The sequence below is a fragment of the Homalodisca vitripennis genome, chromosome 4, assembly GCF_021130785.1.
Source record: "Homalodisca vitripennis isolate AUS2020 chromosome 4, UT_GWSS_2.1, whole genome shotgun sequence".
NCBI lineage: Eukaryota > Metazoa > Arthropoda > Insecta > Hemiptera > Cicadellidae > Homalodisca > Homalodisca vitripennis.
In genome coordinates, this window is record NC_060210.1 from 150494096 (window position 1) to 150638274 (window position 144179).

Sequence of the window (144179 nt, forward strand, 5' to 3'; positions counted from 1 at the left end):
ATGAATATTCATAATTATCCATGTAAGCTACTTCATAGGCAACTTCATACTAGTTTAACGCAGTATGACATGAGCATCATAGTCTACTCTTTTAAAACGGGAAGCGTTCTGATGATTTATATAATTATTTACCAAACTTCGAAACTACCTCAGTAATAATATGCTTAAAGACTACTGGGTTGGAATCAAGAGGCCAAAAACGAAACAAGAGAGTGCGTATGAAGTAACAAGATTGTCAATGCTACATTCAATTGAATGTGATTGAGTAGTTAGTTCCTAGGATTCCGGCAGTTGCTATTGAAACATTCCAGAACGAAGGGAAGCCATAAAGTTGAGAAAAATCGATTTATAGTGCATATATCAGAGACAGTATAGTTGTATTTGAGTTTAGGGGAGAAAGGAGTATGTCTTTACTCTATTCTTTTTATGAATATTATGCACAGAATTTTTAATTGTAAATAATTGTATGGATACATTGGTAATACATAATGTTCAGAAACTATCGACCAACAATCCGAAAAATGCCTCTACCATTTTGCATCTCTCTTTATTTAGCCTAATAATGCGCATACAGATAAATTAAAATCGACTAGTTCAGTGAACTGATTAGATACGTTCAAATTCCCTAATCTAATATCACTGATAAGCCTCTTCAGTAATATCTCTAGAGTTCTTTTAGTTAAAATTACGATTCTTAAAAACTAAAAATGGCAAGCAGACATTGGACAAAAGGCTGTATAATTAACGTGTAATTAGATTACTAGATATTTTTTATGAAATTCGTATTTCTATTTTATGAAATTAATTAATTTCTCTATTATATTAAGAACTTCATAGGTCTCTCTATCTTGAATCAATATACGGGTACTGACCAAGTAGTGTACGAATCTAAACTATGTAAGGTAGGGGTAATCAACACCACGTGTCACGTAACAGGCTTTACTGAGGTTGCGTGTAAAATTTCTAAGTTTTTAGCTCAATTTATCCTCGAGATGTTCTGAGGGTAAAGATATACAGGCGGAAAAAAGGCATACAGAAATGAAATGTTCAAAGCAGTGTTTAAATAATAAAATTATAGCCTACACACCTAGTCACCAAAAGATTATGTTGTGTGTGTTAGGGTAGTTTGGCTATATATGTTAATGTGGTATATGATAAAATCTCATACGATTGTATCAAATTTGTTTAAAACTTATATAGTTTATCGTTGCCACCATGGTACCCATAAGATCAATATAATATTCGCTAATGCTCAGAACATTCCATAGAGTGACATGGACTCGAATCTCAAATCAAAAGTCTATAGCTAGGTTTGTTCTCGAGATGTCGTGCGGATAGAAAGATAGAAATAAGAAAAATCCTCCAGCCCCTCGAATGATAGGTTTGCTAACGCTAAACCATAAAGTGCGGATTTGTACCGCTGAACTGATCGGATCTATTTCAGGGAGTTGCGGCCTAATATCAGGGTTGGATGGAAGGAAATAATGCACATTTATCTCTTCTAAGTTACGAGTATATTGAATTATCCCAGAAGATTGGGTGCTCCTCATGTGTACATCGCTGTTATGTATAGATCCCATGAACTTCTTTCGACAAAGAAGAAATCCTGAAATCAGAGAGTAGAATATTTTATATTTTGCCATTACGATGTTGAAGGAATTATTTTTATAATTAATAGCGTTGATGTATTCTTTGCTGGAATATATGTACTTAGTTTAAGTGTATCCCATACATACAGACTACTGGAAGATCGTGCGTGGTTACCAGTAGCTATGGATTCGTCTGCTCCCAGTTTAGTTCCTATTATTAGTGGTGTAATAGGAAACCCACAATTAGTTTTCCAAGCGATTTCAAGATACGTTGTATCTATTAGAATATAAAATAATCTTTAAATTAATTTGAAACATTTTAAATAATTGAAGATAAAAGGCTGGAGTGGGTAACAAACGAGAGAACATTAACAACTTTGAGCTTTCCACGTCATTTGGTTTATGAGCTCATACAGTGGTTGTTTACGTTGTTCTTTTGAACAGTTCATACCTCTGCCTCGGAGAACCCTACGCAGCCGAGGCTCATTCTGCATTATAAACGAACAATTTGTGATTTACACGATGGAACTTTGGTGTTTATAGCATCAATGCTGTGATTCGAGTCAAAAAGAAAATTACAAAATCATTTGCAGATCATATCGGGGTTATGATTGAACTTCATCTGTTGTCCAGTCAGCATCGGATACTCATCGTGTCGCAACCGTTCTGTAGCATAAACGTACACAAGTTCTCTTCCGATGCAATACGGCCGGTAGGAACTATGCCTAAATTCCGGCTCTTCCTTAAAGTACGTATTCTTAATGGAAGGCAGTTGATTGGCACTCATGCAATTAAGGTATAAGGCTTGGACGGTCTCTTAGTTAATTTAATACGTTCGTTATACTAAGTGTTCCAGCTCACCATCTATTCCGTAGGTACTTTTTGCACAGCTAGGTGTTCTCCATGTCATGAGTAAAAGCATTTCGAGCCAAATAATCCTCGACCCACTTGGAAAGGGACATCGCTATAACGACTGTTGAGCATGTAATAGGGAATGGTAACACATTCTTGAAACCAACTTGCCATCGTATCCGTGCCAAAATGTTTGACATTGCATATTGCAGTTGTATAAATACTGTCAAACGGCTTAGAACATCAGAGAAGGCAACGTGAAATTAAAGCATTTAGACCTCATCTCGTAAAACATAACAGCTACAACTGTGTCTTTTCATCACAACCACCGTCAATGCAGTACTGGCGTAAATAGACTAGATCCGCTCTTGACGTTTTATGTGACCTCTACAAAATAGTTTATGCGATATTTAAAAGAAGTAGAATAATAAGACATTATAGAACAATTAAGGATAAGTAAAGAAAACTTACAAAAACGGCTACCTTGCCTAATATTTTAAAGCTGGATGGGGATGCCTTTCAATTTAACGTGTTGGTACATCTTTTTCAGAAACCTTTCAACCTTCAGGGTTAAAATCTGTGCACAGTCAATCTGTTTGTTTAAAGAGTAAACTGAATCGTATTTTATCCTTATGGTTAAAACTATGACAAAATTAATTTTTAAACCTCTATATCTTTGTAGTTATTTTTTATAATTGTATTTATCTACTATATTGGTATAATCCTAGACCCACATCATTATTGAAAGAATCATTTACATTCTGGGATTTTCAATGTAAACACTTACGCATTGAGGTAGTGAAGTTTTGTGTTTGAAAGCTTCAAGATTTCCTTCAGGTTCAGCAATTTTATACTTATACCATGTATTTGGTAGATCGGGACAAAGTAGATGTAGGGTTGATCGTCCGTAGAACCGTGATATCAACATGTGGCCCAAACAACTTTTCTCAAACCTTACGAATCATATGTATTTTACCTAATGAGCTTTTCATAGTATTCTTTCTTGTAGCTGATCTATTTTTTAATCTATATCTTCTTTTTCCATGCAATGCTTTGCCTATGTCTCCCCTATGGTTTCTTAGTAGTTGACCATCCTTTTTTTTAATGTGTCCGACGTAATAAAGTTTTTTTTATTTCCATACAGTTTTTTTTTAGTACACACTATCAAAATGACATAGAATTTCCATCTCCTAAGAAGGTTATATAGTGCAATCCTCTTCTTTATTCATAACGGCCAAATATATTCACAGATGCCACGTTTTCCATCCGAAATTTTGAAAGGACATCAGCTTTAAACGGTAAGATATGTCGAGAACATGAACGAATGATCTTTAAAAACTCTCCAGTCATCGCAGTATTTTAATAGGTAAATCAATTCGAATGCTTGACGTATAGGATAAGAAGCAAGAAGAGAATAAATATGACAATAATAGTTTTATAAAATATTATCACTCATTTGTAGGAAGAACAAATTACACGTCCTGTATCAAGGGCTCTGTTCTGCGTATTGCACTAACTCTAAGGAGTACAGGCAGTTGCCGCTAGAGCGTAGTAGTGGATTATGCACCTTCCATTGAACAATGAACATGGTAAATATAAATGTAAGAAAAGTTTTCTAAGCGCCTGCACATTATAACCTGCAATTACGAGATAGATACGTATTTATTTACAATAGTGAAACACTATTTGAAGGCGCTAAGTTATGATGTATAATTGGGTCTAAACTAAATTTTTGGTTGAACTTAAAGGTTGAGTGGTAGACCACTTTGTAATGAAATACATTATGCATGTACAATACATTTTTGACATATTTTCTTGATCGTGACATCAAGGTAAAATCTACATCGGGGTTGGAAATATAATTTACTTCAACCAGAAATGCTCATACGCGGGCAAAACTTACGAAAAGCGTGCGAAGCGCGCGGGAAACAGCTAGTAGTTTTATAAAATATTATCACCATTTGTAGGAAGAACAAATACACGTACTGTATCAAGGGCTCTGTTCTGAGGATTGCACCAACTCTAAAGAGTACAGATTTTCGTTGCCGCTAGAGTGTAGTAGTGGATTATGCACCTTCCATTGTTTTCATGGAAAAATACTTCTGAAATGTATAAAATGTATTAATTTTTAGCCATTGACACGTTGGGGTTTTTTTTGAAAAAATTCAAACTTTAGATTATGTTATTGTAAAAGTATGCAACAATAATTATTCAGACTCGTATTCTTTTAGTTATGAAAACGTATTGTTTTATTTAGTTACTGTAATATGCAATATGCATATGTTAAGCTTATAACAGGAGGATGGTAATAATATTTTATTCATGAATAATACTTAGATCTCTTTTACCGAACGCAGATGTACAGTCTTAATGGGCAAGAACGTAGCCAGGATAAATGTTTGGGGGAGAGGGGTCCAGACAACTATTACTTTCTCGAAGTGTACAGAAAGTAACGCCCCATTTTGTTCCTTAAAAAGTTCTTGATTGAGAACGATCTTTCAGCAGTACTTCTCAATAATACTGAACTATTTAAATAATAATAATAGTTTACTAAGAAAATAATTTTAAAAAATTGAAAGTTTGGGGGGCGGGGTCCGGATCCCTTAGACACCCTAACTGGCTACACCCTTGTTAATGAGGTAATCTTATTATTTTTGAATTCTGTGCATAATAGACCATATGTTTATTTAAGAATAAATCAGTTTTATTTTATTGATAGTGGAAGTTATGATGCTGATACTTAATCGGTTCACTATTGGTCAGTTACAGTGTTAAGTTACAGGTCATCAAGGCATAGCGTTCACAATGTAAATAAAGGCTACAGCTACATGGTAATTCAGCTACATGGAGATCGGACTTTGAGGATGATTTGACACCAAAGCGTTTTGAAATTGGACTTTTTGTGTCTTCTGATGTTTGCACTAATCACTAGAATAACTCAGATCATTGTAAAAGTGTACAGGATACCTTTCTCTGATGAAGTAATTCGAATTGGGTAATGTAATCTCCGTATTGCAATCAGCATTATCAAAATTAAATTCTTGCAGTTTAGATTCTACTCAGTTTAGATGTTATTGAACTTGCTATTCTCTATCAAATCAAAGATCCTTTCTAAACAATAGCGTAAATGCCAGAAGTTGTTGTTTATTTTTGGTGCAACATCTATTGTGATATTAAACAAGTCATAATATAATTATAAAGGTATAATAGTGAAAAACCAAAAATTAGTTATAAGTATAATCTTCAAATACAAAATTAATTTGTTTAAAATTACAAACGTTTGAAATTCAAAAGGTAATTGGTAAATGGCATTGAAAGTTCAATAAAACTGCAATATATACTAGCTTTTGTCACTACTGCGCTCTATCGCGGTTTGAAAGTACTTCTATAGATTTATGCTTAAGGCAGTACAACACTCAGCTGTTCAGTTTTGTAATTCAATAAAGTGGTATGCGTAAAAAGTGATTGATATGAATAATATGATAAATGTACTATATTTGACTCAAAAGTACGTTTAAGTTGTGGGATTAGTTACCATAATTCTTGTTAGAAATTATTCCCATTTCCTAAAGAAGGCTTGTGAGTGCAGATGAATTACTTGGTTTTAATGAATAATAATATTTTGATAAAAATAATTGTTCTATTGGCATATAGACAACTTCATACTAGCTTATGGAAGACTCCTATATCAATATTAGCAATATTAAGTTATTCACAAATATAAATAATAAAGTTCATATAAAGTCAAATATAAAGTTATACATCTCTGCCATTTATTAACGTTCGTGCGTATTAGGACTCGAAGGAAAAGAAGTAGGCAAATGCAAAAGTACAGAGTTATTTTTCATCATTATAAAAAGTAAGTTTTCGGTACAAGATCTATGTTTACGAGTCAAGTCATTCCTACGAGTCCTGAAGGTTGCATTGAGCACACAGCAAATTAGCTGTTGGTCTAAAATTGCCGGCTCAAAATTTAAATTATTCAAGTTCTTAGTTAAATGTACACGCTAAAGATCGGGAAGAACGGGGTTAGTATTTACAGACTTTACTGAATGTTAAAGCAATAAATTTATTAGTCACCAACTATTTTAACGATTGCACTTTAGCTCGAACTAATATTTGTTTAGGCTTCACAAAAAAGTGTTTAATTTCTCAAAACTTAATTCTTGTAGGTTGAACACAACTTTTGTATCAGCCGTGTGCTTACCTGTCTGAGACAGCCGGGCACCCAGTCCAGGCGGAAGCCGGAAGGTATAGTTGCTGACGGGGTTGTGTATGTTTGTATGTCAGTATGTGCAGAGGTCTGTCAACAACTCAGCCTTGACTACAGAATGGTGCCACCAACCACTCCGAGTTACCTGTCACTACAGACATGTTGCTACTGTTAGGTAAGTTTAACTATTGTGGTCCTTAACAGCTTAATAATGTAACTTATAGAATAATGTGTGCATTTAAGGAACACCACGCAGTTAATGCAAAATTTCCCAGGAAATAGTCCTTAAGTGCTCATAATTTTGAAATTAATTCGGCTTCGTCGTAAATCCTAGTTTTCCTTGTTCCTTCAGTTAAGACGAGTTAAGAACCATATGACTGCTGTAACCCTTAATCAATTAATTATGAGCTAGTAAAACTAATTTAATGTAATGACTGTTGATGAAATAGATTTATAAAACTAGCTTGTGGATCCACGTTGTGTATAACAGAATTTATTAGTAATAGTGTTAATTGTGGTGTTTAACATAACGAATGGTTCATAGCTGTGAAGTCAAATGATCGCTTATACATGAAGAATAGGAAATGTACCCGGAAATGAGATACTTATTCATTTTTCTTCTAATATCGGAAGGATAAATGTTTTAATTGAAAATTAACACTCTATTGGTGATTCGAGATTCTATGTGTGACTTTACTCTATCTGTAACTCTTCATGTTCTCACACGTACGTACACATGACGAATTGCATTTGGCCTATAGGCTATACAAGTCTAATATGTAAAATTTGTATAAATTACTTTTGTTCAGGCTAGACAAATAATTAATTAAATACATTCTAAAGCCAACTGGTATTGTTAGAATCAAATACAAAGCTGACTCTATATAACTCTAGAGAAAGCAATTATTGTATTGTTACTGATATTAATTTGTTTGTGTTGACCAATCGTGTAATAAAGGCTCTGTGTTAGTGTTTAGTTGCTTAGTTTGTGTTATCCACACAATGGATGATCAGTAAGAAGAAGGAATATTTAGAAATACCAGTAACTAAGCGCCTAACATTGTTACAGCGGTGTGGGTGACAGTGACAGTGACGGCGGTGGTGGCTAACCTCCCCACACCCTCGGACCTTCACGAGATGGAGTTGTCCACATTCTACGCGGACTGCTCCGTGTACGAAGACCCTGCACTGTTCGGAGGCCCAGTGTGCTGCAGCGACGGTCAGACCTACGCCAACTGTGTGCACATGGCGTGTCTCAACCACTGGCGGGCACCAGAACATAGTAAGTGCACTTATCACTACACAGGGATATCTCTTATGCCTAAGAGATAACTCATCCTATGCTATGAATTGAGGTATGAAAAATGTGAGCTCTTGGAATGAGAGGCTCAAGTAGCTCAGGTAGTAATTATTTGAACGAAAAAGATCAAAGTTATGTGGTGCAGCTCTAGCGTCGGACCTCAGAATTAACTGAAATAATCCACCGGACCTCAAATCACCTCGTCCATATAAACGATTTATCTCTTGTGTAAATAATTCCATCAAAGCTTATACTTGATTGTAAGATTTACTTTGTCTTATAACTATAATATTATAACTAGGAATGAAAATTTCTCGACATATTTATAAGATTTGTCAATTTATAAAATTTTGATTACATAAACTACGTAAATGTCTACATAATCGCAATAAGCAACAGAGATTTGTTGTCAAAGTAACGGATTGAAGGATACCCAGCAGGGATCACTTCTGGCTGGTTTATACCTTCCAGTTGAACCTACCACTGGGCACTGCAAAAACCGATGTGTCACTTAAATCTGGGAATCCCTATGGATGTCCAAGAGCGGCATATCACTAACAGCAAATGACGAGATTCTAGGGTGCAAGGGCAATTCGTTAGGTCTAGTCTACTGCGGGAGATGACTGTTGGAGTTTGGTGGGGTTCGTTCCCTAACTATCAGAGGTTCTTGCTAGCCTCAACAAGAGTGTGCCACCCCTTGCCTGCTTTGACTGGAGAGACTGGTTCAGAGTAGGCCTCCCCTTCTTCCGGGGGGACATGACTTTGAAATTAGTGCCCTAATTCTTCCTCATGGATCTCGATAGGAGGTGGCAAGAAAAGAAAAAAACGGATTGAAGGGACCATCAGAGCTGCAGGGACTACACAGATCTCGTACATAGCAGAACATTTCGTTGGATGAGATTGATAAAATGATTCTTCCTAACACTATTTTCCCCTCTCTCATTTTCCTAAATCAGTGAAGTAACAATATTTTAGCGAGTGGCAAGTCTGTAGAAATAAATATTATATTCAGTAACTCTCAATAAAGATCCGTTACTCTTCGGTAACTGTAATGAGTAATTATCATTGATGTCAATCGTATTTTTGTCGTTATTTGGAATTTTTTCCGATGAGTTGTGCAGTTGATTATAAGCGAGCACAGTACTTACCGGGTAATCTGAAATAAATTTATACTTTCTCCTCCAAAATAATTTATTTAGGAACTTATAATTGTAAATATTAATATTTGTATAATATTATATATATTATATATATATATATATATATATACAGTATTTTCAGGGAGAAGGTTAATATGCACGGCGCTGCAAAAGATAAAAGTTTTGAAAGCGCCTGCACATTATAAACTGATATTACGAGACAGTTGCGTAAATTAAATATCCAAACAATATTTGAAGGCGTTAAGTTAAGATGTATATTTGTCTTTAAAATAAATTTCTGGTTGAACTAAAAGCTTGAGTGTTAAACAAATTTTTTTAATAAAGTACGTGTACGTGTACAATGGCTTTAAAAATGCACTTTTGATAGATTTTATTGATCGTGGAAACAGGACAAACTCTGCATCGCCATTGGAAATATAATTCACTTGATCAGAAATGCTCTATACGGGCAAAGCTTACGAAAAGCGCGCGAAGCCGCGGGAAACAACTAGTCTGAAATAAATTTATACTCTCTCCTACAAAATAATTTATTAGGAACTTATAATTTTTAATACGAATAGTTAAAACATTTGAGTGTATTTACAGGGTTCTATTCACTGATCCTTAGAATTTATATTTTCAAAGATAAACGAGTTTTGCAGCAATTCAAAATTTGTTAAAAACGAAACATCATACTAAGGAAAATATAACAGTGTAATAATTTGTAAATAGGCTACCCTATACATTATTTAAAGTTGATTGAAAACAAATATGTTAGTAGTAGGTTGTAGTAATTTACAATAAAATGTGGCACTATATCAATTGAAGATACACTCATAAAATATTGGAATGGGATAAAAGTCTCAAGGAAAGTAACACTATAAGTACCTGAACAGTTGTACCATTGTGAAGAGTCACATAAGAAAAGATGTTCTCTTTAGTTTAATACGAATATATAACATAGAGTGTATTTATATCTAGGAAATCCTGTCACATCGATACTATGAGAGAAAAGGCCGACTTTCCTTCCTTATTACATATAGTACAATGTTTTCTTTACCCCTCAATTCAATACAGGGTTTGCAAACATTATCAACCTGTACCTGGTTACTTTTCAGGTGAATATATACAAGAATCATCATGTAATGTAACTACTTGGATTTCTGTCAATCTTCTTTGTAAATAAAACATTCGTAACTACTCTAAACTGGTTTTATTACAGTGTCCATTTGAGCATACATTACTACTGTTACAATAAAAGACTGACTTATACCTTTCACTTGAACCTACAATGTTTACTACAAAACCGATGTCACAAAACTGGGTAACCCCACGGATGTTCAAGAGCGGGACATCACTAATAGCAAACGTCGAGGTATTGGGGTGCAAGGGTAAATTGATAGGTCTAGTCTACTGCAATGGATGGCTGTTGCTGTTGGTGTTGGTGGGGATCTCTAAATGTTAAATGCAGTTGCTAATCTGGACGTGCCTTATTTGAATGCAGACACTGGTACAGAGTTGACCTACCCTTATTTCAATGTCACATTGGTCCCCCTAATCCCACCCTATCCATCTTGTCACTCTGAAAGCAAGCGCAAAGGTTATTATAGGACTGAGTGCAATGAGAAATTTCTCAACCTTTTGTCCTAAAAAAAAAAAAAAAAAAAAAAAAAAAATACAGTTGTTACATTCATGTCTCTACATAAGTCTTAAGTACAATTTTGTTGTTTTTGGTGTAATAACTATTTGATATTTTTCCTTAATGTGTACATTAAGTTCTTTCATAATTTTTTACAAACATGTATTGAAATAAAAAAGTGGTAACAATCGTACATAAAAGGAAAAATAGACTTATAAATGCTATGTACACTTCAGATCTCTTTATCAATATGTATATTTTAGCGCATTAAACTCTTATTGGGGTACAATATGAACATATTGGTAGTAAGAATATTCAGAACTAATGTTGTTTGCTGTGTGACAGAGGTGAAGTTGATGAGCAAGGGACCATGTGAGGAGACAACGCTCCCTCCAACCTGGTCACCGGTGTACCTGCCAGTCTGCGGCCTGGACAATCTCACGTACGCGAACATCGATGCTCTGGTGCTTCACAACGAGAATTCGGGCTCGGGTATGTAGTCAGCACGCACTGCTCCATTCCTATAAGTGTGTGTTAAGCGATTACATCTCAACTCATTACTCTATATCTGTATACATCTTTAGATAATACGTATGCTATATTTTAACAAGGAATAGAACAAATTAAACCGATTTTTGTGGTTAACATTATATTAGTATAGAAATGGTATAGTAAACATATTGAGTTATATTCTGCAACAGTAGCGAAGAATGGTTTATATATATAGAAAATTATTGCACGTGTCAATCAATTGAAGCACTTTAGTCAATTTAACTAAACTGTTGCTTAGAAATAAATTTAAATATTTGAAAACTTTAAGTAATAAGTATGAAACGCAAATAAATGTTAATGTTAATACTATAATTCGGTGTAGGAGTCTAAAATCCTAAAATTTCCTTCTAGTGGTAGGGTATAAACTGTCTATTAATTCGGATAGTATACTGTATATTCTGAAAATAATTTTTTCCCACAGTTTTTGGCATAATTTTAGTTTCTGTTATAGTTCTAAAAAGAGTGAGATAACATTTTTCAATTACTACGGATCTGACAGGTCGGACTTTTTTAAGATGTTTTATGTTTTTAGAACTATAATAGAAACTACAGATTTGTTTATAATGCCATTTTTGCCATAACTGATTTATTTGCAGGACATATTCATGCCAAGTTTAACAATAGTACAATTTTCGCACCGTTTTTTGTCTGCCCATCTAAGTAAGGTTAAGTAAGTCTCGATAGAAACTTGGTAAATAGGTTATTCTTAGCCCAAACAAGAGCTCTTTTCATTTTGGGATCAAAAGGCCAAAGGGCAGCAAAGTTATACTCAAAGAAAGTCACTAATCTTGGAAAAAACTTACAGTCAGTTCAGTAAAGTTTCTGTCGGGTCTATCGATATCCAATTGTAATTATTATTATATAATAATGTAATTTATTATTTCAACGGATTGATTGATTTTTAGGAGTGTTAATGAGAATAATTACTGTAACTAATAGTTGTAACTTTTTCAGTAATGATTCCGTAGAACATAGCGTAAATTTGTTTACTACTCACATGTTTATGTTCATTACTCTACGATCAAAATGAGAACTGAGCTCTTTCATTCAGGGTAGAATTCCGTAGTTAGTGTTTTGCTTACAGAAGGAAAATCTCATAACAGTTGCTTAAAAATGTAATTGATATTTCATTCAGCCGACGCTGACGTAATTTTCAAGCTGAGCTGATGTGTCTCTATTACTTAATCTGTGTATAGTTCATTTATTGGTAATACATAAAGGGTTTTAGTTTATTGTACATTCTCATCGATTTTTATATATGTAAAACAATTCTACTGATCGAGGTAATTTGGCACATTCCTCTTTTGATATGAACGAGTTTCAGGTATCGAGGTGCAGTACGAGGGCGAGTGTATGAACCCCACCGGCTCCTGTCTGGGTGTGGACGTGGGGTTCTGGAAGGACGCCGTGTGTGCCAGTAACGGGCGAACTTACCCCAGCGTCACAGCCGTCGCGGACATGCGCAGATTTGGCCAGTGTGAGTGTTAATCAACGAGTGCCAATCTCTAGTATCAGTGTGTTTGTGCAATGTCTTATATTATGTTATACCAATTCCAAGTTTACCTATCATAAGCATTATTGGTACTTAATTCTGTTTTCAAATATTTGTTAATTTACACATATATTTTATGACTTAACTATCCAGACTGTAAACGCTGAAAAGGGGTTAATTTAATACACATTTGTTTTAAGACGATTTAATTCTGGCTTAATGAGAATAATATAGCTAACAAAATATCAGCTAATTAAGGAAATGTCGCTATGTCGTGATATTTTCATTTATTAATTAAACTATTCTCCAAACAATGTAAATCAAATTACTAACATATCACCAACTTCAGTTATTAATTTCTCTATGGTTTTATATTTTATTCTGAATATTTTATTTATACCAAAATATTGTGTACAAGTATGAAATTATCTAAGGTTCCAGTGTCACTAATAACGTTATAACTTAAATCATTACCAACTGAGAAAGTGTGGCTAAAGGAACATTGTAATAACGATATTTCTCATGTGCCAGGTCTGGACGTCCTGCATGACGGAGGGTGTACGGTGGAAGAGGTGAGGGAAAGGATGAAAACACGCGCAGAAATATGCGAGTTGGCCCGTAGCTTCTACGAGTACAACCCCGTCTGCGGCAATGATGACATCTCGTACGCCAACCCCTACATCATGCTTTGCTTCAGACCCAGTGAGTAGTTCTGCTGCGGTTGACAGTGTCAAAAAAAGTTTTTGAGGCTGGTAGAATCGATTTTTGGTTATATTTTCACTTAAATTTCCTAAAAGCATTTAAAATAGGTAAGTTTATGCAATTTTGAAATCATATCCAAATAGTAACAGCTGAATATAAAAATAAATTTTTCAAATTAAATTAAATTAAAGAAATGCTAAAAAATTTTGTAATTTGAAATTTTTCTATAAAAACCATTTAACTCCCTCGAGTCATCTTTATATGTACATAATGTAAAACGTTTATATCGTTGTCTTCGACTATTGATATTTGACTTTAATTGCAATAGTTCCCTAAATTATGCTTTAAATGCCTACCATTCCTTTTAGAATTATGCGAAAATTGTTCTGTTTTCTGGTATTATGAATGGTATCTTAAAAGAGCCGTGACAAAAATTTTCTTAAAAAAAAAAAAAAAAAAAAAAAAAAAAAAAATACTTACAATAGATTGCCACCTTAAGGGAATCAGGAATAGCTGGGATAAATTGTTGAGACGTATGATGGGTTTACTTACAATGTGTGTACTTGTACTTGTAGACGTGGAGGAGAAGTACATGGGGGAGTGTGACTGCCCGGAACACAAGGCTTGTCAGGCAGCCGTGGACATTGACTCAGGAGCGATGGAATGTCCCGGCCCTGTGTGCGGCAGTGACGGTCTCACATACACCTCCATCCACCATCTCGACTGTGCCAAGATCAACGACAAACGTGAGTTGCATAATCCAGATCATGCCACATCCATCTTTAGTAATTTCGTAGGAGTAGTTTCACTATTTAGATACAACATTAAATGTAGGAGGTTGTCAATTGAGCCTAACAGTGTTTATGAATACTACTAGGAAAGTAGTAATTAGCTGTTGAACATAAAGTACCATTAGACATTTCCTTAATACTGTTCTTGATTTACCTCGAATGAATCCAAAAGAATTATACGTACAGTTCTACGAATCTATAATTTTCTGCACCTTTGACTCATATAAAACAAATTTATGCCTTAAAAATATTATATTTTTATCATGTAACGTATCATAAATACGTGCAGGCTATTATATTAACTAAAAAAAACGCTAATTAACGTATGTTAATGTCATCGAGTATTTTTAGAGAAAATATTTTGAAACACTTTTTCCATCTACGAAATATACTATACTACACGAGTTTCTCGACAAGAATTTATTTGATGTAAATATGCTGCAGACCTGTTCCTACTACACGAGGGCCCGTGCAGCCCGGCCGACAACCCCTGTGTGTCGATGCCTCCGGTGGATGATGGTGGATCGCCGGTCTGCGGCTCTGACGGCGTCACCTACGTCAACAGCTACGCTATCTGGTGCATGCAGCGTAAGGAAGATCCTTGTAAGTAATTATATTCCTCACCATCATTATATTCCTTCAAATTAATAAATTCGATCATTGTTTATCACAATCCTATTGAGAAGTAACAGCTCCCAAGGAATTACTAATACGATAATCATTTGAAATATACAATGCCGTTATTTATTCCTTTCCGTCAATAACGTGTTTAGTTGACTGTTCTAACAAGTAGTTTTATTTCTATGTAAAATTGTTGATGTTGGTGTTCTGAGGGAATGTTTGATGTTTCAGACCTCCGGTTCTTCCACGACGGCCCTTGCTTCAGACGATGTGTCGAGTGTTCCTGTAACCTGAGTTGTCCTGCCGTCTAATGCCTTCTATGCGACGTCGAGCGTGTGGCTTAAAAATTTGTACTGCACCATATCTCTTAGAGGATTTATAGAATTTTTCACCAATTATATCACTAGACTCAAAATCAAAGACATGTAAATACGTGAGACAACACCAGTCAGAAAGGATTAGCTGATATACCTTGCAGAGCCTAACTGCTCGTTGAGAACAAAGCATATTAGTTTGTATATCTTTTCATCACTCTGTATGGTAAAGGGCTACTTTCCAGCACAGCTCAGATCTACAAAAGACATAGTTTACCTCATAACTAAGCTGGTTTTCCTTCTCCCAAACATTACTTTCCCCATGAAAGAGTTCTTTCCTTATGTCAACATATCTTGCACTCTGTAAACACATCAGTGTGGTTCCGTAATTGTTTTTGACAGTTTTATGTTCAATCAGCTGATTTTAACACCAAAGCGAATTATATAATAGTGTTATATTTCCTTACTGAAGAATTTAAAGCTTGCCTTTTCCTCGCTTGCATTCTCACCCCACAATAGGTCAATTTCGAAATTATTAATAAAGTGTACTATTTGTTTATCCATTTTAAACTTTCAGCCCACTCTTTAATTAGTCTTAAGATATAAGGATAGTATTTTTATAATAAACATGCATAAACATAAGTTGATTTATTACAGTTAGTTTTGAGAATAAAATAAATTGATATTCTTTGTATCTCTTCATATGTTTAAATTAATTTAGTGAAAGTTAGACACATTTATGATATCTTAGTTGCATGAAATTTGTATCTATTTATTTTTAATTGCATATGTATTAAAAATCTTGTAGAATTAACATAAATTAAGAGAAGGAGAACTTAAAAGATTCATGAATGAAATCCATAAATTATTTTTACGAAGTTGCTGTATTATTAAATATTTTCTTTAGCGCAAATGCATATGTGTAGAATGCAGGTCTGCCCAACGTTTTGTACACTAAAGCATTTATTTTATGACAAGATTTACCCTTACACAAATGAGTTTTTTTTATAAACCATATAAAATTTAGTATTTATTTTTGAATAGTACTTTTATTGAAATGTAACTAATTGATGGTTGTTATGGAAGATAAATATGTTATTACATTTTTGTTTATTAGTGTTATTGTTTTTATATGTTTTGTATGTATTACTTATTTGTTACTTAAGTTAATAAAATGTACACTAAAATAAAAAAATCTTGCTTCTTGAACATGCAATATTCCTCTTACATTACAAACCTTTGGATAAACCACATAACTTTAAAATGTAAAACACAGTTTGTTGTGTTTGACAAAGTTTTTTATTTTTATCATACTATTATTAAGGGCTTACAACTTTTGTAAATGCTAAAGCAGATTTGTAAGCACGGTACCTAATCGGCTGGGGCGATTACAAAAGAGTTTCAGAGTAGTATCGCAAGGTATAGGTTTCAATTTGAAAACTTCGAATTAGTATTATGATTGGGGAGGGATAACCCTTAATTTTGGGAAAAAAATGTTTGGTTCTCCCAATGAGAAATAAAAACGAACTGAAATTTACTATGTAAAAAGACCATTTTAGTAAAAAAAAAAAAAACGGATAGTTTTGAACTGTTCAAATGATTACACTATAGACGTTCGATAGTCCATATTTTGTTATCTGGTTCTAAAAACAATGCTTAAAATGTTTAGTCGTTACCTATTTCAGCAAGTTTTTATAGAGTGTAAAAGTGACATTTAGACTGAGAACCAATTGCCATTTACGTAGTCACCTAGCTCTTTTAATATCACCTCTAGGCAGCTTCGGAAAGTTGATGTTTGAGATGTCGGACGTTGACAAGTGGGGGAGGGTTGGTGAGTTGAAATGAGTAAAACCATTATAGGAACGTAAAATGTCGAAGCAGGCCCAGGGGCAGTTAGTTGCTTTGCCGCAAAGCGGGCAGGAGTGTATTCTAACTTCTAATAATTTTAAATTGCACAGAGGAACTTACTGACAGAAATATTTATGATTCTTGTTGGGGTATAATATAAAATTTTATGGACAGGGAGGATTATATTGATGAACATTGGGAACATTCGGCCAATTTTGTAATAAAAGCCAAATACAAATATCTGGAAATAAAAGCTTTTTACAAAAAATATATAGATTATAAATTCGGGGCATAAAATGTATTTTGAAATTCATTAATTACGATGTCAAATTTTTAAACGAGTACAATTAATTAAGAAAACATACATGTTTTTTATATTGAATATTTCTTAAGTATTTTAAACGTTTCGATGAATAAAAGCATACCACTGCCTTCAGTCAACTTTCATATACATAATGTACACATATCGTTGTCTAAAGACACCTGAAAGTATCTGGAACTAGCCAGTAAACAGAAATCGTTCCGCCGATGGTAGTTCCTAGGTCTGACCGTGGGATGACGCTGCGATCAGTGTTCCAGCGAGGATTCTGTTCTTACCTTCAGTGTCGTCTGCTGACTGCAGCAGTTTTACTCCGTGCCTGATTATGACATGTTCCCAAGTACTACTTATATACATAAAATTCATTATGAATCGATCAGTATTTTTTTGTTTTTTCCTGTTCCCAGGAAAACGTATTCTAATACGCTTTAAAAAATATTCACCTAACCGAGCATGAAGTGCACCACCTCAAGAAATATTGTTGCAGTCCTACAGCACAAAGCACACACAAATTCAGCATTGGTCTCTCGTATTTTGGACTCTGGTCAGGAACAATGGATAGAGTGACCTACAGAGACAGGAAGTTGTACAAATTAACATGCCGTCGACATAGTGTCCAGTCTAGTGCTGTATGTACTGTACACTGTCCGTGGCCTCCGCTACAGTGAAGTTTGAAGTGTAGAAAAGAGTTGGTGCCAGTAGCGTTAACCGACATTGGATCCCACGTAGACTGCTTGTTGTCTGACATCAGGTAAATAATTTAACTCATCTGCCCTACGTTTCAAGTCACGTAATGCAAGTTCGTAGAACATCAACTTTTATGTCCGTTTGATCAAAATTAGAACAACGCAAACACATTATCTGACAAGGAAACCTTTGAAGCTTTTGCTAGCAGTAAAGATGTGTGATAAGAGCTTCTCTTATCATGTAACTTGTAAATGTCGCAGTGCATTAAACTCGTTTCATAATACGTAAATAAATGTTATAAAAGGGGGTTTTACGTTTTTAAGTGCTTATTGCTCTCTAAGCGTTAGCGAAGTCTATAAATCGAAGGACTGGAAAAGTTTAATTTTTGTATGTCTGTCTATTCGCACAATTTTCAAGAAGGAACGGACCATTGGACTTGATGGTTTCCTTGAAGCTTATTGTTTATAAGAATGAATTCGATGGTGGTGCATACCTATTTATGGGATTTACTGAGCATCATTTAAAGCCTATTACTCAGCAAAATCTCACAGTTTCTTTTCTGTATTTTAGCATTCTTGTGTCTCTCTACAGGACTCATCGGGAATGAAGTGAACTACTGATTTTACATTTTACATGCAACCTCAGCAAAGCCTATTAAGTGACATACTCTTACCTTGTAATTATTCGCCTACAATGCTGCAGCTAAGTGCAGATAATATAAGGGGTCCAGGTGGCTAGATATAATAGCTAGTTCATCACTTACCAGTCACGATAAGGAAATGAGAATACCACGCTCAGGAGGAAGATACAATCGTACCGATGTGTCCACATGGTATCACTAGGGGTCCACGTAGCTAGATATAATAGCTAGTTTATCACTTACCAGCCACGATAATGAAATGAGAATACCACGCTCAGGAGGAGATGCAATCGTACCGATGTGTCCACATGGCATCACTAGGGGTCCAGGTGGTTAGATATAATAGCTAGTTTATCACTTACCAGCCACGATAATGAAAATGAGAATACCACGCTCAGGAGGAGATACAATCGTACCGATGTGTCCACATGGCATCACTAGGGGTCCAGGTGGGCTAGATATAATAGCTAATTTATCACTTACCAGCCACGATGATGAAATGAGAATACCACGCTCAGGAGGAGATACAATCGTACCGATGTGTCCACATGGCATCACTAGGGGTCCACGTAGCTAGATATAATAGCTAGTTTATCTCTTACCAGTCACGATACTGAAATGAGAATACCACGCTCAGGAGGAGATACAATCGTACCGATGTGTCCACATGGCATCCACTAGGGGTCCACGTAGCTAGATATAATAGCTAGTTTATCACTTACCAGTCACGATAATGAAATGAGAATACCACGCTCAGGAGGAGATACAATCGTACCGATGTGTCCACATGGCATCACTAGGGGTCCACGTAGCTAGATATAATAGCTAGTTTATCACTTACCAGTCACGATAATGAAATGAGAATACCACGCTCAGGAGGAGAAACAATCGTACCGATATGTCTACATGCATCACTAGGGGTCCACGTAGTTAGATATAATAGCTAGTTTATCACTTACCAGCCACGATAAGGAAATGAGAATACCACGCTCAGGAGGAGATACAATCGTACCGATGTGTCCACATGGCATCACTAGGGGTCCACGTAGTTAGATATAATAGCTAGTTTATCACTTACCAGCCACGATAATGAAATGAGAATACCACGCTCAGGAGGAGATACAATCGTACCGATGTGTCCACATGGCATCACTAGGGGTCCACGTAGTTAGATATAATAGCTAGTTTATCACTTACCAGCCACGATAATGAAATGAAAATACCACGCTCAGGAGGAGATACAATCGTACCGATGTGTCCACATGGCATCACTAGGGGTCCACGTAGTTAGATATAATAGCTAGTTTATCACTTACCAGCCACGATAATGAAATGAGAATACCACGCTCAGGAGGAGATACAATCGTACCGATGTGTCCACATGGCATCACTAGGGGTCCACGTAGTTAGATATAATAGCTAGGTTTATCACTTACCAGCCACGATAATGAAATGAGAATACCACGCTCAGGAGGAGATACAATCGTACCGATGTGTCCACATGGCATCACTAGGGGTCCACGTAGTTAGATATAATAGCTAGTTTATCACTTACCAGCCACGATAATGAAATGAGAATACCACGCTCAGGAGGAGATACAATCGTACCGATGTGTCCACATGGCATCACTAGGGGTCCATGTAGTTAGATATAATAGCTAGTTTATCACTTACCAGCCACGATAATGAAATGAGAATACCACGCTCAGGAGGAGATACAATCGTACCGATGTGTCCACATGGCATCACTAGGGGTCCAGGTGGCTAGATAGAATAGCTAGTTTATCACTTACCAGTCACGATAATGAAATTGAGAATACCACCAGCTCAGGAGGAGATACAATCGTACCGATATGTCTACATGGCATCACTAGGGTCCACGTAGCTAGATATAATAGCTAGTTTATCACTTACCAGCCACGATAATGAAATGGAATACCACGCTCAGGAGGAGATACAATCGTACGATGTGTCCACATGGCATTCAACATAGGGGTCCACGTAGCTAGATTAATAGCTAGTTTATCACTTACCAGCCACGATAATGAAATGAGAATACCCGCTCAGGAGGAGATTACAATCGTACGATGTGTCCCATGGCATCACTAGGGGTCCAGGTGGCTAGATATAATAGCTAGTTTATCTCTTACAAGTCACGATAATGAAATGAGAATACCACGCTCAGGAGGAGATACAATCGTACCGATGTGTCCAAATGGCATCACTAGGGGTCCAGGTGGCTAGATATAATAGCTAGTTTATCACTTACCAGCCCCACGATAATGTGTAACAATACCAGTTTCACTCAGCCAAGGGGGGGGGGGGGTAAATTGCTCAAAATATTAAGTTGCTTTACGTCCAATGGACCTTTAGTATTCATATAACAACATATTACAGGGCGCCACCTTGTTTTGTCATAGTTTAAAATCCAGGCCTGAACAAGGAAAAGGCCTAAGGAAATAAGTAATGGTAGCCAAAATCAGCTAAGGTCAAGTCTGCCAAAGAGTCCTTAAAGTGGTTTTTCTTGGTTTAAACATACACAAAAAATACTAATACTAAAAAGACAAAAATCCTAAATTTTTATAGAATTATTTAAGTTGACTTTGACTGTATAAGTTATAAACTAAGTATACAAGTTCCCAAACTAATTCTCCCAATTTAATTTAAACTGAAAAAAGGCAAGGTCGGTCTACTCAGAAATACAGGTTTTTAATTAATCAAGTCAAAGATTGTCTACTACCATTTATTCCAAGGTCCTCAGATTAAGTGAATTCACAAGTACTCCGAAAACATGAAATAGGCTCTATTAAATGCCTACAACCATCAATGGTGGACCAAAGACTTGATTCCAATTTATACCAGTGTCACCATTATTAATCCAAGACAATGTGTTTAACATGAGATAAATCAAGTTATAATCTGAGATAAAACTCAATACTAAATACAATAGCTTAATATTTGTACAGATAACTTGGGTGGCCACCACATACTGAAATAACCAAGTTAACTATATAGATGATTATAACTAACATAGTATATAAATCTTACACACTATACACATAAATAAATACACAATAAACAGTTAATAATATGTAGTATAAGGGATATCCCAGTAATAATTGTAGACAGTTCCAATATTGACGTCCATTCACTGCTACAATAGGCCCACAGGTTCTCAAGTTGTAAGGGGTCAGGCTCACAAAAAGTCCCAAAAATATTATTAATTTACATCCTCAGGTGGGAGGTAAGATTTGAAAGCCCCACCATTATCCCTTCAAGGTGTAAACTGGAACTAACAATCATAAGTTCCCCATACTATTTTCAGATTATTTGGCATTGGCCGGCAAAATGAAAATAATGAATAGTCCTTCAGAATAAAAGTATTTCCACTTATCGGTACGATGAGCCCCGCCAATAGTCTATGAGTAGGCCTAGGTAGATAGTGGGTAAGGGCAGGCAACCAGGCAGCTGCGCTACAGGCCAGTAGGTAGGCCAGTGGGTAGTGGGTCTCACAAGCCGGAATCAGCTCCCAAAATATCCCTGAGCATACCGAGAGGGAATAGAAATTTGCTAGACTACACATTTCAACATAATGGTGACTAGCATAAATAATAAAATAACACCAATCAGTAGAATAATCTTTTTGGGAAAACAACATTACTAGCATGGTACAATCCATCTACTACATTAAAATTTTCCTTTTTATTAATAACCATAGTTTATTTTAAATAAAGACTTTTCTGTATTTAAACATTGAAAAATAATTTCTAAACGATGAGATTTAATGTAAATTACCATTATTTGAATTTAATAACAATTGAGTTCAAACATTAAATAGATGGATTAAAATAATCAAAGTTCAAGAATTAATCATTATTGAAATTTTTCATTACAGGAATATTTAAATATTTTCATCCTCTAAATTCACTCTGTACAATTAAACAAAATGTGATGACATTAAAATTGCACAGCCTTAAAGGTAAGTAAACCAATTCTTAAAGCTTAAGGCTGAAGTGTAAAAATTACATTACAAAAGTGCATCAAACAGTTACAACATTACACCATGGACAATATAACAGGTTACACGATTCCATCATCTACGGAATTTTGTCTGTTAGGTTTTCTAATAAATTTACCTTTTAAATTAAACAAAACACAAAACCCTGAATATAATAATTACAAACATGTAAATACATATTTTCTTGGACATTAACACAATATTTTATCATAAAAAGCAAATCAATGAATAATCAATAGACATTTTATTTCATGTAAATTTCAGGAATAAACCTTCCTTGTCTCTGTCCATATTTAAATTCAGTTATGACATTAAATTATTTTACAGTTATTTTTATACCAAGCTATTGTCCATAACATAAGTTATTTTTGTCCATGAGCCTTTATTAACAAATTACATTTATCAGAATTAACTCTCACCTTAGCTTAATAAAATCCTATAAGAGCAAGGAGGGAGCACAGGCATGAGAAGCTTTCTGTTCCAATCTTCTGAAACTACTACTGTAGACGGCAGTGATACAGAGTCATCCAAGAGCAGGAATAATCAAGGCAAGAGTAGTCGAATTGTAGTTTGGCCAACTGGTGCTGCAGCAATGTTTACTAACCCAGCTGATAAGAACTAACACAGGTTGATCAGGCCTGTGACCTACTTGCAGACAATTAACTACCTTGATAACTTGATTTTGTCCATCAGCGAACAATAATTGCATTCTTGAGGTTGAATATTATTATTTTGAAAATAAACACTACAAATGAAATGAGAATACCACGCTCAGGAGGAGATACAATCGTACCGATGTGTCCACATGGCATCACTAGGGGTCCACGTGGCTAGATATAATAGCTAGTTTATCACTTAACAGCCACGATAATGAAATGAGAATGAAAAGATATACCACGCTCAGGAGGAGATACAATCGTACCGATGTGTCCACATGGCATCACTAGGGGTCCACGTAGCTAGATATAATAGCTAGTTTATCACTTACCAGTCACGATAAGGAAATGAGAATACCACGCTCAGGAGGAGATACAATCGTACCGATGTGTCCACATGGCATCACTAGGGGTCCACGTAGCTAGATATAATAGCTAGTTTATCACTTACCAGCCACGATAATGAAATGAGAATACCACGCTCAGGAGGAGATACAATCGTATCGATGTGTTGAAGTTGAAGTTTAAGTTCAAACTCATTTATTCAGAAAATACATTTCACAAGTATATACCATCTCAAGGAACCTTGCAAGGTGAGTACGGGAATGCAGTTGTCAAGTAAAGAGTTTTAGTATTTATATTGGTAGTCTTTCACATTGGGATGTTTAATTGTAACTACAGAAATCATTAACAGGCATATCCATAATATACGGGTATAATATAATATAAGATGCGATAAACGTGCAAGAAATACATAATGATTTTTAATAAATGTAAATAATTTACCGTACTGTACACTGTGTCAACTAACACTAGCAGAACCATGAATTAAATTACATTTTTTTGAATTATATTATTAAGAGGTAACCATTAACAGCACAGATATTTTAAAATTATGAGCTATGGCAATATTTTAATAATACAAAAAAAATCAAGTACGAGTAGTTATGAATTTACTGACCAAGGCTTAATATAAACTGCACAGCTTTTATTTAAATTTGGGTTTACAATCAAGAAATACACTATTACCATATACTCTAATAAATCTGTTAAATAAAGTTAACCCTGCAAAACATAATTTGGCACGTAGAGGAGATCATATTGAACAGTTCTTGTTAATCGAGATGTCTGTCTTATTGGATAGTCATCTAAATATTTGTGAATACACATCAACACATATCAACTATACAATTGGGAAAAATTAAGAATATTATTATCATTAAAAAAATGTTTATTCTACCCATACGCCCAATACCAAAAACCGTTCTCAATGCATTTCTTTGAAACATAATTATAGGATTCGTTATGGTATTATAGGTGCCACCATAATGTATGCTACTATATCTTACCATGCTTTCAAACCAGGAAACATACAAATACTTTAAAAATTGGCTATTCAAAAATCCTCTCATGTGGTATAATGAATGGTTAATTTGTCTTAACTTTATCCCCAAGAACTGTATATGGTCATACCACTTGAGATGGTTATCTATGTACAATTGTAAGTATTTAATTGAACCAACTATCTCCACGCTTGGAAATTTACACACATACAGACACTGATGCCTATGGCAAAACATTTTGAACATATCTTCTAACTTTCATTTAGGCTTATCGCTATCAAAAAATAATACACATTTCTTTTTTGACGCATTTATCAATAACTTATTTTTAATTCCCCATTCAGATATTTTTCTTTAAGTCACCATCAATTATCTATTTAAGTTTATTTCTGCTCCCAGCTGAACAACCTAATGCTGTATCATCAGCTTATTCAAATATGGAAGAGTTGTCAATATCCAGCAAGTCGTTAATAGATAAGAAACATGATTGGACGAAGTACTTCCCCCTGAGCAGTTCCATAAACATAGGTTTAAAGCGTCACTCTTGTGATATTATTTATTCTGATAACCTGCTGACGTGATTTTGAAAAAGATGTTAACCAAGCCAATGCTGAGCCTACAATCCCATACCCTCTGAACTTTTAATGGACTTAGCTATTGACGAAGTAGATCATAGAGGAAAATGTATATAAAAGACAAAAAGCAACCTCCAATTTCAACTCTGTTCATTTAACACATATCCATTGCATTTTTCTAATCGTATTCGTGCCATCCATGAAACAGCTATTGAATAGACGTAAAATATCAAATAAAATGTAAGGGTTTTAAAACCATATTTGTGGATAAAACGCTCGTTTAAACATTATTTTATGACACATAAAAGGAGTTAAAATCTTTGGGAATAAAGTGTTCCAGGCAGAAGTCACTGGGCAAGTTGGAATGTACTGAATACCTCTATTTTATTCTGTGGAGAACGCAAAACACCTTTGATATGTCTAGCTTAACGGTTCTGCGTGTAAAACATAGGTCAGTAATTGTTCTCCATAACTACAGTAGTTTAAAGATACCTATTTGGTCATGGGTTTAAAGGGTAATGACATACCAAGTCGTTTTTGTTACACATAGCAAGTCAAGTTGTATGTGTAATCTATTTGTATTATTACAAGATGAAATGTGAAGATTGCACATTTTTGGGAGTTACTTTCTACTTAAAGGAAGGAAAAAACGTGCAAAATTAATTGTTAGATTAAAATAGGTTCTGGTAAACTATAATTTCCTAGTCTTTTTTGTGGTTGTCAATTAGTATAATAATAAAATCGTGGATAATGCTAATGATTTACATTATGAATCACTTTGAAGGATGTAATAGGTACTCAGGAATATAGAAGTGATTATTTGAGTTTGGCGCCAACGAGTTGCGCGGTTGATCAGGTGATCGAAAGCGGCGGCGGTGGAAGGAGCAGAACCCAGCTGGCCGCCATGTGCTAGGGACATCATGCCCTCGGGTGCCACTGACACGACGCTGGCTGGCCTCTGGTGTGACTGAATTGACCATCATCAACACTTCCTTCCACCTCTCGTCAGTCCAGTGACCGGTCCCACAGGCCACGTGAACATCTTTGTGCCATCTGCCGACCATCGCACAGGTAAACAAGTGCTGTGTTTAGTTGTTTCAATGTTTTTATTCAAGACCAATAGTACATTACGTGTTGCAATTGTCATCGAGGAACAATTAAACTGCTATAAAATATATCTTGTAAAGTTAGTAGTACAGATGTCTATACAGCCCTTATCAGTATACAGTAATAATGTGTCAGTTTCCAAATTACTTGGAAAATTACAGTTGGAACATTTGAGAATCGTAAAGACTTAATTGTGTTCCAGTAGTGAATTTCTTAAATGTATCGGAAATGGTCCTTTCCGTGGTGCGTCATGTTTTATGTGGAAATTCGGTCACGGACTGAAATAAAACACTTTCAACGAGTTATGAGCAATACTTTTCATCATACTGTAAAAAATAAAATAATATAATGAATATAATGCAATTAGAAGGAGTATATTAAACAAGTACAAACTATTATAAAATGTATTACTATAGTTTTTAATTTAAAATTTCCGCGGTTTTACAAAAAAAGCTCTTTGATAATTATAGTGTAGCAATTAAACTGTGTTGGACATTTCATTGGGATTGCAAAATAATGTGTCACAAAATAATGACAATAATGTTTTTTTACATTATACTGCTTGTTTACAAACAAGAAAACAGCTGATTTTGAGTACATTACTGTTACCTGATGTAAGTAACAGCCTACTAGCGCGACTGGTGTTAGTATGTGTAACTAGTAGCAGCACGGGAAAACCACCAGTTATTTTCCCCGATCTAGACCTAATGGAATAGTATTTTTCCAATAAAACCGTTTGTTAATCCGATTGGAGTCATAATGAGTCTAGTAATAAATTATAAACTATTTTACTTCTGAATGTTTAATATGATTTTGGTATTTAATAACACTTTACCTTGACATTTTATATATAAATTATATTTTTAATGAGAAGGAAAAAGTGAAAGTTACATTAACGGTTGAATTGTGCATGAATTGGTAATATTGTATTTCCCACAACTGTTAAATTACAGTTTAAAATATGTTACAAAATAATATCAATAATACAATATCCTTGTATAACTAACTAAATGAAAATAACCGATCATTTTGTAAATTGGGTTTACATTCTTCTACATACATGGCTCTAATCTTGTTGATTTATTCACAGTATCGCAGTAGTATTTATGGCTTATCGCAAGGCTATCGGTTTTATGGGAAGTGGCAATAAACCCAACAATAAGGCACGTACTGTCTGTATCGGTTGTTTATTAGATACTGTTGATCAATGGATGTCGGTTGTTCAGTTCGTTACTTGAGTACGGCACAGCGATATAGGAACACTACTACGTGCTACACACTACAACCCTCTGTAAACATGTATTCTATAATAATCATTTACAGTAAAAATATATAACTATACAACTGTTATTATAAGTTTAAAATATTATTTGCTGCCAATGTTTGAAAATAGTGTTTATTTTATACGTTTTCTAAATAAAAAGCCATCCAGTGTTCAAGCTCTGGAACACGCTATAGTTGAGATAATTGGAAATAATAAGTAAAGAAAATTTATGTGGATGTATGTTTGATTACGCTGTTTGATATTAACAATGTTATTTCTGAAACGATGCCTACAGATTACCCACAGAGCAGGTCAAGCGTTTGCCCCAGGTTATCTGTTGATGGAGACTGTAATTATAGTGAAATAGTCCTAAACCTCTGGCCAAGTGTTGGCGGTTATATGCCCAGGTTACGTCCTATTCATGGCATTAGTAGAAATCTGATATCACACGATGAGTCTTTAAGTAAAAGTCCACAAGCCTACTTCACGGTTTTTACATATTTCAGAAAGTATAATTTGAAACATACGTATCAAATCATACATCTACAATCTGCATCTTAAATTAGATAAAATTATGTCTGTGTTGTGCTAATCAGATTTTGAATCGAATTGAAAAAATCGTGTTGCAAGATTATTGTTTATATTTAGCTCAAGAATTTCCTGGGCGAGAGATACTTTTAATGTTATCATAGCTAGTGTTGATTATGAAGCCGAATAATACAGTTATACAACCCTGATAGATTTTAGGGTTCATTGTTAAAACTTAAAAATAAACACATTCTAACAACAGAGTAACACATTATTAAATGAGTGTAGGGGTCACATAATGCTTGTATCTGCCTAGATTGTACTATTACTTGGCAAGCAATTCAAACATTCACACACATAACAAGATCAAGGACATATGATATTTGTTATATAAAGATAAATTCTTTAAGCACGCTAAATGGTTTTCAATCTAAAGCTCCATCTTAAATGTAAAGTCACAGTGTTTCTAAGTTTATGAGGGGTCAATATTGATTACTTGAAAAAATAGTATTTTTTAAATCAAAGTACATACTCTAAATGTGACATTTACAAAAAAAAGCTCACTGACAAATTAAAAATTTTTACAAATTATCAAAATTCAACCACTATCAGGCAACGGTATTCGAAATGTTCTAAAACACGAGTTTGGTTACTAAAACAAATCTGTGTTGTAGTGCTCTATCAATAGTCATGGGTTAACGATCCCGCAAGCGCCGATCTCGGAGTCAGGATGTTGGCTTCTTGCCTTGGAGCTCCGATCATCAAGTTCGAAACTGTTCACTACTTAAGGCGAGCTGAAAATATCTAGTTCGTATTATGGATAGTGGGTACTGTAAACATGAGTCCTAAGTAAATGTTGGTTCGAAAGTTGTAAAAGTCAACAGATGGGTTAAAGGGCTTTGTGGTTACAAGAAATTGTTCACAGTCGAAAATAAAATATTTACGTATACTGTGACTGTGAAGTCCAACCTATACATGTATAAGCTATGACCAGAACTGCGTTTTCACACAATTATTTTAACAATGTGAAACTTTTAATTAAATAAACGCTACTCAGAAGTTATTTCAACTCATCTACAATAATCATAAAACGCTAAAAGCAAAAATGAAGAAATTAAAATTTTTTTACAGAAGAGTAGTAATTGTAGACTATATAATTTCGCAGAATCCAAGTTTTTAAATTTTTGGACTTTTTAAGATAGTTCTTCCATTAAGCATTTTCTTCAAGTGAGCGTGGATTTTGCTTAACTGAAAATTTTGAGAACATTATAGGCTACTTTATTTCGTTACAATATAATACAGTATAGGACTACTGTTTTGAGCTGTAAAACACTTGTAAGTAACAGTACAGTATCCAGCGTTCAATAATTAATAGCTTTACTCATTTGGTATGTAAATTGCTCAGTAGAGTGTCTGATTTCTCACCACAAACTTGACTGACCTTAGTAATAGCTTACCGTCAAATTAGATATTTCGTTATTGTTATCCTGCATAGAATCTAAGGCTCCCCTGAAAAAATAATTCTTCTAGAAAATAGTATAATTAATTATTTGCTAAGTGTCAGAGAAGGGACTGTCCGCACGATACATCGAGAACGAATTGGACCTATAGACATGAAATGAAGCTTCATTAGCAAACATCGGGTTTAATAATTCTGCATGTCATTACACGAGATTTGGCTGAACGTTAGCGAATATTTTATACATTGGTCTTATGGGTACTAAAAATCACGACAGCAACGATAGCATAGCAGAATAAATAAATTTATAAACAGAGTACAATCATCTGAAATTTTAAAGAATGACACAGTTACACATAAAACCTAATGTAATAAGCAATATTTTGCATTCAACCTCAGCGAACCCTGTTACGCCACATTTTATGTGATATACCGCTACATATTTTGGGGGGACAACAACTTCAGACACTTACCATCCTTATGATGTTCTATATGTTACGAAAACAGAACATCATTTAGAAGATTGGAATTTATATACTCGCATTTTTGTAAAATATTAAATATTAAATTTGTAACAAATATTATCCGAAGTTATTTGCTCCATTCAGTGAATTCACCTTCAGTAATAAACTAAAGCAAAGTATTTATAGGATTTTTGGTATGAGATGTTGAGGTGCACAGACAACAATTTTCTAATGACCATAAGTAACTTGAGGGATACCTCGCCATCGTAATAGCCAAGAGTTCCCGAGCCCTAATAAAATAATATAAAATCAGTTTTGAAATGTAGATTTCCCGCAATCATCACAGTAACGTGGTCCAAGTTTGTTATTTCAATCCTTCCTTCAACAAAACTTGATCAAGTGAAGAAGAACTTTATTCGCAACGATCTCAGAGGACTTCCACTACTCTCTCGATATTCAGTTGATTTATTTAAAGCATTCTCGATAAAATCGTATTTTTAAATGTTATATTAAATCAAGGGATTTGTTCAGCAAAATTGTCATGAGTTGTATAACAAATAAAAAATTTTGGTGCAACCTTATTATTCAGCTAACTCACAGTCCTTATATTTATTTCGCAATACTCAAGCCATTGGTTCTTTTATAATAGCACACAATAGTCTTTTCTACACGTGGCAGCAATTGCAAATCTGATGAGGTAATGAGAAACCCTTTTCTATAGATCACAATGAGCTCTTTTGTAGTCTATGTCTCTGATATAGAAACGATGCCATGAGTTCGTGTTGCACATTTCGTAGTCAAATCTTTGGATCCTTTCTGGCGGACGTGGACTCCCAGATTCCAGGAGTCAAGTCTTTGTCAGATATCAGACGCTGCTCTGACGGAACAGAAAGAACAGAAAGAACAGAACAGAAAGTGAAATGGAGCCAAACTCAACATTCGTTTAATATACTATCACAAATTACGCAAAATATTTGGTTATGAATAAATCACGATTTCTGTGATCTTACAATTCTCTGGTAATCTTTAAGATGTGTAGGCTTAAACTTAAATGAAAAAAAAAACGAAAATTGACGATCTAATAACAAAATATAAACGTAGGATAGAGTTTTTTTCAGATTCGGAATGAAATTGTGAAGACATACTTTTTGTAACCTTGTAACGAATATCGTATTTTTAAACAATGACTTATGACTCGGTTATGTATTAGTTGGAGTATTAAATCTTTACAGCATATAAAGTCAGTAGTATTTTCGAGTAGTATTGGCGGTATATATTTTCCAGCCTGTCTTATTTTTAAAATATAAAATATATACATGTTACTATTTCATATTATATAAGAAATATAATACCTTTATAATCTTAACATAGTATATTTAAAATAAAACCAGTGAATTAGGTGATTTTCCAACTCGACGTAGCTGTAGTAGAGTCAGTGACATGTACTAGTATCTGTACTTGGTCGGGGAGGGGTGGAGTTTGCCTCCTTTAACTGTTTCCCGATATTTATATTTGGACTCTGTGCCTGTCAGGGTCTGGAGTCAACTACGTCATAGCCACAAGGTTAATTTAAATCGAAGAAAACTTATTACACATCTCTTAAACAGATTTTAAGAGTTGCGAATTAGGATTGACCACATTATGACCAAAAGTATAAGGTATAATAACGTGATTAAATTTAACTGCTGGATTATTATACCTAGAATAAAGAATAATAGCCTAATAAGGTAAAATAACCCCAAATACATGGATTTTGGGGTTTCGCTGTTGAAATTAAAGTGAACGAAAAACTGTTTTATGTAATAGGATACTACAAACTACTAAAATGAAAAATATATATAAACTTAAACATTTGGTTAGACTATAATAGACTTAGGTCAACTCATCGAGATTATTTAAAACAATGAAGGCTACTGATTATGTTAATTCTCTTTTTCTAATTACAGCAAACCAATTAAACTATTGAAAATTTGTTAATTCATTTATTTAAATTAAATTATTGAAAGTTTTTAATACGTATATCAATGAATACTTATTTTTTATTATATAAAAAATAAGTAAATTGTTAATAACGTCGAACCAGACTTAATTAATTAATTAGGATAAGAAAAACGTGATAATAACCACGAGGTTTTGATCTAATCGGGCCAGTATACATTACACGTAAATATTTCAAAGATGAACTTATTAAAACATAAATCCGATCAGCATCTCCAAAATTACCTTTCTGAAATTGTACTTTCTAACAAATGAAAGTGTCATTTATTTTGAATTTATTAAAAAAATATTCCCTAGGTTAAAGACCTACAAATATAAACAATGAAACAATATTCCGCGGTGCGGCCTAGGAGGCGACATTGCCAAAGTTTGAAGCCATGTTTTATCTCGCTGTTTGGCAACTGGTATGTTTGTATGTTTACTTTGCGATTACACAGAAGTGAATTTGCATAAACCGTCTGCTTAACACCTCCTAAATAGTCTTGTCACCTCTGGCGTTGCGTCACTTCGGTTAAAATTGGTGCAGGCATCAAGTCACCGAAAAATGACAGGTATGATCGTTATTTTTAAAGACAACTGTTTTATGACTTATTAATGACGTGTGTCACTGTAAGCAACATCGTGGGTCATTTAAAATTAAGCATTCAATAATAAGCTGACGACGTAGGAACGTTACAAGTAAGTATTCTTGTACAACTAAAATCTTATTGGATAAAATTGTTCTTTATAATATAAATATGGATTTACTGGTGACAATCTGGAGATTTCCTCATAAAATCTAAGTTAAATCATTTTTAAATTGTCATTGAGTCTTGTTAGATATTAAAATTTGATGGTATGATCCATACGCATAGAAGTGATTTTTAGATTTGGTCTATTCTGAATATAGTCTGAAATAACGAAATGTTGTATAATTATGTTTTTAGCCAATATTGGCTTTTTAAATTTATTTCCATCATAGAAATCTCAACACTTAACAACAAAAAACAAATGCAAAATTATTCCTAGGAATTGAATATCCACATATTTGTCAGTTTATTTGCCGGAATAATGCAAATACCAGCCTGTACTTGGGGAAAACAGTTTACAATCTGCACAAAAACTAAACTTTAAATTATAAGAAAGAAAGCATCTAATAAATATATACCTAGAACTACATATAAAAAAGCGTAAAAGTAATCAAACTTGAGCGTTGCATACTTATGTCTATATTAGGCAATATAGAAAGTTTGTAGAAATGTCAGTTATATTTTTATAAAGTAAAAGCCAAAAAGCATCAGTAAATATGTAGCTCATGTTCTTTTTAAATTTTATTGCTCAAAGAAATGTACATGTAGAGAATCAAGTCAAATCAATCAATTCAATAGTTTATAGATATCGAAAGTATGAATATATAGTACTATATATGTTAAAAAGAAATAAAAATGTTGAAACAATATCAATAAAATACAAATGAGTCCTAAGTTACACATAATTTAACGGCCCCGACTTAGGAGTTCCGTTCAACATATCGATGAATGTTTTATCAAGTATTGCTTTAAATCTTTTTCAAAAGATGCCTCATTTGAAGAGCTTTTCAAACCATACGGCAAAGTATTGAATATTATTGATCCAACAAATTACATGGGCTTTTAAAAGGCGTTGCCTCGGCGATGCGTAATAATGAGTGTATCCCTGTTTCTAGTAGAATATAGGCGATTATATGTAGAGAAAGACTGCAAGTTATTGAAATTGGAGATATGTAACATAAGTGGTGAAGGTAAAGTCAAACATTTTTCTTTATTGAACACTTCCTGATAACTGTACGGCTATCAAGACCAGAGCAGCATTTTTGTTGTCTAAAAGGTTTTCCAAATGAGTTAACTAAGGCTCCCAAAAGATCAGCCCTTATATAAAAAAATAAATCAGGTTCAAGTATTTTTTCCCAAAAAAGTGTGAATAAATGTCAATGAGTGTACACAGGTACTTAGTCATTGATAAACAAAATTAATGTGTTTCGACCAATCAAAATTGGAATCCAAGTAAAGTCCCCAAAAACATGAAGATGTGGGTTCCTAGAAAGGAATATTATCAACCATGATAGCCTATCCCCCTCTATTTATTTTGGAACAATTAGGGTGTTCAGTGGAAAAAATATTACGTTTCAAGAAAACTATGTACTGAGACTTTTTAAAGATTAGTTAAAGTTAAAAATAGTTCATTTGCGAGGATGTTAGATGATTCCGCTTGGATAGTGACCCTCTTACAGTCACACTATTGAAATAAGTGACTCTTGATTAATTTGTTGAGGTCATTTACATACACGATAAATAAAAGAGGCCCAAGTATAAAACGTTGGGAAACACCAACTGTGACAGGTAAACTACTAGATTTAGGATACAGAGTTTTTCTAAAAAGGGTGTCACAAACTTCTGTGGGTAATAGTACCACCTACATAATTTCAAACAAAAAATGTCATATAAACATAGCTCGAGAAACATCTCATTTAGCCGTTTTGTATTTTGTATACTAAAATTAATATCTATAGAACTAGTAGAGCTTCAGGTATCAAACTTCGCACATAGGTAGTAATATATATGAGAAAGAAAATAATGGTATAATTTGCTTTAATAAAAACAAAATGGCAACTGTGGAAAACTTTTAAAGTCAAATGACAACAAAACCAGTACATTTATAAAAAAATGCACAAAATACAAAATATTTAGTAATGTTTATAATAATTTCAACGTTAACTTTTGCAACGAATTCGTCAACGCATGAGCGAGCATGATTACTTTATAGGTATGCAATTGAATGTGGAGTGTATGTAATTTGCTAGTTGCTCTGTGAGTGGGACTGTCTGAAATTTCCATTACAATTGCGAGATATTATGATTACTTTATAGGTATGCAATTGAATGTGGAGTGTATGTAATTTGCTAGTTGCTCTGTGAGTGGGACTGTCTGAAATTTCCATTACAATTGCGAGATATTATGATTACTTTATAGGTATGCAATTGAATGTGGAGTGTATGTAATTTGCTAGTTGCTCTGTGAGTGGGACTGTCTGAAATTTCCATTACAATTGCGAGATATTATGATTACTTTATAGGTATGCAATTGAATGTGGAGTGTATGTAATTTGCTAGTTGCTCTGTGAGTGGGACTGTCTGAAATTTCCATTACAATTGCGAGATATTATGATTACTTTATAGGTATGCAATTGAATGTGGAGTGTATGTAATTTGCTAGTTGCTCTGTAAGTGGGGCTGTCTGAAATTTCCATTACAATTGCGAGATATTATGATTACTTTATAGGTATGCAATTGAATGTGGAGTGTATGTAATTTGCTAGTTGCTCTGTGAGTGGGACTGTCTGAAATTTCCATTACAATTGCGAGATATTATGATTACTTTATAGGTATGCAATTGAATGTGGAGTGTATGTAATTTGCTAGTTGCTCTGTGAGTGGGACTGTCTGAAATTTCCATTACAATTGCGAGATATTATGATTACTTTATAGGTATACAATTGAATGTGGAGTGTATGTAATTTGCTAGTTGCTCTGTGAGTGGGACTGTCTGAAATTTCCATTACAATTGCGAGATATTATGATTACTCTATGTTATTACAAACTACATCTAGATACCACGAACTGATAGAAAGTTTAATACAATGTGTTTTTAATTCGATGTTATATCAACATCAACTTTATTAGTTATTTCTGTACCTGAAACATCTTTGTATTTTGATTTTAATTTTCTCTCCAAGTTTACCTCTTCAACTCCATAATATATTATTGGTCTAAAATATCTTTATGAATAAATGACGTTAAAGATATTTAGACAAAATTAAAGATGTATAATATAATAACAATATAATCTATATGTTATGGTCTGTAATATAACATTTATTGTAGTATATTTATAATAAATGTGATATTGATTCATTTTAAAAGCTTCCGTGAAAGTAATCCATATTGCAAGGAAGTTTGGAAAGTTTGTACCTGCAATGTTTGGAAACCTCTCATCTGTACCATTCCTCGTTCGGTGAAACATGTAACTTTACTCATGGTAGCCTACCTTCTGACGAACCCAGAAATTAATGAATACCCAAGTTATTACACAGTACAATGTGAACAAGTTTTATTGTTACAGTCAGGCATTGCTACAACAAAACCACAAAATTGCAAGAAATTTAAAACACAACAGTCACAAAAACATGAAACTGAAAGGCTATTGGATTGAAAGTGCTTATTACAACGATGATTGATGAATTCATTAACTAAGTGCACACAATTTAATTACCATACTTTATTTACATAGCATATGCAGCAATAACATTTACACTAAGGGTGGTATTACTCATGACTATAGTTTTATGTATTACGAAGTATATAAAGTACATACGCACATATATCTAGCGAAGATAATTACTAATGAATATATGAATATGAAATTAATACAATATTAATAACACAGTTTAAGTAGGAAGTGATCTATAATGCAAAAATATGAATAAAAGGTGAATTTTATCCAAACCTGCAGCACTAGTATGGTAGTTTATAATCATTAATCTATATATATATAAAATGAAACTGTTCGTGTGTAACAGCATCACTCACAAACGGCTGGACGGATTCGCCTAATTTTTTTTTTAACTTGTTCGTCTTGATCTGTAGAAGGTTATAGGATACTTTTTATCCCTGTCCCGATTCAGGATTCCGCCCCACTGGTTACAGAAATACCCGTAAGAAATGCATTGCAGCAAACATATGTTATTAAGTGAAAGAGTCTTTTCAAATTTTTAATCAGCTGTTCTTTGTAAACATATATAATGCGACAAAAAATATATTTATATATAAATTTCTTTACACTTATAGTTTTAAAGCATAGAGTAAGCTTAAGAGAAACGACAAATTTTGTTTAAACTGTTTCTGCAATCATCATAATATATAAAAATGAATGTTTGTGTGTTTGTCCTTTATAGACTCAGAAACTATTGGACCGATCACTATGAAAATTTGTATTTTTCTATGTAGAAGGTTTATACGCAATGCCCATTGATGTAACTAACCACCAGGCTGTACTGCAAGATATAAAAGTTATCAAAGCGCCTGCACATTATAAACTGCAATTACAACACAGTAGTTACGTATATTAAAATATCCAAACACTATTTGAAGGCAAAAAAAAAATACGGGCAAAGCTTAAGAGACGAGTGCGAAGCCGCGGGAAACAGCTAGTAATATTATATGGAAAAGTCATGTTTCAATTTCACACAATTAAATAATCTATTTAAGTGCATACGTAAGTAACTTAGAAAACGATGTACTTGTGTATAAAATCAAGGATGAGAAGTGATAATTGAACACGTAGTAGACCAGACCTCCGCTGTAGCATGTGGAAATCCCTGAGTAAGATGAGACCAAGGTGCCAATTCGTTAATTGACGTCGTTCTGAGGAAGTCCTTGAGGTGCCAAGATTACAAGACTGACTTTTAAGAGAACCGATCCTATGAGTTACAACTCGCGCATGAGGTTTTAGATAACCACGAGATAATGTTATCAGCGACAATGCTATCGTGTTTGCCTGGAATAGTGACAATTAGCTAGCGGTCGCGCTGAGATACGAGGTCAGCACACTGGCAGTGACTCGCTGTTGTCTGTTCTAGTGTGGTCCAGGAAGATGTCCGGGGAAACTGTGCCTCCGTGTGCCGCGGCGGCTAATGGCGACACGAGGATTCAAGGTATGTCTGTATTTACACTCATGTTTCATGACCAATGTACGCTGTATTGTGAATGAAGAAATTGGAACAACAACTAATATACAATTTAATTAACATAGAACATTAAAATATTCCATATAATAACAAAATACACTCATAAATAAACACACACAAATGTTTTTGAATAAAGAAAATATGTTTCTGTTTTTACATTTTAACATGATCTTCTGATTATAATAAAAAAAGAAGCGTTTTGTGTAATGTTGTCATAATCAAATACAGAAAAATATTAAATATAATCACGGAAGAGAATACTAAAACGTTTTAGTAACCAATTAATTAACACGTGCTTATATTTTAAATAAATAATTTTGTAGAACAACATTTCAAATTAAAAAAATATGCATTGTTTGTAAGGAGATATAATTTTTCTCAGTTTTTCAGAGTAACTCGTCATTCATAAATAAAAGTATCAAATATCAACTATGATTACAAGTGTATTAAATTGTTTGACATTAAATAACAAACAGACTCCTGTTACACATAGATAACAAAACATAGGTTATAAAATCACGTACACATTTGGAATTTTTACTATAGATGCATTACCAATTCGTCATAAAGAATTACCTTATACATGGAGTGATCATCTATGACGAGGATCTAATAACAGTAAAGAGTACAATTGAACCAAATGTAAAGTATTTTTTTTAATTTCTTGAAATTGGAAAATTTATTTTCTCTTTTAACGAGGGGCAAAAGTTCTTATATAGTTGTAAATCATAAGGGTTGGCTATACTAAGTCTATGCATAAGTGTTCACCACAACCCCAAAACATGTTTGAAAAATTCTAAGTGAATTGTTATGTTTGGGAGGAGATAAAAGAATTTAGTGGATCCTATTGTAAATTGGTAGGAAGATTCTAATTTTACCTACTAAGCAGCTTCACTAATCTACAGCAACCATAATTAATTATCAATACATAATGACTTTCTGGTATCCTAAATAAAATAACTTAAATCATTCCGAATGAAACTGTATTGCAGTTAATGGACATACTTTACAACTATCACTGATTTTTCCACAACTAGTTTACGAATAGGAAAAGGTAGGTACGACCATCATAATAGGGATATAGAACATATTTTACGACGTTTTACATAAATCATTCTTATCGTACTCTGAAACCATGTTGTGACTTTTGCAATTGCTACTTTTATATCCTGAAATAAACAAGAAAAATAATTACTCCACGCAGTTACGTAACCTCATTCTTTTCTTGTTCAACAATGTCAGCTAAAACCAAGGATTAACAAATTCAGCCCTGAGGTATTAGTTGAGGTATTGCAAAATGTGAAGAGATGGGTAGATCATATACTCATTGTCCTCTGTGAGCGCCTGGGGCTGGAAACATATTCTGTAAGTAATTGGCTTTAGTACACGACCTCCGGGAGACGCTATGACGACATAAGGAAACAAAGCTCATACACCACTGTAATCCCTTAGTACCATACAAGAACCCGACCCTGGAACTTCGAATTTTAATGATAAGTATATATTTGAATTACAAAATAGAACTGAACTCAATGTACAATAAATACTCATCTAACAGTAATATATCAAGATCTTATATAATGTGTACAGTAGTAGTAGATAGCATTTTATCCAATTCCTTTTTCAGGGTATTATAAACAAATGTTATTGTTTCAATAACAACGATTTATATCATGTTAACCAGTTTTCCTGGTTTATAGATAACAGTACACGCTACAACAATGGAATACAGCAAAAATCGACGTTCTCACTTACACCTGCACAATTACTGGATATCCAGGAACGGCATACCGTACCATTAACTGTGATTGTACATATCGCTGCCCGGCCATGTTGTAATTTCGCGAAAACAATTATACCACGATTTATTACTCAATTTTTTCTAATTTGAACAGCAGTATCAAATTGTTACCCAACATTGTAAGAAGTTATTAACATAAAGTTAGTGGCCGGGCCAGCGTCATGCACGCTTGGCTTTGTCGGAATTCCATTAAAACAATTGTGCAATGATTTAGTACTAATTTAGTACTAATTTGCACAGAAGTTTAATAATCTGTACCCAAAACAGTAAAATGTTATTAATAAATCGTAATGGTTGGGCTAATGACGCCCACTCGGCCTTGTTGGACTTCATGTCAGGGCGGAATTGTATTAAAAAAAGAAAAAAAATGTATACCACAAAGTAACAAATTATTTACAAAAACGGAATAGCCTTAGCCATGTTGGAATTCCATGTCATTGTGGGTTTTTCTGAAAACAATTATGCTAAGATTTAGTACTTATATAGTACTAATTTTCACAGCAATATCAGAATGCTTATCCAATGAAGTTAAAAGCTATTAAAAACGTAATGGCCACCCTAGCAACATGCTCTTATGACTAAGGTAGAATTTGATGAAAATCATTATTGTTGATTAGGTAGTCGGTTTGTACTAATATGTACAGCAATATCAGAATTGGTAACGATCACAGTAAACATGTACTAATAATATATTACTCGGGATAGCGAAATGTTGCCCCGGCCATCTGAATAATTATATTGTTTAGTAAATAAAGAGCAATACACTTTAATAAAGTGAGTTATTTTAATGGTAAAACATTTATGTCCTAAAGAAAACTAGCTATGAATTATTCACACTAATAAATAATATAGAAAGGACAATGATATTGAGTTTGATCCAAATGTTATGCACACTGGAGGTCTTTGGAAACTATAAGAGATACAGCAAAGATTAAATGGATTAAGTTGTGTGTCATGTAAAGTTAATTATTTGTTGTATCTGTCCCTCTCTGCGCTCAAAAAAAGGTCTTATGTCAACATTTTCAAACTGTCACAGCTCTGGTATTTGTACCTATAATAAAACGTTTTTAACATGAAATCTGCATTACATTTTTTCTAGCTTTGAAATGTTATGAACATTTTTTTCGAGATTAGCAAGCATGAGGTGTAGTGATTTGTTTTATATTAAACGACCTTTTTTACTTAATGAAAATAACTTTTTTTAATATTTCAAAAATACCATTTATGTTATACATTTCTTGTGACTTTCGTCAAATAATTCATAAAAACCCGTTTTTGTATGGTTGTTTGAAGGGGATTTTAATCACACTATTCAAAAGGTTGGCAAACCTGATTGATATTTTATTATATAACAACGCCAGTCTAAAATTAATGTTACTGGCATTTTCGTGACGGATTAGTACACTAACATATTAATTTGAAATTGTAAACACAGGTAAGACATAGACGTGCAATGAAACTGCGTTGGACTGTTGAACCTAAAAACCTTACCAAAGTAATTCTTTAACAAATGCCTATTGATTAATGATACTTAGTAAAAGTAAAAAGTGTTTACTAAAAAAGGAAATTCGTAAATATTTTTATGGAATACATAAAAAACTGCAGGCCAATGGCTGTACATAGCCTTAGAAATTATAGAGTGCATTGGGCACAGGGCACCAGGTGTTGGAATTCCTGCAGCCTTACTCCGAAGCTACGGTGATTTTGTTAATTATTTCTTTTTAATTGTTTTATGTTTTATTCTCGATGTAACAAATCCTACAAATATATATAATGTCAATTGGATACACTAAGACTCAGAATTCGATATTCATTCGTACATAAATAAATTTAAATGTTGAAAACTGTACCCCAAACAAGGTATTAATATATATAAAAACGATGACAACTCATATAAAAAGTGAAAATATACCAAGTTTTTCAACAACTGCAGTGCTGCCCACGATGAAATATCTGCGTCCACTGCTACTATGTAGGCTCAAACCCCCAAACTACTGCTATAGATAAAATTTTACTCTTTAGGCCTAGGCCTGAAAGTGTTAAGGATTCACGGAAAACTAAAATATTTAAACTACTGTACAATGCTTACCTAGCTATTTAACATGTAGTCAACACCTTCTATGCGATTTTGTTCTGTGAGATAGTAAACAGTTAGGAATGCGCGGAATGAAGTCAGAACATACATGAGTCAGTGCATTACTATTCCAGTGCCTTCTATTCGATAATTGATTAGGCAATTTTACAGATTTCATTAGAACATGCTTCCTTATCACTCTGTCGTCATGTTTATTCACAGCATGTTTATCGTCTAACGTTATACATTTGAAATCAAGCATACATTACAAACATTTATTTGTGTCAATGAACTATTATGGATGATTCTTATATCTCAGTTTTGCAGATACAGTGTTGACCAATTACATGCCATATTGTTTTATAATTGGTTAAACTTTAGCGAAGCCTATCACTCGTAGGGCAGAAAACCTCACTTTTGTCTGTCTGTCCGCACCAAAACGTACTGATGAAATTGTAGAAGAAGCTTCATTTATATATTCGAGTTCGACGATGATGATGATGCATATTGGTTCATAGGATTTGACTGAGAGTTAGCGAATACATACATTGATACATTGGTATTATATATAAACATGACGGCATCTTAAAAATGTCTCAATAAACAAAATTTGAATCAAACTCAATACACCCATAAGAGGTTCAAACATATGCCATATTAATATATGTAGCCTAACTATCTGGTGGGTAAATTGAAACTGTTTTGAAACCATTTAAACACTGATATTCAACCAAATCTACTGAATGAAAATCATAATGTATCGTGTGGCAAGGTATGCCGAGAAAAATTTCATATGTAAACTTTAAATTTTGCATGAAACTTAATTTCTACATTGAGTATTATGATGCGTTATTTTCGTAAAAACATATTTTTTGTAAGATTGTCTCTATGTCTATCTGTCAACCTCAGCAAAGCCTGTTACGGCAGGCGGTGTGGCATACTCTAATTTGCTTAGTATGGAAAAGAGTACACGTAACAATTTACTGATATAAAGTGAAAAGTTTTCTGGAACGGTAGAAACATTATTGGGATAGTTGTTGAACTTGGACTGACACTACGGATAAGGACAAAATTCGGAGGCAAGAAAAACGTTTTGGCCTAAAAAATTAAATACATGCTGCAAAATCCAATGAAATAAACATACGATATATTTGATGTGATATCACAGTGCAGGTCATAGTAAAATTAGTTTCTACAGCAGTGCAATAATTACTGTTGATCAGTGTGGTAGTGTGGGTAGTGTGTAGGTCTCTGACTAGTCAACAGCAATACAGCGGTGATTACTCAAGTATCATTAACTGCGACTACATACCTGTATGCTGTTAGCGACGGATTCAAATTAACGTCTGATTTAATCTGGTGACATTTTCATTTGCTTGATGTTCAGATACGAACGCGATATATATATATATATATATATATATATATATATATATATATATATATATATATATATATACTTCACACGCTTTTCGTAAGCTTTGCTTGTATATGAGCACTTCTGGTTCAAGTAAATAACGATTCCAATGCCGATGTAGAGTTTGTCTTGTTTCCACGATCAAGAAAATCTGTGAAAAGTGTACGTTTATATGCATAGTACACATTCATGTACTTTGTTATAAAGTGGTTTAACATTCAAACTTTAAGTTCAACCAGAGATGTATTTTAAAGACAAATATACATCCAAATTCAAATAGTGTTTGGTTACGAGACGTAACTGTCTCGTAATTGCAGTTTTTAATATACAAGCATTTTTAAAATGTATCTTTTGCAGCGCCGCCTGGTGGCGAGTTTAATCAATTGGCACAGCATATAAACCTCCGTGAAAAAGTAAATATACATACAAGTTTTCACAATGATTGGTGATATACTTTAAGATTCTATTAAGGACATATATATATATATAAAATTTAGAAATATTCTATTTTACACAACAGCTGATTGGAAACTTGATGTTTATGGTATTCGTTTCTAATTATTTATTTCGGGTTTATTAGGATAAAATGAGAGGGAATTCACTGTGTTGCAGTTCTTTATCTTTTACATGTTTGACCCAAATTAATATAGATTTGGACTAAATGATCTGTTCCACTGCTGGGTACTGGGTATTCTATGGTTCTATATTCTCGGACGTGATTGACTCACACACGACACGGTGTGCTGCGACCCGACGTCAATATTTATGAAGGTAATTAACAAGCTGTGTAGATCCGTCAGACAGGCCACAGTGAGGCTCGGCCACCGACACATGTCACTCACACGGGCCGTGTTCTCCTCAACAATCGACCATTCCAGGCCAGTGAGTAAACTGACTTCGATCACCTTTTATTCGTGTCTATACTTAAGTGTTTAAAATAAGAACTCGTTTAGTTATCGCAAAAATACATCTAATTTACAAATGATTCCTTTTTGCCAATGTTCATTAATTACTTTCAATTTTCCGGGTTCTCCAAGTCTATACGCCATTTCATTAAGCTACATGTGATATATGATTTTAATCTTTTTAGTTATGTTTATCTTGCGATTTTCTCATTATTATGATGGTTACTCATAAAACCAATGTAAAAATATTCGATAACTCTTAGCCAAATTCCACAGATTGAAAAAAATTCCACATAAAAGCACCATAATCGAACTTGATGTTGCATTCATGCAAAATTTTAAATATTTAGGTCAGTTCGTTTTCGAGCGAACAGGATTTGATTACGCTTAGCCAATAAATGAGTTTGAACGTATCAAAACCCGTGGGGATAAAACTTATTAAATGAGTGTAAATCCAACCCAGGTCTGTTGAATATGTATAGGACTTTAAGTTCAAACAAATTTTTAATCATAAAGATATTCGCTTCACATATCAATGCTCAAACCCCCATTTGGAGTTTCCCTAGAATATCGGAGACAATACTAGATAAACATACGCTAAACAATCTTTAGCGAGATTTAGCATAGAAAGTAGAAAAAACATTTATACGCTTAATCGCTATCGAAGTTAAAGTAAACATTTGCAAACACTCTATGTTGTGTGTAATACCTAATAGTTCAGAAGAATCAGAGATTAAAATCCCTCCCCTATCAGTTGAATATGCTGTACTTCTGAAACTATGCGCTACAGATGTCTAAACAAAGTGTATAAAAACATCTACAATGTGCAGATCAATGTGAAGATATTTCCAGCTGTTCTTTATTAAAGAATTCATTCATATAAATAATAACACGTAATTTTAGAGCAATTTTACATCTGCATTTTAAGTTTTATTCGTCTCGATTGTAAGTTCTTCTTTAATAAAGAGCAATCGATTTAGATGTATCATCTTGACATGTATCATCTTCATAGGGACTCAATACAGCGGATGCCACGTATACTTTATAGATTCTTACGCCCATACTAATTACTGTAACCAGTATTGTTATAAATGTTTGATTTATATTAAACTGATAGATTATTTATTTAGGGACCCTTTGTAATCTATTTCATTTAGTCATACGAAAATCTATTTCGTTTAGAATTATTCAATATAAACTAGTCAATAAAGAATTAAGTTCGTTTATATCTCTTTTTGATTTAATTCAAGTGGTAAAAAAGATTAAGCCAGTCGAAAAAGGGTCAGCTTGATACATAAACATTTCTTAGTTATCCACAATTTTTTAAGGATCCCACATCTTAAATTGTGTCACTCCCCTTCCGTCAATTACGTGTGTTCATCAATTATTGATACAAAGGTTCTAGAAACTTGAAATTTGGTACAAGGGTTCCTCTTAAACCAAAGAAGAACTAAAGCAATTTAAGAGGCCAAAGGGAAAAAAAAATTATGGTTGCCTGTAAAGTCGGTTTTACAGGCGAAGATTTTACGTGACAACGTCTTTTTCTCGGTAGAATATTTATTGATATGAAAATTATTAAATTGCACAATAGGAACAAGGAATTGAATGAAAATAAGAATTGCACAAATTTTAACTATAGAAATATATTTTGTTTACTAAAACATTGTACATAATTTGAAATTAATTAAAATTTGTTATTGTAAATGGTAAAGTTGAATAAAACATTTACTAAAATTGGAATTTGAAATTCCTTGCTAAACACAGTTAAATTCTAACTCCGCGCGTGGTGATTGGTCGGTTTAGTTCGTTTGTTTGGTCGCACTGTTATGACAGGTTAGAGGTTATAATTTGTTATTTTAAATGTTTGACTAGCAATACGCGCTGTTTCTTCTCAATCGACTGAATTACGATTGATTGCAGAGTGATTTAAACTAATAATTTACTTAACACTATCAACATTTGTCAATAGTATGACATAACCTATAAACTCAGTTTCTCAACTTTTGTGTCAATCTAACAATTAATCAATCAATCATAGTTTACGATAATGAAATATCAGTGTACAATTATTTACCTTTATTGTTGTAGTTGTTGTAAATGACGAATCTAAGCACTCCACATTTTCACGAATAAACATGGTTATCTGCTTTATCCCGTGCGGCGGACCCACAGTTATCTGCTTTATCCCGTGCGGATCCCGTGCGGCGGACCCACTGGACGGGCATCGTAACGTTACCGGGCGTTACACTTTTTCATGAGTGACTCCGAGCCGCAACCTAATTTAAGACGTTGTCACGTCAAAACCTTTAAAATGTTAACATTAGAATTATGGCAACCACGATGACTACGAGAAAATCGCAGAATAAACAAATCCATAAACAAACTGAATACAGTATTTTGACATTATTCAGTAAGTTATCAACACACGTGATGATATTACTTTGTTGGATTAGATAGTAAGACTTTCTTTACGTTCTGCCGAGTCCTTCAATACTCTGTTGTATCGGTAAATTCAATGTCGAATTGTTAACATCTGTACACTCTTGGCTTTGATTACTAAACAGACTACGATACGATATTTTATGCAGTTATAGCATCTTTTGCCAATTGAAACGTTTTGGATTCGGGTTATAATGCGGGGAACGAAGAAACAATGATTGTAAATAAATTACAGAAAAGTAATAATTTGCGAAATTGAGTTAAGTCTAATAATATTAAAGAAACAACCAACATTTTAATTTTCATTCATAATAGGTCTTTTATTAAATCGAAAATACCTCCGGGCTATCTCACACAGTTCTGTAAGTTATAAAAAAATATGATCTTGATCTCTAATTTGCATTACAGCAAACAAATGATATTAATTGAAATAGCCTGTGAAATGTTATACGGCAGTTTTATGACAGCACAAATACAAAATTAATTAGTTTAACCACTATTTTAAATTGTTTTACATTTGCTTGGTCAGTACTATAATAAAATATCAAAGACAAACTTACTACTTAACTTTTACTGTAAATTTAAAGACTTATAAAACACATCTTCGTTGTATTTTGAGAAGTAGGCTGCTCAGGCCTTATATAAAAGGTGTAATAAGACAAAGTCAAATAAGGAACAAAAAGATACTAAGACCGGAGTAAATTGAAATGGCCATAAATATACATTTCTTCGCTTCCTTGTACGTGATAAAAAAATCCAACATTGGAGTTGGAAATAATAAACTTCACTCGAATCACAAGTAGTCATACACGTGCAAAGCCTACTAAATTGCGTGCGAAGATGTGGATAACTGCTAGTTATAAATAACAGGTCTAGTGCAATAGTGCTATATAACCACCGTACAGAACTAGCCTTACTGAACAAGTCACAGTATGAATGCAAGTCTTTTAAAGTTGAAGCTTTAGGGTCCCTACAAGTTCTAGCAATAAACATAAATTGTGGATTATTGCAACTTGTACAGGCATTATTAACTGTAACCCAAGTTGATCCCTTACATTGCTGTGAGATGGATTCTATGAAGTTGGTGACAAGGCAGACACTGAGGAGATTCATAGTTTTCCGCAGTTACAGGAAGGAGTCGAGTATAGGATAACTAAACGCAATTTTATAAAATGTTAACAAACACAAGAAATCATGTTTTATCATTCTTAGTTTAGTGTCTGTCCATCTATACAGGATTTTGTTAAATTTTACACAATCACTTCTAAAAAACCGCTCTAGTGAATTTCTTGAAACTCTACCATTATTTAACACAGTATATTTATTTTTGGTTTAATATTTGATTCTGAAATATAAAGGTAATCAGTGGTAGGTAATGAAAATACTAATGTTCGTATAAACATGTACAGCAACAATTATTTACTGTTGGGATTTGAATACATGGGAGAGTTCAATGTTACTGTTCTATCTACTGTATGATAATAATATTAAGGTCTAATCTAACACATTAATAGAAATGAAGAAACGATCAAAGTAGCACTACACAGACAGCAACTACAACGTGCTGTTAGTGGACAGCAGTGTCGAACAAGTTCTCAAAAACTCCGCTAGGTAGTGTAGCACTACAGTGTGCCGTGTGTGCAGTTGGATAATAAACTCTTGGGCACGTCCACTGTAATTTTCTTCCGATTTATTCAACAATATAGAGTGGCAGGGGAACAAGTTGTCTGGGAAGTGATAAATTTAAACACTGTATAAAGATTGTAATGAAATGTATAAAAGCTTCTGCTAGTGGCTATATCGCTTAAATCATAGAGTAAATAATTAATAGTATGGTATAAAAAGGATTATACAAGTATTAGATATCAAGTACGTTAGATATATTTTCAAAACCTTAAACTTTTATGTTGACAACTTAATTTAAAAAAAATGTTCTTTAGTTAATACATAATAAATGAACGTTATAATTTATTGTACAGCCTGTAGACTGTAGGGAGAGTGTTCACCTTTCTTTCTCCACTCTGAACAGATATTCCGTGGTTTTCTTATCATACCAATGAGCGCCATTTATTTAGTCAGCCATTCAGTCTAGGGTTATAAATTAACTCCCCGCCACCAAACTCCCCAATTCCACTCTGTCAGAAACGTTTTAATGAAGCTAAAATGAGTATATTTTCCATTTTAAAATTATATAGCTGCGTTTGATTATATAGTCATAATTTCTAGTGAGCCACTTCAAGAAAAAGAAGACCTACGTAAGTACACGGGTTATAGAATTTTGTTTGTAACAATAAAGTTCGTGGATACGTAAGTTAACTGTGAAAGGCATAACGCGTACGTTTAATATCCTAATGGATATGACTTTATATATTGTTTATATTGTGAGGGAAACAGCTAACGGTAAAATACTTAAGTAAGGGTTTTATATATGAGCAGATTCCAATCTTATATTTCACAATTATCTTTGGTCAGGTAACACTATTATATTTTGGGATGAAGTCGTCATAACATACGATTATCGATATCTGATGCAATAATCACTATCTATTGTAACTATCGTTGAACAACAGAAACAACAGAAGGTGTAATATACAGTACATATTCCTAAGTACAGTTTACTCACGAAACTGTTCATTTATACGTAACTGCTTAAACTAAAGCAAGTATCAACCACATGATTAGTGGCTTTTAAAATCATATCAGGAAAACAATCAGAAGTAAAAGAGTTGATTGATGTACGTTGTGAGAAAGACGTACGTATCGGATTACCTACTAAGTAGCTCATCAATTTCTTGATTCACGTCCTAGAGTTCAAATGGGTCTTCCTAAAACGCTAATTGGTTTACATTAAGATGCTTCGATAATTAATTTATAGCCATTTAATTTCTCTGTTGACATAAAATATGTAAAGGATTTTTCTTCACAAGGATTTACAGACATTTAAAGTAAGAAGTTAAAGCAATTCTGCAACCAAACCCAAACAAAACAGCTTGATCATAAAAATATTAATTGTTCAGTATAACAATTTTTCAGAAAGTGACTTTTAAAAATATTTATGACTTAATAACATATGTTTAATGAAATACAATTAACAAAATATTTGTAATAAGTTTTCTAAGGGAATTAATTTTATGAATAGCCTAAAAGTATGTAATTCTTTCCAGTCAACCTCCATGTAAATACTTTAACAACTCATATCCAAATCTTAAACCGTTTTGATTTGGGTCTAAATAAAAGAAACTCGTAAATTTGTTTCAAATGCCTACCGCTCCTTATTTAGTAACCAAAACGGTTTTAAGTTTTCCTGTTTTAAAGATGGTGCTTGGTTTGTGAATACAATTTTGTTTGTACAACAAATTACAACCGAGGACCGATTACACCACCGATTCGAAACATAAATTCCGAATTAACCGCGAACTCTATTCTCTGAGACAAGCGATTAGGAAAGATGATACGAAAATGTAACTCCGGACAAGACCTGGTTGTCAATATCTCAAATTCCTTTGCCCCTTTATATACCAATATGGGGTTTACCGGTATCCCCCATCAATGTCATCCAATAAAAGGTAAGTTTGCTGCCTCCATTTTGCTAATGTGAACACAATGACTTCTGTAAGAACTGTTTCGTACTAACCAGTATTATGCACGACGTAAGCATGAGTATACATGATACCGGGCATTTCCTCCTTTGTAGAACCAATATATTAATTTCTCCACGATCTACACGTTAGGGAGTTTTCCCTTTCCACGTCAGAAGTTGAGAAGATATCAATGGTTTTAAAGACAAGGGTAAATAATTAAGGTCATTGTGAATACTTCAAGTTTAAGTGAATACTGTAGTTAATACGGTAATATAAAAGAATATTTTCGGACATTATTCTTTTTCCAGTGATACAAAAAATTAGTTCGACTACTTTTCGAGATCTGCGATCTGAACATTTACTTCGTTACGGATAAATAATCTAAAACACTCGTACAATCTAGATTCAAGTAAACAAATAATACCAATTCGTTGTCAGAGGTTGGCTATAGTGTGCAGACCTGTGGATTAACAGAACTATGTTCTTTAGTTAATCTTTTAATAACTGTATGTACCTGAGGAAGAGATCAGATCGTAGATTCCGAAACGTGGTGTTACTGATGTCTTATTACTGAACGATTGCATATGTCCAAAATATCTGTTCGCTTGACAATCTTCCTATCGAAAAAACAAATTTAAAAAAAGCAAAGCGATTAGTTCAGTTTTAAATTTTATATGTGTAAAATTTTAGTACCCATAACATTTATTACTGTAGTTCACTCCATAAATTTGTTAGATAACCATCGCTATAGCAAGTCATAGCTAATACAGCAATTTTCGGCGTATTCAATTCCTAAAAAAAATAATAATAAATTTAAACAAAGTCACGCTCACTTAACACATTGAATGCGGTGGACGCACATTACTACTATCCTGGTTGTCCTAAAGTCTGTCATATTGAAAGTGTTGAATATTAATTTATACCAGGGAAAACTTTAGATTGTATTTTCTCAGTGAAGCAGTCTCCACTCTGTATGTACTAACCAGTATTATGCACGACGTAAGCATGAGTATACATGATACCGGGCATTTCCTCCTTTATAGAACCAATATATTAATTTCTCCACGATCTACACGTTAGGGAGTTTTCCCTTTCCACGTCAAAAGTTGAGAAGATATCAATGGTTTTAAAGACAAGGGTAAATAATTCAGGTCATTGTGAATAATTCAAGTTTAAGTGAATACTGTAGTTAATACGGTAATATAAAAGAATATTTTCGGACATTATTCTTTTTCCAGTGATACAAAAAATTAGTTCGACTACTTTTCGAGATCTGCGATCTGAACATTTACTTCGTTACGGATAAATAATCTAAAACACTCGTACAATCTAGATTCAAGTAAACAAATAATACCAATTCGTTGTCAGAGGTTGGCTATTGTGTGCAGCCCTGTGGATTAACTATGTTCTTTAGTTAATCTTTTAATAACTGTATGTACCTGAGGAAGAGATCAGATCGTAGATTTCGAAAAATGGTGTTACTGATGTCTTATTACTGAACGATTGCATATGTCCAAAATATCTGTTCGCTTGACAATCTTCCTATCGTAAAAACAAATTTAAAACAAAGCAAAGCGATTAGTTCAGTTTTAAATTTTATATGTGTAAAATTTTAGTACCCATAACATTTATTATTGTAGTTCACTCCATAAATTTGTTAGATAACCATCGCTATAGCAAGTCATAACTAATACTGCAATTTTCGGCGTATTCAATTCCTAAAAAAAATAATAATAAATTTAAACAAAGTCACGCTCACTTAACACATTGAATGCGGTGGACGCACATTACTACTATCCTGGTTGTCCTAAAGTCCGTCATATTGAAAGTGTTGAATGTTAATTTATACTAGGGGAACCTTTAGATTGTATTTTCTCAGTGAAGCAGTCTCCACTCTGTATGTAGAAGACATATACTTAGTAAAACTACTTGATTAAATGTTTTATTTTGTTTTCTAGCTGTTAAATATAGAAATCTCTAATTTTAATTTCTTGAATACTGTAAACTCTCTAAGAAATGCCAAATTTGTTATGAGCTAAAAGTAGAGCCTGGTATTCTCTGAAGTTAAGGAATGCTGAGTTTAGCGGTACATTTATTGGTGCGTGAATCAAAGTTTGTGAAAGTAACCAGATCCCTTGTAAAATATGAGGCAGTGATTAGGATTTTAGGAAGTATCACGATACTGATGAATGCAAATTTTAAAGTAAAGATAAAAACAGGGGTTGGAAGCATAGAGTGGTCGGGAGAACCCATATACTGAGAAGGCTCTATCGAGTCGTGAAAAGATCAGTTCAGGGGCTAAAATATTAGAGACTGAAAACCTAGAGATCTGGGTTTTATGATTAACAATAACAATTCTAATTTGAATTGTATAATCACACAACCTGGATTTTATTTGAAATCGATAAAGAATTTCCACCTTAAACTATATATAAAAACTATATACAGACTCATACAATGGCGACTTTTAGTATCTTGTTGTTCTAAATTGATCTAATATTATTATTTAATTGACGGTTTAATTACACGTATAAATTTAGGAAAAATATATACTAAGAAAAAGTTATAGTTTTATATTTTAACCCTTTCGACACCTCTCCATTTTGGCGTTGTCCGATGAATTTAGTAGTAATGGAATTTAAGTATAATTACAATATATCGTTTATCAAACTATTTATTGTGATTAAAAATGTTGTAAACTAGTGATTGATGTTGGTAACTCACAATGTAAACTCTAATAAAATTACTGTTTGCCTAATTGCTTTCACTTTCCTTTTTATTAACCTACAATACATTTTATTTATATTTACTCTATAACCAACAGATATAATCGTATATATGTACTATAATCTAAGAATTATACTGCGCGTATGGAAATAAAATAACGTAGCTAAAATATTTAGTTTTAACAATCTGAAAAATGTTTACATAAATAATTTCACTTTATTACTTTGTCTCTTCAACGTTAATTAAGACGAGGAAATAATAATGGTTCGTTCAAACGCGAAGAAGATTTTAAAATAACTTTCTTTAATTGAATAAAGTTAATTAACTCTTCAAATAAGTGTTAATTATGCAGACAGCTTAAAATCCAGAAGAGCTAATTAAAAGAGTGATAACATTGTTATTACATGGAAATGATGTTGAACAATGACTTAGTTTACCTACCTTTCTCATAAAACAAGAGCACATAATGGCTTTCTGAGGAAAGGAAATGAAAGTTCTATCTTGTCGGGGTGCAGGCAACGCCCGGAGCCATTTTTCCCTTCATCGTGAAGATATTTCACCTGTATTTAGTGTGGCTGTGTGCGCTGCGGCGCAGCGGCTCTGGGAACTTCATCTCCTCTTCGGATAAATGAAACTGATTCTTTTATCCCCTCGGGCTAGAACTGGCTTTTACCCCAGATAACAAAGAGCAAACGTTTCAATCCGTGAAGGATTTCTTTTAAAGTTAAATGAAGCAGAAGTTAAGTTGGGCTTGATTAACGTGATCAAACTTGTGTTTTATAAATAACTTTGTATCCATTCCTCACGATGATATAAGTAAAAAATGAAGCGCTATAACAATTGTAATTAAAATGTGATTGCGTGACTGGAGTGTATACTCGTATTATTAAGAACCCGACTGAGCTTTCCTAAAATCGTGTCGTTGTATATCTATCTGCCCGTCTGTACAATAACTCTTGATAAAAAGAACATACAGATTTGAAACTTGGTACATTGCTTTCTATTGGTCCAAGCATGAAATATTTTGGTTTTGGAGCCAAAATTTCAAAGAATAGATACTTCTTGATAAAAAGGTCCTAGAGATTTGAAACTTGATAAATAGGTTTCTATTGGTCTAAGGATGAACTGCATCGATTTTGGATTCTAAAGTCCATATGGCAGTTCACCCGTCTGCCTATCTGTTTACGTAATACCTATTGATAGAATGGTTATAGAGAATTGTAACTTGTAAATAGGATTTTCTGGGTCCAAAGAAGAACTGTATTGATTTTGATGTCAAACTTACAAGGGCTGTCCGTCCATCTGTCTGTCCGTCTAAGCGATAACTCTTTCGTTACATTCTGCCGGGTCCTTCAATACACCGTTTTATCGGTTTAATGTTTTATTAATGGCTTGTGTTAGTAATCAAAAACGATTAATGAAAATTCTGATTTAGATCATTTAGAAAATCAATATTCGTAAATAAATTTATAGTATATCACTTTATGCGTTAGTTTTTCTACACACATCCGATTGAATACATCACTAATATTCAGGCTCTTTCATGGTTCTTTGACAATCCTCCGGAAAGGTTCCAAATTCGCACTACTTACGAGAAACACGTTCACGTGTCATACAATATTTGTTGAACGTTTGGTTTGACTATACTGCGCAAGTCTGAATAGCACAATATATTTTACAACCAGGCTTTAAAATATACCTGAACGTTTAGAAGGGCCTTAAAGACGGAGTGCATTGAACGCAATGTTATTATAATGTAAGTTTTTATAATTTATTTCTGATTTTACTGAAATTTCTGGCAATTTGTTTTTGAAACAAATTATAAAACCATGCTTATGACATTGCAGTTATGAAAATAATCAATTAATACTGTTATAAAGGTATGTCACTCTTCATTGTTGTAATATGTAAAAAATAGTTTTTAAATTATACAATCACTTATATTACTAATTCATATACGTGAGACATTTGAATGTAAATTCTTTTAAATTCAAAGATTTTTGCACTTATTTTGCTTCTTATGTGATTAAGAATGTAAGATAATGCTACAACTCGCATAAAAACACAATCTCATCTACTCTCTACTACTACTGTATAATTTTATAAAATCAATAGTATTCTTTATTATAGGTTTTATTATTTTGAATACTTTTTCTTTTTTGTGTGTGCCATTTAGAAATGAAAGAGTATAGTTTTGTAAGCTCTACAGGTAAACTGCACACACGTTCACTTATTGCAACACACTTGAATTGTTCACGATCTTATCTTAGGTCGTTTCCAAATTTGAATGTGTGTAGAAAAACATTAAAGAAAGACAGGAAAACAAACATGTTCAAACTCATGTTTAAGTGATTCTTTTTCACTTTTTTATGTTAGCAAGACGCATGCTTTTGGTAGGTTGTAAGTAAACAGAATTAAAGGGGGTCTGATAAGTAATATAAATAATACTATTTGTATATATCGTGTCTTTAAACTGCATTCCCGAACTTCAAGATATACATTCATTAGAACGAAATAATATAGGTTCCTGAAAAAATTAATATTATTATTGTTTTTCCTTCAAATTCTAGAACAATTTACGTACCGTTTACACGTTTGTTAAGAATATTTATATTTATATTATCTATCATATGAATAAAATATCATTAATTTTAAAATGGTGGTAAATTTTTAAATTGCTATGCTGATGCTTAGAAAACATTTTGGGAGAACATTATCAAGAGATATAAAAACTAAACGTCTTATCTCGCATTTTCCATACGAGTATTTAGAAAATAATTCAATGGTACTGCTGGAATGCACGTAAATCTTATGTATATTCTCTTAATATGGTCGCACGAGAGCAATAATAATAAATTTTTAGTGCATTGTAGACTCTTTTGTAATAATAGAACGAATTCATGGAAACGCGTCAATAAGATACTATCATTATATAATATTGTAAGTTATATAAGTGCATCCCTGAATTTGCCTTTTAATATTCAGATAATCAGATAGAACTCGAATTTGTTAGTATGCAGTGACTACTGATCACGTCCGTCATGAAACAAAGAATTTAGCACGCAGTCATTGATTTCTAATTCCTAATAATTTTAATCCTACCCCTATATTTTAAGTTCCGAGGAAACAGGATGTTTTGTGTTTTGTACATAACGTAAATAAGGTTTCATAATAACACTTTAATTAATAAAAGTGTTTAATTTTAAATTACCTTTTTATTCTTCCATTGTAATTTCGTAAAAAATTCAACTTTACATAATGAATTTCTTAAATCTTTTTATTTAGTTAAAGACTTTGGTTATTGAGTTAATGCTCTGATTGGTAAGGTAAAAGGAAAATATTGTCGGATATTAGTAAGGTTGATTATGGATTATAGATAGAGACAGCGTCCATACTTTATTTTATACCTTCAGAAGATAGAGCGGTATAAGCCAGTTTCACCGTCTCCACCTTCGACTAGGCTAGAGCTAATGCCTGGGGTTTTGATTGTTTTAAACGACTCGAAGACGGATCTTCTGTTGTTCAGAGAAGAGACCGGCGACGAGTCCCCGAGGCTCTGCAGCTCTCGGCTTATATGCCGGTTATCATTCCTTATCTCCACCTCGACTGCGACACTCTCAAAGAATGCCTGTGTAACCTGCCGCTAGCCGCCGCGCCGCGCCGCTGATAAACTGATAACTCTCTCTTGCAGTTGGTAAAGAACTGTCTGTCTTTGTCTATAACCGATTAATGACAATTCCACGGCAACACAACTCAACGTGCCGTAATTTGTATTCAAACCGAGACAGGGAGAGAAAGTGGAAATTAATATATTTTCTAATTATAACGGTAAGCAAGAATGACCGTCCCTGCAGTCACTTTATAACAAATTAAGGGAGGGCTGCTAGCTAAGGGCGTTAATGAGAGTCCCCGCGCGCTCTTGTTTGTTGTGGAGCCACTTAACTCTTTTATAATGAACTGTCGTAAAATTGTTTAAAACGGAGAGGCACGAAAAGAACAGAGCTTCAAACTGCTGACAATAACAACATTTTCCCCATCGTGTTTTATTACTTTCAGAAATGAAATATCTCATTTCTTGATAAATTCTGAAGATTATTAAAACTATCATCCATTTTAAATTAACTCAAAGTGTTTAAAGAACATAATACTGCTCATTTTATCATCGTTGCTGTGTTAATATAAGCTAACTCTTATTAAGTTAAGGTATTTAACGTCCATAATAAATAAACGGAGTATAACCTTAAATATTTAAAGTTTGTTGTATACATATCAGAATGCACGGGAAGTCAATGGAGCACTAATTAAACAGAATCGGTTTGAAGTAACGTTAACACGAGAATTATAGATTGTAGAATATTGAAAAACACTTTTAATTTCTTATCAATAACTTTTTGTTAGTAGTGTGATACTGCCATAATTTCCACTGTAGACTTCAATCGCTTGATCTACTTGTAGACAAGTGTGTATGGGATGGCAAAAGGAAATTAGTAATCACACATACGTATCCTGTATAACTACAACTGGGATAATACTTTGGATTAATAAAAATATGATAACAAAATTTGCACACTTTCTTGTTGTCTATTTATATACATTCTGTTAATTTAAATCTGTTATTTAATATAAATTGCAAGGAAGGTAGACATAATACCCGAAGAAAATAACTGCGCAGATCCAATTGATTTGGCGGCGACGCGTGCTATTTATCTTATAGTTATTAGGTATCTTATATTAGAGACATAAAAATAGGTATAGTATAACTACACTTGTACATCCAACGCATGAGAATGGAATCGGTATACATTAGAAGAAAATCCGTCTAAACAGATAAGATATATAAAATTGTTAATGAAAAGTTAAAATATAGCTATACAAAATGAGTACAATAATTGTACAACAATTATTTTTTTATTTTACTGATCTATCGATGATTACTTGAGATTATTCAAATATGAAAGTATATTAGAATACAAAATTTTTAAAGTTTTATGACAAGAAATAAAATTGCTTTAACATGGTTTTAACACTGTTAAAATTGAAGTTATATATAAAACAAAATGATAAAATGCAAAACTACGAGTAGGCTACATTACAATACACAAGATATAATTCTTTGTTTAAATCCCTCAACTATAATTACATACAAGCATAGTAAAACCGTGGTAGTATGAACATAATTTCATCAACATTGAAGAAGTTGATGAAATATAAGTTTCATTACCGAGGTAATTACGTGTGAATGTGTTAGATGAAATGCCGTTCTGGGACTGCTTTTCATATAAAGTTAAGTTAATAAAGGCACGTTATGGAGGCCTAAATGGTCCCATAACGGGAGGACGCGCTTGTCTTCCATTACGGTCCCACATAGCTTCACATAGCCGAGACTGGCTCTGACGCTCACTTTCATCTCTCATTTTTCGCTCAATAACTATTCCTATCTTAAAATTTCGTTAGTAAAATTAATATTATGTTAAATAGTGTTTCACTTATGTTACCAGTATTTTTATGCCATTTTTCTGTCAAACAGAAAATTAATTCTATTAAATTCCTATTTAATACTCCACATATTAACTTACAGTTTAACCTTTGTTTATTTGCTAATTGTCTAAAAATAATAATGATGTACAAAATATCAGACATAAAATTATTGAGAGTGTAACTTGATTTATATAAAACCCTACATTTATATAAAATATTATTTTGTTACAAACAGTTTTAGTAATGAAAAGGTTTTAATAAGGGAGATTAAAACGTCTGTAACGTGTGATATTAAATCCAGAGGTGACAGGTTTATTTAGCTCGGTGTACGTTAGTATGCAAATTGAAAATGAAACTGTAACTAGATTAAGTAACTGATACCAGTGGAATGAATAGTGACGGCCTGGTTATATCTCTGACTTTGTAGTTACAAATAAAGTACCGTAACTACGTGTGTACCTTACTTTAACAATAATAAATACTTAAATATTATTATTTATATATCTATTGGCCTGTTTACCATTAAGGTGTTTCTCCAGCGTCTTAATATGGGATGTGATGAATAGATCTCTGATCGCAGAACAATATAACGTTGGGCGACTGCAAGGTATGTAATGACTTTCCAATCCTCCGGGCGTCCTCGTTTAGCGGCGACTGTAAGGAACGTCGCGATGGGGAGTCCACTAGGCGGTGCGCTGCAATGTTGCATCTTAGCCGTCACTCACTACGGTTCGAGTTACGTTCATTCGTATTAAATATTTATCACTCAGAAGATTCATGAATGTGACTATGATATGAGTGCCTAAACAGGTTATGTTCCTCCGGGCGTCCTCGTTTAGCGGCGACTGTAAGGAACGTCGCGATGGGGAGTCCACTAGGCGGTGCGCTGCATTGTTGCATCTTAGCCGTCACTCACTACGGTTTCAAGTTACGTTCATTCGTATTAAATATTTATCACTCAGAAGATTCATGAATGTGACTATGATATGAGTGCCTAAACAGGTTATGTTCCTCCGGGCGTCCTCGTTTAGCGGCGACTGTAAGGAACGTCGCGATGGGGAGTAAACTAGGCGGTGCGCTGCAATGTTGCATCTTAGCCGTCACTCACTACGGTTCAAGTTACGTTCATTCGTATTAAATATTTATCACTCCGAAGATTCATGAATGTGACTATGATATGAGCGCCTAAACAGGTTATGTTCCTCCGGGCGTCCTCGTTTAGCGGCGACTGTAAGGAACGTCGCGATGGGGAGTCCACTAGGCGGTGCGCTGCAATGTTGCATCTTAGCCGTCACTCACTACGGTTCAAGTTACGTTCATTTGTATTAAATATTTATCACTCCGAAGATTCATGAATGTGACTATGATATGAGCGCCTAAACAGGTTATGTTCCTCCGGGCGTCCTCGTTTAGCGGCGACTGTAAGGAACGTCGCGATGGGGAGTCCACTAGGCGGTGCGCTGCAATGTTGCATCTTAGCCGTCACTCACTACGGTTCAAGTTACGTTCATTTGTATTAAATATTTATCACTCCGAAGATTCATGAATGTGACTATGATATGAGCGCCTAAACAGGTTATGTTCCTCCGGGCGTCCTCGTTTAGCGGCGACTGTAAGGAACGTCGCGAAGGGGAGTCCACTAGGCGGTGCGCTGCAATGTTGCATCTTAGCCGTCACTCACTACGGTTCAAGTTACATTCATTTGTATTAAATATTTATCACTCCGAAGATTCATGAATGTGACTATGATATGAGTGCCTAAACAGGTTATGTTCCTCCGGGCGTCCTCGTTTAGCGGCGACTGTAAGGAACGTCGCGATGGGGAGTCCACTAGGCGGTGCGCTGCAATGTTGCATCTTAGCCGTCACTCACTACGGTTCAAGTTACGTTCATTTGTATTAAATATTTATCACTCAGAAGATTCATGAATGTGACTATGATATGAGTGCCTAAACAGGTTATGTTCCTCCGGGCGTCCTCGTTTAGCGGCGACTGTAAGGAACGTCGCGATGGGGAGTCCACTAGGCGGTGCGCTGCAATGTTGCATCTTAGCCGTCACTCACTACGGTTCAAGTTACGTTCATTCGTATTAAATATTTATCACTCAGAAGATTCATGAATGTGACTATGATATGAGTGCCTAAACAGGTTATGTTCCTCCGGGCGTCCTCGTTTAGCGGCGACTGTAAGGAACGTCGCGAAGGGGGAGTCCACTAGGCGGTGCGCTGCAATGTTGCATCTTAGCCGTCACTCACTACGGTTCAAGTTACGTTCATTCGTATTAAATATTTATCACTCCGAAGATTCATGAATGTGACTATGATATGAGCGCCTAAACAGGTTATGTTCCTCCGGGCGTCCTCGTTTAGCGGCGACTGTAAGGAACGTCGCGATGGGGAGTCCACTAGGCGGTGCGCTGCAATGTTGCATCTTAGCCGTCACTCACTACGGTTCAAGTTACGTTCATTTGTATTAAATATTTATCACTCCGAAGATTCATGAATGTGACTATGATATGAGCGTCTAAACAGGTTATGTGAAATAATTCTAGATGTGGGCCACTCTGAAGATGTAGTATACATGATGGTAAATGAGGTGTTAATTTTTTGGACGGGTGCGTCGACAAGCAAAATTGTTAGTACTGAACAGCTGTATATCCCAATCAGTTGCAAAAGTTAGAAGTTAATTACAATGAATGCAAATTTGTATTGCAAGGAACAACAATTACAAGTTACAATTAATGGAAATTGTTGAGAACGTTTAAAACTCTTCTTTTGCGCATAAATAAAGAAGGACGTTGTCTTTCAGTAGTTTTTATCAGCAAATGAATGAACATTGTTTCGTCCAATTTTCTGTAATTGTGTTAAATCTAGATTCTGTAAACGTAGATAAACAAAAACTATGTTGAAATTATAGAATTTATACTTATGCCATTAGTATAGAATAGTATTATTTTTACAGAATTGATATTATTGAATCATAATATATAACTATATAATAATTCATTTATAATGAATACCTTATCTGTGATATAATTAATAACAATTTGTTTAGACAAGAGAACTATAAAATCCATCTGGTTTTCTAAATCTACCGAAGCATAGAGTACGGTAAGCCTGCAGATTGTCGTGCTCGAAACATTCACAATCGCTGGGTTGTCCCATACATCAGATATTAAATCAAACTCTGCTACTGATGCAACTGAGTAAACAACTAATGTACGTTTTAGTAATCAGCTGTAACCAAACAAACATACTCTTATTAGACTAAAATTGGAACTTAGGAAGCCCGTTGGACTTAGGTGCCTTGTAGTGGAATGTACAGGGTGTCGCACGAAGAGGTTTAAACGTTTAATTTTATATTACTTGCCCATTTATGCACCGAACATTTTCAAACTCTACACAATTAATGAAAAAGGTTTTAAAAATATTCTGTGAAAATTAAAGCTCCCTAACAATAATTGTAGAAACAAAGTAGTAACGTATTGAAAATTTTACTCTTTTGCTTCCTATAAAAATTCATTTCTTGAATTACCTAATTTGATTACTGCGTTGAAATTTTAAAGAACAGCTGTTTAATAACGCTCATTGTTGAAAACAGCTGTTTGATTGATGAATATTGCTTGTGCTATAAAAACATAACCTAACCTCCTCCATTACAGTTTTACTGATAATGAAGTTCGAGAAATGGCTTTTAATGTTGAACAAAACGTGATGTGTTGTGAGTGGGTTATTGCTTTTGGCAACATTAAAGAAGGAATTAGACAATTTTAGGTTGCCTAGCCAGGAGTTAAACCACCTAGAAATTCAACAATAACTAAGTGAAAAAAATCTTTTGTTAGAAACTGGAAGTGCCGTAAAAAAAGTATACTCGTATCATTGAGTTTCATGAGATACATCATAATTGGCATACTCAAATAGTTTTTTCAGGCGAGTTCACTTTCTATCGCAATGGTGCTGGGAATAGTCATAATTGTAATTATTACAACACCGGTAATCCGCACAGTCTTGAACAGACTACTAAAATCAAAAAGAATTACTGTTTGGGCAACTGTTAGTTGTAATATTATGCTATATTACGACATTTCAGACAGTACAATGACTGGGAATAGGCATGAACAAGTTTTAAATGAATAAGTATTGCCTCATTTTACGATTGCCACAAATATTGTTTTTTATTGTTTTTAAAGTATAGTTTTCAAATTTCGTTTCAACAATTACTAGAGAGCTGAAATTCTCCAAGAATATTTTAAAACCCTATTTAATGAATTGTGTAGAGTTTGAAAATGTTCGGTATATAAATGGGCAAGTAATATGAAATCAAACGTTTAAACCTCTTCGTGGGATACCTGGTAAATCGTACCCATAAAAGGCACATTGTATATTGTAAGTTTCGATTGTAAGGTTTCGATCAGATAGCAAAAATCGCCATTCAAATATGAAGATGATATTTAATAATATAGGTAGACAAGGAAGAAGTGTGAGTGAGATGATAGAGCCCCGCATGCTGAGGCGCTGTAGCGCTCACCGACGCTGTAGTAATCAACTCAAGTATTCCGCGTCTAATGACATCCAGCCGCCACACTACGTCATCTCCGCTTATCAGGCTTCACGAGAACCTCGCATCTCGCCTCGGTAAACGACTATATTACCATACGAAAGGTCTTATTTCATGAAGAATTCAATTTATTCAGTCAAACTTTTGTCGAATATAGTTAAAAGTTTTCTAAAATTCTTGAATATTGAAATTTTACTAACTAGAGGAGAACCCTGCCCGCTTCGCGAGTCAAGCGCAGTCTCACTTGTTTCATCAACCTCCGGTATGAATGTCCATCTGTAATTTTAAACCTGGTGCCGATTAACTCATGCAAGCATAGTGAAATTTAGCAATTTATTCTGATCATTTGAAATATTTACTAATTAAATATCAATAACTCATTATTCATACTAGATATTACTATTAATGGATTAATCAGTGTTCATCTCATTTTAGTATCTAAGATCTCTAAGATCTCTAATGAAACCACAAAACCAGATAAGTAAAATTTTGCTCACAAGTCCTATACGAGAGTAGGATATACACATTATTGTTATTAAAGTTCTTACTAATAATTTTTAAATTTCTTGCTTGAAATCTGCTGGTAACGTCTTACAATTATTAATGTCAAAAATAATTTGTTTACTAGAGATGATGTTATTAGAACTCATGAGCACGTTTTGTACTTTTTCTTGTATATTCTTGTATATATTATTGCTCATTATGCAGCAGAATAAAACTTAAAAGTACTGAAACCGACTTCTAAATCTATTAAAAAAAATAGTCATTGTTTGTACGCTTTTGTTTGTTTCCAATGGAACTAAAATTGAATTAAAAACAGGATCACAGTATATATTTCTTGCATATTTTTCCAACGGCTCCATGTGATCATTTAATGTTGTCATTGGGCTAGCAGAATACGCACAGCTACTGGTACGAGCCTAAGCAAACAATGTGGTCAAAGGGAAGTTAACAATGGTTCACTAATTGACTTCAAGTTGCAGTATCTCAATGTTAGGTGAGCTCTTTGACGCTTTCATTCGATTGGAATGTAGACACTTGTTTCTGTAACGATGACCGAATTCAATTTCAGATTTAAAATTTTGTTATTGAGAACTAACATCTTGACCTAATGAAAATTAATTTTTTGGTAACAATTTTATAAAGAATAAAGCAATTGAACCACAATAAAAAATAAATAACAGTGCTCCAAGAAATCCAAAATAAAAACAACCGCAGAGTCAATAATAGTTTGATTCCATCTTCACAGGGAATTCGTTTGGAATCCTCGTGTAATCAGATAAGCTTCTTATAGAAACTCTGATATGTCATTTGTTGATTTGAAAAATAAAAATCTCAAAACCCAAACACCTCTTATTGCTCCAGATAGATTCAACATTGGTTCTAACAGGGACGGTGCCTTGGGCCGTTACTCTAAACAAAGATAAGTTCCCTTGCATTTGTGAGGTAGGTTATGGTCATCAGATGAAAACATCTCGGTAACTCAATCTGTCTTGTTGCTCCATGTCGCTGTTCAAAGGACTCCTAGAGGAGTATACTTTTTAATCCTGGCATATACTAGAAAACTTCTCACATCGATTCTAAAGGTAGGTTACAGTGTTTTGAAAAATCCCCATTCTCGTACTTATCCTGCGTAAAATTGCAGATCATTTTAAAAGTTTATAAACTTTTGACTTGGATTTGGTCTGAACATGAATAATTCCGTTACAAATGAAATATATACACATGTTTTCTGTACCATTACGTTACCTTTTTTCCATGCTATATTGGGAGAAAAGTTAAATCTGCACTTATCATGCAGGCAATAGTATTGAAGCACTAAATAACAGTCTCCAGTAAATATATTGTCTTACTTAATGTTGTAACTATATATAGCTTAACTCACAATTTTATATCTTATTAGTAAAAATAATACTAAGAATTTACTCTGCAAATTAGGTACTATGCTTATTTCTTTGAAATGATACACATTTCTCATTTATTTTGTGGAATACGTTGAGAGTTTGTTGGTATTGGTAGTACAAATTTACGCATACATATCCTTACCTTAACATATGAGAACAAAACAGTTTCCACGCCTGAATGGCCTTACCCTATGTTGGAGTTCACCGAACCAATGAATGAACCTCGCCTAATAGAGAGCTATTATTACTGCGAAGTTGGCCCGCGATGAGACGCCCAACTCCAAACACCGGAGTCTGAGCTAATTTAAAGTTAGACAAGAACGTCATTTACATCAAGTGTCTACGTCAACCTCAGACAGTCACGGCTGCTAGTTAGTTGATAGTCATAACTCCAAATTATATCTCGGACGATATTTTTAATAATTTGATCATTATTTTTGTTTACTTAGAGGGTATTCTAAGTATGATTAGTTGGCATGTTGTTTTAATTTTATATTTGCATGCGTCGATAATGGTTGTAAATTTCCGGCTCTCCAACTTGTTTCAAATCTTGTCATTACTATGAAGATAACATATTAAAGTTAACTCGACTCATATTTATCAAATACTGTACATTGAAAAACATAAAGTAATGATCACAGATTATATTTCATTAATTGTTTAAGGAGACAAAAATTCAATTACAGTGTACTCGGTTTGGTTGTTGACTATGAATTAACAGGACGAATTACGTTTCTTGACATATTCATTAAGCAGGAACATTGATAACGTCCATATCAGTATTTCCTCCAGTACTAATGCGCTGCAGGGTTATTACAATACTGGCCATAGTAATGTAATGAGGGTATCATATTTTGGGTCGATATTACCCAATTACGTTTCTTGACATATTCATTAGCAGGAACATTGATAACGTCCATATCAGTATTTCCTCCAGTACTAATGCGCTGAAGGGTTATTACAATACTGGCCATAGTAATGTAATGAGGGTATCATATTTTGAGTCGATATTACCCAATTACGTTTCTTGACATATTCATTAGCAGGAACATTGATAACGTCCATATTAGTATTTCCTCCAGTACTAATGCGCTGCAGGGTTATTAAAATACTGGCCATAGTAATGTAATGAGGGTATCATATTTTGGGTCGATATATTTTCACTTTAACTTACGAATCGTGTTGTTCAGCTTAAGAAACTATTAAAATGTCTGTTAACTCTGGTTGGTTATCTCTTCAACTGTATTACAGAAACAATGTTTTACATTATCTTCAAAACTCTCTATCCCACGCCATGGTGTATATGCTACAGCTTTAGTAGCAATAACATTTATAGCGATGGAGTAGAACTAGAGTAAGAATTAAGTTGCCAGCAGTAAGATATAAACAAGTAAGTCAATAAAAGATTATCCGACCTTGTTATATGCCTAAACTCTATAAATGAGTTTATGAATGGCAGGAGTAAGTAAAAGTACATAATATTTCAAATTTTCCACCTTTTACTAGAAAATCACTATTAGTGTTAGTCTTTACATTATATATAACTACCAAGAGAGTAGGTCCTATCGTTAGGTAAATCTAGAGGAAAGTTGGTAATTGTACAGTCAGGTAACGAACTATGATCTAATTAATCAAACTGTTCATATGGAGTGAGCCTTTTGTAAGGATATGATAGCAAGAAAATTGAGTGAGGCCTCAAAAGATTCAATAATAAACCTCTAATCAGTTATTAGAGTTCTTGAGTTGGAACTGACTACTTTGTTCTAGCTTTACATTCTCTGAGATGATATTGTAGTAAAGATAATGGTGATTTTTTATTTTGGTTTAAATAGCAGGCACAACTAGCAGTATAAAACAAGAGGCTAGTACATCGTTCAAACTCAGCATAACTGACTGACAAGATCAATTTGGTGTCAGGTTATCAATACGGTATGAAAATATTAAAAACATTTCAATAAAAAAAAAAAAAAAAAACATTTCATAACGTGTCCGAAATATTTCTTGGTACCCAAGTTACTGAGTTCAAAATATTCATATAGGATAGATAAAACAATGATGAATTTGAAGGTGTTGTGATATTCTGAAATCCATCGTTTACTGGTCTTACTGAATCATTTCACGCCCAGCGCGACTAATGGAACACCGCGCTGCATCTGCTCGTAAGTAAATTGTTGAAGCTCACTGCCGACTTAGTAACGAATAGGACGTATTCTTTCTTGGGGATCAAATATATAAATATCGTTTTTAGAAAGTTGTGCTGAATAGAACATTAATAGTATGGTGTTAGTCCAAGATTTCATAAAATATTTAACGTTATATTCCTTAAAGGAAAGAATTTCTACCTTTTCCATAGGCTTGTGTCACTATATCCCCGTCAGCGATGTAATACCAACTCATAAAAATAAACTATATTTCGGTTTACAATGGTTATAATGCCATTTTAAAAGTACTTTTTAGAAACAAGGATAGGGAAAGTAATATTCCTTGGTTGTTATTGAATCTGAATTGCTTCGGTTGCCAGTGAGTTGATCAAACGAAGAAGTAACTCTTATTCATTTCCAGGGAAGTCAATTAATTTTGACAGTGCGGAAAGGGCCATGCAGAAATAACTTAATGAAACATACATTATAAATGACACAAGAAGACATCCAGAAGACATTGTTACCTCATTACCTTCTCCGTGGTGAATATTGTCTATAAAAATCTCGCTTAAACAATATACAAAAATCTAAACTCTAACAAAGTAACTCTGACAATCGCACAGACATTGAAACAAATATTGTAACTTTCATATGGTAGTAGGCCTACCTGTATTGCAATGCGTAAATGGTCCTAATCAATGTTTTTTATTCTAGCCTTTTGTAATATAAACCAACAATATACATGGTTTTCATAAATGAATGGTGCAATTTTGAATGCTTATAAACAATTTGCTATGCAGGGTAGAAAGATATGGTTGGCACCTCTGAATTCTTCAGCTCAATTAGTTTTATTGCTAATGTCAATATGGTGTATTTTCAACAAGATGGTGCGCCACCCCCGTTATAAGGAGTTTGTTCGTGATGCTTTGAATGCCAAGTTTAGACAAAGAAGGATAGGTCGAGGTGGCCCAATAGCATGGCCTCCTAGAAGCCCGGATTTGACTCCATGCGATTTTTTTTGTGGGGATACGTGAAAAACATTGTTTATTCTCAGAAGATCCGTGATTTAGCTCATTTAAAGGAAAGGATTTATGAGGCAGTATCATCGGTTACAAGAGACATGCTGCACAGTGTATGGGCCGAGATCGACCATAGATTAGATGTCTGCAGAGCTATCGGTGGTGGACACATTGAAATGTACTAAATGTATCAGTATAAAATTGTTTTTAACGAGGATTCTAATGAAATAAATATTTTTAATGTACTTCGTACGGTTCTCTTTTTATTTTATGTTTAAATTGTACCATTCATTTATGAAAACCCTGTATTTCCAACAACTGTGTTCATTGTTGACACGTAGGTTCCCAGGAACTCTCTTATACACTTTATACCATCTAAAAAATTAAAAAAGCACACGGCAGTTATCTGTTGATCTAATTGCCACATCGATAGTTTTAGGGGATTGCTTCCGTTTTTTAAAGTTTTTGTAACTTCTTCACGTCTTTATATAAGTTTTATAAACATTTTGTAGGGTAACAAATGTCTCACCTTTCCTCAGTTACTCAGTACAATGTAGAATTATAGGTTAGATTTCGAGATGTAATACCAACTCATAAAAATAAAGCATGTTTCTGTTTACAATGGTTATAATGCCATTTTAAAAGTACTTTTTAGAAACAAGGATAGGGAAAGTAATATTCCTTGGTTGTTATTGAATCTGAATTGCTTCGGTTGCCAGTGAGTTGATCAAACGAAGAAGTAAACTCTTATTCATGTCCAGGGACGTCAATTAATTTTGACAGTGCGGAAAGGGCCATGTAGAAAATACTTAATGAACCATCATTATATACTCCATCCAGAAGACATTGTTACCTCATTACCTTCTCCGTGGTGAATATTGTCTATAAAGATCTCGCTTAAACAATATACAAAAATCTAAACTCTAACAAAGTAATTCTGACAATCGTACAGACATTACAACAAAATATTGTAACTTTCATATGGTAGTAGGCCTACCTGTATTGCAATGCGTAAATGGTCCTAATCAATGTTTTTTATTCTAGTCTTTTGTAATATAAACCAACAATACATTTCCAACAACTGTGTGCTTTGTTGACACGTAGGCTCCCAGGAACTCTCTTACACACGTTGTACCATCTAAAAAAATTAAAAAAAGCAAACGGCAGTTATCTGTTGATCTAATTGCCACATCGATAGTTTTAGGGGATTGTTTCCGTTTTTTAAAGTTTTTGTAACTTCTTCGCGGCTTAATATAAGTTTTATAAACATTTTTGTAGGGTAACAAATGTCTCACCTTTCCTCAGTTACTCAGTTCAATGTAGAATTATAGGTTTGATTTCGATAGTTACGGCTTAATTCATTTAAGTTTTCATATTATACGAGTGTATTTAGCACCGTAATAAATGTTAAAAATCACGAAACATTTTCACATTTTTGCACTTGTGAAAATTTCACACCTTAACATAAAAAAAATTAACCAGAAATGGAAGATAAACAATTTTCCTACCAGAAAGAGATATGATAGGTAAGTGAGCAACAAAGTTAAGTTTACTGAGTTTACACGAAAATATAAACATAACCTTTGTATAAATAAAATATCTCAGTCTCTCTAAATGGAAATATTCTTCACGTCTCCCTACTATTTAAGTTTTAGCTTGGCTGCCATCTTGAGCATTTATCAGTTCTCGGTTCAGTGGGGGCAAGGCGACCGACTTTCATAATTTTTTATTTAGAAATCATAACTAAGAATAAAAAGTAAAATTTCTAAATTAAAGCAAAATAATAACAACTGTTATGTACACCAGTGATAGTTTTCTATTCCATATTATAGAGCGTTTATAATACTACTTCTCACAATATAAGAGTGTAATAAACAACGCTCAGAGTTATTCAGGTGAACCGATTGCATGTGTTGAGTTTCACAAGAGTCACAACATCCGCTTCCGTTCCACTCAATTAGCGTTTTATGGCCGCGTTAATTATGTACACCAGTGATAGTTTTCTATTCCATATTATAGAGCGTTTATAATATTACTTCTCACAATATAAGAGTGTAATAAACAGCGCTCAGAGTTATTCAGGTGAACCGATTGCATGTGTTGAGTTTCACAAGAGTCACAACATCCGCTTCCGTTCCACTCAATTAGCGTTTTATGGCCGCGTTTTATGTACACCAGTGATAGTTTTCTACTCCATATTATAGAGCGTTTATAATATTACTTCTCACAATATAAGAGTGTAATAAACAGCGCTCAGAGTTATTCAGGTGAACCGATTGCATGTGTTTAGTTTCACAAGAGTCACAAAATCCGCGTTTTTACACCAGTGTTTTTCTATTCCATATTATAGAGCGTTTTATAATATTACTTCTCACAATATAAGAGTGTAATAAACAGCGCTCAGAGTTATTCAGGTGAACCGATTGCATGTGTTGAGTTTTCACATGAGTCACAACATCCGCTTCCGTTCCACTCAAATTATGGCCGCGTTAATTATGTACACCAGTGATAGTTTTCTATTCCATATTATAGAGCGTTTATAATATTACGTCTCACAATATAAGAGTGTAATAAACAGCGCTCAGAGTTATTCAGGTGAACCGATTGCATGTGTTGAGTTTCACAAGAGTCACAACATCCGCTTCCGTTCCACTCAATTATTATGGCCGCTGTGTTTTATGTACACCAGTGATAGTTTTCTATTCCATATTATAGAGCGTTTATAATATTACTTCTCACAATATAAGAGTGTAATAAACAGTGCTCAGAGTTATTCAGGTGAACCGATTGCATGTGTTGAGTTTCACAAGAGTCACAACATCCGCTTCCGTTCCACTCAATTAGCGTTTTATGGCCGCTGTGTCATTAAGTACACCAGTGATAGTTTTCTATTCCATAGAGCGTTTATAATATTACTTCTCACAATATAAGAGTGTAATAAACAGCGCTCAGAGTTATTCAGGTGAACCGATTGCATGTGTTGAGTTTCACAAGAGTCACAACATCCGCTTCCGTTCCACTCAATTAGCGTTTTATGGTATAGATTCCATATTATAGAGCGTTTCTATTACATAGATATAAGTGTAAACAGTCTAGTTTATTCAGAGGTGAACCGATTGCATGTGTTGAGTTTCACAAGAGTCACAACATCCGCTTCCGTTCCACTCAATTAGCGTTTTATGGCCGCGGTGTCATTAATTAGTGTAAGCCAGGACTTAAGTAAACATTCCATGTCACACGGCAGTGACCAGCCTCTGGGGTATAAAGATTATCGCTGCATTTAATTAAACCTTTGTTGGCAATGAGCTTATGCATTTATGCCACTGTAATCATCGTTAATTAGCAAAATTTTGAAATTATTTCATATACAAGATGTTTCATAACAATCTGAAGATGTTCGGTAGAATAAAAATTAGTATAGGCCTAATTATAATATACGAATATAAATTATAATTTATCATATATAAAACTATAAACATCTGTTAAAAGTTTCTCTACTGTTACCACTACTATTTTATTTCAGAATTTTAAAAGATTGGCTTTTACTGTGATGACGACTACGTTTACTATAATACTGCTGGTTGTAGTTCTTATTTCAATTATTGTTAATGATTGTTTGTATGTGAACTTTAACGATTAAGACGATATTTCTTTATTATGTCAAATAATCATAAGTTATAATACTTAGGATAAAGTTGGTGAAATATTTATTTTAACGAACGATGTTACCAACAGTAAAGTAAGTAAAGTTTTCTAAGCAAGAAAGAGATGAAGAAGAGATGACTTTTTCCTTTAGAAACATTATAAGAACAGGTGATATAGACATCAAAGTAGTTGCTGTTGTTTACCTGAAGCCTTCAGAATCACCTTAACAATTTTCCGGTTGTTATAAACCTGAGTATATTCTTGTCGTTTATTTTTCTTTATCAATACGTTATGAAGTTTAGGTAAATATTAATTACAATAAATTTGTATGTCCTTAAATACATCAGTAAATCATGATGGAAGTAATCAAGTAATCGTGAAGATGATACATAATTGATGTAACTGTAATTTTATGGTAGTATTGACGCACAGCTTTTGTTGATGTGAACTACAAACTACAAGGCTTGAAAACGCCCTAAACGCCAACGAGTTACATTGTGGCCTATTAAGTGATTAACGAGTATAATACTTTATCTAAAATTGTAGTATACAAGACTTCTATACACACAGTTACAATTTAACAGTTGAGTTTGTATGTTTCATTGATTATTTTAAGTGAGGTAGGCTTAAAAAAAGACCTTAAATACTAATATGAAGCCCACATACAATGATGGATTGTTATTGTTCATAATATATTTGAACTTTTAATCTACAAGATGGAATTATAAAAGTAGGGTAGCGTTGCCTAGCACTTTACATTACTATTTGTACCAACAAAATGAAATGAAAAGGAATAAAATAAGGATATGAAAGGCGTATTGGGATGAGTGCCATATATTCACAATGACAATGTGAACAATGAGGATATGAACAGATTATCCGATCTCTCGCAGCATCTGAAGCTCTGCTTATCATATTTTCCCAATAAGGGTCATATGACTGGCTTGGAAAATAGTACTCGCAATGTTCCATACACATGGGAAGGTAATTGCTGTTTCACAATGTGTAAACGAGACTATTACAAATAACTAAACCGTAACTAATTATAGTAACCATTGATAATAACTATAGTAACCATTGTTACTATAATTAGTAAATACAATATAAAAATCTGTAATTGCCCTATCCAAGTCATTATAATGTACTCAATGTTGCAGTATTATTCCATTACAACTTGTGTTGTTTGTACAGTTATGCTCCAATGAATTTAAATTTACAGTCCAAGAGCCGAGAGCATATTTGTTGTATAATCACACAACATGGGGTTCGTTGATAATCAACAGAGGAATACCTCTTAAGAAAAGAAATAGAGGAACAGCCGCGGTTTGGTTGCCGAAATGGGAGGGTTTAAAAAAGGGTCAAACCGGCCGTCAGAGACGTAAATAGCAGTTATATCGCCTTCAGACCTTCAGATAACTGGATGAAAAGGCTGAAAGTCGCCACGTTATAGGGCTTGTATGGTTAACGTGTGTAATGATTGGTTTCAAGTGTGGCAAGCTAAACACATATGAACTAATAAAAATCTACCATTTGATATTTTATCCCTTTCGATACCCTTCCTATTCGACCTCTACTAAAATTAGAGTGGCTAACGTCCATTTCTTTCTTATGGAAAATTATTTTGTCTAGTTTAAGAAAACTGGGATGCATGTTTATACAATGCATTTTGGCTCTCCGGTTTCTTGACTATTATATGATTTCTATTCCCATAAGAAAATGTAGAGAATTTTATAAAATAAATTAGTGTCAACTGGGATTTGAACCACCATTGGTATTATTTATCGTACACGTGTTTCACCCGAATATAACACCGGTCCTTGAGTTGGAGATAAGGTGGAAGTTGACAACTTCCTTAACGGCATCACTCAAACGTATTCAGAAGGACTGTGTGTGTTACTCGACCAGGAAATGTGGGTTTCGTGAACATATTTACCTCAAGGCAGGGATAATCGCAGCAGTTCATTATTGTTCCCAGCCGTGTCAGCACAGGAATGTTCGGGAGTTATAGTTAAAGCCTTGGCATATTTACGACCTCACCTCGATTGCCTGTTTCTGCGAAGCTATGTTACCCGACATCTTCATCACCTTTGTGTGTTACAAGAAAGGTAAAAGTAAATTTCTTGGAATATTTAAGTTATTTCAGTCCTAATTGTAATGATTCATAATCTTAATCATAATGGCACAGAATGATGGCAAATCTACTTTTGAGCACATTTTTTTAATATTTTGCACCATTGTATATTTTGTAAATTTTTTAAATTTCTAAACATTACCAATTAATTAATGGCCTTAAACTAAAACTGTATGTAATTGATGTGTAAATATTAACTTTTATCTATTCTTTGATAAATTTAAATGCCATTAATATATCATTACATTTCATTGTAATACGCTAGAGTTGAAACGCTGGCAGAAATACATACAGTTGCAGAAATATAGTAGTCATATTGTAAAAGGAACTCCTGGTGTTTAAAGAAAACATCGTAAATTCTAAACAAATGAAAAACAAAACTGGTAAACGGTTCAACTTATATTTCTTTACACAAGTTTTATTTATAGACAAAGCTTTCCAAAGCAAAACTTGTACCGTCGTATATCTGCAACACAGATTCAATTTACTAAAGTGAAGTGGGTTTTGGAAATCGGGATTGCCTTAACGGGACTCCCAATCACTTTAATTGAATCGAAAAACCAATAAATTGTCGCGACCGCCAACTGTGATTTATGCAGTGCAGAGTTTTCCAATACCGTCGCTCGTCCCTTGGTTTAGGCGCTTTTAATGGATTTCGGATAAAGGTGCATTCAGTGAGTTATAGCAGCTTTGTTTTCCACCTTTGCAAACAAAACGTGAAATGGATCACTAATTCTATCTTTGTTGAGGATCCTAACATTTTAAAACCGTATTATTTTAGGAAGTATACGTAGATTAAAATTGTACGCACACTTTGATAGTTATGAAAATAGAAAATTTATGATTACACGCGATTAAAATTATCTTGCGGCTATAAACGGAGATGTGCATACAGATGGTTGTTTGGTTCATTGACATAGCGTTTTGAAATTTACATTAAAACCTTAATATATTAATACATTTGAAGCAACATAAACTTCAAAAACTTAAAATGATTTTTTACTACGAAAATCAATTGTAGGTAGACCACTAGAAATTTATGAGCAAGGACATTATGAGAAATGGAATTGTCAGATATTTTGTTACATACAACGTACGCTATCAAATTGTTTATGGACATGCTTATACTATGAAAAGTAAGAGAGGTTCCGTAAAATTTACAATTTAGCTTTTAATAAGAAGCTTGTAGTCTCCAACACAGCCGTTGCCGGAGACATTTATTAGACGGCGAGTTGTAGGAAAAAGCCTCTGAGCAGTTATCATCTCCGCAACCCGTCTCTTCCCATCGTGCCAGCTTTTACAATAAGAGCTTGCTCAGGAAATATATATTTCTTTTATACTATGTCCGGAATCAGTCAAGGTCATTGAATTTATCACTGAATAGAAATTTCATATTTTACCAATTGAATTAAGAGCATTAGGTCACTTAACTTTCATCTTTACTCTGTAACTAATGGAGAGCGAAGACAATCTTTATCATCACCCAATTGACCTTCGGTGAACATTGAACTAAAACTTGAATGGTTTTTTTAAACCGTCATTAGGAACGTTAATAATTTAGTCATCCAACTTTTAATCCAAAGCGAATTTACAAGAGTGATTGGTGATCTTCGTATCTTCGTCCGCAATAAGGTATAGTGACCAAAGCGATCGAAATATTGAAAATCTGGTAACTCATAACAGGTATGTTCAGTCGTTGATCCTGTTTGGAAGAAGTCGATAACTCCATAGTAAATCATATCTTGCTACACAGTACCGAAATGTTAGATGCGTCCAACGTGGTCGTTTTGGTCACTTTGGACAAGAAACTGAGGAGATATCTCGTTATCCTAAAAGAGTCTTTGCGCCGGAAAGACATGATATTCAGGATGGGTCGGGCTGCCTCCTGTCGACATCCTGTATTACATCTAACATGAGGAGGGATTAGGGACACTACATCTCAGTCATGCCATTTTGGATTGAAAATATTTTTAACACTAGTTCCACCTACTCAATACACTAAATCTATCCATGGACTATGTTCCTAAATATATCGGCATTTGCCTTTAGCGGGATGTTGCTCCTGGACATGTACGCGGTTGCTTAGATGAAAGTAACACACCGGTTTTTGCTGTACCCATAGATTCAAATGAAAGATATCATGAACGTGAACCTTCCAGGCGAGTGAACCTCTCAAAGCTTTCGTGTTTTGTTTGATCGACTTTGTGATAAATGTGTATCCGGATTTGGTTACCCTAGCTCATTAAACCTAGGCCTGTTCCTCAGTCCAGCAGTTATAATGTCATTGTATATCCTTATTTATACAAAAAACATTTTTCAAAGCAGCTCGGATATTAGTGGAACCATTTAAGATATCCTCTCTGTGTAAACCTACCAGATCAGACCTGGACGCTCATGGTTTACATATGTGTCTACAAGATTTCACTAGAGGAAGTACAATTTTGATGTTTTAAAATTTACTAATTTACTTAATTTTAAAATTTAAGTATTTCATCAAAATAAAATAATAATGTTGTTTATGTAATAGTTTTAAAAATAATAATACATTTTGTAGGAGGTTTTAGTTGCTAAATTTCAGTAGAGACTGAGCTGTAGATGGTTGTTAGTCCTAACAATGCCTCTTGAATACAGACAAATGTTGTTCCATGTCATAAGTAATGGAAAACTCAAGTTATTTCCCATTTTAAGGACCAATTTAAGCGTGTGCGAAATCTCACTTCTCCAGATACTCGTCAAGAGGGTTGTGAAGAGGATAATTTTCAGAGAGATCGTGATCGTATTCTCAGTCATTTAGTGAGGCCTTTGTCTTTGCTTTTATACAGACAATATAATACACTTTCCCGCTGGTGTCATCGGTGACAAATTTGATCTAATTTTGTTTTATATAAATGTGTCGTCTATATATTTCAAATACAGCAATGCTTATTTGTCATTTGGTTTAATGGACACTCAAATGTATTTTATTTAATCATATTTTAAAACGTATTTCCATACCAGCCTGAGGTATCTGATTTTTATTTAGTTTGACTTTACATACAAAATAATTGTGAAATAAATTGTGTTTTAAATCTAAATTCTGTAGATGTAAATAAATGATTTGAAGATATCAATACTATTAGTTATTTTGGTAGCTTTTGAAGTATATTTTCGACCTAAAAATAAAAAGTGTCTATCCCTAAAGTCGCATCAATTTATTGCGATTTCTTGTGTAAAGCGAGCAAAATATTTAACAACCATTGTATGGACATGGAGACAAATAAAAAAATTAACACCTACTTTTCCGATCATTCTGTGGGAGAGGTAAAACATGTTATTGCAGCGACAGTACATTTGGAACAATGACAGTTCTTATATACAATGACAGGAGATGTAATATTTATAGACATATTTGAGGGTTTTTCAAAACGACAACAATACGCCCCATAAAAAAATAACAAAACGTATGATATGAGTGTAACTATGCAGCCGTGTTCATGTTTATCTTAAGATAATAACTTTTCATTGATCTGGAACATAAGTTACAGGTCTACAGAGTCACAAAAAGTAAGCCGTCTCAAATGTGGCACCGAATAATTGGCTGTGCGTTATTGAGGACTCGAAGGACTGGATCAAAATTTATTTCTGTCTATATGTTCACACGATATCTCGAGAACAAGTGACTTATATACTTGAAAATATATAAAATTGTATTTATATTAAAGCACAATCGAGTTCGACCGTGGTGCATGTGAGTCCATGGGTTAGGCTGAGTTGCAGAATAAATGAATTTGTAAACAAATTGAAGCATATGGCACTTTACCCTAGGACATATTAACACATATAACCTAATGAAATGAGCTACATGGCTGAAATTTTGCATGCAACCTCAGCGAAGTATGTTGTCATGAGGAGGGGGGGGAGTAATCCTACATTGATTTAGTAGTGCACAAAAATAAAATTGTTGGGGTTCAATGAAAAATAAATTTATATTTGTAAGTTTTTACAAAATAAAAAAGGTGAAGTATTTATAAGTCTATTAGTACGTGTAGTTTAGAAACGTGATGTTAACGCTCCGTTACTAGCATGGTATGTTATGTTTTACGCCTGACATTTTCTACATGGATTGTGTTTCAAGCAGGTTTATAAAAAAAGAAGCCAAATCTAAAAATAATCCGTCTAAAATCACTGTCCTTTGGAAGTCATTATTTGACTGTAGAATAATAAAAAACAAGTATATAATTTTAACATATGCACAGTTATTTGTCATGCAAAAATTACTCATCAGCACTAACATTTATAATTAGTCGAAAATGAGCAGGAAAACTGTTACTGTAATCATGCATAAATGATACGGCTGAACGGTAGACGACCTCAAATCACTTTGCCAAGTGTCGTGAGTAAATCAAACAATTGACTTGAAGTGTACTTAATACTGAGACGCGCACTACCTCTTCCATCCTGAAACAGCCTAATCTAGCAGCGGTGACCAGGATCTGTGAAACCAGTTCTCAATGTCAGTGTGTCGTGAGATTCGCGCTCTCACTGTGCGGGACGTGCCGGCGCCAGTGATATCCACGCAGTGATAATAGCGATATCACTGGCTTGGGAGTGGAGTTCAGATAGTGCACTGATTTGGCGCAGGCGGTGAGTACGGAGTGATTAACAAAAAGTAATTTTAAAACAGTGTAAATTGTTTATTTTGATAAGTTAGACATCACTCAATAAAAACATGCTTTTTAAATATTTTTTATCGTAATGGGAACTGAGTGTTACATTCACATTCGATCCGAAATGATTACATGCAGTTTTTAAAATGCCACAAAGAATGTTAGATCTTATAAACTTTAAAGCTTCTCATGTGGATAAAAGTTGCGTTACAAATTGTATACCTATTTCACACCGGATATGTTTTTTTAACTTTTTGCTCAAGCGGTTCTATTGTTTGCTTTAGACGTTATTTTTGTCTATGACTAGTAGTAACACGAAGAACAATATTTTACTTTTAAACATCTAAACCGTCCAGAATTTTAAATTGTAATCTGCTTATTATTTTCACTAACAGTTTCAACAAAACAAAAATTACAAAAAAAGGATAGACTATTTAAGATGTATTTCAACTGATTATTGAAAATATGCTAAGGTATTTTTAATTTGGAGTGTCAGATAATGATACTCCCAAAAATATTATTTTAATGATAAAAATTGAATCGTTATTTCACTCTAAGCTTCTTTGCCGATTCAGGGATTACTTATCAAGGGGATTTCGTTTATCCCGATGCTTATTATTTTAGATAGAACAATCAAAATTTAAAACGTGAAACACATTATTCATACGTTATTACGTAAACAATAATAGTGTGTGAGAAAATGTCGCAATGACGGTTGCTATCAACATAACCGTAATGAGGAGTCATCCTTTATCGTTACTCCTCCAGTTTTCCTGCCACTCAAGTATGATAAAATTCGTGTGGCAATTATTTAGGCTACAACTAATTGTAACTGTTATTATATCCCTAATCACCTCTAGCAATAATGAAATCCTTTGTCATGATAATAACTCTACTGCACATGTTCTGAAATGTGTTTTCATATTGTAAAAGGAAGTGTGATTCTAAGAACATGTTTGGTTGGTATTGAATAAGCAGTGAAGAAAGTAAATAGAAACGTGCAACTCTTTGTATTATACAGAAGTGTTTATATTTACTTAAACTATAGATGAGTTATTTGACATAGCATTTATTAATCGGTAACAGTATTTTCTGATCTACATAGATCGCTAAAATATGTTAGAGGGAGATCTGGTTTGTTGAAAAAACTACTGCTTGTAAAGATAGGCACATCCACTTACTTAAGATAGCACTTCTTCAGAAATTGTTGCAAAAAGGTCAATAAATAAAGAGATAACAAGGTAAAAGGCTTAGATCTAATAATAAAACTATACAATGTGTATTAAAAATTTCAAAATATTATAAAATCAGTGAATTACTAAATTTTCAATTAATAACTCTGTAATATAAGTTAAATATCATGAATTTGGTTGTTGACCGAAACGTCAGTTTAATTTTGTGAGATGAATATATTTTAAAAGCAACAAAATTGCCTTTTTAGGGTGATATTGTTTTAATACAAAAGGTAAACGACGTTTATCATATCTAGTAGATTACAACCTTACAGTATCTGAATCATGGCTATAACACGTAACATAACTTTCGGCTACTATAAGAAGTAAATAAACATAATACAAATAAAAACAGAATTCAGGTGAACTCCTTTGCATGATAATGTTTAATCACCTCACTTCTGTTCTTATCCTTATTATTCAGTGATTGAGAAAATAATAGGTAGTATGCCGAATTCCCACAATATACAATTATGATTAACAATTTTTATTTTAAGCTTTTATAAGGTTTCCTTATAAAATATTTAGCTAAGCACCTATTTCGCAATCATGCAATAAATTAAATGATATATTTAGTGCGATATTGTCACTGAGAATATGTTATAAAAGTAAGGGAAGTTATAAAATTTTATAAAAGTTGCTTTCCAAAACAGCAATCTATAACCAGGTCAGTCTGTTTACTCCACAAGAAACACAGTTTGAAATTACCATTTTACACCAACGTTAGGAATTTTATTGGTGGTTTTATTGGTTAAAAGAAGAATAAGATTTAGCTGTTTTTAGTATTTGAGTTTTTATGACACATAATTCATTTTTTAATAATTTTGTTTGATCAACAAGTTTAGTATTTACCAAAGTAGAAAAATATTCAGATAAAATTTGTAATGCTTTTAATCTATGTAGATTCCTGACTGAGCGTTAAATAGAGAATATGTTGTGTCTAAAATGTAACTTTTAATCTAATGTGTTAAATATGTTCTATGTAATTAAAGGATTGGCAGACCATATAGTTGATAAATGAAGCGTTTTTATTATCATTATGCATATTAAAATAAGGGTGAATAGTGGTTTTGATTCATCAACTGACGCAACGATGATTTGAGATAAGGTAAATTTGTTATCAAATCAGCTTTGTGTTATCTTGGTTTATTTAGGTATCGTTATTCAGATTTAATGTGAAATTACGTTAATAGAAATTACCTCATATATTTAGGAACCAAATTAACGCTGATCATACATAGTACGTTAACTCCAGTAATTATATAGAATAATATATCAATGTACTGTTATTAACTTATGCGAATATGTTTACCTTATACAAGACATCGTTTATTGAAAGTATGAATGTTTTGTTTAAAAAATAACCTACTTTGTAAAATAGTAATAAATATAAATTATGGCTGCAACCTCAAAAAAATCTGATCAGTTAAACTTATTGCCAGATTAAAAACTTTGTAACACCAATGCAACCAAGATTCATAAGAATATTATATATATATATATATATAATTTAGAAATGTTCCACAATGTGAAAAGTCTTCATTTAGAATGGCCAAACTAAATCGAGCCTGTCTAAGGGATCTTGTAAGTTATATCACCACATCAAATTTTAATTTGTAATAGGGTACTACTCCGGTAGTTGTTATCCTCACAGATCCTGATTAGTTTACTTGCATAATATTATAAAACATTGTCGTTCCTAATCTAAATCATTCATAGTGTTCGAAATTTATAACAGTTATAAAATTTGTGATTGAAGTATTCATTTTGTATAAAAGGGAGAATAAAAAACAAATAAACAAAGCTGAGAGGGCACTAAAGAAATCCTCTCCTCTCAAGCTTTATAGTTCTACTTGAGCCATCAGAGAATAAACTTGATTTTTTTATCACTGGTATTGTAGTGAATAAGACATCTTAGTTGTTGCAATTGCCGCCTCAGCAACATTAACATCTGCGAGATAAATTTGTATGTAATGTAGCAAATGTTTTGTTGCAAACTTATTTTAATAATTTATGTGGCCTTTAAAAGTTAGATTAGCCCAAATTTACTTATTAAAATCTGTTTTAGAGCATATAAACATCACGCGCTTCAATTAGGTTAATAGACTCATGCAAAATCTATTTTAGTAGTTTAGGCAACATATTATATTTACCTAAGTAGAAACAATTATTGGGGCATTCTCGTTAGCAAACGTGGGAGCTTGAGATTTGATGATGGCGATATTTGTCGTCCATGGGATTGAGCTTAACGTTAGCAAAGCAAAGTACTATTAGGTCCTTGTTAAAATTTCTACCCTGTCTATCTGTCCGCCAACAGGATATCTCAAGAAAGAATTGAGCTATAGATTTGAAATTTAGGAGACATTTTATTTCTATATATTAATAAGCATCATCATTTTCGATTTTTGTTCAGTCTCCTCTATGCGATGTTCCACATTATACTCTTAGCAAATAACAACAGGGTTACGTTACTCTTAGCAGTAACAAGTGGTCTGGCCTACTGCCCTTGCTATATTTTATTGCAAAATAATAAATTAAGTATTCTATAAACCTGTGAACTTTATATTTATATACATTATATATAATATATATAATTTTTCAATAAACATTGAATCACAAAAAGTACTTGCTCCGCCGGGAATCGAATCCGGATCTCTCACTTGCCGGGTGAATGTGCTACCATTACACCACAGAGCCCTTATCTTTATACAGTATATATATATATATATATATATATATATATATATATATATATATATAAAATAACAAATTAGTCTTCTTAGTTTAAATTTCCTTTAATATTTCGGCTTTGCCGTTTTCAAAAAGGTATAATAAAAGGTATAAAACAAAAATAACACAGCAAACATTTGCATAAATGTATTTATTTATTTACTTGTGCAAATGTTGTTGCTGTATTATTTTTGTTTTATACCTTTTATTATACCTTTTTGAAAACGGCAAAGCCGAAATATTAAAGGAAATTTACACTAAGAAGTCTAATTTGTTATAATAGAGCAATTCTGCATCATACAACCGAAGTGAATATATATATATATATATATATATATATATATATATATATTAAATTTGTTATATTAAATTTGTATAAATTTCAATAGCCGAATTTAAGAATTCAAATAAACAGATCTACATATCTTCTGAGTTTTATTTTACAAGTGCGTAATTGTTTTTCATTGTGGTCAAATCCCCTGAAATTTTAAACATTATTGTCAATAATGTCACTCTTATCAAATTAAAATCTCAAAATATTTCTGTGATTTCCCAATTCCTTGAATGTTTCGCTCTGTAAGTGTACGTAAACCATTCACTTTTTATAAATTTATTTTATACTTACGTTACTGTTTCTAATAACTGTGTGCTAAATAATAATTGAATTATTGAAAGTATAAAATTGTTATTAATATACGGTTTAAGAAATGCATAAGGTTTATAATGTGAGAGACGCGGGCTGAAGTCCGGGCGGAGCAAGTACTTTTTGTGATTCAATGTTTATTGAAAATTAGATCCGGCTATTGCCACTTATACAAATTTAATAAATGTTAACAGCGCTTCCTAGCATATGTTATGTTGCTTCTAAGCCACAATTTTTTACAATTTTTGTTTACCATTAAAAACCGCAATTCCCATCTACAGATTTGAAATAAGTACCGCAGTATAATTGATCTCTCTATCTATTGGCTGTCACGTGGACCGAACAGTTATCAGTCGATGTTGGCTTACTGTTGTCTTATCAGTGGCCGACGGCGTAGGCTCGGTCCCGATCAATCGGCCACCAGTAGAGCCACAGAGCTCTGGTGATCACGATGCCACCCTTCCCGCGGCCGCCCTCGTACGTTAGGGTCAGTCAGGCGGAGCTTGGCCCCTTCCAGAAGTTCCTCGAGAAGCCCAGTCCAGAGAAACTCAAGAAGATAAGAAAACGCCAAGGTTGGTACAAAAATAATAGGTTAAAATCGGTTAAAAACAGCATATTAAAAAACTTTAATGCAGTTAAAAAAATATTTATTCATATTTTTTGATCAGTTCATTTATTGGCTGTTTAGTTGACATTTGAAAATTAGTGTAACAGATAAAAAATACCATACATATAAATTAAGAGTATTTTGTTGATGTTTTAAATTATTGAGCCTATTAATAATATGATGCATGAAATGTGGAACACCCTAGAAAGCACAAGCTGTATTTTTACATTTTACGTGTATAACAAGACCTACAGAACAACTATAGACGTTATGCCCCTGAAATAATATGATAAATTACATGCTAAGAAAACAACTACGATGGGTTAAAGCAATATAGTAGGAATAAGTATTTGTGTTTTTATTTTTTATGAACTAGTGTTTAAATACCACAACAGTACTCAATGAATGATTGAGGAAATGTAATTTATATAATACACATATAACATGTTGCTAATTGATGCATTGTTTCATCAAATAACAAAATCTGCAATTTTGTTATAATTCAGAGGTAAATTTCTTTTCCGTGGTTTAAAGTATTGTTTGATACAGTGAAATTGACCTCTGCAGTATTTTCTTATTGTAACGTAATACATAGTTCTGTCGTAAAAACCACAGATACATAACTTTGTACAGTATAAAACACTGTTGAGTACCAAATGTCTCCCCTTGTGAAATTTCTCATCTAGAGAGACAGAGTGGGTTGCAGACACAGGAATTCCTCATCATTAATGCCCGCATTTCACATCAGGGTTGTTCGTTTACATTTCAAAAATATATTGTGAATGCCCAATGTCTACTATATTGAAGGTTCTAAGGTTCCCATTCTCGTATATAGAGACATGGTAGGTTGCAGAGATGCAGAGATCCTTCCCTGATGTCCACAGTTGACCTCAGGGATATGTGGTTACATTTCTCATATCTGTTGTGAGTGCCCAATGTCTCCTCTATTGAAGGTTCTAAGGTTCCTATTCTCGTATAGAGAGACATGGTAGGTTGCAGAGATCCTTCCTGATGTCCACAGTTGACCTCAGGGATATGTGGTTACTTTTCTCATATCTGTTGTGAGTGCCCAATGTCTCCTCTATTGAAAGTTCTAAGGTTCCTATTCTCGTATAGAGAGACATGGTAGGTTGCAGAGATCCTTCCTGATGTCCACAGCTGACCTCAGGGATATGTGGTTAACATTTCTCATATCTGTTGTGAGTGCCCAATGTCTCCTCTATTGAAGGTTCTAAGGTTCCTATTCTCGTATAGAGAGACAGGGTAGGTTGCAGAGATCCTTCCTGATGTCCACAGTTGACCTCAGGGATATGTGGTAACATTTCCCATATCTGTTGTGAGTGCCCAATGTCTCCTCTATTGAAGGTTCTAAGGTTCCTATTCTCGTATAGAGAGACAGGGTTCTTCTACTTAAACATCTTGTAAAGTTTTAAGTTCTTGTGAAGATTTCAAATGCATAAGGCAAAAATATTGTATGGGTAATTACAATGTAAGTTATGGACAATATCTTTATTTTGATATTTTAAATTAATAACTACATTTGAAATGTACTTTTATATCAATCTTGCTGGAGGCACATTTTGCATCTGTACCGGTAAAGACTGATGTATAAATTAATTATTAATTGTATTATTAATTTTTATTGAAAATAAGTAAATAAAATATTACCATTTATCATTCCAAACTGACTAGCTAATAAAATGTACGATTCCATCATATATGATAGTTTATTATAAATTAATTTCTTTTATAATCTTCATATTTTAAATCAAAGCAATAGACGTGTTTCATGAGGTAAATTCTCTACACTCGTAGACATTTTGAAAGCTTATACAAATGGTTTATTAGTTATTCGGCGCATATTTTACACCAAAATACAAGGCCATTTAAACGCAGATAATAAAAACAAGACACATTTCTCAACAAGGCTGTAATAAATGGTTCACTTACAAGGTCAGATAGCTCAGAGATGGACTCACAGCAATACCGTTATACTCGAGAATTACGTCACGTCATCACGACAACTAGTCATAGACGAGCACTAATTGTTATCGTGATAAGTGCCATTACCTCATACTAGATATTGATACGGCGGGGTATTATAAGATTTACATGACCTTATGGCTGGGCTTTCCTAGCTTTTCTTGTTCCATGTACTCATATACCCGAGTTTTATTTTTCTTTTATTACCAACAATTATAATTTGTAAAGTAAGCATTCATACTGCCAAGTTACGGATTGATTATACAAATGAATATTGCTAATTTTATATAATGTGTGGGAGTAGGGAGATCTTATACAATAATCGCCACTGTTTCACGTTTGGCAGATTTATAAGTTTTGTTAATAACTCGTATTAAATAAATAAATAATTGAAACATATCCATCAACAAAGGTAGGAAAACGCGGCGTTCTTATAATCTATTATAAATCTCATAACCTACACCTTAGTAAAATGTCGTACATCCGTCAAAGCCATGCATATTTGTAAACGAACGTACTAATCTTGGTGTCAGAATCAGGAAAGATATGCAAAAACGCACCGAAATGTTTATTATGAAATTGATAGCAACAGCCAGATTTTCTAGGATCTCTTTAAAACTATAAAACTAGTTTATAAAATTATCCCTTTAATAATTAATTTATGGAGATAAATAGAGCTGTTCTAAGCTAACTATAAATATTCAAAGTTTTAATAAATATTGATACAAATACAGTTTGTTTGACATTATATAACGTAATTGTAGATTTATAGCGGTAGATGTTGTACCTGGGGATCTAGTGCTTTATTGACTTTAAAGATTAATGTTACTGTGTCTGACAATGTCCCTCTAATGATAATTATATAGTAATATTTGTCCATGTAAGTTCTGTCTAATATTTAAAATGTTTTATTGTCCTAAATTTGACGAAAATGTGTAACGATAATTATTTTATAATGGATTTTGTTTAACGTACCGAATAATAATAGATAACAAACGATTTCAAATAGTTTTGACAATCATAACGTTCAGAATAAAAAACGTCAATAACACAGAAAGTACCGTATAAAACTGAAAACATATATTTTTATCACTTTGTTAAGTTAAATATACTACAAACATTCAAATATACCATACGAGAAATAGATTAGTATTATACAATATACCAAGAAAATCAACATGAAATGTTTACAATAAAACGTTTGCTGCGAGTCTTCATAAAGGCAGTGAGGTGAAACAACAAGCAGAGACATTTTTCGTTTCAATTTTCCGTTCAATCTGGAATTTTCGAATTTAGTTTAGTGTTTATTATACTTTACTAGACTAAGGTATTTTGATTGGGTGACTTTTACATACTTTTACATGTGATGAAGGTATTTTATAAATAATTAAAAAATCATAACTATTTTTCTCAAGCTGCCTCTATGTAAATTCGAACATGCTGTTATGGCTTTTTAAGAATACAAAACCAGAAAACCTTTAAATACACGGGTGGTTTAAAAGCGGACCCAAACGAAACAAAAATACATTTTTATTTTGATGTTCAATATAGGTGTGAACTTTTCTTTGCGCTATACGAAAGAAGTTATATAAATTATAATTATTATATTTTTTCTGTTCTATTACTAAATATGATGCACTTTAGTTCCTAAAAAACGTTCTAGAAGATAGACGTAGTGTATTATAACAAACTGTCGAGAATGAGGGCCAAGTCTACGAGAATAGTAAACACCCAGACGTGCCAACTCCCCACCTAGTGCAGGGTACAAGTGCTCAGTCTCGGTCGGTGAGCCACCACGTGAGTGGCACGTGTCACAAGAGTGAACTGTAGGCCTACAACAGGTATCTGCGTAGTGACGCGTGTGTCTCGTCCCGCTAGCTTATCACTTGAACAGTGCCTCCTAAATATGGTGTATAACATATTACATAGTTTATCTTTGTTGAAATATGTACATCAAGGGATGGAATTATACGAAGTCAAAGTGCGCGTGGATGGCCATCATAGTAATGGTACGATATAAGTAAGGTCAACAAACTCCTAGAAAAGGTAATTTATTAACAGTTCTACAGTTAAGAATCTAAGATACAGTACCTATAATGATAGTGGAATGGTTAGAGTTTATAAATGAATTATAATAGTAATGTCTTCCGGGAAAATTAAGTTTTATTATTACTTAATGTGTATCTCAAAAGGATTATCATATATTATGTGTCGTTGCAAGGCACATTCGACTGTTCATCGTAAGCTGAAATTAGGGTGTAAGGAGGACTGTAGGAATCAGAATCATTTATCTATGACATATTTTACATATTTATTCTCTTTTACAACCAGCTATAAATGTTTAACTGTCCTGTCAATCTTGCAATATAGAACAGTTCTTTTTTCTAAACATACATGTTGTTTTATTATTATATTATAGAATTTTGAGTAAGTTTAAGCGTATGGATTCTTCTCAATCCGTGATGGAAATTATACGCAAGTGCTTTGATACATGTGCTCATACACTAAATTCCAGGCTCAAGAAGATCACAGTCTACACTCTACACAGAATCGGATTTGAAAGTCCACCCAACGATTTTCCAGGAAGCGCTGCCCCTCCGCCCTTTAAGCTAATAATACAGCCATACTGCTCCTGTCGTTCTACCTCTCATTTGTGTACTGTAGGCATTGTACAGTTGTGCGTGAACATTGCTGATATCGTCTGTGTGATAAAATTTGTGTTTATAAATTAAATAAGTTACTATACCTTAATTCAATAATGAATTTAACTGTTTACTAAAAATAAGCCAATCACCCAGTTTAGTATCCAGTTAAACTTTACATTTTATTTGATTACAAAATCTCTGGTTTTACCAGCTAGAAATATTTTTTCTTGTGTACATCTCTTAATATGCCAGTTATTCCAGTCTACAAAAACAGTGTTTTCGTAATAAATTGTCAAAGTCCGCTCTAACATTGGTAACGCATTCTGTTGATTGTCCGCAGACAATAAAGGAAAGGTCACTGTCAGATAGCTGGTGTTTTGACATGTTGAGTTGAACACGAAAAAGTTTTAGATTAGAATACGGTACACTTCGTACATAAAATCTAACGGAAATATTTTATATGTTCCTGGTATATGAATTAGAGAGTTGAATTTGGTTTACTTATTGCTTCTTGAACCATTATTCCGAGATAAATAAGATAAGACTCGTCTTATTATATATTATATATAGAGTGTAGTAAATAAACACTATATATATTTATGCATATACACTAAAAAAATCGATTCATGGTCACAGTATTCTCGAAATAGTAACCCGATTTTTACTCAACATAGTCTTCAGTTTACTAAGTGACACCTTGAATTGGTTTAATGAGGGATATTTCTACAGGTAGGTTAAAATGCATGTCTTCTAAACGTGTTAGGAAATTAAATACTTTTATTTAAAAAAATGTTTAAAACGTAATAAGTTTTAAGTTTCAAGTGTCAAGCTGTCAAAGTTTTTGCAGCAATATTCAGATTTAAGTATGACTGCGATAGAATATTTATCTTCTTACCAAAGCATTTTACCGGAAATCACATTTTATAGTATATTTGGCATAAAGATGTGTACACAACAAACAACCAAACCAGAAAACCTTTAAATAAACGGTTGGTTATAGGTTTTTTCTATAGGTTTAGTAAAATGCATATTAATTTATTAGAACAATTTAAGAGTACGCCATTTCACATACGTTACCGAAACAGGCCTCGCTAAGGATGCATGAAACATTTTAAGTCTCTAGCTGCACATCTGTTCCTTATCTCACGTGTTTAAATGTCATATGGTATTATTCAGTTTGTGTAAAAATATTCACTAATGCGCGGTAAAACGCCATGGAATGGCATGCACCATCACCGAACTCGATATTGCCTTTAAAGAAATGAAGATTCATGGAAAGGTTTGTCCTCGAGATATCATGTGGACGGACAGAAAGACAGACAGACGGGCAGAAATAAAATGTTTCGGTTCCATTCGCCAGTTAGTTTTCTAAATCACCAGTTTCACGTCTTAATTAATTATTAAAATACGATTATGTTTGTTGATATTATGTTATCTGTTGATATTAACTGATTTTGATACTAAAACACTAATTTATTTACAAATACCTCAAATGATAAACATTTAAATAGAAGGTTATAATTTTGAAATAATTAGGACAAGTAAAATAGGTTTTTCGTAGAATTTTCACAATGAAATTTCATATTTACTGTTACTGTACCATAAACATAAGTTATTTAAAACTCAGGCCGATTTGTTTTGAACGTTGTCTGTAGTTTAAAATCAGATTTAGAGCGTGTTATAACACAGTATCGGGCCTAATGCACCCATATGTTGACGCATTTGGACATAATATTTGGCAGATGATTATTATGTATTAAAAAGAAGTATAAAATAGATAATACTGCATTTGACGGCCTAATGTTAATGGCTAATTGATTTACACATAGCGTAACTGAGCTGACTAAATTGTGGTTTTTCTATCATTATGTGAAAATGATAAATAGGAACCTGGTTTATCCTAATATTTCCTTACTCGTGGTCGAATTCAACCTTTAAAGCACTACTGATAATCATAATTCTGGCATTGTGAGCAACCGTATTTTTATCCAAATTTAAACGCATCTGTTTCAGATTATTAACTAACTTGGTTGAAAATTAAAGGAAACCTATATTAAAAAATGTTATCACAATAAATTGGCTTATATAACCATTATTTATTTATTTATTTATTTCGTTTATTGAAGAAATGCTTACATTACAGGCATTGCCCAATTACAATGAAGCATTAAAGTAATACTAAATATACTAAATAGAGGATAAATACTAAAAATAACAATTTAAAAGTTCATCTTCAAGCGCTCTCAAGACAATGACAAACAAGTATAGTTTACAGCTGAGAAGTATAACATTTAAATCAACAACAAGCAATGTAATAAAATGTGTATGGATAATGTAAAATAATAAATAGTAATAGTTGACGACAAATAACGATAGATATCTGTAACAAATAAATAAGTAACAACAACAATAACAAGACTTAATATATAACAGTTAAATAACGATAATACAAAAACCAAACTAATTAATACTGAGTGAAACACCCTGAATAAATTGGTCTAATGAGTTGCCAAAAATATCAACATTGATTGGGAGTGAGTTATGCAAACGAATCATTACATTTAACGGAGAGTTAGCCGCCAGATTCGTACGAGAGCAACGAGGCGAAAACAACAGACGACTTCTTGAATTCAGCCGAGGGACACTGAATTGTAGTTTAGACAGCAGAGCCGAGTCGACGAGCACACCGCCCACCAGCTTATACAGGCACACCAACATAGCCACCCGTCTTCTTTTACCCAGGGAGTCAATACCGAACAATGATAACAATTCTGGATATGGAACGACTGTTGTGTAGTGATTAAACTCTTTATAATACAAAAACCTCAGAAATTTCTTTTGGACATTCTCTATTAAGTCAGACTGATATGCGTAAGATGGGTTCCAGATGACAGATCCAAACTCCAATCTAGATCTTACTAAAGAGCAGTAAAGAAGCTTTATTACGTCAGTATTTTTTAAGAAGTTACTAGATCTGCGTATGATACCTAAAATGGAAAAGGAAGACTTACAAACTGAAACTACGTGATCTGCAAAAGAAAATTTCTCATCGAATATAATGCCTAGGTCTTTAATGGAATTATTAGACACTAATTTTGTTCCTCCCATTTCATAATCTAAACGAATAATATTTTGCTCAGACTTTCTAGAAAATCGCATAATTGAACACTTATTGATGTTGAATTTTAAATTGTTGCTTGTTGTTGTTTCAAATTATATACAAAGTAAATGTAAGATTAGTCTAATAATGCGAGGCATTACGTTAAGCGCTTGTAAAATACTTATTTTTAATATATTATATCTCGTTCACACCGGGAGGCATTTCAATGTCGGCTGTAAATGGGAAGTACTTGTAGCTTATGAGGGTGCCTGTAATAAAGTGTGAATATTATGTTAATGTGGAGTGGTCTGAGGTGTGTATATCTTCACATTCCCTCAGTGGCACCTCAAAGTTCTGCCGTTGTTACGAAAAATTACTTGTTTTATTATTAAAGTATACAAGGTAGGAGTAGAACACACCACACCAAGGTTCATTCCATATTTGTAGTTTATAGCTCATTGTATATTATAGTTTAATTCTAGAGATGGCCTATTGACAGATAGAAAAGTAGAAAATAATAAAAATAGAAATTTTTAATTTTACCCGGAAAAATAAATTGTGTTAACCTACTGAGTGATAGGCTCCATGAAGTTCAGCCAAATTGGTCCAGACATCGTTGGATTGCACCATCATAGAACTCATTCTTGTCTATGCAGAAATGGGATTGAAGAAAAATGTAACGTCTACAGATGAAATATTTATCTAGATATCTTGCCAAATGAAACATTCACATCAAATTGGGATTTATAAAAGAGGTAAAGTCATAAAAGATCCATACACTTTTGTTTTCATATGCTACACACCAAAAGATGATGTATGATACAATCTCATATGCCTCTGCCATTCATTCTGCTATTTCCTCCTTGCCATCATGGCTAACCATAAGATCAACGAAAAAATGGTCGCTAATGCAAAATTTCATAGAGTCAGATGCACTATCATCGAACTCAGTTATGACTATATAAAAATTAAGCTTCATTACAAAATTTTAAGCCTTTAGATTAGTTAGTTTTCGAGATATTGTGTTTTCAGACAGACAGAACGGAAATGCAATATATCCACTATTCATCCCTTCCAGTGATAAATTTTGCTAATGCAAAGCTTATAAATTGTTTAAAGATTACCTATATCAACGTTTGGAATGTTAACATCGTTTCTAATTTAAACCTACTTCATCATTATGACAGATGTTCAGGACCATAAACTGGGTGTAACAGGTTGTATAATAAATACTAAGGAATAAATATTTATCTCCAGTTTAATGCTGTAATACTGTATCTAGATATGGCTTTATCCAGTATTAGGACTGCCAGTGGAGATTAGCAGTAGATGCCGAAATTTATCTTCGTTACCAAAGCCCTCGTATAATCGTAATGTTTGTAATGCAAGTTAAGCTTCTGCAGTAATATTGACATTGACTGTACAAAGCTTTACGTTCTAAAATAAAGAAAAATGAACTGAATATGTGAATTTTTAATTTAACATTTGATACAAAATTCAATTTAACGAGTTTAATTTTAATAAAGTTTTTTTTAAACCTATCAATCTTTAAAACTAAATTTGTTCTTAATTATCTAAGAACTATAATAATAATTTTAATTTGATTTATGACGATGTTTAGCTAAGATAAATTATGAATATTTTGTCGTTTTTGAGCCATCAAATAACAGAAACCAAAAGAAAAACATGCATGTAAATATCAATTCTTTAATAATAGTTTGCCGTTTCAAAAATATATAACTTTAAACTTGTATTGTGTAGTCAATATGAACTTTCTGTACAAATTTATACGACCGCACGTCTGTGTCGAACTAATCCAAGATACGTTATTACCTTAACAATTTAATTTTTAATACTTGTGTTCAGAATCCAGTTTACACAGTCAGACCAACAAAATTTAAAGAAAGACAGGCGATAAAAACTAGTCAATCCGCCAGGACTTGAAGCTGAGTATCTGGTTCGATTGAATCTAATGGAAATTTATAACTTGATGATATAAAATATGCTTAAAAACACACTCGCTTTTTTGAACTTTTACTTAAATTATATTGAGTGTTTAACCACGATATTAGATGAATGCAATATTAGCGATTGGTAAACGATAAAGTAAGCAACCACTACAACGAGTAAAAACATAAGCTCCTGGTTAAAAGAGCAAGCAAAAAGGGTCCAGTTGATCGATGGAGAGACAGTCGATCCCTCAAGTGCCAGAGAGATCGATGATGTGATCCGACTCTCCCTGTCGCCGTCTGGCCGGCTAATTTAATATCAAAGGGAGCTTGTCTAATAAAGGATTTTTATATTGGAACGATTTGTCTTACAACCTCCATTAGATAAGTGAGGATTACTCGTATTATCTCAATCTTACAGTAATGTTATCTCAACTATCGAGTCATAACAAGTGATTGTGTATTTGTTTATACATATACATTATTGTTCTGATGTTGTTGTGTAAAAATATAACTTAATATGATTTCCATTTATTACAAAGTATTATATAACGCGAGTTGTAAGCACAATAACTGCCGTAATTTTAAAATATCCAGACAACTTGGTACAGAGGCAGTACTTGCATAGCTTCGGTGAGTTCGTTAGTCAGTCTTAACCAATGAAACGTTTCAAGATGGCTGCTATTAGAATTAAGACAAAAATTTGATCTCGGGTATTTTACAAGACAAATAAAAATGACACATTTATATAAATTTACATGTAGTAATTCCAAAAAATATGTGTACTTACTTTTTGATAACTGTTCAGGTTTCAATATGGTGGAATTTTATATTTATAAAAGTATTCAATTGAACCGTTATAAGTGAATATGTTTTAAAATATAATTTCGGATAAATGGTAACTAAATAATTTCTACCTTTTAATAATAAATTTATATGGTTGTAAAACTTCGCCATTTGAGGTTTCAAGGTTATGGACTTATTATTAAATATTAGAATGTAACATTAAATATTGTATTGACATGCCAATATTAGGGTTATTGTCCTATCAGTGTTGCGCGAATCAAACATCTAAACTAATAATACATCTTCAGTGTGACATTTAGAAATGGTAGCCTCATGAGAAATCTACCTTTTTTCGACTGAGCTGGAGGGGATATTTTTACTTTTATTCATGGTATTCCTCTCATATGTCCTGTTGTATTTTTGAACAAATCAGACTAAAAGAAAGTTTGACACTAAAGTCCTTATTAAATTTTATTCATCACTTTTGAAATACGCAGTTTAAACTAAATCAGTTTAAGTGATACAGTTCAAATGAGATAGGATAAATTGCTGTAGAAAATAATACTGGATTAATTGTTGTGTTGAATACACCGATATAATGGATTACCAAATGATTCGGCAGAATGTGACGAAATTCTTTACAGAACTTACTGTAGTTTTTTTAAACATTATTGACATTCCCAGAGTACAGTCAATCATCAATGAATGCATAAATTTGTAAGTCTCTAATGGAACTTCTATCACGAGTTATTGAGCACATACCGTGAAACGGACAACGGCTCGACTTAAAGAAGGATCTGTTGGATCCTTAATAAATAAGTGTATTTCATAATGTTTAAATTCTATCTTGCTACTGACAGAATTTGTTAGAGACTGTATTTGTTACATTCTATTCAGCCAATACTGATCATGTAAACTAACAAACTAAAGCTTTATTAATAGGTAAATACACCGATCTCAAAATAGCAAAGCTGAGATAAATACCACTTAGGTTCCTATGTTTTTTATCCGATCAAAAGATATTTAGCTGGTTGATTTAAGGACAGCTAAAGCTATAATTACACTAACAGTTTGATGTTTGACACAATTCCTGACATGTCCAGACATGCCTGCTCGGAGACAGTCAACCGTGGACGTGCAGTCGGGAAGATGTAATCCCATTTACTGGCAGCTCGTGGAGATTTTCTTCGCTGAAGCTGTTGGCACTGGAATGTTGCTCTTTTTTGGGTGTATGGGCGGTGTCTCCTTCATGGAAGATGTCCCTCTCCATCCCCTTCAAGGCGCCATCGTCTTCGCCGTCGTTGTTGCTACCATAATTCAGGTAGAATATTCAATTATTTTTCTTATATATCGTTCAATATCGTTATACCAACTCCGTCTACCATATGGACCGTAATTAAACCGATAAGTATCAGCACTTCCTCTGCTGATATGTCCCGATCGTACAAGACGTACAATGCACGCCCGTACTGTAACGTATTTATATGTTTTTTGCCTTAGATAGATCTTCATCCTCAAAATTTTGCGAGTTTGATAGTTCTTTTTCATTAATAATTTCACGAAATATATTAGTATGTGCACTGTTATGATTTAGTTGTTCAGTTCTGTACATTAAAATCAGGCTCTTTTCAAGTATAAGTTCTATTACTAGCACCATATCTCACTGCACGAGGAGATGTAGCTTTGTACTGTATACATAATGGAGAGTTCTGATGAACACTGTTGTACCAATTGCGATGTATACAATGAAAAGAGTTATCAACATTAACACATACCTTCGTCAAACTGTTCAAATAGAAGTCACCTTTATGAGTCAACTTCTGGCGCCAATAAGTACTAAAAATGAGAGTACTCATCTGGAGTCGTCATAGTTTGAAATTTTCGAATGCAGCACAAAACACAACGACTGCCGTCCGTGATTTTGTATGATGTTGAATATACGAGTATGATAGGTCTATAAACTGTTTGACGAAGGTATGTGTTAATGTTACTAGTGTGATCGACTGCGATCAGACTACAGGGCTACATAATATGGAAAATTATGACAGATATATGTTGCCATCGAATACCGGAGAGAAAATTAAAATTCATACTCGCTGATAGAGCGCAAAAGTAAATTCGTTAGTAACTTTATTAGTAACGGACTCTGAAACAGTGGAGATTTAGATGCTTGGTTATATTTTATTACATGGTTTAAAGGTATTACTGCATATTCTCAAAAGTTAACTGGCTGATAGCTTTCAGTCAAAACTCGGCAGATCTATCAACCTTGCGCGGAACAAGCTTCCGGAATATAAATAAATGTGTTGCTCTGATATAATGTAAAGCACATAGTGTGTAATGCTCTGACAAATCCCTTGAGTATTAGGTTTGTGCAGATATTTGGACACATAAGCGCAGCGCACCTGAACCCTGCAGTGACGGTAGCCTTCATGGTATTGGGCCAGGTATCACCTGGACTGGCGGTAGTCTACGTCTTCTCTGAGATTGTGGGCGCTGTCCTGGGATTCGGTCTGCTTATGGTGAGTATTGCTCATTCAAACATACTAATCAACAAAAGAAAGCTGTGTGAAATACGTAAATTCTATTTTTGAAGATATGATATCGAAGGTATGATAAAGTCAGAGTATTGATAGAAAAATGAATATTGCAATAGAAATTTAATTTTAAGTCGAATAGAAAAATATTAAACATAAATAAGGCTATTGCTGTTTATACAAATTTAATGCATGTTATAAGTAGTTTGACAGGTATATGGTCTTCCGATCATATGTTAGTTTTGATATTTTAACACATATGTGACAGAAATAGCCAAATAAAAAATAAACAAATTGTAAAAAGGAAGGGCTCTTTGTTGTAGTGGTAACATGCTCGCCCAGCAAGTGTTTTGGTGTAATATACCATGTGTTCCAAATGTTATGCACTCTGAAAAGACCTTGAAACCGTAAGAGATACAGCATGGACGAAGTTGTGCGTAATAACAATACCATCAAATCAATGTTGTTAAGTTAATTATTGGTTGTGTCGTTCACTCGCTGTGCAAAAAAAATGTTTTCGGTCAAAATCTTCAAACTGTCATAGTTCTCTTATTAGTATGTATATTGTTTTGTTACATGAAATCTGCATGAAATTTCTTCTAGTTTTTATATTTTATAATGAAAAAGAATAGCAAGTGGGGTGTAGGATTCGAGTCAATATTTTTTTCCAATTTTAATTAAAAGAAAGTAGATGTTACTGATTTTCAAAATACAATATCCTGACTGATCATCTGATATTTGTACCTATTTAGATATTGATAAACAGCTGATCGTTAAACCTTACAAGTGTACCAACCCTCCAATTATTGGGAAAATTCCTTTTCTTAAAACAAATGAATGGAGTATTTTGTAACAGCTGATCCTATAATTAAGTGTAGTGCAATATCAGGTGATCAGGCAGGTTTACCAACCATCCGACTAATAGAATAAAATTTCTCTTCAAACGACCATACAAATAACGGGGTTTTATTATTTATTTGATAAAAACAACAAGGAAAGTCCCCGAGCACAATTCACGAGTGCAAGAACAACACATTTAAAAAAACACAAATTCAAGTTTTTAAAATGTTTGACGTATTTTATTACACATTAATTTGTTATGAGTTGTGTAGAACACTCTGCTTGTTAAAATACTGATTTTGTAGATATAGCTCTGTTCGTATAGTTCATATATTTTATTTTACTAGTCTTGTAAATTGTACTTAATGTATTTTCCTAATCGTGGATATCAGTTGTAACTTGTATATGCTTGTACGAACTTATTCTACAATATGGATCTCGAAATTCAGGGAATTATTTGAATACTAAATATAAAAACCTTTTAGTATTAGATATATTATATTGTATGATCAACCTTGTACTCTATGGTAAAAGAGGTGGGTAATTTTGGAATTCATGTGATAAAATTGGAACTGGTTTTAGGTAATTAAAATCTACAGAACCTAAGGAGTATCGCAGCTCTAGTTTAAACTTTAAAGCGCAAAATATCAATTAGTATTTATTTATTTGTTTCAGTGGACTAAGCTATATTTAAAAACTGAGATCTTAAGCATATGTTATTTTATTAAAACTACTAGGTAAATAACCAGAGATTCTTGTAATTCTTGATAAAAATTCCGAAATGAAATAATAATTTAAACTTAAATTTTGTTGTTTTTTTTTTTTTTTTTTATTCGAAAAGAAACCCACAAGGCTTTTTTCCAATGCCGAACTCGGAAAACAGACAATAACAGTTGGGACTAGGGCAGCCTCGCTAAGCGGAGAGGCTTGATAGTTATGAAAGCCACTTCAAGAGATGTAGATAAACGTATTAAAAGTAAACACTGATATGAGAGTAATTACTTCTTGTTGATTTCCTACAATCAGCAACTGAGGTCATATATTTTGTAATAGATATTTGATACGTGTATGAGTGCATGAGACGATACACTCAAAATACAAATATATAAATTACTTGTGCAATTATGTATCTTCTGTTATTAGCATCAAGTTATCTATGATCAGTTGTAACTGGCGAGTGTCATGGTACGAGAGGCTAGAACTGTATAGTTCTCTCTTTCTCGCCCAAGTACCAGGCAAAGGCATGTTTGCCAGATGTCAGAGGTTGGCGAACAACGTCACTCATTGTCTACATCTGTAACTAGGACAGTAACTAGTACACCTGGATCTGACGAGTGTCTTCGTACGGTATTTATGAGATGCTGGATCTGTATAGTTCTCTCTTTCTCACCCAAGTACAAGACAAAGTCATGTCTGTCAGATGTCAGAGGTTGGCACCAACGTCACTCATTGTCTACATCTGTAACTAGGACAGTAACTAGTACACCTGGATCTGACGAGTGTCTTCGTACGGTATTTATGAGATGCTGGATCTGTATAGTTCTCTCTTTCTCACCCAAGTACAAGACAAAGTCATGTCTGTCAGATGTCAGAGGTTGGCACCAACGTCACTCATTGTCTACATCTGTAACTAGGACAGTAACTAGTATACCTGGATCTGACGAGTGTCTTCGTACGGTATTTATGAGATGCTGGATCTGGATCTGTATAGTTCTCTCTTTCTCACCCAAGTACAAGACAAAGTCATGTCTGTCAGATGTCAGAGGTTGGCACCAACGTCACTCATTGTCTACATCTGTAACTAAGACAGTAACTAGTATACCTGGATCTGACGAGTGTCTTCGTACGGTATTTATGAGATGCTGGATCTGTATAGTTCTCTCTCTTTCTCACCCAAGTACAAGACAAAGTCATGTCTGTCAGATGTCAGAGGTTGGCACCAACGTCACTCATTGTCTACATCTGTAACTAGGACAGTAACTAGTATACCTGGATCTGACGAGTGTCTTCGTACGGTATTTATGAGATGCTGGATCTGTATAGTTCTCTCTTTCTCACCCAAGTACCAGACAAAGTCATGTCTGCCAGATGTCAGAGGTTGGCACCAACGTCACTCATTGTCTACATTTGTAACTAGGACAGTAACTAGTACACCTGGATCTGACGAGTGTCTTCGTACGGTATTTATGAGATGCTGGATCTGTATAGTTCTCTCTTTCTCACCCAAGTACAAGACAAAGTCATGTCTGCCAGATGTCAGAGGTTGGCACCAACGTCACTCATTGTCTACATCTGTAACTAAGACTGAGATGTCATTTCGTGTATCACTATATTCAGGTGTTATAATGTCGATTTTTGGTCTGTTGTTATACAGTTCGTATTGTATCTTATACATCAACTCGTTCTGAATTATTGATTTGTTATTTTAGAATTTGTAAACCGAGGTTATATTGAAAATGAAGTAAAATTTCTATTTATATGCACATACATCAAATTGCACATACATAGAAATACGAATGTAGAAGTGTTTTTATGTAAAAATTAATTCATTGTTTTAATGTCGAAGTTTAAGATATTTCTAGTGCCAAATTATAATTTCCTACGTTGTCCTGATAAATAGACTATATCGTAGAACTGAGAAGCCTACTTCGACAAACACCAAAAAAACGCCTACTTCAGGCCGTTTAACGCTCTAATATATTCATGATGTTAAATTTGAGTTTAATTTATTATCCCGACAAGGAAAATATACACATATGTAGGTCTCCGAAAACTACTTCTATCAAAAAAGGGTCTATTTACGTATCATTCAATCTTATTTTGTTTTAAGATATTTACAGTGCCATAATTAAGTTTGCCTTGTTGTCACATAAAGGCAGTATATATACATCTTTGGACTGAGAACAGGAGTTTAGTGTCAGCTAAATTTTGATTATGACCATAAATATTATAATTACATTAATGGTTACATTATTTAAATAACATATGGTTGTACTGTCATAGTACAATGTTTACACAAAAAAGTTGATTACATTTTACAGGCTCATTCATATTACACAACTGTAGAGACCAAGATGGGATTTTTTCACTGTTGTAGAAACCAGTGGGGCGTAGTCCAGAGGAGTTTTCGAAGTAAGAATAAGCCTATATTCATGCCAGACACATACCCTATGAATGTAAATGTAAAAGTTCAGTATATTCGGTTGAATAATAAATTATTTTTGAAAGTAAAACAAACAAACAAAGCCACTTTCGTAAGTTATTTTGTTTCTGAACCCTAATAATTTCGTTACAATTATAATGATACGCTCTTATTTTTTATATTATTTATTTACCTGGAGAAGGTTGAAACTGACGAGCTATGTGAAACACACCCTGCTGAGTGCTAATCAATCCATATGTAGGGTGACGTTAATATAAATATTTTACAGCAATTGTTTTTTACGCATTGTTATATCTGATATTCATTTCCTCCAATCGTAAAATCTGAAAGACTGAACCTTTGCCTGACAAAAGCTGTTTATAATGCAAAGTACACATGACGTGTTGTAACAAGATAGATCAGTTAATTTTGACCATGCAGTGATTGAAGAACATGATTTCACGGCATACTTCGAAATTGTGGTTTTGTGTGCAACAGAGAAATCATTTAAATTTTATTGTTCTTATATAATTCAGGCTTTTATTTCCAGCCTAAAAACGGCATTTATAATATTATCAGCTACTAGCGAACTATATCAGTCCATGACCTAGTAATACGATTACAGTACTATCGAGTTGGTGTACAAAGTTGAGCATGTGGTTGAGGTTTAATCTAGAACTTCTGGACAGTTCCATTAAAACCGGTATCTTGATCAACTTTATCAGAAAACTAATTATTGACACTATCACACTTAAACAAAATCAATAAATTTGTGTACGACAATTACCCACTGATTTCAAGATTTATTTTACGGTTTGTCTTTTCACAAAACAAATATGTTGAAAGCTCTAATATTGTTTTAAGCTTACGTTGAAATTTACGAAGAATACCTATTAAGAAAGAAACGTTTTTGATCGCACATTTTTCAAAAAGTTAGAAAATCAGGATTTAATACATCTTTATTCTGCATCTTCTTATCGTCGGACCCAAAGTTCAGTTTCTATGCAGAATTTTAGTGCCTTATGAGTTTCAAAGTCACAACAGTATCAGAGTGTTCGTTTTTTCTTTCATGTAGATTGAAATAATCGAAAAAAAATACTTTCCTCCTCCATTTTAAACTTCTGACGTATCGAGTTTTGTAACGTTAACATCTATCTAGACCGCATACGTCAGATCTGTTTCCTAAGACAACCAACACTTCTGAAAGTTTGCTAATTTAGAATTTAATTTAATTAGTTGAAATTGTTAATTTTTCAATTTTTGTCGTATTAAACCCTAAGTGCAGAGATATTGATCTGAAGATTACTTTATGTGTGGTTATGGAGGTTGATATTTTTCTTTAGTATTCAAGATTCTTTGAAAAATTACGAGATACATGATCAGGGACCCTCACAAATAAATGAGTTCACACAAGTTTGGTTTGTGGTATGTAACATCAGGAGCTTTTATTTCTGGCTGGTTTATATTTGTCATTAGAACCTATACGGGGTATACAAGGTATTGAGTGACGTTTCATTTAAGTGTGCGCAACCCGATGGAGGCCAAGGAGGAGTAATCGAGATATTGGGGTAAAAAGGGCTGGTTGATATGTATAGTTTACTGCAGAGGATGACTGCATTGTTGGAGTAGGTGTGGCTCCCATTCCGTAAATCCTAGGTAATATGGCTTCTTCTGCGCACTTTGACTAGAAGAGTCTGGAACAGAACTAGCCTCCTCTTCTTCCAAGGTAACATGACTGAGATAGTATTCGTGATCCCTCCTCATGGGAATGTCGACAGGAAGCGACCTCTACCTTCAATCCTACCCATCCTGAATATCCTGTCTCTCCGAGGGAAGGTACTTTTAAGACTAAGTGCAATAAGGAGTTACCTCCCAAGTGAACAAGTGCTAGGTGATGTATTCCCTTCTGTAAATAAAGTGTGTTTGATTGGGTAACTAATGGAACTGTAAATAATTAATTATCGATCAATGTTCAAAATATCCCTGACAATAAGCAGGCATTGCCTTCCAATATCTACCAAGATTAAAAAACCTACTTCTATTTATTTAAGTAATTAAGGGAAAAAGACAAAGATTATATACATATATATATATATATATATATATATATATATATATATTATATATAAAATATTATTAAAACTAGGAGTACGCCCATTATTGCTTTAATAAGCTATAGCTACATATTGTAAACATTAAAACATTGGTAAATGTAGTCGTATAAAACTTCACAGAAATATGTAATACTTTATACCGGATATTTACCTGAAACACGTACAATGAAAATTCTCCAGAACTACTATGAAAAATCATTTTATGTTTGAGAAAAATGCCAGAAGTATCGTAGTACCCCTCTATTAAAGGAAGTATTGCTTATGAATCCCAGGAGGAGAATCATCTAAAACATAAAGAGAAATAGAAAGTGAAACCTTCACAAAACGGATCTTCTACTCCTTTACAATTTGTTTCACTCGATTTTCACCACAGGAACTTACGTAGAACTGTGAAATGAAGAGTTGATATACTAATAAGTTATAACATGTCAATGCACCACATGGGTCAATGTGTAATCTCTACAGAAATCATGCTTTAAGCAAAGATATTAAGTAAATAAAATGTATGGCTTGCTTACACGCTATTGCCTGTACCTTGTTAGTTTTTATTTATCACATGGAAAATATTGTATACTAGAAAATTACCATTAAATGAAGGTTTATTGGGATCAAACTCATTATTCTTCAACATGCTCAAATTTAGTAATTTAGGGAAATTTGTACTTCATACTCCCAATATCAGAAACTGGTTACTGTAGGCAGAGAGGGCAGAGAATCAATGATGATTTGATGCTGCATAGGTCATTCATTATTTCCAACCAGATAATGATTCGGAACATAGTATTGATTGACATAAATAACATTATTACCCATTGTTTCCAATCACCACTTCATTTTCCGCTCTTAAAAAAGTAAATGAACTTTGCACCACCTATGCAGGTTTATTTAGAAAACAAATGCTTACTATGCAATTTTGTGGATTTCATTTACACATATTAATGTTGACTGTTATGTCAACATAATTCGAAGTACCCTTATTGTACTCTTAATTTGAAATAAATTTAATTTTAAAGTTTTCTTGTTATTGTATTTGAACATGAAGAAAAGCATTATGTATTAAACGAGATTGTTTCTAATTATAATATGATGCAATGCAGGAGCTATTGTAAGCAAGTACCTCACATGTGATCTGTTCCGCTGCTTCAGCTCCTGACGCCGCGAGACGTGCTCAGCTCGGCCATGTCGACTGGCGTGGGTCTGTGCTGCACAGTTCCTCACACAGGACTCTCGGACGTGCAGGCGGTCGCTGTGGAGTTCTTCTCCACCTGTTTCCTCGTGATGGTAGTGTGCGCCTGTGAGGATCCTCGCAACGCCAACAAAGCCGACTCTACACCGCTCAAGTTTGGCTGCACAATCCTCGCCCTCTCTATTGCTGTGGTGAGTCTACTATCTACTATCCGTGCAGAATTGTCGCTCGTTTATTTGGGATGGATTAATCTCTTTTTGTCCTCGTAAATCTACATATTTATATTGAGTAATCGTTAAAGGGTTAAATTAAAAATTAATTATAATTTTTTATAAGCTTCTCATTTTGTTAAGAATTATTAAATAATAGGGACAATTTAAAAATATATTACGATTTTCATGAGTTTTTGGATATTTATTACTCATATAATCACATTAGTTAATGTAAGTGCATGACATAATTATGTATATTTTAAGTTAATTTTATTTTTTTTAAACTTATAATTACACTTGTATAAGGACTCGCTTAACATCGTGCTGATGTTTGTCTGTATGTGCGATATGTCTTGATAGATAGGTCCTAGAGATTTGAAACCGAATTTGATATACCAAGTAAGGGTCCCCTTGATCCAAGGAACATTTGATTTTGAGGTCCAAAGGTTAAAATTAAAGGTGAAATAAAATTATAACATTTCAAAACTGGCTGTATGTGTAACCGGGGTGTCAACAAGAAAATTGCAGAGTAAACATTTTGTTTTACAAATTGGGTACAACCATATGGAACTTTGTCATGTGACATTTTGTTGAATTGGTTAGTGTGGCTATCGTGAAGTTTTGTAGGATCTTTCGATATTCCGTTATATTGGTTTGTTATATTTAAATATATTACTTAAATATTATGACCATTTTGAAGTTCATACGGTTTCAGTATGTACAATATCAGAGTCAGTATTGCAGTGTACAATAAGATTACTATTTAACAATCAGGTGGAGTATTCTGAATTAGAAATCTAAAAGAAATGTCAAGTTTAGTTAATAGTACAACGCAATATCGTTATAAAAGTAAAAGATCAGAAAAATACGATCAAGGCCAATAAGAACAATTTGAACAAGAATAAGAAGAATTTGAGTAAAATTTATAATTTTCATTATATAAAAAAAGAAAAATGCAGGAATAGAATATATATTCTTTGCTCTATGATACCTGACATCTGAGATATACTATTCATCATCTGAAAAAATAACAGAGTTCCCGACATTTGTAATATTTATACGCTATAAATACAGAACGTTACGTTTCAAAGACTGGAATCAATCCTCATCTTTACGTATCAAAAATCATTAAGGCTTAAGGTTAAAAGTATACAAAAAAAAATTAAAACTAATCAATATCTGGTTAAACCATGTCATGGTTGACACCCATAGTTGACACTGACAATTGACATTCATAGTTGAAATCCATAGTTGACACCCATATTTGATACCCATAGTTGACACCGATAGTTAACAACCAAAGTTGAGACCCATAGTTGACATATATATTTGACACCGATAGTTGACACCAATACTTGATACCTATAGTTATGTCGATAGTTGACATCCATAGTTGACACCAATAGTTAACACCCATAGTTGACACATCGATAGTTAACACCCATACTTGAAACCCATAGTTGAAACATATCTGACACCGATAGTTGACACCAATATTTGATACCCATGGTTGACACTGATAGTTGAAATCCATAGTTAATACCAATAGTTGACATCCCATAGGGTTCACCCATAGTTATCATTGGCACGTAAAAAAATCTTACATATACAATCTATTAAGGGTGTACAAATGTTTCCTCCGGTTTTCCAGAATAAGTGATCTCATATACCGGAAATCTCATATGATGTGACAAAAAGGAGTGTGGTATTTGTACCCTCCACAGGGTATATCGTATATCACTAATCTTAAAGATAACCTATGTTTAATTTTATTTTGTCTGCACGTGTAAAAACCACTCACGTTATAAGAAGCGCAATTTTATTTTTGCATAAGTAAAAATCTCGAGATAGAGAGACCCGTATCGTATCACGGCGTGAGTGATTAAACATACAGATATAATTAACTGATGTGTAATAAAGTGGCAATATCCAGCCGCTCACATAACCTAATTAAGTAATTAGACTAATAACTAGTGGCAAATTAATCTGTCTGTTAATTATGATAGCCTGTATCTATTGTTGAAACAGCACAAATGAAACCTGTTTTAATATAAAGTGTGCTAAATCTTTAATTGCAATATGAATCCAACGTTACAAACAGAACACATTAAATGTCACAGTAAATGTCCTCTATTCTATACTAACGGCAGTGTTTTATATTCTTTACGTATATTACTGTACACATGGATACAACCATTCAGGTTAAATGTGTTCTTGCGCTCACATTTTAATATTACAAGGCAAATGAAAATGCATTATAAAATACTATTGTCATTCATATTAGTTAAAAATTAGTGTTAACTCTTTACCTCGTTTGTAACTCTCAGTATGTGTGATTATTGTGTGGGGCCGATGGGCGAGCAGTATAAGACATCCGACTTTGGATGGGAGTTAGAGATAGCGTTGGTTCAAATCCTTTCTGTGACCGAAGCACTTTTTATTAGAACCGTCGACCTTGATACAGTTATCCACTCTCCATTTATTCTGTTTCTGATAAGATCCAAGCTTAGTCCAGTGTCCGAAGATAATGGGAGAATAACATTTTCAATTCTATTGAATAACAAAATAGAATTTGCTTCTCTCTCTCTCTCTAAAACAGAAATGTAACACATAACTTACTAAGGTTCTTCAGAACCAGATGTAAGAGTTGTTAATAGAGTATGTTGCATGAACAATTTATAAATACAATTTTTGTTAATATTATGGTTAGTAATTAGCGCTAATTAGGCTATTATAGAGAAACATTAGCAAAGTGTGAAATTACGTTACATTGCCATTGTAAACCACTAGTGGACTGGCTAAGTGGATTCTCAGTTTGTTAGTTCTGTAACGCGATTCAGCATTGAAACTGTTGTATCTTACAAGCATATAAATTACGTTACATTGCCATTGTAAACCACTAGTGGACTGGCTAAGTGGAATCTCAGTTTGTTAGTTCTGTAACGCCATTCAGCATTGAAACTGTTGTATCTTACAAGCATATAAATTTCGAAATTTCATATTTTCTGTAATCTTGACTTCTTTAATTGATGTAGAACAATATTCTTTGCAATATTTGCAGAATATTTAACAGTAGAAAATCTTATATATATCTAACGATTAAGACTAAAGTAAATTAAAGTAATATAACATACTAAGTATATTTTATATTTTTGTAAAAAGTTGTATGAATTCTGAAAAAATGATAAAATCATAAATATAAAAATAGCATGATGTATTGCTAAGTTTTATGAAGGAATTCCAAGTATTCCGGTGGTATATACAATAACAGTCAGGTGTAGAGACTCTCCTTCTTGTCGGGAAGTTTTATGTCGCAATTTCTTGAGCACAATTTGCCAAACAATAAATCTGCCGCAAGCTGTTGTCCCTTGTTCAGTTTTAATCACAGACTAACTTTGGCGCTAAACTTAAAATGATGAATCTCGTCTCTTGTCTCGGCGGTGTGTATTCTCACCGCGAGTTGTGAAAACTTTTAGTTGATACAGCGATGTGTTTGTATCAATATTTCTTCAAAGTTTCAAGTGCTGAAGTTTCTGTTACTGGAAAATTATCGTGTTCATATAATAAAAAAGTTACCTTGTTTTAAATATCAAATAGAATAAAGGTTTTGCTACAGTTAGCAATATCGAATTGTTCAATTGGATAGGTTAACACACAGGGAAATACGTTAAATAACAAAATTAGGATACTTCGTCACTTTAATTTATGGTTTGATAGTTCAAAATGTGCTAAACTATCACCTATTTAATGAACTAAGGCTTTTAAGATACGTTCCAGCAGAAAATAATAATAGGGTTTAAGATATTTGCCCTGTTTATGTGTTACAATATGAATAACACAACGTTCGAAGATTTAAATGTATCCTCTTTGTCAGGTGAGGTTATAAGGAAGTTCATGGAATGAGAAAGAAAAAAAGATGAGAAAAAAAGAAAAAAACGGGGTCGAACATACCCGGAAATTGCTTAAATTCCAGACAGGATAAAATGAACCCAGGCATTGTCCCTGCACGACAAAGTCACAAACACGTGGTTTTAAGAACACTATCATACGACACACTAACACAGTCGAAAAATCCTTCCAAATATTCTATCGTCATTAGCAAACTTTAAACAAAGAAAATTATAGCTATGCTCATTTAGTTATTAATCATTAAATTCAATATAATAGTACAAAGCCCAACTAAGATAAGAAATTTTATTGATAAAATAAGTATGACGATTAAATACAATTTTATTACATATTGTTATACAGGCTGCAAAAAGCCATATTTAAAAAGAACTCATATTTTTCAATGTACAAACCACCTACGCAATAAAACATGTAAGGTTATCTTGTTGTTTGTAATGTAAATATTGAATACGTAATGCCTGGCAATTCCTCTCAGGCTATTCTGGGAGCGCTCTATTAACTCGTTTCCTACCTTTGGCATTAAAATGTTTGTAATTTTGAACTTTACTGCTGAACATACTTGTACATATTTGTCTTGAATAGCAAACGTTTTGTATGTATCAAATTTATTACAAATAACCATCTTAAAATCTGTTTCACGGTGTTGTACTATGTGTATTTCAAAGTTTTTTTTGTTTAATATTTTGTGTGCCACAGGGACCATACACTGGAGCTAGTATGAACCCTGTCAGAAGTCTGGGGCCTGCTTTGTGGAATGGGCAGTGGAGGAGCCACTGGGTAATTATAATTAAATTATTGAAGCAAACTTAACAAATTAATCTGTAATGATGTAATTTTATATTCTAAATAAAAAATAAATGTACATATTTATATCCTTACTTAAAAATCCTATATTATGATGATGATTGAAATCTCGTAATTGAACCAAGAATTTTATGATTGTTATTCATGAAATTATGCATATAAACAAACTGTTACCTTTGGAATACTATAATTTATTTGCAATCCAAAAACAAATTCAACGCTTTCCTAAGATAAATGATAAAATGCATATGTATCATTATTACTGCAAGAGCTTTCGAATCGTTTATTAGTAGGTAATTGTAAAGGAACACTAACACGTAAACTTCGTTTGTTAGTTGTATACGCTTTCTATTTATAATAAATGGCTAAAAGTATTTAAACTTATTTCATTTTGTTTGTATAGTTACTAACTAAGAACACAGTAATTACTGTGCAGCCTCAAACCTAGTAAGGTACAAACCTGAAGTCAGTGTGTCTTTATACCTATAAGACTTATCTGCATAGTGACATGGCATTTGTTTCAATATTTTGTATAACATGTTCTCGTAAGTTACAACTTTTAAAGCAATTGGAGTTTTAAAGATCAGTGGATCTTAGAGCTCTGAAACTGGAAGACATAATATATTTAAAGTATTCATAAGGTTATCATCATGAACATGTAATATGAACATTGAATTTTATTTTACTCTAACGTTTCTGGGATATTTGAATTGTGACTGTATGCCATAAGTCACCTATGCAATTTTTCGACATTTCGTTTACGATTTCCATTTATACGTATAGGGTGAGGCACACCACCCGTGCGGTATGTATTAGCTGTCACACTAACTAACTTTAACATTGTTTCTTTCTTATTCACCCTGATTCGACCTCACAGGATCCAATAAAATTATTTTGAATTTGTTAAAAATGGCCCGAAAGCACCCCATTTTGGGCGGTAGTTGTGCTTTTTGAAAAATTCTCAAATGAAAACATAGCTTGTGTGATACATAATTTTAAAGGTCTACTTACAATAAACATTTTAGTGCAAACAAAAGTTAATTATATCTAACAGTATTTACAAATTGTACAAATATGTTCTGAAATAGGCCATTAAATTTAACCTCTGTATTAGCCTCACTAAATATGAAACAAAAACAAATGTTCAAAGCTCATTACTGAGCTATTATTTAAGTAAAAGTACCCACATGTAGGAGCACTTTTTTGCGTTTTCCAAATTTTAAAAATCCTCAAAATGAAAGAATATGAAAAAGCTTGAAACTAAAAATGTTTAAATAACAATGTACAATAAATTGTATTTCATGTAGAATTTAATAGAAACATTTTTCCTATTTGAACTTTTTGTTTAACTCACTGTAAAGTTGGCAAAAAAAAATTATTGTTACGTAAGTCTGTTACGAAACATTACAAATTATTTTTAATCTGAATTAAATCAAAACATTTCGTGTAACGTTTATTTAGCTTCATATTTTTGAATGTCCTCTAAACTAGCAATATTCTATCTTGTTACTGATTTTACTAATTTACAGGTGCTTACATGTAAACCGTCACTTTCTAAATATACTTCTTTCCTGAAATTGAAGTTTTTTTACAACTTTCAACACTTCTTCAGAATGAAATTGAAATTAAACGTTAATATTTAGATAGTGAATATTTAAAAAATCAACTAGATGTATCCACTAACCAGTCAAACAGAAAATTAATGCACATAAAGAAATATTAAAAAATGTTATCCACTTCGTGGAAGATCGTGGCAAGTCCTCGGGGTATGTGCCAAAAACTGCTTTTAATGTGTGTACTTATGTCTAGTTAGTTCAATGCCATTGGTTAGACCTTTAGTTGTATGGTTTACATACATATGTATATTTACAGGTTTACTGGCTTGGGCCTGGTCTGGGTGGATTCTTTACAGCGGTCTTCTATCAAGCCATATTCAACAGGAACAATGTCAATGACGCAGCCCCTCTGGAGGAGGTCCCTCTCAACCAAGTGAAAGTGAACGTTCAAAGAACGAGTGATAAGAAAGAGCAAAACTCGCATTAACAGTTTGTTGAGGCATCGCCTTTGTAACTTTCTGTAAAAACCTCAACTAAATACCTTTAGGTATTTATCTAAGAAAATGTAAGTTTATACTTTTTATAAGTACAGTATAACACGAATTATACTGAATGTGAACTTTTACTGAAGTAATGCTCGGGAATCATAATATTTTAGTTATGATTCATATACGAAAGCACTTACAGAAATGTTTTTTTTAGGAACCTCACTAACTGAATAAAAGGAAATCCAGATTCCTGATATTACTGTCATTATTTACGAGTATGTTAAATGTATTCACATAGAGAATCTTTTATTAAACGATGTTATGCATACTAAACAAACTAGTTGCAGTGTAAAACTAGAATAAATATCAAGTATTCCATTATATGCATTGATATAAAACCTACAAAATGTTTAAAATAAATTTAATTTAATTTACAATAAGTTTTGAAGTATTTACTAATATTTTTGCAAGCATTTAAATTTACTTCTTTATTTCACGCCATGTTCTTCAAGAGTAGTTTATATAATCATTAGAAGTTATTGTTTTAAGGCTTCGTGAATCCATTGATAAATTTACAGTATATTCATGTATTTAAAAGAGAACTTGAACTTTCAGTAATCTGTCATGAAGGTGGTTTAAACAAACCTCAGTTATAGTTAAACATTTAGTCATAAGAAACTACGTCTTTCCATCCCACTTATCTCATTGCACACTTTAACACGAGTTAAATATTGAATTAAATCATAATAATATACGTAATTGCAAAATTTTGTTTCTGCTTTATTAAAACGCCTTGAAACAGATAGTACTAAAAACTAAAAGACTGACTTTACAAATGGATTTTGCTATTTTATAGTATATGTATGTAGTGTAAATGATTGTAAAAATAGTGTAGAAAGAATAAGATTTTATAAGCAATGTTATATAATATAATTTAGATTAACTATATAAACAATAAGTTGTATATAACAACGAATTATTAAATGTGAAAATGAATTAATTAAATGACATTTGTTTTGTTGGAACGATTACTTTAGTGTCCCTTCAAAATCAATAGCTGTTAATTTTAAAGTTTTGTTTCCATCACATATTTTGTTTAGATGATGAGTTTGGGAACCTTTCAGTTATTGTATTCATAAGTAAAATATGTATTACGTCAATATAGTATCAGAGGTATTTTTTTAAATGTTATGACATATTTAATATTATGTAATTTTATATTTTTAACTTTCAAAAAAAAAAAAAAAATTATACAAGTGTCATACAGAACAACCTAATATCATCGTGTTTTGGAAATTAAAATATTCGTATCAGTTTAGCTTAGCAATGTAACTAACATTAAGTCCATAATGTACTATCAGAAAGTACATTTTTATATTTCGGTCCCATTAGTTATTATACATTGTCATAAAAATCGCCTTCTGAAAGGGCTTAGATTATTAGTAGTTATACAGGTTGCCTTAAATATCTTTATATGAATTAAGTTTCAAAATTTAACACTGTTACACTAATATAAAAAAATGCTAGACAGCCTACAGTAGTTTCTGTGAGGAATGACCTATTTCAGGTTATTTTGCTCTGTACTTCAAACGCACGGATAGTACAACTACTGTTGTTTCAATTTTAGTATTGTAGTAAAAATTCCGTAACTTGTGAGGTCATTGTATCCAACTATAGATATGGATGTAACTGCAGAATAAATTACAAATAATAAAATAATATATGTTTATCTAATAAAACCAATTTACTAATAAATAATACTTTTTTACAAGCGTGAAAAATCCTACATCTAATTATCTTGTGAGGTCTAGCAGTGATCTTCATCGGTAAAATAACAATAGGAACAATAATAATAATTTTCAATAGTCTTGATATAAAGGACAATACGTTAACTGGTTATAAAACTACTCGTAAATTAACATTTAATACGGCACTATCAGCAACATCTCTTACACAGTCTTGGTGGTAAGTAATGCCAATATTGAACAGAACTTGTTTACCTGACAGAGTAAATTATGTGGTATCTCCGGATATTGAAACTTTGGTGTTAGAAAACCACTGCAAATCCCTAGTCTACAGAGGACGTCTTGTATTTATTCGAAAACTCATTAGTGATCTGTACTTTGTAGTATTATTTGGCATTCTGTCACAAATTAAAAAAGTTAAAATCTGTTGAAAAAAATTAATTTTTCCTCCACGCATTGGTATGTGTGCTATATTACATATTAAAAAACTGGATTTTGTTCCTCATTGAAAAACAACCAAGAATAACCTCAAAACTTAATGCCCAAAATCTATATACCCTTATATTTGTCTTTGAGGATAATAATTGTTTACATAATAGTATTCGTTAAGCGCTAGTTATACGAGATACTTGGTTTATGTTATTAAACATACGCAATTTAAATTGTTTATTTTCCGTATATGTGCTGAGCGGGAAAATACATTAATTGGTAGCATAGGATAAATATAAAACGGTCCGGTTGTTGCTTAGTATTGCCTGAACAATACTATGTAATGCATTATACGTACACAATATTTAATGTCTAGTTCGCAATGATATGGGCCCTAATTAAACCATTTGTAGTGGTTTTAGGTATAAAAATATTGTTTGATTAAATTGTAATATGAGGTTTTGGCATTTAAAAGTTGCTGCATCCGATGTATCAACGGAAACTTACATGTCTCCTATACGCTTGTTATAATTTCAGATACTGGAAAAGGCGTTGTTTATTTCACGGCCAATAAATTGAAATATTGGTTTGAAGTTATAATGGTAAATTTGTATGCTGTTTATGGCCTAATTTCTGTACTAACTAATATATACCTTACCTGCTATCAAAGGTTTTCACACAGGCCAAAGAAAGACATACGCTAGTTCTCTAAACTCAATTATTTCAGTTGAGAATATAGGGACATTTTCGAAATTGTGATATTCTTCATAGAACAATTTCTTAAAGAGGGTTGAACAGAAGCACGGTTTTTTCTACCGTTGTTATATTATCCAATAATTATAATTGCATCTGGTATCGTTTAGTGAAAGTTTTCAAAGAAACAATATTTATAAAATGCCAATATAGGTTTAGTGAGAGTGCCGGTCAGTTTATTAGAAGTCCCTATTTTTCTAATTAGAAAATGTTTTATAGAAGGTTATAAATAGAAATAATAGTGTACGTAGCAAAATTATAAACTTCGTGATGGAATTCAGCAAAACATTTTAGTTTCGATTTCGTCGGGTGATCAGTCACAGCACAAGGAGCACCTCACCTCGGAACGTATTGTGAAGTTGATGGATGAAACTGCAAAATGTAGGAAGAGGCTGCACTGGGGTTGATGGGACTGATTTATTGTCAGTGGATTAGAGGGTTAGCTAAAGTTGACGTATTGGTGAAGAAGTGATTGATGGTTGATACGCCACGAGCACATCTTGTCTAACTCTTGAAGAAAACTATCAAAGTTTCTACAAGTGTTCGGTTCTGTAAAATGTATTAATTTCTTATATGAACACCCAACCAGGGAATAGTAAAATACTTTTATATTTCTCCTTTAAGTTGTATAATATATTGCGTACTAAGTTATAAGGTTCAGATCACAACTTAATTGTATTAGGTAATAAAATATCTGGTTTATTTTGATTAAAATATTTATGTTTTGGTTATTCATCTGTAAATTATATATCGCTTTTTTATTCTAATACATGGTTGCTGTTGACTGGCAAAAACTGTGTTGGTGTCGAATGTGTCGGTGGATCAGTAAAATATTTTCAGAATGATTAAAGGAGCTCTATTCCACCATATAGGGTTAATCTGCATATGAGGGGAGAGCAGACAATACAATCGTATCATTTAACGAAATTGGTTAAAACCCAATTTATGATCACAGTTTAGTTGAAAAAATTTAACAATAATGTATTTTATACCATTAATAATTAAAAACAAAGTTGTAGGATAAAAATTATAGAATTAATAGTCATATGCTATATAAATTATTAATTTTCCGATCAAGGGTAAAATGTCAAGACAATTAATTGTAAAACCCAATGTCAATGGTTTTGGCATAATGTATTTTGTTTCTTATCACATACTAGAGAATATTCAAATATTGAATAGTAATAAAAAGAAGTGCGGAATTTTAATAATTATGCATTTATTAATAAATATATCAATTATTTATATTATTTATTAATTATATATTATTTTTTAATAAATAAATAATAATTATAATATGGCATGCAATATTGAAACAAATCAGACTGTTTTTGAACGATCTGTGATGTGGGTATTAATATTTGGTTAGTAAGAAATGTAATATGGAGGGGTCCGCTAGTACAGGGAGATTAATCCAAGGTAGGCCTCAATGTGAATGATTATTACTTATGTTGATCATATCGATTAACAATCCTTTTGAAAATGTTCCTTTCAAAGATGTCTTTATTTTAAAATTAACAGCCCATCATTTTGTATCGGCTTTTAAATCTCAGTTTTAAGTTATAATCAATTCGGAAAGGAATGGTTTGTATTCACAACGCTTAATGTTTATGGCCTCCCCGAGAATACACCCATAAACTCAGTTTTTGACATTACAGTAAAATTGTATAAAAGGTAATAGTTTGCTATTTTTGGATATTTCAGCTCCTTGAAACATGTAATATTCTAAAAATATGATCAGATAAGTTTGAAATACAGTTGTGAATTGAGTTCCAGTGTAGCAGTGGTTTTGAAAGCAAATAAATAACAACTCTGAACAAGTTGGGATGCGATCAAAAGTTGTACGGTGCCTTGCTTTAAAATGCAAGACCTGGAATGGAAGAACTTTGTTGGCTGTACAGACAAGTATAATTTTGAATACCAATAAACTTTTAAATTTGAGTATTGTTAACGGTGGAAAAAGTTATAATAATAGAAAGAACTCCATATCATTTATGCGAATAATTACTTTTTTTGAACAAGAACAGGTTAAAGAGCGCGCATAATGTTTGAAAGAAAAAGCCAAATTTTTATTATATCTTCCTAACCTCTGAAGATATATAATCAGGTGAATAATAATGGTTTGATTATAAAATGATCATACTAAAGCCAAATCTGGAGGTTTTGAAATTTAATTTAATACATAATATGAGCAAAAGCAAAAATAATAAATTAAAGACATTTAATTTGCATTTTAGCAAATATGTTAAACCACATGAGTGGGCACATTTCCCGAAAATGATGTTTAATATCCATTTGGAATAATTTTAAGTCGCTTTACTTACTTAATTAATACTTATTTAATTACGGATTTTATTACGGTTTTAAACTTTTATGTATATTTACACTTTTTGCTGGAATTTTGCTAAACCACACGTTAATAAAGAAAACCGTCTTGGCAACACTGTAGGTTATAATGTGATAATACACCTATATTCAAGTGTTTCAATCAGAAAGAAAACTAATTTAAATAGCAATTTCATATTTTGTTTCTGAACATGAGATTCCAAATTTGCACTGTGAAGCTATCTGCAGCGGAGCTATGGCAAAAATGATCCCCAATGAAGAAGAAAACTCGAAAATCGTCAAAAAACGTTTGACCTTGACACTCTTCTTCATCTCTAGGGCCCATTTCCATCTCTTGCTGTTCTCTACACGGGGACATATTGACGGAACAGTTGAATACCTTGATATGCACTTTTATAGTATTAATCGGCTGAGCTTCAGCGAAGCCTATCACTGTCTGTAAAATTAAAAAATGTATCCTAACTTTCCCAACACATAAAACATCAGTTTTTATAGTATCTTGGTGAGTAGAATTTTATTATTTAGACATTTATATAAAGAATTCAATGAGCAAAATCTGAATGAAGATATGTCTAGAAGATTTTATATTTAGACTTAATTTCTTTCTTAAATAAAGGAGAAGCTGATAACCTTTTGCACCTTATTATGTCCGTTCTCATGGGCCACTGGCCTGTGCGAGAATCTTATCAAACATAATAAGGGTGAGAGACGATACAGTATAAGGTCGATTGTGCTGATAAAAAGTGCAAGGGTCACAGACAGGATTTTAACCTGCGATATCTCTAACTCAGTCTCAAAGTCCAACGTCTTAGACCGCTCGACCATCGGCACTCCCCCATTTTTCATGAACCTTCATTACTATAAGAAAAAAGATTATATGATATGATATCTATGTTTCAAACCCTTTTTTGTACAATTGTATCTCTGTTCTGGAAATAAGGTATTTCGAAAAAGAAATTAGCTTGGATTAAAAGATTTTGCTATTGGTTAAAAATTTTACCTGCAACCTCAGCAAAGCTTGTAACGACACGCCGCGTCTTATATGCATGTCTAAATATGTTATGGATCTTATTTTTATTCAAAATAATGTAATTCTCGTATTTGAACATTCAAACGATGACACGTTTTGCATGATTTAAGACAGCCATTTAGATTGGAACAAATTACTACAAAAGTAAGGTGAACGAGGAACATTTTTACTACAACAAACTCCCCCTCCCCACCCTCTCCTACTGTCACCGTCAGAGTTGTCTCAAGTTGGGTCAAACGAGCGCCTTGCAGCTGTTGAAGTCATGAGTTACGGCTGAGATGGCAACTGCTGCGGTGACTTCGGCACGGAGACAAAGTTCCACGTGATATATCACCCACTTCTTGTTTAATTGTGTCAAAAGTACAACACGAGACATCGTGCATCTTTAGCCACTCAGTTGCTATTGTTTTCAGAAAACTGAAGATAGTTAACCAATATTGATCTTAAGCATTCTTAGTAGGTAATAATAATTAATTATTATCTTGCTGAATACGTAAATAAAATACAGATTTGTTCCAATTTTACTGATATTTTGTATTGATATTTTGGGCAAAACCGTTTTCTAATTGAGTTTCTCTCAACACTTTAATCATACTTTTACCTAAGAAATGTTATTTGAAAAACTCATTACGTATTATATTTATTATGGCTACGATGGGTCTTCAATACTTTTATTCATTTAACTTAATTATATATTAGATTTTGTAGCAAAAACAATAAGGTAATGGGGAATGTTCTAACAATACAATACTATTCAAAATAAGTTACCAAATATAAAGCTAGTTACATCAAACCAAAGCCAAGTTTGCAAGTAATGAAGACGAAACTGACTGTAAAACTAAACAAGGCACATTGCTCTTAAAAGAATATTAGTGAAACTGGTTTTTTAATATAGCATTTGACAGTATATGTTGGTATTTGAGTATTTAGCTTGTACCTACAATAATTAAATCATTATAACCCATTAAAATACGAGAAAGAGAGAATTTATCAAGAGAGAGAGAGAGAAGGAATAGGTGGAAGGAAGTGTGACTGACTGAATATTTCACAATGTTTTGGCGCTACATAACTCCAGTTTACAGGCAGTATGTGTATTCACGGAGAAGAGAGTTTTACCTACTAGCTACTGTCATAGTTGTAGTAGAACGAGAGTATTGTTCCCGAAAGAGAGAGAGAGAGAAGCAATAGCTGGAAAGAAGTGTGATTGACTGAATATTTCACAATGTTTTGGTGCTATATAACTCCAGTTTATAGGCAGTAAGCGCCCATACGCCCATAAAATACGGGACGTTCCGACTTCTATCTAGTCTGTAGAAACTGTTGGACTATCATTCCTAGTTCTATTGAAAGATTAAACGAATAAATGTATAAATGGTAGAATATTTTATTATTATATCATTGACAAAGTTTTAGCTCTCAAGCCTATTAATAGCTCTCAAATAGTATTAATTTGATCGCGGTACACATTTTAGGTAGATTTCAAAAAATGACAATCATAACATATGAATAACAATTCTTGTCTCGTTTTAATATTATGTTACCTCTAAATGTTATATTAACATTCCAATATTAGAAGTTGTTGTTTCATCAGTGTGGTTCAAATTAAACATATTCATAATGATCAGTTTGACATTTCGAGACATATTGGTTAAAATCTGGCATTCTTCCTTCGGAGCTGGAAGGGATATTTCGTCTTGAATTAACTAATTAATAACACTACAACAAAATGTTATCAATAATTTTATAGAGGGCATTGGCCGATCTGTTTTACTACCATTTACAAGATCCATCGCCAGTTTATTATTGCTTACAACATTCCTGGAACAAGCTTGACAGGCAGTTGACAAGGCTAAACCTGGAGCAACCGTAGGCCGTTAGGTATATACGGTTATTTATAGATTTATTGACTCAAACATCTGTAATTTCTCTAGTTACAATAAAATATCGAGAAGAATACAAAGTTCAGGTTGAAAATTACAAAACTTCCATCTTCCTCTGAATCACACGAATCACAATATAAGGTCAGTACATAATTCTGCAAGAAATTTAAGATCAGCGCAAAAAGTACACATTCAAATTATTAAAATAATCTACTATAATTTTTTATTCAAATTATTATTGGGTCTTAAACAACTGAAAATTGCTTGCAATGAATTATACACATATTTTAAGTTGAATTGAAAATCAGTATTGACTATCATCGCCTTCATTTCTTGTTAAAGTTTCCGGTGAGTAAAAGTTGCTAATTAATACTAATTGAGAAATGGAATTTTCAAAAATCTGTTATCTTAAATCTTAACTTCTCGTTGAAGCCTCCACGTGTAAACTAATCGAAGATAAACTGACGGTACATTTCAAAAAATTACATAAAACAAACGTAAACTAACGTAACAAAAAATTACGTCAATGTCTTCTAACTGCATTCTCTCTTTTTCATGATTACAACGAAGTTAACATTTTAGAGACAAAAGTTAATAACAATACTAGATAGGCTTTGAAGTATGTCATGATGTTGGTAATGTGAGTCTCTTGTAAAAGCTAATGCAAAAACATCCCACACCAGGACAGCTGGTAATGTACTCGGTACATGAAGTGTAATGAGGCTTGTAACATTAGAGCGCTACAACAACTGTCCTGATTACAGTTGGAACTGTTCTGTATCTGGCCGTGTTTGTACATTAGTACAAACTCAAATAAAAACAGCAACGCTTGGAATTTCTGTTTATAAACATTACTTTATCTCAAGTTTCGACCTATACTTGGTGCTTTGGTTTGGATTTGGTAAGTATAAAGTAAGTTAAATTATACAAATAAATTTTATTTGGTATTTTTTAAATAATATCTTTCATATTTTCAAGCATAGTATCGATAATTGTAGTAATGTAGTAAAATTCTAAAAAGGTTAAAATGTCCTTGTTGTTCGTTAAATTAAATTTAAACGTACAAACTAAATTATTATAACTTACTAAATCTGAGACTGTTCCAGTTTCAGTTATTGGATATCACTACATATTTCCACTTTTCAGTATTATGATTATTGTTCAACCCTGTATAATCACTTACCAGGTGAATATTGATCATACAGTTTGTCATCATACAGTACTTTAAAATGGAGTATAATAATTTCAGGGTGTATAAAATAGTACATTATTTTACAGCATACCCTCAAATAATTTTTATCTAGGTCACTCCAAGTCGTGTCAATAACAGAGGAACACCAATTCGACTTTACAAGGATTTTAATTTGGAACGATGATGTCCTTTATTTTAGTTCAGATGCAAAATAACTGTAATAATCAATGTTGACATTATTAAAATAAATCATTTATTACACGTACATATGAATGAAAATAACAGTAGTATAAAACATACAATAAAAAAGAAGACTAAGGCTTAACAACGTCAAGTTCTTGAAATCTATTGAAGTTAGGAGGTATACATTTTATTGTATAAGATCTTTCTCTCCGTCATCATCATCGCAGTGTAAGGATTGTGTGTGTGTGTGTGTGGTGTGTGTGTGTGTGTGTGTGTGTGTGTGTGTGTGTGTGTGTGTGTGTGTGTGTGTGTGAGTGCTGCTGAGAATAGAAAAAGAAGAATGCGACTAATGAACTCTTAAGAGGTCCTTGTTCTTTTGTTTACCCGCTCTATGTAATAGAATGTGGTACTTTTTGATTTAGGCGGGTGGAGGTTAAACATTTAAAAGGTAAGAATGGAGATTAGCAAATTTTCCAGTGACAATTACAGGTGTGTTTAGTATGAATTTGAAAAGGATATGCACATGGTGGCCCTGTTACTGAGCTGGAAATTACGTACAAAATCGTCGGTAAAATTAATCGTTAAATGCGTTGGCACAGGCAAAACTCGAGAACAGCTGGATCAAAGTCGGCACATTTTATAAAATCTTCTTTTGAAGTCCGAGGAAGATTCTTATGAAAGGAAAAGTGCCCGGAAAACATAAAATCCTAGAAGGTTAGGCTACATGTGAATAGGAGTTTCCCTGCCAAAAGTGAATAAAAAAATTTAAATATCAGCTGTGCATGTAATTTTATTGTTTCTTTGAAGGTTATTTTTGACGATGGAAGGATTGTGAAGGAAACAGGATTTTTCCGGACATTTGCCATCGTTCAGTGAAACAAGAAATCAGTAACAATACGTTTCGAGATCTGCAATCTGATCTCTTATTCAGGTTATTTATTGGTTGTTTTCAAAATTTTGTTTCCTAACAGACAGACAGCTTCCTTGATTTATCTTTGACTGGTTGCTTTATTTTACGTGTGTTTCCATTTACTCAGTTGTTGACTCATGCCGGCTACAAAACGCAGGCAGATCCTGGTTGAGGACTTTGAAATACTATAAATCAAGTTAATTTTCAGTTTAATCGGGGTGGGTCATTCGAGGTACTTTCAGCTTCATGTCTCAATTGGCTATATTGCCTACCAGTGCGTTACTATTAGATCTATGAAGTCAGTTTGTCCACATTGCAAGTAATTGGAAAACGAAACTGAAGCCGCTGTGTTGTGCATATGTCAAAGTGAAATTACCATCGGTTCGACCACCAGAGATACAAAACATTACATCCGCTTCCAAATGACTTCATTTGTGGCATACATGTATTTCTAGACTCTTTCAAGGTAACTATAACAAACAGAAGTCTCACCCGCATTGCTAAATTTGTTTATAAATCCCACAAAGTAATAAATCTGTATGTTAATTTATATATACAGGGCAAGTATATATCCGATCAGGTTCACTGTTGCCAGTTTGCGATGATGACTGAAAATTCCTGTGAATTTATGGCCAGTTCAACACAAGAATTGGTCTTCTTTGTGAATAGATAAGTGAAAAAGTCTATGATATAACAATACATACTTTCTGTCATCAACAAAACCAGTTGTTCAAAAGTGCACTAGATCTCATTCAATCTGAAAATCATAAAATTGTAATCAGTGCTGGTAAAAATTCGGTGGGCCAACAAGCAAGACGTTTCAGCGCATCAACAATTGATAAAGTTGAAAATGTGGAAGCCCATGATAATGGTTTGTATCGCCGGAATGATCAGTCACAATATCCCATCATATTTTGGCAAGGGTGTACCGTTATTTAGTTGTATTTTATATAATACATATTTACACAACCCTCGACTCGTTACTGGTTATAATATAAGTTACATCCGGTGTTCTTGGAACAAAACTTTTGGTGGATTAATAACATTATTGGCACGCGTATTATATAATTTTCTCTCGTGAACTTTGTAGCTGCCGTTCTTACTCCTGAGTAACATCTCGCGCGCCTTGTCCGTTAGTAAAATTCATATATTCGTATTATAAATTGAATGTAATATAAAGTAAAGTTGTAAATAGTAAAGTAACTTACCTTGGTTGATATTTTATTTGGCAGATTAATATGGACAATATTGTGGTGATGTCCTTCGGACGAGACTACGTTGTCATGAATCTTAAGTTGTCTCGATAAACGGCTAATACCGTCGTGATTTTGTTTTAGGCGAGTTTAACCAGTCTCTTATTTAAACTTCGCTTTTTAGACTTCTAGTTTACTAATGCCCTTTTTCCGACTACAGCTGCAATGTTGAGCCAAGATGCTGACGCCCGCGCTTGTGAGACGACATCAACGTGAAGGGAAGTCAGTTTTAAAGTGTTAAGTATTATTTAAGTTCGTATACAAAATGTCTATAGAATATTAGAACAATTAGGCCCACCCCCATGTTATCATTTAGCTCATTATCTCTCTATTTGGCAGCAACGTGGTAATACATCATTTTATTAATTTTTAACATCTAGAAGTGGTGCTTTTATGTTTATTTGCGACAATTAAACATATAAGTAAAGATTGCAAATCGAGTATTCATTACTACGACCTCAGCGGTATCCAACCCCATACGGTACAAGGGGAAGATGGTTCTTACCTACCATCAAAATGTTAAGTTTAATCCACTTAGAGATAATTAAAGACTTAGTTCAGCAATCCACACTTTGCTAAACTTTAATAGTCTTAAGGGCATTATAAGGCATTGTTCAGATCGAGTCTGCTAAGTGGGCAGATAGACCAACCAGATATCTTTCTTCACCCAAGTCCAAGTCGCTGTGAGGGGGGTGGATCCCCCACATCTTTCAAGGCCTCTGCCGGTTAGGCTTTTGCCTTGTGTCTCGAGGGTCAATGCTCTAGTAGCTTTCGCTACCTGTCAGTGGGGTGAAGTGTCGTGGTGCAGTCGAAGTTGTAGTCGATGTCATCAGTCATCCATGGGAAGACGCAGTTGGGGGACCTCCTGGGCGCGAAGCTCACGGATGTGATCCCACGGTGAGGACTCTGCAGCTTCCTCAAGGCTCGATGTCAGGCCTTCTACGAAGCTCCTGATGGTAGGGACGTTGGACGAAGCCCTGACTACGGTGTTCCTCACGAACCAGGGCGACCCAGTGGCCCGCCGGAGACACACGCTCTGGACAGCGAGCAACTGCCTCCTTGCGGTCTTGCAGGTGAGGTGGTACCATGCTGGGGCCGCATATGTGAGCACTGGTCGTATCAGAGCCGTGTAGAGCAGGACCTTCGTCCTGGTCAGTAGCTTCGTGGAGTTGAGCAGGGGGCCGATGGTGCCGAAGTCCTTCCTCGCTTGGCCACAGATCCTCTTGACGTGGGGTGTGAAGGTCAGCTTGGAGTCCAGGAGTACCCCCAGGTAGTTGACTGAAGTCTTCCACGGTATGTCGTCGCCGTTGAGTGACAGGTGACGGCCGTCCGCTTGTCTCCTTGTCCTTGTGAAGTTTATGGCTTCACATTTGTCAACGTTGACCTTGATCCTCCACTTGGTCAACCAGGGCTCCAGTAGGTGCAGCTGCCGCTGGATGTAGAACCCAGCCATCCTCAGGTTGGCAGAAGTGGCCGTGAGGAGCGCATCGTCCACGTACAGGGAGAGCTGCACTCTCGGAGCGACCGGAAAGTCGTTTGTGTACCACAGGTACAGGATCGGGCCGAGGACTGATCCCTGTGGCACACCAGATGTCACTGGGCGGGTCGTGGAGGTGGATCGGGCAACGCTGACGGGGAAGGTCCGGAGGTGGAGATAGCTGCGGAGCAGCCGGAAAATCCTGCCAGGCAATGGAGACGATGACAGCTTGAAGAGCAGTCCCTCGTGCCACACCTTGTCGAAGGCTTTGCTTACGTCTATCAGGACCGAAGTGGAGTGGTGCTTCCTTCCTACAGCTCCGGTGATGTTGTTCAGGACTCTGCGAAGCTGAAGGGTGGTGGAGTGGCCGGTGCGGAAGCCGAATTGTTCTGTCCTGATAGACGCGAAGAACTCCTCAGGGAATCTCGCCAAGACGATCTTCTCCAGAATCTTGGAGAGCACAGGCAGGAGGGAGATCTGCCTGTGGTTCTCCGGGAATAGAGGGTCCTTGCCGGGCTTGGGTATCATGATCACCTTGGCTTCTACTGAAGATGTTCTCTACCTGAATGTTATATATTGTATAGATTGACCGGGTTTAAGTCCTCATCACAATAACCCCGAATAATCTTTGATTGATCTTAGTTGATGAAACATTGATCAGTATTATTATCATTCTATTTTGTATAATGATTATTCTCCTTCCTATCTGTCTGAACGCTTTTCTTTCATTTCTGAAACAAGCAATTGGAATACTCGACGTGGAGCCTCTCTGTTATCTATTCCTGTTCATAGATCCTCTATTTACAGTAAATCATTCACAGTCTCTGCTTGTCGACTTTGGAATAATCTCCCGGATCATATCAGAGGTATTCGTAGTCGGGAACGGTTTCGAGGGGTGCTTAGGGACCATCTGTTTTGGGCCTCGTCGGGTTGACGATATCGTGGCATAGGGTATGGGACGATGGCTTTGTATGAATGGTGATGGATGAATGTCTGTTAATTTCCTTGTAAGTTTTATTCTATTTATTTATTTTTAGTTTCATAGAGAACCTTTATTTCATTTTATTACTTTATATAAATAGAGATTATAATTTTTGATTGTAAAATAGTAATATAAACTGTATTGTGGCTCTTGTTTTACAGTAATAGTAGAGTTTATTAATTTATGGTTAGGTGTAAGAGAGGACTTAATAGTCCTAACCTCGCCAATTGAATATGTTTTACGTTGTATTCAATAAAGACATTTTTCATTTCATTTCATTTCATTATTGAACAAATCGTTAATTTCGAATAGTAATATAATAGTATAGTTGTAATCATATATTTAATAACTTTATATAACCTTTTACAGTAATGCTGCGAGGTACTGTTAATAACCCAGGCTGCCCACGCGAGATGCTATCACTATCTAGCAGTAAAAATTGAAATAAAATGTTGATTCTTTTATTTCTATAGCAACAAACCTAAGTACCCCTAAATTCACACCATTGTCGGCCGGGACTCGTGGCGTAGTCCTGTAATCCAGCTACTTGGAGGTCACTTTGACAGGTCCCCACTGTCCCCTGGGTTAGTCCTCAGGTCTCTGACGTCACATTCACGACCGCTAGGCTGTGGAGGTCGACGTGGACCTATAGGGAATAGTTTGTATAGGACTATGAAGATTACATAGACCTATACCTACTATAGAGAGTAGTTCTTACAGGCCTATGAAGATAGCATAGACCTGTGACTACTACAGGGTGTAGGAAGGAGTACTGGAATGTACACGTGAGTGTGACGGAGGGGTCTGAGGCAAGCTTAGGAGATTCTGGGGCCCCTGCAAGTGCTGGAGGAAGGATTCCGGGCGATGCTGGTTTTTTGCAGCTCTTCCTCACTTTTAGTAATAGTTTATTTTTGTAGTACATAAAGTAATTTTTTATGGTTGATTTAAAACGTTTATAATTTCCTTACACAAGGATGGTTTTGGTTAGCACTTACAAATTATCTAAACCAGAATGTTGATTCTAAAAGTATATAGCCTATCTTTGCACAATAATAAATATAAAGAAACAAAGAATATTTTCCACTACAAAAAAAAAAAAAAAAACATCAAATGCCATATCACATTAGCATTCATAAAATTATTTGAAAATGTTCCAGTTGATGGGGTTTATTGTATTTTGCTGTTTACATTAATCTATAAAATGATCAATATAATTTTATATCCAAGGAATATAAGACATTTAAATCCTAAAAAAATGTAATATTATTTAAACTTAGATTATTATTATGTATTATTTAATTTAGATATTTCTAATCTTGTGATAATAATAATTACTCTAGTGTGCATCAGAGAAGATGTAACGGGCGTGGCCTGTACGCCCCGCCTCTTCGCCTCATCCACCAGAGATATGCGGCGTTGCCAAGTTGTGCTGCTCCGTACAATCCGTACTCCGTACTGTGTCTGGCCATGTACAGTATTACAGAACTCACGACCTCACACCAGAACAGGTGGCAAAGAACTGGATACATGAAGTGTAATGAGGCTTAGGTAGGCGGAACATGGATTTCGGTGCTGGTGCATGTCAATCCTTCGCTTGGCCTTGGCTGAACGTTAGTGAATATTTTAACTTTGGTTTTATGGGCACGAAAAAATAGCGGGATAAATAAATTTGTAAGCAAGCAGAGTGCAAACCTGTGATAGATTAACATGTGAGATATGAACACGTGTAGCTTATTAATGCATTACACAGAAACACACACACACACACACACACACACACACACACATATATATATATATACACACACACACACACATATATATATATATATATAAATATATATATATATAAGAATATATTTTAAGATGATATGGTATGTTCAACCATGGAATTTGGCTGAGCATAATCTTTGTGTCAATTTCTGATCTTTACGATTGTATGTCTGTCTATCTGCTCACAAGATATTTCTAGATTGAAATGAGTTCTAGATCTGAAATTCTGTTAGGCTTACTCTAATCTAGTTATAGTAATGACATTGAAATTAAATTCGCCGATACAGTTACAATTTTCGGTTTAATTACATATTTCCGCTTTCTCAATAATATAACTGCTCAACACTGGATCTCCACACTGGAAATGTCAATAATACAGATTGTCTCGAAATCATATTTTAACATGAAGAACAATGATAACACGCCTAAGAAGACATACCTAGAAGAAATCTGAAGCGACTGAAATCGAAAACTGTCACAGACTTGATTCCTATATTCTGAAGTCTAGGTTCGTTTTATGAGGACCGAAAATGTCGACGTCGAAGACACAAACTTCATGCTTGTTTCGGAATCAGAGACACCTAGTCTACGAAAGTGTTAGAATTGTGACACTGCACTATGCGGAAAGTTAAATACAGCTAACCACATTCATATTGCATCAACCTTTCACGTTATATAGTGACGTTACATATAAAATGAAATTATAACAACAACAACAACAAATATTTACAATTTATAGAATGCATCCTACATATACGCCTCGATGACATTATTGATATTTATACTCGTAGTGTAAATACTTCATCTTCATACTTGACAGCTAGTTGTCGAGGCTTCCTCATAAGTGACATGGAATTTTTTAGAGGACGATAAATGTCTCACCTGCTATTTACAAGATCCACCATAAATTCTTTTATCGTTTACAACATTCCATCAGGATATTTGACAGCTAGTTGTCAGGGCTTAAACTGAAGTGCCGTGGATTTTTTACAGCGTAATAACACGCTGAGTCTCCCTAGTAAACACAGGTCCATCAATAGTTTATTTTGGTTACTACATTCCATCAGCGTATTAGAAATCTAGTTGTCCCCGCTCCCTCTAAAGTGCCATGTACGTTGTTAGAGAACTGTTTCACTTACTTTTTACAAGATCCATTACCAATTTTATTATTGTTTACAGCATTCCATCAGGGTACTTGACAGCTAGTTGTCAGGGCTTAAACTGAAGTGCCAAGGTATTTGTTAGAGAACAATAACACGCACAATCTCAGTTATTGTGTGCAAGATCGATCACCAGGCTTTTATTGTTGTTTACAACATTCAGCCAGCGTACTTGACAGCCTGTTGTCAGTGCCTAAACGGAGTGTCGTTGACTTATTTGGGATCAATAAAACTGTCAGACCTAATAATATTGACAAGATACATTCCCAAAGTATCCGATTTTACTAACGGCGCTCTTGATAAGAGCACTCTCGTAGGTTCTAGTTGTCCTAGCTCTCGTAGGTACCTTTAATGACTTCAAAATACAAATAATTGAAAAAAAAACCTTCCTTTTCTTCATTAACACACGAGTCGCCACACAAATTACGCAATTGGGTTATTTTACTTCATTCAGACAGATGTTTCATTACAATATATATGGCAATACACACATTTTTGTAACGTAAAATGTGTTTATTGTAAATTGTGGTGGGAAATATAATTATGCTCCATTTAAAATATATCTAGTTAAGAGATGTTATGGTCTACACTAAGTGTCGGAGTGTTCTCTATGTGACTCATCATCCTGAATCTATAAGGTCTAACGGGCATAATATGTTCAGTAAATTTCACAAAAACACTCATCGTCAAGACAGAATATTGTATTCGACGATCTCACTTCCAATCAGTGGAGGAATAATTCATTACAGTGCATCAGTCTTTCCTATCATGGTTACCATAGTGATCTGTGACCATAAGTTGACTTATTTGTATCTTAGAAACGTTTTAACTGTAGGCAACTTATTTAATAACATTTGTACATCTTTTAATCTATTTCTAGAGTGTATCGAATATTAGTGACGTTACTTCTTGACGAATGTGTTTAGTACTTCTTTAATAAATATTTGTGACTCCAATAAATTTATAGGTCTTACTTACTTAAAGGAATTAGTAGGAATGGGTAGTTTTACGTGAGTTTCTGTTCTTTGCTTAGCATACGAAGTATATTTTCAACCGGATTAAGGAGGGTGCACTGAGTCTATTAGCTCAACACTTATCACCTTCATCCATGAACTAGCTCGGAGAATAATAATTCAAAATTTAAGGATGAGAGGAATTTTAGAAATAATATGAAAATACGAAACTGAGATGTATTAAATAAAAAATATTTTTGTTTATTCAATCTATAGTAACATGTCCAATGCTCAAAATAAGTAAATAAACCGTTTAACAATGTGTGGCGTGAACACAATAATTACTGTATTAGAATACTAACGACACAACCCAGTAACTTAGTATAATTTTTGACATATACTTGTATCCGCCAAGTACAAATGCTATATCGTAATTCAGGTATTAAATATGGGCTTATCGAATTAAACTACCTTATAAACACCATCACTGTCGGATTACATAACCGATGGACATCAGACTTTATATGAAAACATACTCATATGTTCCTTGTTTAAGTACGATACCCAGTCAACCTTACTAATATTATAAATGCGAAAGCAACTTTGTTTGTTTGTTTTGCTTCTACGCGTTAACTATTCCACCGATTGCACCGAGACTTTACATGGACATTCTAAGGGTCCCTGGTTAACATATCAGCATATTCGATTTCTAAAATTCCTCCAAGCTACGCCCCACTGGTATCTAAATTTGCAAAAGATCCTGTATTGGTCTCTAAAGTTGTAGTACAGCAAACAAATATTGTAAAGTGAAAGAGCCTGTTAAATGTAATTAACTGTTGTGAGTAAATATTGTTGTATGACAACATAACCATGGGTTTAATGAATTTAACCACAATTTTCAATTGCTTACATTTATACTGTAAAAGCATAGAGTAAGCTTGATTGTACTGTAACAGTACTATTCATTTCAATCTTTTCTGCAACTGGTGTTGAGTACAGAATAAGAAAGTATCCAGATAAAAAAATTTAAACTTTTATTTAAAAAAATATTAATTTTTTAAGTATGCAGTGCTTGGTCAGTACTGTAATGCAAATATAAAATACAAAATTATCATCTAACTTTTAACATAAATTTATCATAAGTATATATATATATATATATATATATATATATATATGTATATAAAAGGGCTTATATACATTTATTTGATCGGAAAAGAAGGAAAACTCAACTATAAAACGAATAAAACTAAGACCGGAGTAAATGAAAATGTCCATAAGTATTCACCTGTTGACAAATTTTCTTGATCGTGGTAACAATGCAAACTCAACATTGACATTTTTCGAATATCACAGACACAAACGTTTTGAAAAATATAAACAATTTAAAACAAATTTAATCCAATCAATACTCAACTGACACAGATTTAACACCAGTTATAAAGGAAGTTTTAAAATTACGAAAGTAAATAATAATATTTAAGCTATAATACATAGTAGAGCTAAAGTATTTAAAAATTCATAGTTCTTAAAATTGTTTAAATACTTTTATTTCATCGCAAGTCGTATTTGTACATTCAATTTCTATGTTTTATAGGTTAAGTGGCTAAAATAAAAGAGAAATTAAATCACTCCATTCGGTATGAATCTTATCAATTTGATTGTAAACCGATGTCGAACAAGGAGTATGCTCATTTCCCCCGTAATATGGTTCTGCCCATTTAAATATACTTTCGCTCTAAGGCAGTAGTGCCCAACATAATGTTTTGGAAGACATCTAAAACATCTAAAATGTTTTCCCTCTCTGACAAAAACATTTTGCGTTGATTGAAAAATGACAATCAAGGAGCTTTTTTTAAATGTTTATTTTGGTTCCATACATATTCAGTATACAATATTTGCTCTACGAAACACACTTTTTTATATCACCATTTGGTTGCTTACTATAATTTCAATCAGTTTTATGTGATCATTTTACAATAATATAATATTATCACATAGTATGCACACATTAATATTTTATTCACAGTCTTTTTTCCTTAGAAGTAATAAGGGTTAGTATAAACAAAGCAGGATATCTAGTTGTGTTGATGCACATAATAGTTAACTTACATTTCTTGATCAAACAAAAAGTGTTATAGGAAGACTATGTTTAAATGTATATAGATACTATCGTTTTGAAAGATCGGCGTAGGCCATCAAAACATTTGTTTGTAACCTAGACAAGATTAAATGGACTATAAATATGGTTAATAAAAAGTAAAAATGACTAAACATCCTTAGGAGCATTGTATTTGTATTAGCCTAGGCTGTTTTGGAAGTACTATTACAATCACAAAACTACTAAAATAGAGAGGAAACTTTATAAAACAGCCTGTTCAGCATCTAAAGACATCTTAACTATGAAGCCCACAAATATAGATATCAAATTTTGCTCCACCTTTCAGAGATTGGATTAGAGAACTGTTATTAAGTAACGTAATTAACACGAAAATTCAAATTAATTATCATCGCAGTGATTACCTTTGCCAAAGTTTCCGCCGAAGGGAAATTGCTGCTTAGTACTAATGAAGGAAGGAAATGTTCCAAGTTTGAACATCATCAGATCTGCTTTAATAAACTTTAAACTATCGTTGTAGGTTCTACTAGACTGATAGACTTGGAAATAAAAAAATAAAAATAAAATGAGGCTCAATGTATTCTAACTGTAAAGTTACGTTTATATTAGAGCTAAAATGTTCTTTTTAAATCACGTTAGTTACAGGTTTTAAAGTATGTCATGAGGTTGTTAAAGTGAGCATCTTGTAATAGCTGGAAACAAACTGGAAACTGGAAACAAACCCTAGACAAGGACATCTGGTAATATACACGGAACACGAAACGTAATGAGGCTTGCAACATTAGACCGCTACAACTGTCCTGATTACAGTTGGAACGACTGTAGCTGGCCGTGTACATTAGTACAGACAGCAATAAAAACAGCAACGCTTGGAATTTCTGTTTCCAAACATTACTCTTTATCTCAAGTTTCAAGTATATTGCAGTAATACAATATTTTGTACTGAATCTGGTTTGCAAAAAGTACAACTAAACTATACAGTAATACAAGCTACATATAATAATTGTTTGATATTTTTACATATCAGTATATTTAGTGCTTTTATGCATAGTTTAAATTATAATCAAGCTTTTATAATATTATTACCAAATTACATGCTATATTATTTTATGTATTACTTATTAGGATGTTTTTTTATTTTAAGGAGACATTAATTCCATATTTAAGAAGCATATGTAGTTATACCAAAATACCCTTATTGTATATTGATTTGATAGGAAAAACAGCCTTCACAGAAGGTTCGTATTGGATTAGGAGTAATATATTCGTATACAAATTATTTAAAGATTATCATGAACTTAAAACGTTCCGCAATAAAGCTATCCCTAAACCTATATAATAAAACCTATATAATAAACCATGTAATATATATATACAGTATATATATATATATACGAGTATATATATATATATATATATATATATATATATATATATATATATATGTACTACATGTTTTATAATCCATGTTCAAGTGGTCTTATTATTGTATCACCCTTCGTGTTGAAGTCACGTGACTAACAAAGAGAGTTGAACCGAATAAATCCCTTAGGATCACGCGATATTGTGTGTGAAATTGAGTCACTATGTCTAATCTTGAAAACCTGAGCAAGTGATTTTTTTAAATTCCAGTTGGTAAAGTCCAAATATTTTTATTGCCCAATCATTCAGATGAAAGTGTACCAATTTGGATAAAAGGTATTACGCTTGGCAATTAATAATACACGTGTAGGATTTATTATATTTTAATAAGTTTCAGTTCCAAACCCGCTGATTGAATATCAGCTTCAGATTCTAATTCTATTCCAAATTAAAACAAGTTTAGATAGTTAAAGTAAGACAAATCAAAGATATAAACATGGACATTTTCAAAATTACTCAAATTTTCACATATATTTTCCACCGTTATTTTCAAAAGAAACTTAACACTACGTTTCGGGAATTGAAATCTCCTCTCTTCTTCAGGTGTACCGAAATTACAAACATAGCTGCATTTAAAAAGAATAAAATCATAGAAATTGCGGGAATATTGAACTCTTGCCAAAGGAGATATATCCTGGCTATGTTGTGCTAAGGATTGCAACAGTTTTGTCAGAAAAGAGAGCAATGTTCTCAGTGATAAAAAAAAAAAAAAAAAAAAAAAAAAAAAAAAAAACACGACCACAAGCATAAACTACTTCAGCTCTATGACTTCAAATACCTGCACACGGCGCTCGCTTCGTCCTCACCGGCGCGGTGTCTGCCGTGATACCACAATTCCACAGACTCACTCAACAACGACACCCACACCGCCGACGATGCCTACAGCGAGTCTCACCTGTATAACAGTCAAAGTCTCCTAACACTGACAATAAAAGAGTTTTTTTTTAGAGAACCTACTCTTAACTACAAATTCAAAATGACTAAATAAAGAAAACAATTCTAATGTGGATCACACATTTGATCAGCGCAAGTGATACTGTTTCATCAGACTGGATAAACGGCTACATATAGAGCAGAAGAGCTAACTCTAATGTACGAGGAATAAAATCCCTACATGCTAGTTATTACCGAACATGTTTTTAACATCAGCATTATTGCAAAAAATTGAAAATCATAAGTTAGCAAATATTCACTGCCAAACCTGAGCCAAAGGATGAGGGATCGCATATATTGTGCAGCATTTTTATTTTTTTATTTGCCCCTCACAACTTTGACGAGACAACAGTTAAATACCTGAAAATTACTGGAGTACACATAAAATCAATCAACACTCAAATGCTCACAGTTGGAGTTTACACACTCCTAAAATGGAAACGAAGAAGATTTTTCTCTTCAATTTGAAGACTTACTGGCAGGCGTGACGAAAAAAAACAAAATTTCACTGTCACGGGTGATATCAATATTAACATTTTAGATGTGGACGCCCCTACTATGAAACGCTTCGCTCACTTTTTGGGATCTTTCGGTCTCGTCTGATTAATAGAGTAACAAAGACGGAAACAGAAATTGACAACATAACTGAATATAAGGTGTTAGTGATCAACACAGTCATTTCGGACCATTACGGCCAACAGGTCATAGTCAAAGGACACGAGAAAACGGGATCCAATTAACAAAATTACGATCGGGAACATGAGGCTCATAAACATCGCGCTTCTAAACTGTATGCTTTCGTGAGAGAGTTGTCGTTTCTAAATGTGAGTGATCCTGTAGAACTGTAATTTAAATCTATTGAATAAATTAATTTCAACCTGCATTTGAGATGTCTCTTAATAATATTACAACAATAACAGAGAAAACGAAGTACAAGTTACCAAAGATTTATTAATTTCGCAAGAGAACTTGTTTTTTCTCTCCGAAATTATTTCCAAGCACACAAAACACCTAGCATACAGCATATGACACTACTAAGGCATTTCTCAAGTCAAAAAACTTTAAAAAACCACGTGGCCCATAAATAACAATAAACATGCACATAGCCACAAAGGAATTGAGATACAGATTTGAAATGAACACGTCAGTGATTCCATGAGGGTTGAAAATTAGTTGAATCCAGGTCTATTTTTCAAATTCCCATTACTATTCCCTTTTCTTGATGGTAAAATGGTTCTTAAGTTTAATTTTTGATATTTTATATGGTCATTTTGAAGGGTAATTACGAAGGGGTGTTCATAGAATCCATTTTCAGTAACAAACATTAAACAATGTTATTACAAAATTTTGTGCACTAATGGTAAAATGGTTTAAAAGTACAGCAGCTGTATCAGTTCTTATGAGGAAAGTTGTAAGCCTGAGATGTTTTGGAATAGAATTACACATCAACACTTAAATTGTTCCTTGCTCAGGAAATGTACGCCATACAATTTCTATCGTTTGGTATTGAGTAGAATAAAAAAAAACGTTTTATTTACTGCAAGTTGGATTGTAAAATAATAATAAATACTGCATAATCATAAACAATTCTTTCAATAAGAAAAAGAAGCGGTTAAACTTCATTACTTTTTACTAAACTACTTGTTTATAGTTTAGAATATCACAATTTTACTTTTTATGATTTTAGAATACTGCCTGACCAGTGGGAATTTGAGACATTGAAAGAAAAGTGAGGCCAGCATGCAACTTTCATACATATTTGATAGGGGTCTCACGGCCATATGTCTCGTTTACGAGGACATAAGTGTGAATTTCAGCACATTTTTACGCTGCACTTTCCTACAACTTTCACATGTACTAAAGTCATACACTTACAAAGTATCAATCAAACTATTTGTAAAACCGGATTAAATTACAATGATATAAACAATGATAGGACTTTTTTTATCCTGGCAGCAAGGCAAAATCAACATTGACGTCGGAAATATAATTTAATCGAAATATAATTTCTCTTACACATGAAAATCCTACGAATTGCGTGCCAAATCGTAGGTAACTGCTAGCAGCATTAATTAGATATACACTAAATGCACTTACTTATGACATAATATCATCGAGGGAACATCACGTCTATTTTTCACTGATAAGGTGTATGTTACCTATCAAGTATATAAATACTAATATAATTCCTAGACTGAGCTAAGGATAGTACAATATAATATAGCGAACTCGAAAACCTTTTGACTTATAGTGAAAAGATTTCAGCACTAATATATGTAATCTATAGTAACCCTGCCATTAGTATAATATAGCGAACATTAATTGGGAAGCAAGACCATGTACTTTACTGTATCAAGTTTATAGATATTCATTCTTTCAAAAAAGGAATACTGAGGGTAGAAAGGCAACAAGCTGGGTGGCTCGCAATAGTAGGCATTTACTCTCAAGGAATGAAACTAATCGTAAATATTATTAGTAAATCGGGCCAGTATTAACACTGACAAACACTGACAAGTCAGGTGTTTGTCAGTATGTCTACTTAGGTTTCTCCATACATGATCTTGAAAATCTTTCAACGTGTAGCAAAGAGATTTCAGCACTAATATATGTACTTTTAGTTAAAAAAAGTAAAAAAAAAAAAAAAAAAAAAATATATATGTACTAAGAGTACTGTAGTAATTGTGGGATACTGTTAATATGACACTGCAAAGATCGATATATGAAGACTGTTAAATACATTATTTATTTTTTAAATGTACTAGGTTCTGTGGTTATGTTGTTTTATTGAAGCGTATGGATCAGGAAACTCAGGAAGTACCTTTCCTGAGTTTAAGCCACACATTTTCACTCTAGCCCTTTATTCGAAGTGGACACAAGCGCAGAAGTAGACACTTTTTAACTAGTAGGTTCTTAAGTCCAACTCTCCATTGTGTGTTGAATGTGTTTGTACTTATAAATGTGGGTCAAAGATTATGTTGAAAAAAAAAAAAAAAAAAAAAAAAATTTTAATATTGAAATGTGTTAGTACTGTTGGTGTTGATTTTAGGTTTGAATGTTCAATAATAATATCTATAGCCGTAAAATTTAGAAAACTGTACTGTTTTTTAATTCTATCTCACTACAAAATTATATGAATATTGTTTCTCTGGGCAAAGTCGCAGCAAAAATGTCTCCAATTTGGCGTATTCGAATATAATTAATTCTAACCAGAAATGCTCTTAAAAGCGCAAAACCCGAAATAAGAATTAATCGCCATTTAGCTTAACCTCTTACCCTCTTAATCATGGACACTGAAAAAATGATACTTATTGCATAGTATATAGGCTAACTTATTATTGCTAAGTATTACTGAAACCGTGGGTGCTCTTTAATATAATACTCGAAATTTTGCATAGAAATAGGGAGTGAAGCCATGAGCATATGCTAGGTTTTATATAAACAAAGAAAAACTAGCATTTTCGTCTGTTAGAGACGAAATTTAAAAACGTTTTCGTCTATAACTTATCTATGGATATAAATATAAAATCGTCTTACACCCTTAAATAACTGGATTAGAGAACTGCTGTTATAAGTAGTGTAATCAAAATGGAAATTCAAATTAATTACCATTGCCGTGATTACCTTGTCGAAGTTTCCGCCGAGGGGAAATTGATACTTAGTACTGATCGAGGAAGGAAATGTTCCAAGTTTGACATTATTATCAGGCCTGCTGTATTAAACTTCAACATCTTGCTGAAGCCTCTTCGTGTAAACTAGTCTAACTTGGAATGTCTATATACTGTATTCTCAAAAAAAGAAAATTAAATTATATACAATGTTTTTAATTTTAAAGTTACGATTATATTACATTTAAAATGTTTATTTTTAAACCTCATAAACAGCATTATTAAACAGGTTTTGAAATATGTCATGAAGTGAGTATCTTAAGTAATAGCTGAACTAAAAAAACTCACCACAAGGACAGCCGGTAATATACTCGGTACATGAAGTGTAATGAGGCTTGCAGCATTAGAGCGCTACAACAACTGTCCTGATTACAGTTGGGACGACTGTATCTGGCCGTGTACATTAGTACAGACTCAAACAAAACAGTGATGCTTAGAATTCAAAACATTACTCTTTATCTTAGAAAGTCTTTTATTTACAATGTTTTGGGGTAGATTTAAAGTTAAAATAAACTTAATGTTAGGACAGGATTTATTTTGGGGTGTATTTTCTATAGTTTTTATATAGTATGTCTTAGCTAAGGTTTATAGTAAATTAAAGGGCTTTGGGGCCCATATGTAAGATATTCAGATTATACATAACTCCCAAAAAATGCATGAAAGAATGGGTCGATTCATCAATTTATAGGGTAATATATGTTTTGAACCAATTTTTTTTCGATATTTTACATAACTCAGAGTGCACATCTAGTTAATGCTACATATATAAATGTACGGTTTAGTAATGTGGAATACTTTAGAGAAGAGTTGGAAATTTTCCAGTAAGACTCGCAATGTTGTTTACACTATCTATCACAAGGTTATAAATTCTTATAAGCTAAAAAATATTATATTTGTTCAGAATGAGTCATTAGTTGTTTAATAATCGTATTCTTGAGGAATAAAGATATTGAGGAAAGTACCCTTATTGTACAATACGTTGTAGCGTTTTTAAAGCTTCATTGATTTATTTTTTTAATTAAAACTTAAATTAAATAAAAATTTTGGGATCGAAATATTGGGACTTAATTTTAGATTAGATTGTGAAATGTCAGGGTAAAATCGAACATGTAATCCTTTGGCAAGTTAGCACTGGTAGTTTTAAATTGTTAGGAAGGCAGGTTGACTGCCTTGAATTGATTAGAACTTGTCTTATTGTGAGTATTGTTCTCCTGGTTTGATACAGCTGGACCAATGAGAGAGCTCCACGGATGTCCTGCAAAGGTGATTGGAAAGGGAAGTATTTAAGCGCCCGCTTATAATTTTCGCCCTTCTTTTGGTTATTTTCGTGAGTAAAGTTAATTGCAGTGCGCCGTTTTTCTTAAATTTTTTTTCCGCGAGTGATTTGAGGTAAGCACCACTTTATTGTACGTTTTATTGAAATAGTCATCCTGATCTGATTTTAAATTAATTTTGCTGTCTTTTTTATAGGAAAAAATTAAATTCATAGAAACTACAGAGAGAAATTCATAGAATCTGAATAACTTATTCTCGAAGAACAATAGAGCATAATAGAATCATACAAGTTACATTTGGTTCATGCTTGCAAGAGAAGTGAATTAAAATTGAACTTTGTTAATAACTTTAATTGAGATTTGAAAAGGTAGTAATTTATTAATATTTAACTGGAACTGTTTTATTGTGAATTATTAATTGAAAATTAATTGAACTTTAATAATTGTTAGAGAGAGACTTGTAATCTGAATTGCAGAGACTTGAAAGTTAAGGTTCAAATAGTGTAAAGAGAAGTTGAAATTTTTATTTTGAATTTTGAGTGAACTTAGAAGTGAACATTTTTATTTTTATTATTTCCAAATGGTATTTTATTCTTATTTTAAAACTTTATTATTTTATTTTAGAAGAGAGCTCTGATGTTTAGTTTGATATATTTGATTAATATTTTTTTTCTTGCCAAAGGAATTTTTAAATTTACAAAAAGGTTTGTCAATTCTTTGTGGAAAATAGAGTGATAAAAATTCTGAAACGTTGAACTTATTATTTTGCCAGTTAAAAATAAATCCATTGTTTTTATTTAGAACTGTGATTTTTATTTTAGACAAACCAGATAATATTTAATAGTTAACAAATTTAGTAATACATTGTACTTAATATTCACTAGAATCTTTACTAATCAAAAAATATTTTTTATCGTCTTGGATGTATTATTGATGATTTAAATATTAATACTCTGGAATATTAATATCAACAATCCAAGTCGTTATATACGTGTAGTAGGATATACGAAACAATAATTTTACTTTATTATACATAACAGGAAAGAACTTACCTTTTTTTATACCATCACTATAAAAATATATTCAGTGATAAAATCGGTTTAATGGTGGCCATAAACCTATTTTGTATCTTTGAATATAGAGAAATAAATTCGAGTGCTTTTAATATTCCCTATGCACCTCTCACTAACCTTTTATGAATTTAAAATATTTTGGATTGTATATTTGGCACTAAAAATTAGACAAATTTAAAGTGATCTGATTGCTGAGGTCACGTGACTAAGAAAGAGAGTTGTAGCGAAATCTTTTAGCGTCACGCAATGTCGTGTGTAAAATAAAGTTACTTTGTCTAATCTTGACAAACTGACCAAGTAATTTATGTAACTTCCAACTGCCCTAGTAGTAATATTATCCAAAGATTAAGATGGATGTTTTACTCACTTTGTTAAAATGTATTTATAGACAATAAAAAATACACATGTAACATTTATGGTACTCAACATGCCAGTTTCATTTTCAACAATTATGAGTAAAACTGCTTCAGTAATCACAGCAGTTCTATCAGTTCCTATGGACAATTTGTAATGAGTTCTGTTCTACTGGAAGAATACATAAACAATATGGTTGATTTTACATGATTTTAAAAGTTAATTGAATTACAAATTTATTTTCACAATTTTTACATTAAATTGTTTTCATACGTACTAAAATGTAAACCTAAAAAACCTTTAAATGACTAGTTAAGCCTTGAAAAAAGTACCTCAAAATTAGCCAAATTACTATTTTTGGCAATATTAATTACTCCCTTACTTTAGAATAGTCCTAAAGGCAAAGGGGGTTACCACAAAAATGATCAAAACTATGGATATAATATATTATATTATGTTATACATATTATGTTAAATTTCCGTCATTAGTTTTGTTTTATGCCATTCTAACAGCAGTATGATAGGAAAGAATGTGAAACTGAAATGGAACTGTTGTACATAATTATCAGGTGTGATGTTCTTTAGATGTAATCTTGCATTGTTAAACAACTCGCATTCATGAACAGGAAGAAAACTTAAATGTAAATATTTTAATATCTCTTATTGATATTTTGTTGTTTCTTACTGATGAATGTAAAGGAAAATTGTAATAAATTTGTTTACAGTATGTTTATAAACACTTTTTGTATCGCCATTCAGCAACAAAAAGCTTTATCCAAAAGCATTAGAATATTTTGAGCGGTTCCTTGAACATTTTTCATTTCATTTCATTTATTTAATTCCAAACGATACATACATACATTTTACACACAAAAATTGTAAAAAGAAAATTGGAATAATTCCTGCACAGACTCTGTCTATGTGCAGGATTAGAGTTCTTAAGTCAGTTCAGCAACACTAATAAACTTAATTATTTGAACATTGTTAACATACATTAACAATAAATAAATACACTGCCTAGTGTGACATAAATATTAACTAAAAATTTTATAAATTCAGCATATATATGTAAAAAATGTAAACGAACATTTGCTGTATTATACAATATTCTAGTAATAATTGAAACTGAAGAGAATTAATCCAAAAACTAAGAGAAAGTATACATACGTTACTGTTAGAATAATCGGAGCTGGTCAATCCAATCATACATTATGTTACAGAATAGATGAAAGGAAGCGCGGAACTTGTTGGTACAGTAGTGTGTGCGTGTTTGTGTGTGAGGGTGTGTGCGCGTGTTTAAGGATGTGTAAGTGCATGTGAGGGAGTAATTGTAACGTGTGTGCAATTTACCATTATGTGTACGGCAACTGAATGAGGGCCTCCGCCGCCGCCCAGCCCAGGCTGAGCAACCACTCGCCCGCCCTTCGCTTGTATTCAGCAGCACCGCCACCATCTGCCTGCAGCACATCAGTTGGGAGATTCCTATAAAGTTGATGAGCTAAATAGAACAAATTATTAATTTCCAAAGTGTGTGCCGGTCTGGTAATATGAAATTCAAAATTTACTCTATTTCTTGTTAAATGTGTATGGGTACTTTTTTAAAACATTGTATTATTATTGCTAGCACATAATAATAGAGACTTAATAAAAAGCCGTATTAAATTTAGAACAGGAAACCGCTCGAATAATAGTTTAGTAGGATATCTTCTATTTTTATTAAGGGTAACTTTCATTATGGATCTCTGAGCAACCGCTAGCAGCTCGAGAGTAGTCGAAGAGGCCGCTCCCCTCGCCAGAAGGATACTAAGTAGGATACTAGTTGGATACTAAGTGAAAATTACGATAGATTAAAAAGATATTTAGTTGAGAATAGTAGTAGTATTGCCCCCGATTTCCTATTTAATAACATGTACGTCATAGGCATATCCTTTAAGGGACAAAATAAACAATCCTGAAAATAAATGAAGGTCACCGGAAGATATTCCGGACTCCTGATTCTGAGATATTGGAAAGTCGAGAAAGAGATTTGAGAGTGAGAGATTTTTGTTTAGCATTGAGATAATGTTCAATAATTATTAAACCATGAATATGATTATAAAGTTATTATTTACTAGTACTAAAACGTATTGTATTTTTAGAGAATAAAAAAAATTCATCACTAAAAGTTTTCAGCTAACAGAAAAACTAGCCCATCTTTGTAACCGAAAGTTAATTTTAGTTATAAAAGTCTCTCTTGCTCGATTTGTATACAGTACAGAATTAAATAAGTTAAAATTTAACTTATTGGTAGTAAAATATTAGAATCATTCACGATGCATAAGAACATTGAATATTTTTTTGTTACATGTATTATCATATATAGAATAATTATTTGGATATATATCCTTCGGTTTCAGTAATTTTATAACATATCTTTATTCCTGTAAATAATGTAACATGATGACAAAAAACACACGAAAATCTAGAAAACAATTAAAACTTGAGATCTATGAATTTCCTTGAGCGTTCAGGTTTATTATAATATACCAATAATTAGATTGGAAAAATTAGCAATTTACATTGACTATTTGTTACATTATTAAAAATATTGTGATTGATAACTGAAAAAGGAAAACCAAAGTTCACATCGAACATAAAGAAAGAATATTGAGGAAATCTTAATATTCTTTCGGTATTTATATAAATTTACGAAAATAGTTGAAAATACCAAGCCAATAATAAAAGAAATTATATAAATGAAATTTACCTTTATGAATGACAGAAGTAACATGAACCGAAAAAGAATAAAGATTATTACAAGATTATTCAATCACAAGTATCAATAATAATGTTACAGTTTACCGATACCGCTAATGGGAAAACTTACTTTCCACTTTCAATGTTTGTCCTTCTTGTTTACTGTAGAGGGTCTGGTCGAGGAAAGTTTCACTATCGAAAAGTTTTGATTGTACTGCCAGGGGAAAACTTTGGAATTGAGATTTTATTTGTAGTGATTGTGGATATATGTTGTTGTGGTAAAACACTAAGGTTACACAAATCTTTCAATGGGAACTTTATTTTTATTCTGATAAAGATTTTGTTTCATCATCCTTTTTACGTTTTATTGGAATGGTAATTCTGTATGACCTATACATCGTCATATATCGAAATATCTGGAATCGAATTTATTCCTCAGGTGGATAGCTAACATATTACGGATTAAAACGAAGAAACATAAAGAAGCACTGTGGCACGGGTAGGTAAAAAATCACAACAATGTGAGTGATCTCCATGAACTATCCCTTGGTCATTCATATTAAAACACACACACACACACACACACACACACACACACACACACACACACACACACACACACACACACACACACACACACACACACACACACACACACACACACACACACACACACACACACACACACACACACACACACACACACACACACACACACACACACACACACACACCACACACACACACACACACACACACACACACACACACACACACACACACACACACACACACACACACACACACACACACACACTAATATTATAATATGGACAAAATAACACAGGTGGTCTGCACACAATTACCAGTCACTGTGTATCATCGATCGATCTTGTTATAAAGTTAAAATATTACTAGAAACAGTAAAGTGTAAAGAATCTCAAAATACTGAAATACTGTACGCAACACACACACACACAAATATTATAATATGGACAAAAGAACACAGGTGGTCTGCACACAATTACCAGTCACTGCGTATCATCGATCGATCTTGTTATAAAGTTAAAATATTACTAGAAACAGTAAAGTGTAAAGAATCTCAAAATACTGAAATACTGTACGCAACACACACACACACACACACACACACACACACACACACACACACACACACACACACACACCACACACACACACATATGTAATTAGATATATGTGAAATATATAATAATAATAAATAAGGTTCAAAGGATGCCTTTGAGCATAAAATAGCAAAAACCCTTAAAAAACTTAAATTTCTCAAATAAATTTTGGACGTAACTTATTTGTTCATTGCGTTATATTACAAATTGCAATTTAACATACACAACGGTCATGCTCACCTTACTAAACCTCATGTTGTCATTTTACAAGATATGACTAGTCTTCAATATTAATGTATAATTATGTATTATTAGATTACCCTAAGATTGTTAGCTATTGGATATTTATTGTTAAAGCTACAGTTTGTATTTGCAGTTACTGTTTTAGTTTAGTTTTTACTGATAACAATGATGTTACAATTCTAAAGTTCTCCAAAATTATTTGAGTACGGGTTGTAATGGACAGTTTTTATTGTTGTTTTCTTGTTGGAAATTCATTACTTCTCTACATAAAAATAAAAAAGTGCAAAATTTCATGATAAACTGCTTTCTCTGTATATCACAATATTTAAATGTTATGTCGACTCATTTGTG

The 144179-nt window shown here is 33.3% G+C and overlaps 2 protein-coding genes across 7 annotated transcripts; both read left to right on the plus strand.

The window, feature by feature from the left end:
• The first annotated feature begins 6813 nt into the window (after positions 1-6813).
• Positions 6814-16408, plus strand: LOC124361228 (serine protease inhibitor dipetalogastin-like). Its single transcript, XM_046815271.1, has 8 exons — positions 6814-6829; positions 7724-7936; positions 11078-11224; positions 12609-12761; positions 13308-13478; positions 14054-14224; positions 14714-14872; positions 15122-16408. Exons 1-8 carry the CDS (start codon positions 6814-6816, stop codon positions 15199-15201), a joined length of 1110 nt encoding a protein of 369 aa, XP_046671227.1. The 3' UTR covers positions 15202-16408.
• A 9769-nt stretch (positions 16409-26177) lies between these two features.
• LOC124360336 (aquaporin-like) lies at positions 26178-111820 on the plus strand. Of its 6 annotated transcripts, none has more exons than XM_046813883.1 (7): positions 26178-26361; positions 37763-37837; positions 95114-95331; positions 96389-96532; positions 103790-104020; positions 108647-108727; positions 110627-111820. In XM_046813883.1, the coding sequence occupies exons 2-7, from the start codon at positions 37777-37779 to the stop codon at positions 110795-110797; spliced, it is 906 nt and encodes a 301-aa protein (XP_046669839.1). In that variant the 5' UTR covers positions 26178-26361; positions 37763-37776; the 3' UTR covers positions 110798-111820. The 6 variants fall into 6 exon arrangements, with proteins under 6 accessions (XP_046669839.1, XP_046669837.1, XP_046669838.1 ...); XM_046813881.1 differs by lacking the exon at positions 26178-26361 and adding an exon at positions 32597-32661; XM_046813882.1 differs by lacking the exon at positions 26178-26361 and adding an exon at positions 32770-32788.
• Positions 111821-144179: the final 32359 nt, after the last annotated feature.

Bases quoted from the DNA above. Each gene is read 5' to 3' on its own strand.
- LOC124361228 (XM_046815271.1), top strand. The intron at 7,937-11,077 runs GTAAGTGCACTT...GCTGTGTGACAG, and splicing joins CTGGCGGGCACCAGAACATA to AGGTGAAGTTGATGAGCAAG. The intron at 14,873-15,121 runs GTAAGTAATTAT...TTGATGTTTCAG, and splicing joins GCAGCGTAAGGAAGATCCTT to ACCTCCGGTTCTTCCACGAC.
- LOC124360336 (XM_046813880.1), top strand. From the start codon at position 83,392: ATGCCACCCTTCCCGCGGCCGCCCTCGTACGTTAGGGTCAGTCAGGCG. The intron at 96,533-103,789 runs GTGAGTATTGCT...CCGCTGCTTCAG, and splicing joins TGGGATTCGGTCTGCTTATG to CTCCTGACGCCGCGAGACGT. The intron at 108,728-110,626 runs GTAATTATAATT...GTATATTTACAG, and splicing joins GGCAGTGGAGGAGCCACTGG to GTTTACTGGCTTGGGCCTGG.